Here is a 102,500-nt window from a genome sequence, read left to right as displayed (position 1 = left end):
TCTTCATCAACGACTGCTCAAATGTCATCAGTGACCATTAGAACCTCATCAACAACCAAGAGAACTTCATCGACAACCCCTCAAACCTCATTGGTGACTACTGGAACCTCATCAGCATCCATTAAATCCTCATCACCGACCACTCAAACTTCATCACTGACTACGGAACTTCAAATGTCGTCGGTGACCACTAGAACCTCATCAACGACCAAGAGAACTTCATCAACATCCACTGAATCCTCATCAACATCCACTCAAGGCCCGGAGCTGAGACAACCTGTCCAGTCAGTCAGTCAGTGCTGCAGAGTTTTGTGATCTCGTTTCAAACACTGTGGAATCTCTAAAACAGATTTAAATCATAATTAGCAGTTTTGACTTCAAGATGTGTGAGACAGAAAATGAGAGTGCAGCTCAGTAATCATCACAGAAGGCTTCATCTCTTCTAGGCTTGTATTTAATTGCATATTTGAGGTTTTTGCACTGTATAATGTCATTTTGAGATCACTTGAGCACCACAACACGTGTCATTTCGCTGCTTTTCACAGTGTTTCCTGCCCTTCTTTGCTCTGTTAAAACAGTTAAAATCTGTCACTTGATCAGGGAGGCATTAAAATGTAAAGCGATGGCTTCGCTCTCAACTCTCCACCGATAGCTTGTGCAGCTCCCGTTCGTGTCTTTATGCACCTCCAACATTCACTTTTAGCTGCTTCAATAAAGAAAATGCTCAGCTTGGAGGACAGAAACCGCGTGTTCAGCCTCATGAAATGCAATTAGAAAAACATCACAACTCGTCGTTGTTCTTCATTTAACTTGTTTTACTATTTAGCAAGTGGGAGACTGGACTTTCCAGCTTGGCTAGCTAGTTTTTTAGCATTTAGCATCCGTGTGCTCCTTACTCTTTTCGTGCTTGTCTCGTCATAGATCATGGAAATTCTTTCAGTCTGTATAAAACACGCCTGTTTTGTTGGCTGGGTGTGAACGACACGTCCTGCACCGTATTTCAGTGCGCTCATCGTTAGCATCAAGCTACTACACAGCTCAGAGAAAAGTCTTTTCTTCTGTTCGGAACGAATAACGAGGCAGAACAAATGGATTTAAATTCAAATCAGGTGTCATATTCAGCACAAAATTCATCCAAGTTGTACAATGATAACACTTACTGATAAATAACGCACATCCATCCTTCCATCAGTGAAAGCTCAACTCTCCATTGAGACATAATTTTAAAAAGGAAAGTCAATGAGTTTTAAAATAGTTTCTGAAAGACATTTTGCTTATTTGTTCTGTTTGATGATCATTGGTCGTGGAGACTTTAGTCTCTTTGAGTCATTTCAAACTAATTTCAACTCAAGATCACAGGAAGTAAATCTACTACAGTTACTACAAGATGTACTTAGTTTTTACAGTCTCATAATCTGAATATTTCTCATTACTTTACATTTATTTTCCTTCATGTAGTTTTTCAGAAATTGTTGACCTGTTGAGTATCATTTAGCTTTCACTTATTGATGATTGATTGATTGATTGATTGACAGCTTTGCAGCCTGCAGCTGACAGTAATGGGTGTAGGAGCAGCAGGTAGAGTGAAGGCTTCAGAGCTCATCTTGTCTGCAGATGCTCATTCATGCATGATTTTCCTTCACAGCTCGGATTGTGTTTGCAGACAAGAGCTTCTGTTAGCAATAAGAGTGTTAGCAGTGAACCTGTCAAACAATGTCCAGATAATAAAGACAACACTTCAGTCACACTTTACAATCATTAAGTCTAATAGAACTTTCTATCAGAATGCACGAACACCTTCAGTCACCGTGTGGTGAAAGTGTTTTACTTCACATCCAGTTAAAGCTCAGAAATGATCGAGTTTTGATTCAGAAAAAAATCTTTAATGTCTTAAAAAGAGAGTGAATGTGAACCTACCTGCTTCTGCTGCACCACCGAAAGAATGAACACATCTGGGCAGGTAAGAGCACACCTGAGTCCACTGTAGCCTGAGGCTGTTTCTGTCAATGAGAGAGAGAGAGAGAGAGAGGGAGAGAGAGAGAGAGAGAGAGAAAGAGAGAGAGAGAGAGAGAGAGAGAATGAATAAAACCTGATTTTTCTCTCAATGCACGGTAAAAAATAGTCTTCAGCCGTAAAGCAGACACAAAGGAAGCTAACAGGAAGGAAAACAGTCTACAGTGTTTGAAACCTTTGAGAGATTCTTCATTTCTTTTAAGAATAAGCTGCAAAAACATGCGAGCTCACTGTGGTGTGTGTGTGAGAGCTGGCATTGAAGGCCACTAGAGGCCGCCAGCCAACAACAAACATAAAGATGGGTCACACGAACCTGCCTGACCTGCTGACCTGTGCGATCATTTCATCAGCTTGCAGTCAAAGAAGCATCCTGACAAAACCCCTCTGTGATTGGTCCTTGAGAGTTTGACTTTTACATCAGAATAACGGACGTTCAGCTGCACACCGACGTGGACTTCACACAGCTTGAAGTTGACTCCTGCCCACCTTCAACAGAAAGGCACCTCATTGAAGCAGACTCTGGAAGACACTGCTGAACCTTCAGACTGCATTCCAGTCTGGTTTTTATAAGCTGCATTTCTATGCTGCAAGACGGCCGATGGTTCAACCAAAGCAACGTTAGAAATGATGTTTTTAGCAAAGTGAAAATGGGACTTTTTATAGAAATATATATAAAAAAAACCCCACCACAGTTGGCCTCTAGTAAACTTACCCCATCACCCACCAGCTGCTGCAGGAGAGCAGGGGTCACAGTCGGTGTCCAGCACCACCCAGTGGTCACTGTCGAGATGACACTAAGGCAAAGATTTAAAAAGACAAGAGCAGGGAAGCTACGCTCTGGACTCTGACGGTGATTACAGATCAAGAGTGAAGTAGCTCCTGTAAATGTGAACACGATAGTTTCCACAACACATTTAGGGATCACTGAGCTGTCGTCCACTGCGGGGGAGGCTGACCATTGTGGCCAGATGGCTTTTAGAACTGCAGAAAGGGTTTCTCTAAGCGGAGAAAGAGCTATGTTTGAGATCGCAGTAGGACTCAACAGCAGACACGCAGACAGGGAGTGAAGGAAAATAAGAATTTATTGAAGGTGCAAAGAGAGAACTTCAGAAGTCCAGAACAGCAGGCGAGGCAGGAGGTGATGGGGTGGTGTGCAGCTCCAAGATACGCTGGAGCGCACAGGTGGTGTGAGCACTTGCATGGCAGGCACGTGGTGGTGGTAGAGGGTTGGAGGCTTGAGGCAGGTGGAGGCAAGAGGCTGGGCAGCGTGGTGGCAGAGGCGCTGGGGCTGCAGAACAATGCCGGTGAGCTCACTGAGCCAAAACAAAGGAAAAAGACACAGAGGACGAGACAGTGGACAAACACACGATGACAGCAAACACTGGTGACACTGGTGACACTGGTAACTGACCAGCAGGCAGAAACAATCTGTCCACAGCAGTCCGCAGTCTTTATACTGTGCTGGATTGATGGGTCCCAGCTGAGCAGGAGCAGGCTCCCAGACACCTGTAGAACCACAGAAACACAAACACAAACACCAGAGCTCCTCCAAACCACCGCAGGGAGGAAATCAAGGAAAGGAATTTTCAGGAGAAAGAGGGAGAGGAGTATTCTGTGGTTCAGAGGAAGAAGAGAGCAGGCAGACACTCCCTCACCTCAAAGTTTTACAGGGAAAAGAGGCAGAAGAGGTCTGAATCTGTTTGGAAGAGTTCTATAAAACACTGTGAGGCCGAAGTCCTCCGTCAAACCTCTGACATGAGTGTGCAGTGTGTGTGCCTTGTTGCTTTGACGACTCCATTAAACCTGTGTGTGTGTGTGTGTGTGTGCGTGTGCGTGTGTGAGAGAGATCTCAGTTTGTGTGTACTGGAGGCTGTGGTCATTTTAAATTGGCTGTGTGTCAGCAAAGCAACAATTGAGTCCAGTTTTATTGATAACACGCCAAATCCCAGAAGTTGTCTCAGGGCACAGAGACCCAACAGATCCCTCAGGAACAACAAACAAACAAACAAACAAACAACCATCACAGTCTTTCATAAAGCTCATGAGAAACGTGAGATAGAAAATCAAACCCAGTGAAGAGTAGGAATAAACGTCAGCACATGTAAACGTCCTCATCAGCATCATCTTCGGCTCTGTCCCAGAATTTGATTGGATGTAATTTGGTGAAATGCACCTTGGGAGACGCTCATGTTGTGTTCTGATGGTTCGACAGGAGAGTTTCATGTCGATCCGACGGACGTTGTGTGTAGAGACATGAACGGGACGCCTGTGGTGTTTTATGAAAACATCCTGGTCACCAGTTTGTGGTGATAATGTTTCCAAAGTCGAGCAACATGTCTGAGTGTTCAGTAAAAATCATGAAACGCGGCTCATGGGATGCTGTCAGTGAGCTAAAGGTGAATTTAAATGGAACGTGAAGTGTTCAAAGGTGCAGACAGGTTAACAAAGTGCTGCTGTTGATGACAGCAGCAGCTGAAGGCCTCACACACTCATTGTTAACCCTTTGAAAGAGGCTTTGTGTGTGTGCTGACTCAGCGCTCTCACACACAAAGCACTGAGTGATGCTCAGGTGTATAAAAGCTGTGAGCTCACACAGGTGTGAAAGCGGTCCACCTCCGTCAGCGCAGAGCAGCACGTCAACAACTCGCCAACATGTCCACCACCGACATGAACATGATGAGCAGGGTAAGTCCCAGCATGCATCACTGCAGAGTTAGAGCGGGAAAGCTGGAACACACACGTGTGTGAGTTCAGGGACGATTTTCAGGTGAGAGGATGATGTTTGGAAGAGTTGATGAAGTTCACTTCAAATGAAACAAACAACTCAACGTGTACGAAGAATAAAACTTTCATACACAACAGAGAAGCAAAATGAAGGCTGATCACTTCTAATATTGATTCACCTGCAGATCATCCTCTCATTGATGGATTCAAAACTTAAAAACGCCCACTGTTCGTTCTTTACCTCCAGATTAATCACACTGACTGTCAGCTGTTAGGTCAGCAGGTGTTTCCCATCATGCACTGGGGTCTGAAATAGCGTCGTGTCATTTGCGAGCGCTTCGTCCAGAGAGTGAATCTTCTGGGTGAGCGAAATGAACTGAGTCACTTCCTGAAACGTTCATTCAGCCTCTCGGTCAGGTGACAGCGAACGAGCAGGGATACGCTCGCCGCAGAGTCATTCGAGACATTTGCAGACAAACAGCTGATTCCTGTTGCTGTTTAACAGGATCTTGATCATCAGGATCTGGATCATCAGGATCTGGATCATCAGGATCTGGATGTTGTGAAGGAGTCTCAGACTGCATCAGTCCGTCAAACTTCATCGCTTTATCTAAGTCTGTCTTCTGTCTCCTGCTCAGATCGTCTTCTACGAGGACAGGAACTTCCAGGGTCGTTCCTACGAGTGCAGCAACGACTGCGCTGACATGTCCTCCTACCTGAGCAGGTGTCACTCCTGCAGGGTGGAGAGAGGCTGCTTCATGGTCTACGACCGCACCAACTTCATGGGCAACCAGTACTTCCTGAGGAGGGGCGAGTACTCCGACTACATGAGCATGATGGGAATGAGCGACTGCATCAGGTCCTGCCGCACGATCCCCATGGTAAGAACACAGCCAATCACGGCACAGCAATGACAGTATGAATCAGTGTGAGCTACATCTGACCAATCACATGATAGATCTTCACCCTAGGTTCAGGTATGACAGGAGATCTGTCCGTATTTGTCTCCACACACGCTAACGAGAACAGTTCAGGTGTTGTAATGAACGACGCCTGATTATTAATTCTTGATTCCTGATGTGTTTCAGCACCGCGGCTCCTACAGGATGAAGATCTATGAGAGGGAGAACTTTGGAGGCCAGAGCCACGAGCTGATGGACGACTGCGACAACATCATGGACCGTTTCCGCATGTCCAACTGCATGTCCTGCCACGTGATGGACGGACACTGGCTGATGTACGAGCAGCCCCACTACAGAGGCAGGATGATGTACATGAGGCCTGGAGAGTACAGGAGCTTCATGAACATGTCCATGAGCAACATGAGGTGCATGAGCATGAGGCGCATCATGGACTCCTGCCACTAAACGCTGTCGACACCACAGATTAAATAAAGTCCTGTTTCAGTAAAGTTTACTGTGTTTAATTCCTGTACTCAGTTCAACTATTCATCACCATAAAAACTCAGTAATACTGAATATGTACATGTATATCTATGCACACATCACATACATACAGATGCATCTTAAACACACATATATATCATGTACTCATGCACAAATCATGTACACAACACATGTACGCATCATATACGCATCATAGACATACAGTGTATACGCATCATGTAGACATGTGGACATTATCTGCACATGTTTACACCATATACACATGTAGGCATCATAAAAACATGCACACAACATGCAGACATTAACATCATGTCGCTCTACAGAGCCCACGCTCGTCCTGCCTGTTCTCTGCGTCGCTCATATTCTTTTACTGATATCACTGTTAACGATGATACATTTCATAGATTAATACCTATTCATCGCTGGGACTTTCAGGTGTGAAAGAAACATATTACTGGCACAGACAGACCAAAAACATCGATTACAGCCGCAAATCCAGCCAAGAAACCCAAGAAATCCTGGTCTTCAACAGCTGGCCGCATGGTGGAACACAGACCAGCTGGTGTCTGCCTCAGTAAACCTCAACCTGTGAGACTCAGTCTGGTCTGCTGTCACAGAGTCCTAATCCTGAGGTCACCTTATCAAACAGCTTTTCTCCTGTTATCAGGCCGACTAGTCGGGTTTCGGCTTTGTTCTCATTTAACTCATCCATTGATTTACTGCCAGCAGACAGTCAGCGATGTGTGTTTCTACAGCTGCAGCATCATTCGGCTCAGATCAACAGTTGTGTGTCATCTGCGTAACTGTGCACACATACATTGTGCTCTCTAATGGCCTCACCCAGCGGCAGCATGTATAGTGAGAACAGTAACTGACCAATCAGCTCCCTGCAACCCCAAACCAGACGTCACGTTTCTCTTCACAGTTTGATGTAAAGACCTGTGGGCAGGCAGCGTTGAGCAGCTGGTCTATCGTGGAGAATAATACCCTGGAGTTCCCAGAATTCTCTGCAGTAATCTTGGAAAAGTAATCCTTTCTCTCTACCCATACTGCTTTGCTTTACAGTCGTGGCTTCTTTGCTTATATCACAGGGAACTGAGAGTCCAGTTTTCCTCCATTTTCTTTCAGCTGCTTCACAGATTCTCTTATGCTGAGATCAGACGACACAAACCGAGCCCAGTTTGAGGTGATTTTGTCGTGGCTTGGTGGCTGATCGTGAACAGCAGGCGTCTGTACTCGTGCAGTGCGACACGCTAAATGAGCCGTCGGGCTGCAGCCGGGACGCCCCGTAACACCCCGATCAAAAGGCTAGCATGTCCGAATATTTCTGTCTTGATACGTCAATTGTGAGCATTGACCAATCAGGCGCTCTCTCCAGAGTGCAGTCAGCTAACCAGTCACCAGAAAAAGACACGGCGAGAGTTTATGGCGCTGTGATCGTTAGATCTGACACGGTGACCATCGTCTGAGACCAAAGAATCCTGTGGTCTGATCCCGGCATTACGCTCATCAACACTGCTGCTGTTTGACGCTCAGACCGTCAGTCGACCTCTTTGAACCTTCAGCAGAGAAACAGACGAGGTGTTGAAATGTCCATCAGGGTCATTTAAAGAGCAGTCTGCGATGACCGTGTGACCCAGATGACCTCAAAACACCACAGAACTCCTTCAGACGTGTCATCTGGCAATCTGTCGAGAGGTTGTCTCGGGACACTTTCCACGTAGAGCTGGTCCAGAGCAAACTCTTCATCTGCACACTGGTTGGCATCAGAAGCAGACAGTGATGGTCACTCTGACACTGAGACTGTCAGTGTTCAACCCTGCTGTTATCAGCACGTCCAGGATGTGACTACAGGCTGCGTTCACGGTTCAAAGCTGTCCAGTACGTTCATGAGCTCCACAGCTTGGAGTCGTTCTTTCCGTTGATGTGAATATTTACGTCTCCATTCAGCATCGATCTTCACGCGCGCCCTGATGGTCTGCTGCTGGTTTACTGGAGGCTCTGTCCACCACTGATGTTTAAAGTTTTTCTCCTTAACGTTTCCACGTCGAGCAGAGAGAGAGAAGAAGAACGTGAGAAGACTTTAATCGGAACCTTTTTCACCTGTTCTGTGCCCTCAGCTCTTCATAACCAACCAGTCTTCTTCTCTTCAGGACAGAACCGGTGAGTCTGTCTACATCTGACGCCCACCTGAAGGTTCATCCAGGAAACGATCGAGCTCCAGTGAAGAACATGACTGCTGATCATCCTGTGACACACTGTGACAGACGTCCAACATGTCCTCTTCTGTCTGTCCACGACCTTCGTCTTCCTCCACAGCTCCTTCCTCGGTGTTACCCGAGCTCGTGTCCCTCAGCTCACTCCTCTCCTCCACAGCTTCTTCATCATTCACACTGTCAGCGTGTCCATGCTCCACAAACTCTAACTCCCAGCATGCCGTGAGAGGGAGACATGCACAGCAATGACATGAATAAGACTAACAGGTACAATAATACACACGACTAATAACAAACCATGATATGATAGTATAAGGTGTGTGTAGTATTTGATATCATATGTACACGATAACAATAACATGTATATTCTAATAATAATAGTGAGGACAGAATCGAAATGTGACTAATAAAAACAAGTCACATCACTTTTTGGGCTCTTACGGTGGTTGAAAATGAATTTTCCCTCACTTCTGCTCTGCTGCCACTTCAACTGAAAAAGGGTGAAATCATAGATTTGAGAGCATCCTGTTTAATTTATGCACCATCCATCAGACAGAACAGTCACACCTGTCCACACCTGTAACGTCGTCTTTTTTTGGCTCGTTCAGAAGTCACCTGTTTGGAACATTCCACAGGTAAATCACCAACAACAGCATTTATTCACATTTTACACAGCAGGCCAACGTTTCCGGTCAGGTGTTCTGTGACCGTCAGAGAGCTGAACATGTTTATGCCTGAAGCTTGAGTGACATTATTGTTTAGAGTTAATTCTATTAATTTTTGATGAATTTGTTGTCTGTATAAACATTTTCCACTTCTGTCTATCATCTTATTTCTTCTCTGTGTCTCCTGTGAGGATGTTAAATATTACCGTTAATAAAAAAATTCAGATTTGACTTCATGAAATGAGTTTTTAACGTGTGCTGCACTTTTCCTCACAACAATTTATGATTCTATCCACTTTATAATCATAAAAAACTTGTAAATGTGTTTATAATTCACAAAAACAACTGTTTGAACAGCAGTTCAAGATATTTTTAACATTATGAAGTGTTAGAAACTCTAGAAACCAGCTGGTTCCTCTGATTTTCTCTCATTTTCATCAACTTTTGGATTCAATCACTTTATTTCTCACTTCATACTTCACTTCTGTGACGATCGATGTCGATAATTTGGTGTATTTCACGCTGTTTGTGGGTTTTTGATCAGTATTTTAGTAAATATTTCTCTTTTTGAACGTAGACTTTGTGTTTTCTGTCTCATTTCCATCTTAAAGTTGATGTTTTTCACATTCTCTGATTAAACTTTCAGCTCAAAATGTTTTATGGGACACGTTTTATTGAAACTAACAACAGATATTTCATTTGTCCAACTTGTCTGTTAACAAGTAAAAAAAGACAAAAGTGTCTTTGGTAACAGTCTGATCGAAAAGTTCAACACAAACATTTGAAGGATGTCGTATATTTCAGACAGATGGGATCAGAAACAGGAGGTTTCCTGTTGGTGAAATCAGGTTTGGTGTTTGAAGTGAACTGTTTGAAAGTCTGTACATGACACAGGTGTTTTGTTTTGTCTTCAGGTTTTTGTTCCAGAAAGCTTTGTGGACAACAGAGGCCTGAAGGAGACACGCTGCTGCTGTCCGTCGCTCTTTGTCTGTAGTTTCTAAGAGAAATGCCGAACACCGAGCGTCTCTTTTATGACGTGCTGCTGGCTCAGGCTGTTTGGACAAAAGGCTTCAGCTGCTCAGGTGCTATAAAGAGCAGCAGCTGCTCCACAGGTAACACACACAACCGCCACCACCGACAACATCAGCAACCAGCTGAGCAACCAGAGAGGCAACATGACGTCCAGCAGCATGAACATGAGCAGGGTGAGAGCAACCGACCAACAGGAAACACACTTTCAACCAAACAGCTGCTTTCAGGGACTCTGTGGAAAATCCTTTAGTTTCTTTAATGACTAAAATTCCAGCGTACAAATACATGAAAGTACTTTTCATGATGTGTATTTACAGTTTGATTTCAGAGTCACAACATGTCTGATATTACATAAGTGGCACCACACAAGTTCCAGGACAGTTTTTATTAGAGAAAGTATTTGTACACAGTTTCCATCACAGTAAACGTCAGTACCTGAGCGAACAGATGAGGGTTTTACTGCGTTTGAAGAACCTCTGAGTCCTTGGACAAAAGTCACTTTCAATCTTCTGTCTCCTGCTCAGATCGTCTTCTACGAGGACAGGAACTTCCAGGGTCGTTCCTACGAGTGCAGCAGCGACTGCGCTGACATGTCCTCCTACCTGAGCAGGTGTCACTCCTGCAGGGTGGAGAGAGGCTGCTTCATGGTCTACGACCGCACCAACTTCATGGGCAACCAGTACTTCCTGAGGAGGGGCGAGTACTCCGACTACATGAGCATGATGGGAATGAGCGACTGCATCAGGTCCTGCCGCATGATCCCCATGGTAAGAACACAGCCAATCACGGCACAGCAATGACAGTATGAATCATTGTGAGCTACATCTGACCAATCACATGATAGATCTTCACCCTAGGTTCAGGTATGACAGGAGATCTGTCCGTATTTGTCTCCACACACGCTAACGAGAACAGTTCAGGTGTTGTAATGAACGACGCCTGATTATTAATTCTTGATTCCTGATGTGTTTCAGCACCGCGGCTCCTACAGGATGAAGATCTATGAGAGGGAGAACTTTGGAGGCCAGAGCCACGAGCTGATGGACGACTGCGACAACATCATGGACCGTTTCCGCATGTCCAACTGCATGTCCTGCCACGTGATGGACGGACACTGGCTGATGTACGAGCAGCCCCACTACAGAGGCAGGATGATGTACATGAGGCCTGGAGAGTACAGGAGCTTCATGAACATGTCCATGAGCAACATGAGGTGCATGAGCATGAGGCGCATCATGGACTCTTACTATTAGAGTCACTGTGGAAACACTGAGAATGTCTCAATAAAGTTGTGTTTGACTTGAACTTCCTGGTCTGTTGGATGTGTGATAAACACTGAGGTTAGTTGTTCAGAAAGATATCAGGACGTAACCGGGAAACAAGTCAGAGGGAAATAAATGACACTCTAAGCATTTTCTCAACGACTGAACCCGAAGCCAACAGAGCGCAGCAGTGCTGTTACTGTCAACGATCAGTCAAAGGCGCTCACAGTGCAGATAGTCCAACATGTTTCTAGATGACGACGAAATGCTGAAGAACACTGAAGCAGTTTTTGGATCCAAAGGAAAAACATTTGATAATCCGAACTGACGATGAAGACAAACCTAAACCGCTCATCATCAAACAATACTGGAGCCAAGTAAATGTGCTCGAGTGTGCTGAGCCACGAAGGATGATGTTATGTGTTTTTTAAGCTTTGCTCCTTTTCATGATAAACCTGATGCGACAGAAGAAAAGACACGAAACACAATAATGTTTTTTGGGGTTTTTTTGTAATCGTTTTTCTTAAACTGGACATTTTACACATTTTCAGGTATTTGCTAATCAAGCATATTTTTTTAAATTTTGTTGTCTGCTTGTTCTATTTTTACCTTATTCTATTATCTGATTAATGGAATTAATTACATTGTAATTGGTTTGGTCTGACCTGATGCGCCACATGATTTGTTAATGTCGAATCATGACGTCAACCCCGGAAACTCTGGATTTTTTTTTTTTTTTTTTATTTAATTTTTTTTATTGAAATTGTACAATGTACAAAACTTGTATTGTCCAAACTCTGGAAAAGGGCAGGAACTTAAAAAAAAACAGGTGGCAGGTGATTGGATGAACCATCTGACTATCACGTTCTAACTTCAACCAATCAGATCACTGAACCATATGAGCTGTAGCTGCATGTGGAGCAGCAGTTAGAGAGGGCCAGTCGCTTCCCTCGCTGTCGTCACGCCTAAACCACGCCCATCTGTAACTGCCGGAAGTTCCTCATTGGTCGGTGATCAGAACTTGAAGCAGTTTTGTGCAGGAACGCGCAAACATTCACAGTATTCAGCATAAGAACATTTGAACTGCACAGTGCTACTGTATTGATTATTAGTGATGGATTAGTGATATCACCAGTTAAAAGAAACATCACAACCAGAAGGTTTTCTTCATTACTCTTTATTCATTTGTTTAATTTGTTAGTTTTGACAAATATAAAAACAGCAAAACGCTGCAGGATCGATGTCGACGCTGCACAACAGAGCGCCATAAAAAGGATTAAAAAAGTAAAAATGTATAAAAAAAAAAGTAAAAATGTATAAAAGCAGTGTTCACTGGTTCCCTTTGGTCTTGTTGTGATGATTAATGGTGAAACACTCGTAACCCAACACAAACCTGCACGTAACATATCAGTAAACAAACAAACAAACATGGACTCTGATGCTCAGAAACAATCAGTAAACAGGATTCTTTGACTTTCAGTCGTCCATGTGACAGGATAGAATCCGTTTTACACTGCAGGAGCGTGCGGTCAATAAGCTGCAATCAACCAATCAATTTGTTTTGTTCATGCACATACTTTGAGGGGAACAGCGCCCCCTGGTGGCCTCAGCGGTGGCTACCATAGTACAGACAGTTAACTCCTGTTAATGCTCCAGATTGAAGAGCCGCTAATCGTTTTCAACTGTGAGTGAGAAGAGATGAATTATGAGTGATTCATTTTGTTGCTTTGAAAGTCCTTTCACTTGGATGTTGGATGAAGGACACTGCAGCAGGAAATTCATTCATTCATTCATTCATACATGCTATTGTTGCTTTTTAATGCTAATGTTAGTTTTTTAATGATAAGGTTACTTTTTCATACCAACATTAAAAACGATATTGTAATAGTTCCTGAATAAACTTGTTATATTTCCAGAGTGAAGTCATAACACTTCCTGAACAAAGTTGGAATATTTTTCAGAATAAAATCAGAATATTTTCAGAATAAAGTTGTAATATTTTGAGAATGAAGTCGTAATAGTTTCTGAATAAAGTCCTAATAGTTTCTGAATAAAGTCCTAATATTTTCAGAATTAAGCCGTAACAGTTCTAGAATAACGTGCATATTTTGAGGATAAAATCACAGAATTATGAGAAAACAGCTGCATTGAAAACAAAGTGTGGTATGTTTTTAGCACTGACGACGGACGTGTCTGTTTTTATCCGTTTGCTATGAAACAAACTGTCCAACAAATGAAATGTAATCAGATAAAATGTTGAACTGAAAAAGGTTTTGTCAGTGAAATTTTTTTGGATCTCGATCTATCAGAGTTCAGACTTTTTCAGCTGTTGGACGATTGTGATGAAATGCAGTTCAGATATTCATGTTCTCCTCTGGATGAACTGTAATAGCTTTCCTCTGACTTTTCATCTAACGCCATCATCAGGTCACCATTTTAAAGTGTCCTTGACATTCCCATGAGCCTCTGACTTTGTCTTGGCTGCTAATTAGCTAATGTGAGCAAGCTAACTCGCTAAACTAAGATGGTAAACATTATTCCTGCTAAACATCAGCATGTTAGCATTGTCAATGTGAGCGTGTTAGCATGCTGATGTTAGCATTTAGCTCAAAGCACTGCTGTGTCTCAGTGGTGCCTCACTGAGCTGTTAGCATGGCTGAAGACTGGTTATTTTATCAGTAGTGTAAATGGATCCGGGAAGCAGTCACCACCTGTTTGTGGGCTGGAGGAGGGACGACCCTGATTTACAGGAAGCCCAGAAAACAACAATGGACTGACAGAGATGCAGAAATGTGTCTTAAGTCTCATCTTGACTTCATCTGAGACTCTTATATGAAAAGTTTCACCTGGTCTGGGACTAATAGCCTACAATCACAAATCACTGATAACATGATATTGATAACTGATATAAGTGTTGCTAATAACCTGGATTAGTAGCTCTCTTAAGTTTATTTGTAAAGTTTAATATCACATATTGCGTCTCAGCAGACCTCAACAAAGACTCAAATGTGTTCCAAAGCTCAGACTGAGTTCCCTCAGTGAGGAGGAGAGGAGGAAGAGACAGGAGAAACACGTCATCAGATGATAGACTCCATCAGGTTCTCATCTGACTGGAGGTTGGGGGTGTTGAGGGGAGGACCAGCATGGAGGAGAAACTCACACTAAAGCACCACCACCACCGTCCGCAGACTGGACAGCCGTCTCCTCGGTGTCTCCGTGCTGCAGGTGCTTCCTGTACGCTTTCTGGATGACCTTCGCTGCCACCTCTTCCTGTTTCCTCTGCAAGGTGCTGCTGATTGGTTCATTTGACACCTGTAGGTAACAATAATCATGTGTTGGTTTGGTTTCAGACATGACTGATGTAAATATATGCTAATATTTTGAAAGAACTGCTTATTGTCTTTTCCATGATAATAGTAGGAAAAACTAGAGTATGTAAGCATCTGTACCCTCTCTACTCTACCCGTGACCTCAGGACGGTTTGTTAAACCGAAGTCTGTTACAGGAAGGACAACCACAGTCACACTTTCAAAATCAACCTCTCCACTCTAAAACACCTGAACACTTTCGGTTCAGAGAGCTGCATATAAAGAGTCCAGTCGTCTGCATACAGGGAGATTCAGTCAGTCAGTAATCTGCTGCAGACGACACCACACACGATACACAGATCAAACGCCATTACTGACTCCTTACTGTGTTCTATTTAATGTTTTTCCTAATCAAATATTACTTTTGTGCTTTCCCTGTTTCTCTGTTTGCAGTTTTCTGTTAATGAGAAACTCATGATACAGTACTTCAGTACAAATGGCTCCTAACTGATCCTGCAAATTATCAGTCTCAGAGCTATTTTTTTTAAACTGATTAACATAAAACAAGACTAAAATTGTTATTAAACCACCATCTGGAAGTTTAGAGCTTTACTATTCACAGATTCAATTTTTACCACAGAATGAGAAGATCTGACAGCAGAATTACACAATAATTAAAGCAAATCTAATATTAAAATGGTTAACAAATGCAAACACTAGTTGCAGAGAATTGTGTAACAAACTCTGAGTGAATGTAAGCTTAAAATCAGGGGCAGATGTTAGATTACAGGTAAAAACTAAGGAACAGGACAGAACAGAACAGAATAGAATAGAATAGTGTAAAACCTTGGGCGAGTTGGCCGTCACCACCTCCTCCATTCTGGCTTTAAGAGTGTCCAACTTTTCAGAATCATCCAACACCTACAAATATAGAGTATAATAATGATAATAGTGTTAATAATGATAATAACAATGATAATAATGTGATCAGGTGATCTTACCTGTGCGGCAAGTGTGACAAAGACGTCCACACAGTGGATCTTGTCTCCAGGAAACAGAGGCAGATCCATGTGGATCAGTTTGATGGTGTTTGGTTTGGGAATCCTCAGAGGATCCCGTAGAGCATCACAGAAATCTGACAGCTTGCTGTGGAGCACAGTTCAGGCCATTAGAGCTTTTCAGGGTCCAGTGATATCTTCAGCTTGTCTCTGAGATCTCAGACAGACATTCATCATCATTACGTCATGCTGGCCCTCTGAGCTGTGGAGTTCCTCAAGGCTCAGTCCTAGGTCCACTTCTGCTTTCTATCTAACCTGGTTTGGCCAATGACACAAGACTTTATGTGTCCATAAAATCGGGGTCCATATCTCTATATGACTGTGACAGACATCGAATGTTGAATGCTTAATAACTTCCTGCATAAAAGAATCTTTTCATCATTCTTTGACTTGGAGAAAGTTATCAAAGTCAAACTTCTCCAGAGTTTACCTGCTGCTGTAAAGTCTGGACTCACCTGTACTGTATGAACTGCGAGTCCTCGGGGTCAAACTTCCTCCAGGTTTTATAAAACCTCCGGAGGTCATCGTCACACAGCACCTCGATGTCCTCTGAGTTGAAGGCCTGCAGGACGACAACGATGTATAGGTGGAGCACTAGCATGAAGGTCAGGATGACGTAGGTGGTGAAGAAGATGGTGCCTGTTAGTGGGTAGCCGCAGTCCCCTCTGACTGTCAGTCCTGGGTGCTCTATCCAGGGGTCGCAGTCCGGTGGAGTGTTCATGATGGGAAGCAGGAATACCAACCATCCAGTTGATGTACTGGTCATAAACATACAGGTCAGGCTGCTCCAAAACGTCTCAAAGTTGTACAGGTCATCGATCCCGGCCCCTTCCTTCACGTAGGGAAAGTTAAACATGCCGAGGATGGAGAAGGTGAACATGATGACGAAGAAGACGAGGCAAATGTTGAAGATGGCAGGAAGTGACATCATGAAGGCCACAAGCAGCTTCCGGATTTCCCTGGCACGACTGAGATGGAGGATACGAAGAATACGAACCAATCGGAACAAGGGCCAGAGAGCAGACGTGAACAAGTAGTGCATTATGATGTCATCCAAGAACACGCCTGAAGGGAAAGAAAGAAGTAAAGAAGTAAAGAAAGAAAGAAAGAAAGAAAGAAAGAAAAAGAAAGACATCTGAACCACCTTCTTCTCAGTTACAATGTGAAGCTGCTCATTTAGCACCTGTGTCCGGTGTTCTGGCCTTTTTTCAGTGTTTCCTGTTTGTGATTTGGGGTTTTTCTTTAGTTCACCTGGACCTGGAGCTTGCCTGGTATGGATTTTGATTCTTCCCTGCTCCCTGTTTTCGAGTGCCTTTTCTGGCTTTGACCTTTGCTTGCCTCACATCGCGTTAGCCTTTTGTACTTTTTGACTAAATTCATTGAACTGTCTTCTGCATTTGGGCCCTGCTTTGTGTATTCTTTGTTTCTCCATACACACAAACATGACAGTCTGATTCTTAAAAAAAATGTAGAAAACGTTCCAAAAAATATGAAGAAAACTCATCTCTGATTCAATGTCTACAGGAAATCTGCTGAAAATTCATGCAAATTGTTTGTTTTATACAAACTTCCTGCAGTCATTGCGGTCACTGTTTGGGTTAATCATACAGTTCAGTTGTTCTGTTATTATCACGCCGAGAACATAATAGAAAATACCCATAAAATATCTCACTTTGTCCTGTCGTCAGTTTGCCACCACAGAAAATGGGTCTTTTAAGGAACAAAGGTTGGGACATGCTGGAATGAACACTGACAGTACACAAACTAACGCCGTCACAGCGTTACACTGTGGTACAGGAGAGCAAAGGAAGGAAGTGAAAGCCTCATTTTCTGTGACAGTTTTTTTGTCGACGACATCATCATATGAAAACTTACCGAGGATGGAGCAGATGACCAATATGAAGTCGAAGATGTTCCAGCAATCGGTGAAGTAGTACCGTCCGAACGCGATGATCTTCAGAATGAACTCAATGATGAAGATGATGATAAAAAAGAAGAGGATCCAGAACATGATTACTTCTTGCTCCCAGCTCTGATCTTCTCTTTCCAGCATCAGAGGCACCATGTTCAGGAAGATCAACACCACCATGAAGACTTCAAAATACACGCTGGTCACCAGATCAAAGAGGCAAGCCCGGCACGGATTCTGAGGAGGCAGAGAGGAAGATCACATGACGTCAGAGCCCGATGAGTTTATTCTGAGCCTGACGGGAGCCAGAGAGTCCTGAACGAACGCTGTTTGTGACGAAGTTACATTTACTTTCATTTCTGAATTCACGATGATTCACAATAAGTGTAAGACACAAGAAGAGCACGTTTAAGCAACAGACAGTGACAGAGTGTGGAGCCTGAACTCTGACCTGAAGGCCACACCTGCATGGTTTGCACACAGTGAGACAGGAAGTGAACCCACCTGAGGACGGGGAGCAGGTGTCTGAGGTCTCTTGAGGAACCTCGTGTTCATGGCCTTGGAATATTTCTGCTGCTCCTCTGTCAAGAAGACATATTTCCCTCCAAAGTAAAGACAAAAAAAGACAGGAGTAAAGACAAAAGACATGAGTACACTGAATATTCATCACTGTCTCTGTCTGTCTCTCGGCCTGTCTGTCTCTCGTCCTGTCTGTCTCTCGGCCTGTCTGTCTCTCAGTCGATCTGTCTCTCGGCCTGTCTGTCTCTCGTCCTGTCTGTCTCTCGGCCTGTCTGTCTCTCAGTCGATCTGTCTCTCGGCCTGTCTGTCTCTCGTCCTGTCTGTCTCTCGGCCTGTCTGTCTCTCAGTCGATCTGTCTCTCGGCCTGTCTGTCTCTCGTCCTGTCTGTCTCTCGGCCTGTCTGTCTCTCAGTCGATCTGTCTCTCGGCCTGTCTGTCTCTCATCCTGTCTGTCTCTCAGCCTGTCTGCTCTCGGCCTGTCTGTCTCTCGGCCTGTCTGTCTCTCAGTCGATCTGTCTCTCGGCCTGTCTGTCTCTCAGTCGATCTGTCTCTCGGCCTGTCTGTCTCTCAGTCGATCTGTCTCTCAGCCTGTCTGTCTGTCAGTGAGGTAGAGAAACATATCTTGTCTCTCTGCAGGCTGTAGATGATGGCTCTGATCAGGAAGTTTAAGGAGAAGAAGGAGCTGATGCTGAAGAAGATGAAGTACAGGCTCATGTACTGGTTGGCCTCATAGACCGGCTGAGACTCCACCTACACACACACACACACACACACACACACACACACACACACACACACACACACACACACACACTGCAGTTACTGCTGATCAGTACCAGTAAAGCTAACAGTGGGTGCACTGACCTGTCTGGAGTCCACAGCTGCATACCTGAGGTCCATCAGGTCTGCTGATGCTGCCTAACAGAGAAACAACACAGAACTTCATAAAGAAAACACCGAATTTAAGTTTGTTTCCTCGTGTGAGCTTTGATGGACGTCGTCAGGCTGCACTTCACTCTCAAATCAATAATCAAAGATTCATTTCATGAGGATAAATCTGAACCTTAAAGAGTAAAATGAATTGTTGAAGTGAATCATTTAATCCAGCATCAGACTGAACACATTCACAATGAAGCAGAGATGTTTGTGTTGGTGACGGTCATCATGGAAGTGATTCAGGCTGTAAACAGTCGTCTGACATTAATGACTCAGACGCTTCTGTTTCCACCGCGGGCTGATGTGAAAGTGCAGCGGACTTTCAGGTCGCTTCTGATTTCCATCAATCGAACTCATCAGAAGGAAAACAGAATTCAACGTGACATGATGCCGTGACGATCGGAGAGTACGGAGCCGGCTCACCGGCGGCTCCTGCTGGGCTCTTTGGCGGCGTGAACGTCAGCGTGATGATATGATGGAGATTTATCAAAGGTAACAGATTTAAGGGAGCCCAGCATTGTGGATTCTACTTTTGTTTTTACAAAGATAAGGTTGAAGAGCAGGACAGAGCTTTTCCTTGATTTTTCAACATATATGTGACGAGCAGGTTTACAGCACGGTTGGCTTGTTTACATCCGCCGACAACCTGGATTCACAAACAAACAGTCCTGTTTGGTGCTTTTATTGTTTTCAGGCTCAGACTAAATCACTTCCTGTGTGCATGTTGAGTGTTCAGACTGACCAGATGCATCAGCGACTGGAAACCATTGTGCACGTTGTCATAGTTTAACTTCAGGATCTTCCAGCGGACCTCGGTCATGTTCATCATTATAAGAGCGGAACACTCGCTCTTGTTGTCCACAGCGTCGGGTAAGAAATATTCCTCTGACGTCTCATTGAAACAGTACCCAAACCTTCCAGCAAACAGATCCACACCCACTACACTGAAGAACAACCAGATGACATTAAGCACCAGCACTGCGTCAATCATGAACGGGATGGAGAGGACCAGAACCTCCACCACCACCTGCACACAGACAGGTAGAGAGTGAGACAGGTAAAGATCTGCAAACACACATGTTGACACTTTGCATCCTGGTCTAACAGAAGGTGGCTCAGAGGCACGAATCATGCAGAGAGTCTGTTGGATCTACAGTCTACAGGAGAGCTGGAGAGCTAACTGCTAGCCAGCCAGCCAGCCAGCCAGGAGTCCATCAGCTCAGCTTCAGCACACCTGTACCTGACTGAACTGTGACATCATCAGGCTGCAGTGACCTCACTGACATGTAATCAGCTGATGAGTCTATTATCTGATCTGTAATATTGATTACAAATAAAAAGAAATGTAATGCAGACACTCTGCCTGTCTAAGTTTCACGTGTATGTGTTCATTGATTAGTATGTGAACGTGTTGTTATGTGTATCTGCCCAAAGCCCTACTGTGTGTGTGTGTGTGTGTGTGTGTGTGTGTGTGTGTGTGTGTGTGTGTGTGTGTGTGTGTGTGTGTGTGTGTTTGTTTAAAGTGCACATCTCACCCTTGAGCCCTGGAAGCGAGACAGGGCCCTCAGGGGTCCCAGAGCTCTGAGAGTCCTCAAAGACTGGATAGCTCCCCATTGAGAGAATCCGAACATGTTGGCCATTAGACACACCAGGAACACCTGGAAGACACAGCACACCTGCTGAAGACATCTCGTCTCAGGTGAGTGTGATTCACTGACACCACTTGGTTCAGGTCACGTCCCATTGGTCAGCCCAGATCTCTCATTTCCTCTTATTTTGAAGTCTGTCTTTGGGTCTTTCTGCCAGAAGGCTGCTGTCCGTGTCCCCTGTGAGAGCCGAAGTTCTCAACTTGCTATTCATGATCTTTTGCTAAACCTGACAAAGTGGTTTTGGTGCCTAAACTGAGCAAACTGCGACCGGAAACTGAAAGTTAAAATAATAATAATAATAATATTAGTAAAATAAAAGTCAGCTTTGACTTTCGGTTTCACGCAGTTTCAGGTTGATACCGCTCATGTCTGGATGCTAGGTATGAATCTACAGCTAGCAGCTGGTTAGCTTAGCATAGCAAAGACTGGAAACGGAAACTAGTTTTGACCTTCGTCTGCCTCACTGCCTCACTCTGATCTCAGTCACCTGCACTGTACTTCCTCGGTCGTGACAGAAACAGTTAGCTTAGCTTAGCATAATGACTGGAAATGGGGGAAACAGCTAGCACCACACCACACCAGCAGCTCTGAAGCTCACTGATTAACACGTTATGTCTGGTTACAGGCAAATTAATGATGAGGCTAAACTGTTAAACCTGAGCAGTGATTCTTATAGTTTCCAGCCAATCAGAGGGCACGTCTCTGTGGTAAAACGACTGTAGGTTGCTTTCTGTTACAGCTATCAATATATTACCGATAATCACTGCTATTGATCAGGTTCTTACATCTAAGATGAGGAAGTCGAGCCAGCACCAGGCGTCGGTGAAGTATTTCTTGAGTCCGTAGCCGATCCACTTGAGAAGCATCTCCAACAGGAACAGGTAGGTGAACACCTGGTCTGCTGTCTCCACAACCATCTTTAAGACCTGACGCTGCGGCAGGTGAATGTCCTCAAACACCTGTTGACATACATACTCCTGTTAACACCTGGACAGGTGTGAGGGTGAGGTCACTCTGTCAGCGCTGATGTTCTCTTTGTATGTGTGATCCTGAACACTGAGCGACAGCTTCATTAGCATTTCAATCCTCTGACGCAGGGACAGGGTCATTAAACATCTACCAGATGAAGCCACATAAAGAGACAGATGGAAAATAAAATCAGGGACAGAAAATTAACGATAATAATAGTGAAAATACGGGAAGGCTCAGTAGTTTCAGGCCTGTATCAGGAAGTCAAAGCTGGTTAAAAGCTAAAGTGCAGAGATACGTTTTTAGCAGCGTCCCTCATATCTACAGGTTGTGTGTTCCAGAGCTTTGGGGCGTGAGGTCGATCAAGAGACCTCGCAGCTGGAGGCTGCTTTTACTGATTTTAACAACCTGTGGTGACCTGAGGACTGGACCATGTTTACACTCCTCTCTGGGACAGACTGAAGGTCCTCCCTCGCCCCGTTTGGCTGCCTGCCTGTTGGCCTTTGCTTCATTCATCTTGTTTTATTTGCCTTGTGAAGCTGTTTGTAACATCTTTGGAAAATGTCTATACAGTATGAATGAAGTTTGTCATATTACAATCAGACAGGAACACATTAAAAATCGCTGAGTGAATTTGCCAACAGTAATATGAAAGACAGCATCGCTGGGACGTGGTAAAGTTAACCCTGAGCGGTGTTAACGGTGTCGACCCACGTCCTGTGACTGTTAACGGAGTGAGATGAAGATGTTCTGACCCAGCTGACGGGCTCAAATCTGATTCATGTGTCCATGAATATTCTGTGATATGTATCCTGATGTTGGCATGTTTGTGTTTACCAGAGCTAGACTGCTCAGCAGGATGATGAGGATGATGAGGAACTCGAAGTATTTGTTTCGTACGATGAAGAAACAGCTTCTCCTGAAGTTAGACCAGACCCTCCCTCCGCCCTGGGACGTGTCTATATCCAGGAATGGACAGCAACGGTAGCACTCTGAAACATGCACACAGAGACCTATCAGAGCTGTGATTGATCACTGATCGGCTTCTCCTCTTCATCATTTCAGCAGAAAGAGTCATACTGTCACCGCAGCAGTCCTCAGGTGTGTTTCCGTTATGACCTTTGGTGTCTGCGTCCTGCTGGATGTCCAGATGTTTCTGCACGCCGTCACACTGAAGAATCACGACCAAAAGGTTGAACGCACAGAAATGAAGTTTGTCATTTTGTAATTTTATTATAAATTATTAAAGAAGAAAATAAGACTGAGCACTTTTCGTGTGGATACTTCAGGCGTGAATCTGCCCACAGCTGCACGTTGCAATAGCATAAAATACAGTTTACTTTTTTCTCTTTTTCTTCATTTTCAGGCATCTTCACTTCAAAGTCGACCTCAGCCGAGGCGATGGGGACCCTCTGCTCTGAAGTCAGTAAGCTCAGGGCCAGGTCGTCCTTCTTGTTCTCTTCATGACTGTCAGCCACTGACGGTCAAAAATGCAACCAGAGAAAAATCAGATCAAAGTACGTTCACTCATAAAATCTGAGATTTATATGCAACGCAAATCCAAAACCTTCAGTGACCACTGATTTTTAATGCTTTCATCCAAAAATGAAAACAATTAAAATTCAAACGGGGCTGAAAAAAGCTGAAACATGCTGAACTCTAAGCTAAAGGTAACACAAGCTCTGTTTAATTAATGTCTTTAATGAATTGAAAAATGTGTCAAACATTATTTGAAATTAACCTCATAAAGCAATGAAAACAAATATCTATTCACTGAAAAGTCCAGATGCTGGTCAAAAGACTGTATCTCACCAAACAGCAGAAGGTGGGCTGGTCTCGAAAATATGAGAAACAAAATCAACACAAAGTTATGATAAACAAATTCAAGCCTTGCTCTCGTTCCAGGTGTGCTCCTACCTGTGTGGTCAAGGCTGACATTTTTCTTCTTTCCCTGCAAAGTACAGATGTGGTCCAGGATCCAGGTCTTGACCCGGCTCACGGCGATGTGCAAGTCGTTTTTTCTTTTTTCTTCTGGACCTACCAGATTATCACTGTTGAACGAGGCCAGCAACAAGGTCAGGAACAGATTCAACACCTGAAACAAGACAAGAAACACATTTAGGACTTGAAACCAGACCTGTGGACCTGTGACAAGGTTAGGAACAGATCTGAAACAAAGCCAGGGAGAGATTCAGGAATAAATTCAGAACCTGTGACAAGGCCAGGAACAGAGTAGGGACCTGAAAGAAAGGCCTTGAACAGATCCAATACCTGCAAGAATACTAGGAACAGATTCAGGACATGGAAACAAGACAAACAAGCCAGAACCCCCAACTTGTGGCCGCGGGCCTGGATCTGTTCGTAGCTAGTGCTGACATCGCACTCTGGATGGTAAGTGATGTACAGGAAGCAGACTCAGTGTCTACCTGCAGGGACTCACCAGAAGGTTTACGATGACCACGACCATCATGAAGAAGATCAGACACGTGGCCTGACCTGAGACCTCCATGCAGTCCCACATGCACTCGATCCACTGTCCAGAAAAAATCCGGGCAATCAGGAGGAAGGTGTTGAAGAAGTCGGTCATGTGCCAGCGGGGAAGCTCGCAGTCCTGTGCGATGCGACAGACGCAGTCTTTGTAGTCCTGCTGGAACAGCTGCATGCCGGCCGTCGTGAAGATGAAGACCATGATGAGCAGTAGGAGAATCAGGTTCTTCAGTGCTCTCAGCGAGGTCCAGATGATCTTTATGTAGGTGTGGAAGGACGGCCACCACCTGGCCAGCCTGAACACTCGCAGCTGCACAGGACACAGGTTAGGAAACAGACCGAGACCAGCGTTATTCGTATTTAATTATGCTATTTGGTCATTTTAGTGATGATGATGGTGACGATGTCGTCACACTGACCAAATAGAAAAGGCGCAGTACACTCAGGCCCTCCACATCAGCCAATGCCAGCTCCAGCAGACTGAGGAAGACGATGATGCTGTCAAAGATGTGCCAGCTCACCTGTAAACATGGCAACAGAGCAGTCACACACACACGCTACCAGTGGAACAGCCGTCGATCACCACTGAGCCGGTAACAGATAAGAGTTTGACCTGGAAGTAGCCGTATGGGTCCATGGCCACAAGTTTGAGGACCATCTCAGCTGTGAAGATCGCTGTGAAGACCTGAGAGAGGTCAGAGGTCAAAGTTAGAACACTGCTGTCACTACAGGCAGCCGGAGCGGAGACGAGAGGTCAAAGTGCCAGCAGGTCACATGACTCGTCATTGTGCTTTATTAAAACAACACTTCACTCAGTTTAGTCGTCTTTCAGCGAGGCGGCAGAGGCCCACCTGTTCACACCTGTCTGCTTTCAGATACCAGCATGAAAATACGTTTTCCATGGACACACACAGTCGGCACAGTGTAGTCTGTCTGTCGGTTCAGTCATTCGACCGATTGAGAGAAGTGAACATACTTTCATCTCAAATACAACCGATTCCCAAAAAGTTGGGACGCTGTGTTAAACATAAATGAAACAGAATGTGATCATTTGTCGATCCTCTACGTCTACGTATCGAAATCAGCTCAAAGTCAATATATTTAATGTTCTTCCTCATCAGCTTCATTCTGTAAATATCTGCTTACTGTGAATCTGATGCAGCAACACGTTTCACAGACTGGGAAAGAAGTGAAACGCTCCAAAACACCTGTTTGGAACATTCATTCATTCATCTTCTATACCTGACTATCCCTTTCGGGGTTGCGGGGGGGCTGGAGCCTATCCCAGCTGTCAACGGGCGAGAGGCGGGGTACACCCTGAACCGGTCGCCAGTCGACAATTTAGAGGACAATTTAGAGTCACCAATTAACCTAATAAGCATGTTTTTTGGTCTGTGGGAGGAACCCACGCATGCACGGGAAGAACATGCAAACTTCACACCGACCCGGGGATCGGACCGGATCGAACCGGATCGATCGGGGGTGTTCAGCGTGGGAGCAGCTGCTTCCATGAGTATTTTCCTCATTCTGTATTTTACCTGTTTCTTTAATGGATGCATTTCTTCATCTTTAGTTCAGTTGGGACCAATTCAATGAAAGAAAACTCCAATTCCATCTGCAGTAAGTTGTATTTGGCAGTATGACTCCATTCTGGGAATCCTATAGTTGGAAAGCTTAAGGCATGAAGAGCCGCAGCAAAGACCCCCAATCCACCACACCAGCCAAACCTGCGCTTACATGGAAGAGCCAGAATTGTTCGGTGTCGGAGATGCTGGCCCCACTGAGGATGAAAATGGTCTAGCTGTGCCAGGAAAAACGCATGGGTGCAGAAGCAGACTCTGGAGTTTGATCCTGGAGTTCATGTTGGAAAGCACCAATTATTCTCCAGGTCCACAGAGTTGGCTGCTGGGAACCAGCTGAGCCATCAGCTGATGAGGGTCGCCTTAAGAACGGCTGCTTTGAGCTGATGTTGCTGGGATTCTGAGCTGAGCTTGAGTTCCATGAAATGCCTGTACGAACACGATGCTGAGTTTCTGACAATTCAACCAGGAGAGTTTCACGTCTGTCACAAACCGTCAGCCACTGACTCTGAACGTGAGGAACATGAAGCAGACTGGAACTGACAGGAAGCTGAAATATCTCCCCACACTTCACAGCTGTATGACAAACACGTCCAGTAGGGGGCAGTGTCATATTGGACGGACAATGACAAGATGGACGACCATCTTGAAGACGAGTTTATTTTCTTGCTGTGTTCGAAGATGTAACTCAAATGTAACTACGCCCAAACTGAAAGAAAATAGAGAGAAAACCTCCCCACAGGAAGTTGAAACCTGTCAGTTTGCATGACATTCTGCATTACATGTGTTTGAGAGTCACTGTCTGTCTGTCTGTATGTCTGACTACCTGTCTGTGTACCTGTTACCCAGTTACCCATAACACCCTTCTTCTGTGTGTGGGCTCATAAAGACGTTCAGGTCTACCTCTGAAGAATTATTTCATAAACTAGACAGAAACCTGCTTCCTGTTTAGTTTGCAGCTTTAGACTTTTCTTTAACACTGACCAGGTGAGCGACAGACAGGTGCATTTCCATTTCCATGCTCAATGGATAATGCTCCATGGAAATGAAGATGATGTTGACGATGAGGCAGATGACGATCACGAGGTCGAAGAATGGGTTCATGACGAATGTGCCGAGCCACTGTTTGAGCCAACGCCAACAGCCACAACAGTTCCACTTCAGGAAGAGGTCGGCCAAGATGGAGCAACACGGTGGACACGAGCTCCGACCCTCCCCGGACTCTGAAACACACAGCTGATGGTGAGACCAGCTGAAGGCGTCACACACTGTGAAATCACACCTGATTTAACTCAATGCTGCTTGTTCTTTGTTCTGGACTGCTTGATTCTCGCTCTCTTCTTCAAATTTGCCATAATCAGATCAGTTGTTGACATTAATTTGCACATGCAGAACACTTACAGAAAGGAAAGCATGAAAAGAAAAGTCTTAGAGGAACTTTCATGTGATCATAGGTTGTTCGTATTCATGTAACATTAAATTCAGATGGAGGGCCGGAGATGAAAACCACAATGGACGAGATGAAGGAAAGTTCTTACTGTGCTGGTTTAGATGAAATTCTGAGAGAAAGGTAAAAACAGAAACTCAGATCACATGTTGGATGTGACCTTTACGTGATGAAGCGATTTTTCAGCTGAACTGAAAAATTTGCTGCTGTTGAGGCAGCAGATAAAACAACTAGCTGCTCCTTCAGACGTCGTTCTGCTCGAGAAAATAAATGAAAACAGACAAAAGTTTGGAGGAAAACAACAACAACCGCTCGCAGAGGTCCACTGAAACGCCTCTAAAGACGAGGATCCTCAAGAAACACTGAGTGGTTTTGGTGCTCGATAAAAGCTCCTCGTGGTTTCTTGACTTGATCGATTTGAGCGACTGTAAACGACACAAAACATCTGCATCTGAATTTGTGTTATTGTGTTTCCTGTGCAGGAAATCACTTCCTGCCCTCCATCTGCAGTTCGCACCACAACAAAAGAGTGACGTGACATCATCTGCAAACAACCTATTAAGACAGGCCTAGAAAGAGAGAGTGTGTGTGTGTGTGTGTGTGTGTGTGTGTGTGTGTGTGTGTGTGTGTGTGTGTGTGTGTAGGGGTGTTCAGGGAGCTTCAGTTTTAAACGTGTTTGCATCATGAGGACTGTTTGACGGTCAGACTTTAGGGGTTCGGGAAGGCAAAGACAAACGTGTGTGTGCACCTTCTGTGTGTTCTTCCTCGTGGCTCGTCTTCGTTTCACCATCTTGTTTCTCGGAGACGTCTGTCCTGCCAGCTGCCTGCGTATTGATGCGACACACGAACAGTCAGTTTGTGTGCAAAGCTGCCAGACAGATGAACTCATCCTCAGTTATGTCCTGCTCACCGACCAGGGACTGATCCTGGATCAGTTCATTGATTCTGATTATTTACCTGTTGATTATTTGGCTGGATGGGGACAGAAAATCCAAAGTCGGTTGATAAATCCAGTTAATTATTGAACTTCTAACATATGAAGAAATATTGAGTATGAACTAAATGTTATGTGTGATATTAAAAAGGTTACAAGTGAAAGAAGAGAAACTGTTTGTGACACTCGTGAAGACGACGACTACAGAATGATCTCACCTCCTCTTCCTCTCTCGTCTTCAGCGCCTGCAGGATCTGTCTGAACTCCTCTTGGTTCCGTTTGGCCTTGGCCACGCTGGGCTCCTCCCACTCACTGGATGTCATGGTAACCACTGCCAGAAAGAGGCTGAGGAGGCAGAAACAGCCGGGGAAGACGACGAGCATGAAGAAGATCAGGAAGGATCTACCTTCTGCTCGTAACGTCTGTGGACAGGTGAGCAAGAGACAGGCAGACAGACAGGTGAGAGGAAAAACAGGCAGGTGAGCAAGAGACAGGCAGACAGACAGGTGAGAGGAAAAACAGGCAGGTGAGCAAGAGACAGACAGGTGAGAGACAGACAGGTGGAGACAGACAGGTGAGAGACAGACAGGTGGAGACAGACAGGTGAGAGAAAAACAGGCAGGTGAGCAAGAGACAGACAGGTGAGAGACAGACAGGTGAGAGAAAAACAGGCAGGTGAGCAAGAGACAGACAGGTGGAGACAGACAGGTGAGAGAGACAGACAGCATCTTTCTCCTGACTAATCTGCTGATCAGAAATCTATTTAAAGTGATTTCACATGTGGCATCGGAGAATATAGCTAAACCAGTTAAACCAGTTGGTGTACTGGGACCAATTACTGACCAACATCACCAGGTTTTCCCAGAAGTCCTGAGTCATCAGTCTGAACATAGACAGCAGAGACCAACCAAACGAGTCGTAGTTGGTGTAGCCGTAGTTGGGGTTTGCTCCCCCTCTCATGCAGGTGAAGCCCTCCGGACAGGCCCTGAACACATCATCAGACATTATGATGATGATGATGATGATGATGATGATGATGATGATGAATATTGTTGTTATTCTCATCATAATATTCATGTGTGTATTAGAGGCAGCCCTGTGAACGTACCCAGCATCAGACCTGTTTCCACACAGCAGAGCGTCCAACTGGCCAGGCAGGTAGTAATGGTTATCTATCAGAGAGAGAGAGACAGGCGGCAGAGAGACAGACAGATGTTAGAGCTGGACGAAGTCAGTCTTCTGCTCGTGTCATCTTCTTTTTAACGTGTCACCTGCAGCTGTGGGTTCAATTCAAATACAAGTAGAAGAACAAGAGACAGGTAGATGTGAGGCCGTGATGAGCTCCATGAGGTGATGAAGACAGACAGACAAGAGACAGACAGACCATCTACAGGACACAGGACTGTCTGCGGCGTGGGGGCCCTGCAGGGACCAGTCCTGGCTCTCGTCCTCTTCACCTTCTACACTGCAGACTTCAAACTCACAGCCAGCAAACTGCCCCCTGCAGAAGTCCTCTGAAGACTCGTCAGCCTCACCCCGGATGGGGACGACAGGAAGTCAAGAGAGCTGACCCAGGGACGTGTGGCGTCAGCAGAACTGCCTACATGTCAGTGCAGGGAAACAAGAGCTGGTGGAGGACGTCTGCAGGTGCAGAGGCAGGCAGGCGGCAGCCATCTTCTATGGAGCAGCATCCCGCTGCTGACCGCTCCACCAAGGACGCCATCTCCTCCGCTCTCCACCTGAGCCTCGCTCACCTGGAGCAGAAACACTCGTGTGCTGTTTCTGGACTTCAGTTCAGCATTCCCCCACCCCCCCACCCCCCGTGTAATTGGCTGCTTGATTTCCTCACTGAAAGACCTCAGTCAGTGCGTGTCGGACAGAACACCTCGCGTGTCATCACCCTCAGCACGGGCTCCCATCAACACTGCTCCCAGTTGACCACACTCACCCAAAATGACTCATTCACTCATGTGCAGCATCAGTGGACACTAACCTGTGTACTATCAACACTTCCTATGTGCAGTAATGTGAATTAAACCGCTGTCCGTTTTACTTATTTTGTTTATTTCTGGATCATATCTTCCAAACAGAGGTTTTGTCTGATGAACCCAGGACCCAAACGGCGGCTCGTGACAGGGCGAGCTGTTTTTGAAAGGCGTAAATGGGATGTTTCTGCTGGCCTCACGAACAGATTTCACTCAGGTGAAAGCTGCAGGTGTTTATCGTTATGATGTTCTGTCACACCTGAGAAACACCTTAGATAGATGAACAGATTAGTTCTTTGTGTGTGAGATGCTTCTCTGATTCAGCTGATTTTACGTTTGACATTTATAACTGAACATCTGTCATATTTAATGTTGATCAATGAGTTTTGATCCTGGAAAATACAAATAACAAAATATCTATCAGTCACTAAATATCACCATTGCCAACGTACCTTTATTCATTTTGAACTCGTTGAAATCAAAAGCAGTGATTTCGCTTCCGCTGTCATAGTACACAGGGGTGGTGACGGAGTCGGAGGTCAGGTTGCTCAGCGACCACGGGGTGATGATACATTTCTGCTTCAGACCTCCCATGAAGAGCTGCATACCGACAACAGCAAAGACACTGAGAACGAACACCATCAGGACGATGATGCCGGCAAGCCTCTTCGCTGATTGGACGAGAGCTCCAACAGTCATCCTCAGACCTGAGAGAGAGGGGCGGTGAGATAAACACAGACTTTCAGCAGCTTCATGTATCTGCCTTAACCACACACACACACACACACACACACACACACACACACACACACACACACACACTGACCTGAGGTCAGTGGGATGAGCTTCAGCACTCGAGGAACTGTCCTCAGCACAGACAGTTTCCCGAAATGTACAAACTCTGCCAGATATCTGAAACACAGAAACACACCATCATCATCTTCAACACCATCATACCAACATCATCTTCATCATCAACACTTTGAAGTGAAGATTTCTTATCGGAAAGTCAATCAAATGACTACAAAAAGACACAAAATGGACGCAAATAGACAAAAGAATGACCACAAAGAGATGACGAGGAGGTACAAGGAAATGCAAAACGTTGACAAAAAGACGTAAAATGATTACAAAGAAACACAAAACAGCTACAAAGAGACACATTAACAACCACAAAGAGATACAAAGAAACACGAAACAGAAACAAAAAGACCTAAAACAGCCACAAAGAGACACATTAACAACCACAAAGATGTTTAGAAGATTCTGAAGATTTTGAAACCCTCAGTCTGATCAGATGTTTGTATCAAGCTCCCGTCTCCTCTGTCATGTTTGTCTTCCGTCTCATTTGGTTTGAACGCTTGAAATCTCTCTGAGCATGAAGTCTATGATGAGGAGGTGTATGTCAGATTATGTATTATTGAATATTACGCCGTGCTGATGACCACGACGTCCAGCCAGTTCCAAGGGTCTCTGAGGAAGGTGAAGTGTCCGACACAGAAGCCTTTGCCCATGACCTTTATGATGGTTTCAAAGGTGTAGACGGCGATGAAGACGTATCTGTTCAAAGAAAAAAACACCACAAACACTGAAGTATTACAGATTTGATCCTTTTCTCTGTTTTATGTCACAGTAAACGGAATCTTTCTGGACTTCTGGTTGGTACCAGATGGTGTGAGGAGCTTTTAAAGGTCACTTCTCCATTAAATATATTCCGTATGTCAAATATGAGTTACTGAAACTATCATCTGATCAGTAAAAACACACCCTGAACTGATTTCTGTGGCTGTAATGAAGACTGCAGCCTGTAGGGGGCGTCAACAGGACTCATGTCAAAAATACTTTTCTTCTTTTATTCTATGTGACTGAATCAAAGACAAAACACTGTGTTTCATTTTCTGCAGGCAGAGATTCAATCAGGGCTCAGCGGAGGTCAAAGTTCAAGGTGCTTGAATTTGACTCTTTGTCTTCTCTGAGGAGACGGCTTTGTGGACCATGAATGTCCGGCACTGAGGACACACTGGCTCTTTGTCTCTGACCCCTCAACTTTAAAATACTTTTAAACACAGTTTAATGCCGTCACTCTTCTTCTGTCATTTCCAGACAACGGCAGCTGATCAGCGCTTCCTGTTTTTCTGCAGTGAAGTCCCATCAGTGTGTGTGTGCGTGTGTGTGTGTGTTTTAACTCACTCTGCAGTCTTGATCCACGCTGGAGGATCGTGCATCGTCATGAACACACAGTTGATCAGGATCGTCACTACGATGAACAAACTGAAGAAAGTTTTGGTTTTAAGGAAAAACAAAACGCGTCTCAAACCCAGACTTCACTGAAATCTAGTTTACAGTCACAAAAATGCAGTGCAATCGAACCACGAGCACAAAGAGACGTGAAACACCTGCTGGTTTCACTGACCAATCAGGGAGGAGTACAGTGTGACATCACAAAGGATATGAGTGATTGAGGATCTTGATGGCGGCGGTCCTCAGCGGACTGGACACGCTCAGCAGGCAACAGGCCGGCTCAGCATTAAACCTGTGGATGATGTTTCCTCTACTGAGCGTGATGAAGGTCTACAGGTGAGACACAGGTCAGAGGTCAGAGGTCAGGGGCTCTAAAAACACACTGAAGACAGTTTGATGAGAATCTTTGAGAAACCTGATTGAAACTATAAAGAAGAGGAGAGAGACCTCCTGTGATTGGTAGTAGGGATCCAGCTCCTCCAATGGGGTGTTGAGAAGCTTAGGGGGCGGGTCACCATAGAAGAATGGGAGGGGCTTCCCGGCCTCCAGCTCACTGGCTGGTTTGAGCCTGTCTTTCTCCAACACCTGTCAACCCCAGAGCCAGCCAATCAGAGGGGAGAGTTTGGTTTCACACCATGAATTTTCACATAAAGTAACATTTGAAAAACTTTGATGGAAGTAGAAGTTAAGTCAAACTGTCAGGTGGGTTTGGTTAACAAGTTAAACAACAATTTTAGGATTTCTGAGGTTCCTTTAATGTAGCGCATCTTCGTCGTTCTGTATTGATTCTTGTTATTGACAGCTGAACAGAGATTATGATGTTTGTACCTCTTTGTTCTTCTTCCTGCTCTCTCGCTTCTCCTCGTCTTCGTGTCCTTGTGTGAAGCGCCTGAAGACGTCTCTACCAACAGGGGGCAGCAGAGACGCCATCCTGGTATTCTGCAGCGCAGCCCGAACTCCGCTGTTGCCTAGCAACCGTCTCCTGAGGAGACACCGGCACAGGATTGGTGGACTGACTCTAACACGACTACATAGAAGAATCCATTTCTAAAGAGTCTGAAGGATTCTGACTGTGATCAGATTTTATTATTGTGGACTGAGAGTAATTCTTGTTTTTAGCTTTGAGGTCACATTCCATGATGATGATCCTCATTCTGATCGATGAAGAGCACGAACGAAGGCTGAACTCCGTTTATGTCCAGTTTCAGATCGCTGCTTTGAGCGCGCTCAGCGAAACACGGCATTCATTCACTGTTACTGATCACAGCTGTGTCTCACATGGAGAAGAGGACAAACGCCTCCGGCAGTGGTAGCAAACTGCAGCCCGCGGGCCGAATCTGGTCCTCCAACAGAAACATCTGATGAAATCATCAAGGATGAAAAGGAGAAGCTTTACGAGCGCCACGTCAGCCTGCGAGTCTTCATCTGACAAACATCCATGTGACCAGAAACAGGCTGCGACAGCGCCACCTGCTGTTAGATCACATCATACAAAAACACTCCTGTCAATGTGCTGAACAGAGCGGCGCATAAAGGCCTTGTTCTAGACATTTGACAACAACGCTGTGTCTGTCTGTCTGTCTGTCTGTCTGTCTGTCTGTCTTCAGAGCTTTGACAATAGATGATAGATAGAAATGTCAATAGAATAGACAATAGATGTCTCTCTGTGGCATCAGGAGGAGACACACAGACAGGTGACAGATTCAGGTAAAATCCTGAACAGATGAGCGGGTGGATGAATCCAGATGTTGAGCAGGCTCAGCTCATATTGTCTTTGTCTGAAGATGGCCGGAAGACAACATGTAAGTGACTCTGAAAGAGGGCTGATTGTTGGGGCCCAGACGGCAGCTGGTCAGTGTCTCAATAGGAACAGTAGCTCCAGTGACATCTGCATCAGATCTGCTTGACAGATGTCAGCGGACGGGGTCGGAAACTGTGGTGGACAGATCGTGCCTGATGGCCGTGACGCTCGTGCGTTCGTGCGATCTGTGAGGAAGAACAGAAGAGGCTCTTCCTCAGTGCAGGATGTAATCAGACTCTTACAAACAGGGCTGCAGAGCATAAAGACCTCGTTCCACAGCTGAAAGCACATCTGAGAGTTCAGCCGTGTGAAAACGGGTCTACACAGATGTGGGAAACAGTGATCTGGTCATGACTCATCCTTCATGTGTGGCGAGCACACGGAGAACAGTCCAGGCCTGAAGGCTTGAGCCCTTCAGTCAGGGGGTCCGGCGGCTCTGTTCTGCTGTGGGGGGGACATTTCTGTCCTGATGGGAGTGGTCTCCTACAGGATGCAAAGGTTTTAGGACCGACGTGTTCGACAGCGCCCTCCACCGCCATCGTCAAAACACCAAATGCAGGAGGACTGCAGTTCATCCCGTCCAGTGAAAAGCACGTATCTCCAGACGTGATGAAGGATGAAGAGTTCCTTCATGTCTGCAGAAACTTCTCCTCCTTCTTCAGCTCAATAAACTCTTTAAAAAGCCTCTTGGATCAGCTGAAAATGCGTCGTCACAAAGCTGAAAACAGCCTGTTTTTCTGAGCTCAGGAAAAGTCTACTGATACTTAAATATTTTTACTTCAGTACACATTTGAATGCAGGACTTTTAGACGTAGTGGAGTATTTTCACAGTGTAGAATTAGTCATTGTTCTTCGTTCACGACTATATACATCACGTAGAAAGTGTTCCACCAAAGGAAACGCAGTGTTCCTTCATGTGCTCTCAGCTCAGAGCGTTGACCCAGTGTTTGTGTCCAGAGATCTGACTGTAGGTGGCGCTGTCCTGTGTCTGTCTGTGTTCGTTCAGCCTGTTCTTGGTCACATGGGTGTTTGTCAGATGAAGACCTCGCACGCTACAACGCTGAACTAATAAAAACTTGGGATGCTGCAGATTTCAATGTGTTTTCCTTTGCTGGTTTGGTTTTTGTGCTGCAGCTGCCTCTTAACATTCACCCAACAGCAGCAGAAGGAAACACATTGATTTACAAACATTATTTCACATTTTCTTTTGACCAGTTTCTGGAAAGTTTGAGCTTCGTTTGGGTGAAACCTGACAACAACAGCTGCATCAATGATTAATGTTCATTTTCCAGGCTGAAATGTCAAACGCTGGCTCGTTCCAGCTCCTCAAACATCAGGATCTTTGTCAGTTGTGAGAGTAACTGAAGAGTCTTTGAGCTTCAGACTCTTTCTGAAGACGTTACTTTGGGCTTTTTTTAGAGACTAAAGGATTAATCGTGAAAGTAATTTGTGGATGAATCAATAATGAGAATAATGTTTAGCTGCTGCAGAGTGTCTGTTTCTCTGGTCATGTGGTCACTGAAGTGAAGTGATGCTGCTGGTCTCTGCTGTGATGGACCTCAAACTGACCTCCAGCCATCACACAGAGCAGCTCTCACCCGCTGACGCGCTCAGCACATCGAAGTTTCAGCAGTTTAAATTCTGCATTTCGTGTTTCTGGATTTAAAATCAGACTTACAGCTGCGAAGGACGAAGTCTCAGCTGATTGGCTGCCTCGAGAAGCGCCCCTCTCTCCTTCTTGCTCCTCCAAAACTCAAAAAATGACATTTTTCTGCTCGTCATGGCTCAGGTTGTCCTCTGCATCCACCTTTGACCACCTGTCCTCACTACCTGTCTGTCTGTCTGTCTGTCTGTCTGTCTGTCTGTCTGTCTGTCTGTCCTGATGAGTCTTGAGTAGTCTGCCACTCCTTGTTTCTCTCCACTGTTTTTATCTTCGAACAGCGACCAGAGCCACACATCTGCAGGGTTGGCTCATCGCAGCCTCCAGTGTCAGCCATGTTGTCCTGATGCCGTCGCTATGGAAACGGCGATGACTCCCGTCTGTGAGGTTGTTGTAACTGCAGGTCTTCATGTCTCTTCGCGTCTCTTCGTGTCTCTGCCTCCCCCGCAGTCCGTCCGCCTGTTCTCCATCTTCAGGCTTCACTGTACCGCTGCCAGTGTCACTTCCTGTTGTCCACATATCTTCACCAGAACATTGTAATCAGTTCCTGGAAACACACACACACACACACACACACACACACACACACACACACACACACAGCTCAGACAGAGAAGAAAGGACACAAAGCGAGGTCTGTTTGCTAATGAGCTCTTGGGTATGTTTTCTGTTCAGCCTGAATGGAGAAAAACTTTATTTCACTGCCAACGTTCATCTGTTCAGCGCAAGCACACACACAGTACACACATCAAAGCTCAGTGCATGCTGTGGGCTGCATGTGAGCAACGTGAGCTAAAGGTGGGAAGCATGTTGGCTAAGTGCTGACAGCATGTGGGTCAAATGTCCCACACAGCAGAGACATCTGACCAGGTTTGGCATGACGCCGGCACAGCTGGCGTTCAATCGGCGCTGGCATGAGACAAATGAGCCGAACACGGTCCAGGTGTGACAGAGGTGGCTCCGCGTTTAAGGCGGCAAACCAGATACGGACTGCTTGTTGAGTGTAGTATTTGGCCCAGGTGTCAAATTAGGACTGTGGGCCACAAACATACGTTTTGTGAGCTTCGTGTGGACGATATGCGAGGCAAATATTGACATTGAGCTGAATGACAAAGTGCACACCCTCCATTCCTTTAAAGAAAAACTTTTACCAAGGAAGAAAGGGGCAGAAAGCTCAGGAAGGCAACATCTGGAAAATCAAACCAACGTTACGGGGGTGAACTTACTTGTTTATTTGGGGCTTAAAGTTACGCAAGACTGTGAAAAGACTGTGACAAACAGACCGGGTCACATGACCTCCTCCGCACCATGGAGACCTGCAGAGGACAGACTACACAAACTCAGTGGACCAGACAGCATTCACACCATTAGGAGAAGGACACAGAGAGAGAGAGAGAGGCAAGAGGAGAAGCCAAATGGACGAAGATCCTCATCCAAACATCTGGAATGAGGCTCCCACAGCCAGCAGGGAAAGGAAATGTCTCTCAGCAGGACAAAGCCAAAAACCTCCTCAGGGGGCGCCGGGAAGCTGAAGGGAAAGCAACAGTGAGCTCTTGTTACGGCCGAGAGACGTGAGGAGCATGTGAACCAGACTTTACTGAGGAGCTGACCACCAACCAATCACTGTGAAACATCTGGCAGAGCGACATCTTTACTGTGTTACACTATCATCAGAAATTCAAATTATACAGAAACTCGAGTTTGGCGCTTGCCTGTCTTTGTTTTTTCTTTTTATGTCGTGTTTCGTAACCTCCAGTCAAACATGGAGTGATCTCTGGATTTGATGGCTTTCTGAAGAATTCTCACACTTGTTTTGTGATGTTTGAAAGCTGTCCGCAGACACACATACGTCTCTCCCATAAGGAGCTGAGCTCTGATGCTCCTCCTCCTCTCCTCCATCAGGGTTCAGTAAAGTAAGACAGTGACCTCCTTTATCTGCATGTTTTCTATGGCAGGAGTTTGTGAGCTCTTGTCTCTGTCCATGCATTTGACTGCACAGAGGGCTGATGTGGTGTGGAAATCCGCACTCCTTCAGGAATTTATTGAACACATCTGAGCTGAACGGAGATGATTACATCTGGAATGCCAGATGTTCATTGTGTAACACTAAAACACCTGCTCAAAATCTATTAAAGTATTAGAATTTCTGTGGATATTCGCGGACCAAAGAGCAGATACCTCGCTGTCCTCCTGCGACCATCAGTCCCAAAAGTGTATCTCATGTCCTGTCCTGAGCTTTTATTCAGATTTAACCTTTATTTTACCAGACAAAACATGAAGCACATTTCATATTTACACTGATAAGTGTCAGAAGACACATGGAGTTAGTAGTTCCAGTAGTGCTGAATGTTTCTCTCTCCTCCTTTCTGGCCAGCCTGCATGTACCACCTGTCCACCTGTCCACTTGTCCACCTGCCCACCTGTTCACCTGTCCACCTGTTTCTAATGTTTGGTAGCTTGTCAGCAGATGCAGGTAAACTTACTACAATCATAAGATAAGTGTAATAGATACGGTGTAACAGTGAGAAGCATCAGTTCAAAAAAAAAATCATCGAATTCATGCGCCATGTTTCCGGAGAAGTGAGCCGCGTGAGAGCAGTTTCCATGGGAACGCAGCGTCGAGGCTGACGGAAGTGGGCGTGGTTTCATAAAAACCGGGCCTATGAACCATAGACGCCTCCGGTAAGCGCTGAAGGCTCCGGTGAACGAATTTTTTTAATGACGGGCTTCCGGTGACTCAGTGCTGCGGAGAGCTGCTTCGTTCTAGCTGAGAATCCTGCGAACGGCCTCGCGGTGTTCTGTCCCTTTAAATGTTTGAAACGACAGCGCGCGGCCTGTCTCCCGCTGACGTCACAGATCCATGAGGGGAAGATGGCGGCGGTGTTGGAGCGCAGCTTCATAGAGATATGTGGATTTGAGAGGGAAACTCTGCACAGGTTCCGGGAAGTGACAGTAAATCTCGGTAAAGTTTGTCACAGCTTCTCACAGTTCTGTTCTCCGCCTTCTTTGATTTCTGCAAGTTTGTTTCCACACGAAGGTTGAACGCTGTGACATGCTAACAACAGCTAGCAGCGCTAACACGCTGGCTAGCTACAGTAATGTTGGCGGTGCAGCTGAACGTAATGGGGCCTGATGGATGGATGGAGGGATGGAGTTTTCATTCCCATTTGTTTTGGTCGGAAAACATCGTGACTTCTAACCGGAATTTGTTAAACTCACCGTCGTTAGCTCGTGGGCAGGTGTCGCACAGTGCAGTACTTTTCCTCCCGTGTCTGTGTTTAGATGTCCTGTTCTTTCATCAACTCCAGCTCGACAGTTAGCCGGTAACTCGGGTCTGTCTGCTCACCTGTCAAACAGTGAAGCATGATGCTAACGTAACTGAAGAACAACGGGAAGTCTTTAACTGCTGAAGTCCGCTGTCTTTGACACGTTCTCTTTAAATAAGAGCTAACACAAACCAAACTCCGTTTAAAAATCGAGTTATTTAACCTGGTCTCCACAGCCCGTTTTGTTCCCGTCATGTCGCCTTACACAGAGTAGATTATCAATCCCAAAGGGAAACGGAAAGACAATTTTAAGAATCGGATTAGAAATGTGATAAAAGTTTAGAACAGCTCATGTTAATGTCAGTGTTCACCATCTGTTACGTGGAAACATCAGATTCCCACGTTGCGCTCGCAGATTTGCATATCAAAGAAGAGTGAGTGAACTCTGCGTCCTGGCAGAGGTCTGCGCTTTCTTAATGCTCCTTTTCTCATAACAACTGTGTTTCCTGTCTGCAGGTCTGAGTGCTCTTCCCGGTGGTGTGAAGTTTCCAGATAGTGCTGGAGCCTTTCATTATGAGGAGAGTGCGAAGCTGCTCTCTGTCACCAGTAACAGATTCATTCACTGGTCAGTAACATTAGCATCTGTGCAGATGTGCTCCAGACGCCTCCCTGAAGGTCCCTCTTCACTCTGAACTGAGCTATTTGTGTATTAACGCTGAGACTGTGTGCAGGTCTACGTCAGGAGACACGGTGCAGCTGGTGGAGCAGTCTCTGGACACCAACCTGCTCAACAATGCTGTTAAACTCAAGTTCACCCACTGCACTCTGCTACCTGGAGGAGTCAACATCCAGGAGACCCTCAACAACGTCATCATCCTCATCTCCACCAATCAGAGTGTCCACAGACTGGTGCTGCCCCACCCCACACGCATGTACCGCAGCGTGAGTATTACACAGAAAGTGTTTACACCTTTTACACAGGTCTGCAAAGTCAGGTCAGTGTCTGCTAAGCCCCACCTCCTGGGCTACTGTTGCTAACCTGTCAATCATCTGTCAAATCACCTAATGTTCCCATTCATTCGCTCGTTCTCTGCAGGAGTTGGTGACGGAGCTTCACATGCAGTCCATCTTCACTGACGTGGGGAAGCTGAGTCTGCAGGACCCCACTCACAGTGCCGTCATCCCCAGCTCAGTGGGACAGACGGGGAGTCCCACCACCTCCACAGCCTGGCTCAGTCAGTCTGGAGAGACTCACTATGCCCTCGCTTCGCCTGCTGGAGGCATCATGGTGGTCACTCTGTCACCCCATGACGCACCAGGTAGAGACCCCCTCCCTGGTTTCATATGCTCTCACAGACATGACAGGTTCACACGTCCTCAACTCTGTCCTAGAATTAGTTGTCTTTGACTGCGCAAAGACTGTTTGTAAAGTCTACGGTCGTGTGTGTGTCGCAGGTGGTGTGTCGGTGTTGGAGCTGAAGAGGAGCTCCATGATGCAGAGGTTGTCCGGCTGGATGCCCACAGCGATTCGTGGGGACCACAATCCAGCTGACCTGGTCCTCAGCCTGGCTGTCAGAGAGCTGGAGGAAGACTCCTTCATCTTCGCCCTCTGTCAGGATCACAAGCTGCGCATGTGGTCCTTCAGGGTGAGCACCTCACACACACATTCGACCAATGAACATCAGACACACGTCAGAGAGACGGGCGGGTTCTGGCAAAGCCTCAGCTCAGGGAGGCTAAAGCTAACAGGTCATATCAGGTCATAGTTGACCTGCTGATTGGCTGCTGCTTGATAATGACATGGGAAGGTGTTTGCAGTTGAAACATGTGACATCAGAAATGTGTGATGTAATAAGTACTGTGTCATTAACATTAAACATGTCCTCGTGACGTGTCCCCCTGCAGGAGCAGGCGTGTCTGCTGGAGGCGGACATGTTGGAGTACATGCCGGCCTGTAAAGGAGTGAAGCGTCTGGCCGGTCAGGGTCACCGTCTGAGGCTGGCCTTCTCCTCCACCACCGGCCTCTGTCTGTCCGTCTACCTGGCCGTACCTCAGAGAGGACAGTTCACCGTCTTGCAGCTGGTCGCCACCGACAACAACCGCTACAGCCTCGACCACATCTCCTCTCTCTTCACGACACAGGTGAACGGCAGGCGGTGGCGTCGCGTCTCGTTATTTAAAGTATCTTCAGAATGTGCACCATTTAATGAATGAGACAATTAAAACATGGTCTCGTCTCTGCTCACAGGAGACTTTGGTGGATTTTGCTCTGACCTCCACAGACATCTGGGGCGTCTGGGTGGACGACTCCAACACCACGGTTGTCAAATACATCAACTTTGAGCAGTAAGTGGTCATCAGTGACATGATGATGACGTGACGGAGATCATTAAGAATCTAGACATCAAGTCAGACTGGATTTATCTCTCTAGATGAGGCGGTTAGTGATGATGATGATGTCTCTAAGTGCGTGTGTGTGTAAATGTCTGTAACGCTGTGTGTGTGTATGTAACTGTGTGTACCTCTGTGTGTGTTTTCCAGTAACACAGCCGGTCAGTGGAACCAGGTGTTTGTTCAGCCTCCACCTGAAGAAGAAGTCCATATAGGAGTGGACCAGGACCCCAGAGTAAGACCAGTCCTCCGCTCCCATCCACCCATCACACTGTGACCTCTGGAGGACAAATAGGGATCAGTAAAATATAATCAGGACCAATGAAATGATTGGACTTTGTTGATCCTCAGAGGGGAAATTCAGGTGTTACGGCAGCAAAAAGTTAAGCTAACGGAGAGATGAAGACCTCCTTCGTTTCCTCTGTCTGCTGATGAAGATGATGACATGAAATGATAAAAAGGATTACAAATAAAAAACAACAATAATAATATATAAGAAACAAATAAAAAAAAAGTTTTCCAATCAAATCCAAAACAAAATGATTGGCATGAATCAACACAGACTGACTGCATCCAGGTGATCAGGTGTGTCGTCGTGGAAACTCAGCTCTCACTGTTCATTCGTCATGTTGACTGTGATTAAAAACTGTGTGTTGTGTGTTAACAGGAGACGTACCTGGAGGTCCTCTTCTCTCCCCTACGCTTCACCGCTTCAGCCATAGTTAAAGCTCTACAGGTGAGAAGCTCGCTGCTCTCCACATCGAGACCACGACAGTCCTGGAGTCTGTCTTCAGGAGCTGATTGGCCGCACACCCTCCAGCTGAATACGAGTTTCAAGCTGCTCTTGTGTTTCTCAGATTTACCGCAGAGGCTCAGAGAGGATCACTGATTTGTGCTGGGACACTCTGAAGAAGGAGGTGACGGTGGCTGTGGAGAGTGAGGTAGTTCACCCTCAACCAGCTCTTTTTATGATGAAGAGCACCAAGAACATGGAACAGTTGTTTTTAGTTTGTTTGTGTCGATTTTAAAATCATGTACCTTGTTTAACTGTGTCTGGTGCAGGCAATAACCTCTTGTTTCCTCCCGTCTGTCCTCCCGTCTGTCCTCCTGTCTGTCTTCCCGTCTGTCCTCCTGCAGCTGCAGAGCAGCGTGACAGAGTTTGAGTTTTCTCAGGAGGAGTATCGTCAGCTGCAGGTGGAGTTCTGGTCCAAGTTTTACGCCTGCTGTCTGCAGTACCAGGAGGCTCTCTCCATGCCTCTGGGTTTGACTGTCAGCCAGCACACCAGCATGGTGTGTCTCCTCAAGAAGGTAAAGACGCCGCTCAAAACGTGACGTGACAAAAAGCTGATGGGAAAGTGTTTGTCACAATATTAGAAGATAAACAGCTGGTGGAGGTAATTCTCCAGTCTGCAGAAGAAGAGATGAGGTCATTAAAAGAGCTCCAGCCAACGGTCAAACGATGGAAGACATGATGGAAATCAGACATGTGTGTTAGCTTCATTGGCTTAAAGTTCCTGTGATTGTGCAAAGTGATCGCGATGATGTCATTGTTTCAGCAGACCGAGTCCACAGACGACAGACTTATACGTCAGTGTTGTCTGTTACATCATGGGTAGACAGGAGCCAGAGGACTGAACTGACCTTTTAACCCCAATGAACACATGAAAACTAATGTTTTCACACAGTACCTGCTTTAACATCACACGTCAGCAAGAATCTGTGTCGTCGAAGCAAAAAAACTGCTGTTTGTGTTTCAGGGCTTTGTGTCGTTCCTCCTGCCGTGCTTCGCTGTGGATCATTTGTACCTGTCCTATGACGAGTACCTGTTCTCAGAGGAGGAGACACCCATCGCTGAAGGTAACCACACCTGTTCTGTGCTGACAGAGTCAACAACAACAACAAGGCTGCTGCAGAGACGAAGCGCGCTGACAGCGTTTAACATGTCTTAGTAGTTTGACATGTCTTGTCCAGGAATACCAACCGTCCTCGCTGTGAACGCGCTTGCTGTACGTCTGAGTGCACTGCGGTATGTCACATGCGTCTGTGTGTGTTTCTGTGTTTTTATCGTGTGGTCTGCAGACCCTGAGGTGGGGCGCGATGTGCTGCAGCTGGTTCAGTGTCTGCGGCTGGTCAGTGATGCTGTCTCTGGAGAGATGGCGTACGAGATGGAGAGAGCTCTGGAACACCTTCAGTCACCTGAGAGGGCCGCTGAACTGGTCCTGGAAAACATGCTGTCCAATGACAAGTCAGTCGTCCTGCATTCATCCTGACCTGAATATGACTCCTCGTGTCTTCTGTCCTTTGGCTCCACTTCGGCGTCTAGATTACATCCCCCGTTTTGTTTTTCTTCAGCATCTCTCATTTGAATCTGTGCAGCTGTGTCCAGCTGCTCCTCAGCCGTGTGCCAGAGGCGTCGCCGCGGCCTGGAGCGTTTATTTACGCTTCAAGTAAATAAATGAACGTCCTGTCAGTAATCAATACAAACCCCATTATTAGACGGGAATCCATTAATGAAACCAGTAACTACCTGCAGTCAGTGTCGGACGACCTTATCGTACTGAAGCTGAACCTCGTGTTTCTGTAGTGACAAAACGTTAAAATATACACAGTCCGCAAAAACTACATTAGTCCAGAAACACAAGATAAAAGGCGTGGCAGTGGTCGTGTGGCACAGGGGGCATTAGGGCCACTCCCTGAGGCGTCCACGCCACTGCCCGCTGGCTGTGCTATAAGTCCTGCCCTGTATTGTTTCATTTAAATGTGACATTGTGCTTCCTGCAGTGATAACGTGATTGAAGACATCCAGAACAAACTGCAGGACATTCGGAACCCGATGGCTGCCATGATGGTCCTCCTGAGGGAGATGGACCTGGAGACGGAGTCCGAGGTCGGCGGAGAAGGACCCATAACACCTGGTAGGAAGCAACATGACCTCACATCTCACTTGATTTTGTTGTCGAGTTACTTAAGAAGAGTTTTGACGTGCAGACCCGTGCAGACTGCAGGTGAAGGTGAGTCCAGGTGATCAGCAGCTTGTGTCTTTTCCGTCTGTGTCTCGCAGGTCAGAGTCTGAACCTGAGGATCAGCCTGTCTCAGCTGTACGGCAGCAGCTCTGCAGTGTCTGTGGTCTGTCAGGCCGTCTGTCACATGGCCATGACCAGAGCTCTGTTCTGTCGAGACCTGCTCATCCTGCAGAAACTCTACCTGCGCTTCGGAGACAACGTACGTACGCACACACGCACCTTTACGATGAACACTGCCAGTCTGAAGTTATTGGGTCAAAAATGCTCCAAGAAATATCAGGATGACCCTAAAATATATAAACTTGGTGCGTTTGCTGCGCTGCTGTTCGGACACCTGGAAGAGGCCAGACAGTCCTGCACCTGCAGTGAAGCTGCTGCGACTGATAACTCGTTAAAAAAGCTCGAACTGTGGAAGAACACATCCTCACCTCACCAGTCACCCCCAGAATAAAGGAAAAAAGACTGAGTACGACGACTCTGTCGAGCTACAAGCTAATCACGGCTTTGTCTTCTTCTATTAAACAGTCATGATCTCATACTGCTCTCTTATTATGAAGGCTCATCCTAAACCAAAACATTAAAAAGAGCAAATTTATGCACTAATTACTGTTTTTTAAAAGTGTCCCCAACTTCTTGTGAATGCTGCAGTATCTCAGACAATGGGGGCAAAATTTGGCCTCCCAATATTTTTTCTGTTTCCTGAACTGGTGATGTCAGATGAGCGTCAGCAGACGTTCCTCTGCAGCATTTCCTTTAAAATGATGTGAGGTGTTATCAACTTCATTAATTAGTTTTTTTGGAATATAGAAGTACTAAGAAGTGAACGTGTCCTCTGATCGTGTGCAGCTGAAGTGTTTCTGTGTAAAAGGGAAAAAAGGCTCAGGTCAGTTTATCTTTTCTCGGCTGTTTATCTGTGAAAAGATAAACTTCCCCAGCTGACGGTGGAGCCTCCACCCTCTCAGAGGCGGGCGCAGAGTCAGACAGCAGCTCAGTCTCTGCTCCTCCTCCATTTTCATTGATTATCTTAGCGTATTGACCGATCAGTGGAGCTGCAGGAGGTGGAGCTGATGGTGAACGGTATGAGTGCCCTCTGCTGGAATACAAGGCAAACAACCTCAACGTTATGAGTTTAGACAGAATAAAACGTGACAGCTGGAGCTCGAACAAAGACAAACGAGCGTTTTTACTGGACTGAACTGATGTCATGTGACTGTTGACCTGAGGAGGAGCACACTATTTCATTTATTTATTTACTCTGTTTCTTTCCTTCCTTCCTTTCCTTTCCTTGGGTTTCTAACCTGCCGGTGGGTCGTGGGGCTTTGGGGGGGGGGTCAATCACCTGATTGATCAATGAGCTTACTGTTGAACTGTCTGAAGCAGCTCAGACATTCTGACCGTCTGTTTTAACAGATCTGAGTTCAGATTTCTAACGTGACTGCTCTCAGAAGAGCTGTAGTCAGCTGATTTTAATGTGTGTGTGTGTGTGTGTGTGTGTGTGTGTGTGTGTGTGTGTGTGTGTGTGTGTGTGTGTGTGTGTGTGTGTGTCAGGTCTTTCTGGGTGGGGGGGCCCAGCTGCTGCAGCTCCAGCAGGACCTGATCCCTCGAAGCTCCCACCTCCTGTCGTCTTACTACCTGCTGAAACACGTCAGTCAGAGCCTGGCCTCCTCCGTCCCCGTGGACATCATGTGAGCGCACGCAAATACACACCTGCACGAGCACAAGCACACTCATGTTTCTAATCAGCGCAGGGATCATGATTTTCTCTCTGGTTTGAAACTGAATCAGAAGAATTTAAACGTAGAGATGTGACTCGGGTGTGCTGACCTCTGACCTTTGACCCCTGCAGAGACGCTAACCTGCAGCACCTCACAGTGTTGGAGCTGTCTGACACTCCGGCTCTGTCCACCAACAGATCAGGTAAAACTCTAAGAGGGACCTTCCTCACTGTTTTCTCTGTGTGGTCATTACCTAACGATGAGGAGAAGCTAATAATACAAACATGAAAAATGAGACATTCTGCTCAGATATCATCTGTGTTTATGGAGCCTGTTCCTCCTGTTTTTGTGTCTGAGTGACTGATAGGGACAGTTTTTGCTATTACTATTACTTACTATTTTTGTTTAACCAGAAACAGCCAAAGACACCAGAGTCCGTTCAGAAAAAGAGAGATTTTAGCATCATAAAACAGACTTGATTCAAACTGACAGAGACAAAATAAAACTCACCAAAACCTTCTGGGTTCATCTTTCACTGTTCAACAGTCATCACCAACTCTGGCTTGGTTGAGATAAACTCTGAATTCACCTTCAGAGAAGCAGTGAGGAAACAGCCTGAAGAGCTGGAGTATTTCAGATTTTCACATCCAACTCTGGAACTATTTTCACAGAGAGACTGAAATATGCCATTGTCTCGTTTGCAGTGCTGAGTCCTCAGACGGTGGTGGAGCTCTTCTATCAGACTGCGGCCAGAAAGATCATCATCTCCCAGATTTACTCTCAGCAGCAGAGTAACTCCACGCTCCTCTGGACCCACATGATCTCCAGCGTGGTCAACCTGCTCGCTCAGCTGCTGTATCCTTCATCTACCCGTCGGTCCTCTTAAACTGTGGTCACTTCCTGTCTTCAGCAGTGTGTTTGTTGCTGAGCCTTAACTGGTGTCTCACAGCTGGCCCAGTAACCCTGGTTTCCAGTTCCCAGAGTGTCTGATGGCTAACTGTCAGTACACGCAGCTGCAGGTGGGTTTGACTCACTGACAGTGTGACAGAGTAAATCCAACATGGCCGATGGTGAAACAGCAGCTTCGCTCTTTAGCTTCTCACATGTTAATACATCTGCAGCCTCTGATTGGACGAAACATCACACAATGTTTACCTGCGTGACATCACATGTTAGCATCAGCAGGCTGCTGCTGAACGACCGCACGCACGCGCGCACATGGTGTGGCAGATGTCAGATCAGAGCAGCTCATTGATTAACTCGTTAATCGTCTTGATGGCCTGTTTTACTGCTCTGAAGTGAACCGGTTCACCTGTGACGAGCCTCTCAGGTGTGTCTCACCTGTGTGTTCTGTGTGTGCAGGAGTACGTGAGGCTGATTGGGCCATGGTGTCAGGTGAACATCGGCTCCTGTCGCTTCATGCTGGGTCAGTGTTACCTGGCCAATGGGGAGGGCCAGAAGGTGAGTCGCAACCACCTGACCGATCGACTCAAACTGGCGGTGCTGTGGAGGCAGGGCCACGCCATGTGCTGACTCATCGTATCCCCTCATTGTTTTGTGTCTTCAGGCTCTGCAGTGTTTCCAAGAGGCAGCGACGGAGGTGGAGAAGGAGGAGTTCTTGACGAGACTGACAGGCGCTGAGGAGGAGGAGGCCGCATCCACCCCCAGACTACAGTACTACAACAAGGTACAGCACACCTGAGGGACATGAAGGATGTAAAAGCAGCCGCGAAGGAGGCGGGAGCTACAAGCTGTCTTTACACATGGACGCTTCACACACACAGTGAGCACAGATCCAAGATGGACGCCAAAGATTAGAGTCACCAATTCAGCATCTGAGCACACGTGAAATATGGCCACAGTCTGCGTACTCTGTCAAACACTTCCTGTTTCCACACATCGATCCTGTCCGTGTGTCTGTGGTGTGTGCGCGTTCGTTCAGGTGCTGCGGTTGTTGGAGGACGTTGGTCTACCTGAGCTGGTCATCCAGTTGGCCTCTCTGGCCATAACAGAGTCCATCAACGATGTCAACAGCCAGGTAACGTGAGCACTCAGGTGAACGGTCAGCAGGTGAACGGTCAGGTGAGAGGTGACTGTTTCCAGTTGAATGAATATTGAAGTAATAGAAATATCAATGTGGTCGTCTTTAGGCCGCCCTGTGGACTCGAATATTCAAACATCACCTGGACCTCGGACACAACAGTGAAGCTTACGAAGCTCTGACACAGAACCCAGACTGCAGCATGTACGTACATGTACACATACTGTGTACTTATACTTTTATGGTGGTTAAGACGGGTGGACGGATATTTAATGAATCTGAGTATTAACTGGTACAAATCCTGCGTTCTCAGGCAGCTGGACTGTCTCCGTCAGCTGGTGGTGGTTCTGTGCGAACGCTCTCAACTTCAGGATTTAGTCCAGTTCTCCTACGTCAACCTGCACGACGAGGTAACTCCTCCACCCTTTTACTGCTGAGTCTAGAAGAAGAAGAAGAAGAAGAAGAGTCACCTGCAGCTGTGACTGTTGTCTCTCTCCAGGTTGTCAGTATCATCGAGTCTCGAGCTCGAGGTTTGGACCTGCTGGCTCATAACTACTACGAGCTGCTGTACGCCTTCCACATCAACAGACACAACTACAGGAAAGGTACGAGCACACCTGTCTGAGGGGACCCGTCTGTCAGTCAGCTGGTTCCATACCATTCAGCTGTATTCGGATCAGGAGTAGTTCAATCATACTGTCTGTGTCTCTGCGTACGTGTGTGTGTGTGTGTGTGCGTGTGTGTGTCAGCGGGCACGGTCATGTTCGAGTTCGGGATGCGTCTCGGTCGAGAGGTACGGACTCGTCTGGGTCTTCAGAAGCAGGTGAACTGTTACCTGGCTGCCCTCAACTGTCTGCGCCTCATCAGACCAGAGTACGCCTGGATCATCCTGCCCGCCTCCGGAGCTGTGGTACTTCTACACACAAATACACATAGACACACACACGCAGTACACGACCCTGATTTCAGACCAGTGTGGACTCAGCAGTGGTGTCCTGAAGCGTCTCTGAGTCCATGTGTTCATCTCCTTCATCCAGTCATGTGTTCACAGAGTTACAGCAGAGTGTGTTTGTGTTTGCCGCAGTACGAGCGTCCAGGTGCGTCTCCCAAGAGGAACTCTGACGGAGAGTTTTCATCTGAACCAGGTGACGCGTCCTCAGCCTCAGCGTGGACGGACGGAAGCGCTCCTCTACAGCAGCGTCGAGAAGCAGAATGAATGAATGAATGAAGTGTTCACCACTTCAGCTGTCTGCATTCATGAGCTGAGCGATGGAGGAGTGTTTCCGTCTGTCTTCTGACTCAAATCAAACTCACTGATTGGTTGATGTGGTCACATGGTTTCATTCTAATTCTAAAACCTAACAAGTTTTTCCTGCAGTCAAACGTCAGGTGGACATCCTGGAACTCAAGGACCTGGAGAAGGAGTACATCCTGTCCCGCAGCCGTCTCACCCTCGCCCAGCACCACCCGCCGTCCGCCGCTATCGCAGGTACACCTGGAACACACCAACACACCTGGATCACCAACACCAATAAGATCACTGCACCTGAAATGCTACCACACTGTACACACACACACACACACACACACCTGTAACATCACACCTTCTGTCTCTGTCTGTCTCGCCTGTCTGTCTCTCTCTCATCTGTCTGTCTGTTTCTGTCTCACCTGTCTGTACCTGCAGGCAGTGCCTCAGCGGTGGAGATGGTGGCCTTGTTGGTCCAAACAGGACTGTTTGACTCGGCTCTGTCCATCTGTCAGACCTTCAAGCTGAACCTGACGTCCGTCTTCGAGGGTTTGACCTTCAAGTAAGTTTTGATGGGGTTTTTTTTCACATTTTTTTATCTTCAGACCTGCTGACGGTCAGGTGATCACATGTTTTTGCTAACACGTTCGATTGGTTTGTCTTCAGATGCATCAAACTCCAGTTTGGAGGTGAGGAGACTCAGAACGAAGCCTGGAGCTGGTTGGCTGCCAATCAGCTGTCGACTGTCGTCAACACCAAAGAGTCCAGGTGTGACTCTGATTTCATGCTGTTCGTCAAGGATTCGATGCTAATAAAGTTTGAAATGTCACATCTCAGAACAATCCGACTCAATGATGATGATGATGATGACGTTCACGTCTGAGCTGACTGTTGGGGCAGAGCTTTCTTCAGCGTCAGTGATCCAGTCTGAACGTTCACCGCTAACACGAGCTAACGGCTAATTCAGCAGACTGTTAAAGGGACGTGGGGGGGGGGCCTTTCTGTTGTCAGTATATTTCACATTTCTTCTTCTGTGTTCAGTGCCACAGATGAAGCGTGGCGGCTGCTGGCCTCTTACCTGGACAGGTATCCCTCCGCTAATGGACAGCATCACCGCTGTGTCATCAACAAGCTGCTGTCACACGGCGTCCCTCTGCCTGATTGGCTGGTCAAGTCTTACAAGGTGAGAGATGATGGCAGGTTACCTTTCATGAAGTCAGTGGTGAGGTGGGACAGTCACACCTCCACCTGTTTGAAGGTGTTCTGTCTTGATTGGCCAGTGACCTTAAGGAGACGAGCAGTGAAGCGTGCTGCTTCCTGTCTGCTGAATGAAGTTAAATACGCATTAACAGCACGCCGTTCACACTGAAGCGTGCGTCACATGACGGACTGTTGGTCTCACCTGTCCAGTGTCTCACAGGTGTTTTTAAACCAACCACATCCTCAGAATCTGAATGTTTAACAGCTTTCAGTTCAACTCTAAATCTCACTATCGCATTCTGAACGGTGCAAAGCGTCATGGGCCGGTAGAGGGGGTCCAGTAAGCTCGCACCACATTTTCCCATGATGCATTTCTGTTGTTTGCTGTAGGCTGTGGACGCCGCATCTCTGCTGCGTCTCTTCCTGAACTTTGACCTGCTGGAACCTGCAGCTGAGCTGGTGCTGGAGTATGTGGACGCTCTGCTGGGCAAAGGACACCAGTACTTTGGAATCGAGGTAAGAGTACTTCAAGTACTACACACAAACACACACTCACTGAACAGAGTCATGAGACACATGTGGCGTTCAAGGGCAGCGCTGCTTCCTGCAGACGAGATGTTGAAGAGACTCCAGATCAACCCAGCTGACCATGTGTGTGCACACGTATTCCTCACCTGGTGGGGACATAAATCTGTTTAGTGACGTTTTGAGGACACGCCTTCCTTATGGGGACATGCAGGTCCCCACAATGTTTATCATTAAATATTAGGGTGAAGACTGGAGTTAAGGTCATGGTTAGGCAAGTAATGGTTATGGTTAGTTTCCAGGAAATGAGTGTCAGTCTATGTAATGTCCCCACACGTGATGAAAACCTAACGTGTGTGCGCGTGTGTGTGCGTCGCAGCGGCCTCTGTCTGCGACGTCGTCTTCAGTCTGGCTGCCGTACACGTCGATTGATCAGCTGCTTCAGACTCTGAACGAGACTCAGACCAACAGCAGTGTGAGTCATCATCACTTCCTGTCTGGTCTTATTACATCACTTCCTGTTCACAGTCCAGAGCCTGTGAGCGTCCTCCTCTCTTAATGAAACCTCGTTGTTTCTTTGCAGATTTATAATAAAGTTCGAGACAAGCTGGACGATTATCACAGGCTGGTGGAGCAGACGACCAAACGAAGGCTCGTCGCTCCATAAAAAGGCGACTCGTCGACCAATCAGAGACTCTCAGCTGAAACAGGAAGAACATGGAACTACATATTAATATTTTTGTACAAACACGTTGAATGGAGGTTTGTTTGGAGCGTGAACCTGCTCTGATTGGCTCCTCTCTGTAAATATTCAGCGTTCTGGGCTCCTGATCGACTGTTTGCTTTTTTAGAAGACTCGTCTTTTGTACTCATCCTGTTTTTCCAGCGGAGCTGTAACTTGTGATGAAATTAAAGTTTTGTTTGCATTTGATCGAGTGTGTTGTCACTTAACAGCATCTGCTGACGTCTGGATACGGGTCCATTGATTGGCTGCTCTGGAACTTTTGATCACATGATCTTCCTCAGAAGACGGAGCTCTCCTGCTTGTAGATGTTTAAGGACGTCTTTTAAATGGACACACTGACGGAGGAGACGCTCTGAACGTCCACATGTCCAAAAGCACTGAGGAAGATCATGTGACGCAGTCAGAAGCTCCAGAGCTGCTGCTAAACGGACCCTGAGGTGGGAAACAGAGAAGAACGAATGTTCAAGTCCTGCAGAGACACTGGATGAACACTGACAACGTCACAAACACAGTACTGGAGAGGAACTAAGTACAGTTTTGAGGTACTTCTACTTTGAGTATTTCCCTTGCTGCAAACAAAAAGATAATTGTTTGAAGTGAAGTTTTAGTACGAGCAGCATTTCAGAAACCTGTTTTCAGCCCCGAGCACCGAAAACTAAACCTCTGCACGGAGAGACGCTTCTGATGAAGTCAAACAGTTTAACTGGTCAGTGAACCAAAGACCCAAAACATTTGCAGTCCAGATAACTGAGTTCAGTGAGTCCACCAGGTGTGTGTGCTCATCTACAGGTGGGCTCCATCATCATCACCAGAGCGGACATCTTCATCACTGACCGACGCCTCCAAGGAAATGTCAAAACATGAGAACGTCCTCCAAAAAAACATCCAACTGATAACCCCGCCTCCAGCACACCTGAGATTACCTGAGACAGACAGACAGTTATAGGTCTGAGGTGAGGTCAGAGGTCGTCTTTGACATTAAAACCAGAGATGACAGAACGTCTTCACTGATGACTGATAACTGAAGTTTCTACATTTTTCTTATTTGATCTTTTTTTCTATAGTCTCAAACATTTTTGGTTGATACATTTTTAAGGTTTTTTACAAATATTTATATATTTGATTGCTGTGTTGATACTTCATGTACTTAAACTGTGCCTGCTCAGTGTAAATGTATGTTTCCCCTGTCAATAAAGTTCTTTTGAACTGAGACAGACAGATGGAGACACAGGGACAGTCTATATCATGTGAAACTAAAGATGGACAACATTCCTGTTTCTGTGACCTGAACACCAACATGACATCGCATGTGAGAGGTCATGTGACCCACGGCAGTTTCCTGTTTTTCATTGTGTCGTCGACGACGTTCATGAGCTGCAAACTGATTGGTTCGGTTCAACAACAGCATAAGTAACAGCTGGAAATGAAGAAGAAACAGCTAGCTTAGCATAAAGAATAGAAATGGGGAATCAACTATATTATCTTAGCATTAAGAATGGACATAAAGAAACAGTTAAGCTTAATAAAGACTGGAAATGAGGAAACAGCTAACTTAGCTTAATGTAAAAACTGGACATTAAGAAACAGCTAGCTTAGCTTAGCATGAATGGAAATGGGTAAACAGCTTCAGATGGTCTCTGCGCTGTCGCTTCCTGGAGTGTTGACATTGCTATTGGGTCAGGCAACTGATGGAAATTAGCATTCTTCCCGTTTCCTCTCTTTATGCTAAGCTAAGCTAAGCTAACCGTCTGATGGCTTCTACGACAGCTGAATTTTCACTGCTTGTCCAGTGTGAACATTCAGATACAAACACTTTGGATTTCAGACATGATGTCGTGCTGATGCTTAAATTCAAGAACTGACCAATGAGGCCAGCAGGACAACAAACCTCTGCAGAAATGTGACGCTAGCTTTCCCGATCTGAAGGCTGCCTGTTGCTACAGACACTCTGTAGCCGTACCTGTACGTGGCGTCCCATCACCTTTGAATGAATCGAGTGTCCCCGAACATGCAGCCAATCATCAGCTGAGACAACGAGACGGGACACGAGGCCTCTTCTCCACCGAGTACAAATAAAAACAGACATTTATTGTGCCAGAATCTACTGTACATATTCAGAAACATAATGTCGTGTACCATGTCGTCCTTAGATACTGAATTACAGCAGCATGTAGTGAATCATATAAAAAAGGCTAAATGGAATGCTTTGTTCAGTAATACTGATTTGTACCATATAAGGAGGAGGAATGCGGCCCAGTCTTATTAACATCAACCCGACGCTCTGCAGAGTGAGTCATCATCAGAGGTATTACATCACCATAGGAATAAACTGCTATATGGCAAGTACCTAGGTTCATTTGTGATGGTCTACCTGAACAGGTGACCACACAGGAAGTCATTATCTCATGTAAGACTTGGTCAGGTGGAGTCTGTCGCTGCGTCTCCGTGTGGGAATATAAAGAAGCTCCGTCCGAGCGCCGTGTTAGCAAACAGCACGAAGGGTTAACAGGAAGTGGAAGGTGCGTGTCACACAGTGCTTTTGGTGGGCAGCTCCGTGCTGTTGTGTCGCGTCTTGCGTGACGTGCCGTCGTCTCGCGGCCGGGCCTTCTGCAGGTTGGACATGGCGGCGGTGCGCTCGATGTCGATGAGGGCGTACAGCTCGGTGCGGCGGGTGGGGGTGGTCGGGGGCAGCGGGGAGGTGGGGGTGCGGGGCGTGTGGGGGTTGCTGCCATCTGAAGCGCCCTTGTTGCCGCCGCTATTGTCCATCTCCACCTCGATGTAGTTGAGGGTTTTGGGCGGCTCCGAGTGGCCCGACAGCGGCGGCCGGCGGAAGTCGAAGTTGAAGATGGTGGGTCCGTCGGTGCGGCGGCGGGCCGTGTCGGGCCGGTGGGCGCTGAGCGGCGCCGTCACGTTCTCTGTGTTGACGTAGTTGTGTGAGGACTCGAGGGCGGCAGACAGAGGGTGGGAGTACGAGTGGTGCAGCAAGCCGTGGTGGGGCTGGTGGTTGTAGCCGTTGAGCGATGGCGTCTTCAGGCCGCTGCAGCCGTTCTCCTCCTCCTCCGAGCTCGGCTTCCTCGCCTCCCACACCGGCGGCAGTGCCGGCAGGTTCTCGTAGTCCAGCAGGGCGGTGCGCCGCTGGGCCGAGTTGTTGACATTCTGCAGGTCGGGCGTGAGGGGGGGTGGGCGGTGGCGGCGAGGAGCTGTGGAGGGATTAGAGGAGGAAGAGGAGGAGCCGTTGGAGAGTGAGGGGGCCGGCTCAGCCTCGGCGGGGGCCTCCGTGTGGCCGTTAGTCTCTTGGGGCTCCTCGGCCTCCTTTGCCTCCTGCTGCTTCTTCTCCTTCTCCATCAGCTGCCTCTGAACGGGGGTGGGGCCGAGCACGAAGCGGACCCCTTGAGGCTCCAGCAGCACCTGCGGCTCCGGCTGGGCGGGCGGGGCCAGCGGCTCGGTGCGGACCCTCGGAGGAGGCGGGGGGGTCGGAGGACACTGAGACTGGGGAGAGGTGGGACTCTCCAGAGGGGTGGTGACAGTCAGCGGACTGGGTTGGTCCTCCAGTAGCCCTGTGGTGTTCACGTAGGTGTGAACCTGCACAGGTGAGACCACAGCAGGTGTTATTACATCATTCTGACATCAGATATCACAGGTACAGAAACACTCGAACACTGGACAGAACGTTCAGCTCAATCCAAACAGACCCAGGCCTTTAATTGAGACATCACGAACAACCGGTCTTAATATCAGGAACAGGAAGTGCGTCTCTCACCGCCTCATCAGCCACCAGCAGAGGGTGTGTGGACTCTTCCCCCACGGAGGGCAGGCGGGTGCTGGCCACAGACGGGTGACGGGTGGAGGGGTGAGATGGAGCCTCACCCACAGACGGGATCCTGGTCACACCGTTAGGAACCGTGGGCACCGAGTAACCCAGAGCTAATGAATGAAAACACACACACACACACACACACACACACACACACACAGTTTTTAGTTAGTGTTGCACAGACTTTAGGATCATTCCTCCAATCAACGTCGAGTGTTTCACCTTTTGTTTTCACCTTCTTTGTTTGTGTCCATGTGGTGTTTTTTATGTACAATGACAGAAGTCAGCACCACCTCTGAGCATCTCCACCTTCAACTGCAGTGGACCAATCAGTCTCACACACACAGATTCATGTGTTTGACGAGCAGAGGCGAAGCTGCAGGAGTGTGTGTGTGTGTGTGTGTGTGTGTGTGTGTGTGAGCTCAGTGCTTACCTGCAGGAGTGTGTGCTGCCTGGTGGTTGGGCTCCAGCACCGCCTCCTCCACCACGCTGATGCTGTGGCTGTGCATCACCTCCTGCAGCATGTTGAAGATCTCTTCAGCTCGAGAACATTTGAAGGCAAAAATACCTGAAAACACGAAGAAATAAAGACTCAGAAAGACACACAGTTCACAGTTCTTCTGGTGTTAATTCGTCTTCATGTATTTTCTGAATTAGAAGATTTTGCTGTGGTGAAATAAACATTTAAATCTCCCTGAATTGGACCTTTTCCTCATGTGGATCACCATCACTGTTCAGCACTTTAAAGGTGCTGGAGGACAGCGGTGAGAACAAACACGTGTAACAGAACTGGAGTTAACTCGCGGTTGGATGTCTTTACCAACCGTTCACGGTGGAGTTTCCATCCATGTCTGTTCAGACTCATAGAAACTAGCAGCGGCTCAGCACTGCTGCCCCCGGCTGGGATCCAGCTCCCAGCAGCCACTGGGAGTCCTCCCCCTCCTCCTGAGGCCCATCTGGATTCCAGTGCAAACACCTTCATTCATTCAATTACAGGAAGTCACCACCAGGTGGCGCTTCTGTCCCAGAAACGCCCACATTCCACTGCAATCTTCATGTCATTTAAACAGAAAATCCTCAGAACGCCTTAAAAACTTGATGTGTTAAGGTGGAGCTTCATGAACTCTCTGAAATGCGACCTGCAACTGATTCTTAATTATCCGTGTTTGGTTGGAAATTTGGGAAACTTCTTTTGACTTCTTTGTGTGAAACATTGTTCCAGGTGTGTGAAGCTGATCTTCTGTGTGTTGACGCTGTCACGCTGATGGTAACGATCGTTTTCCAGGACAGGGATCGCACCACGGACAGACACGTTCCTCTCTGTGCGATTCTGATTTCAAAGAGTCTACGGGGATAACTTTACATGTTTTAACGTCACGATGTTACTGCGATCTCCAGTGCGACCGGCTGTGAGCTCCAGCTGCAAAGGTTAAACATTTCAAGTCACTTCGTGTCCATTTTATCTGGACAGTGCAGCGTTTCATTTGAAGAGAATGCTACCAAAGTAAAACAGTACTGTTAGCCAGCGCTAACGGGCGCGGGGGCTCGACCCGTTTGAGCCTCCATTCGTTGTTTTGACCCCTGCTTCTCATCCGTCATCATCCATCTCTGTCAACAACACCCAACGTCTGTCTGAATCACAAAACTTAAACCTCTGCAGGCGAAACAAGTGAGCAACCACGCCAACGCTAACGACGGCGCCAAGCACGCTAACCAATTTAACACTATTTAAAAGAGGAGGAGAAAGTGCATTAAATCTTCCTCGGTGTCTAAACGAGGAAGAGCCAAAGAAGGACAGATTCACGCCTTTACATGAAGCTAAAAAATCTGCTCCTGAGTGATGTGTTGAATAAAGGCTAAAATAAAGTTATGATGTCACAGAGGTTGACCTTTGACCTAAAAAGCATAAAAATAAAGTGTGTTCAAACTGTTTCTGTGCGTCTTCACAGCCTGTTCATCTTTCTTCTGACGTGACTCTTTTGTTTACTCCCAAACGAACACATGAAGAAGAAGGACGTGTGTTTACATGAAAACCTCTCGTTATCTTTCACCATCTCACTCGTGAAACCAGAGCCGGCTACCGACTCACCGGAGGAAGGTCGAGGGAGCCGTGTGGTGAGCACGTGTCGTCAGCCTCGTCTACATCGATTCATCAAGAGAATTAGAAGCAAACTTTTCAAGTGTCACAAAACAGTAAAAAAAAAAAAAAAAAAGCAGCAGACCACGTTTCCATCAACTGGTTTGGTAAAATAAACGAGGCTTCGTGAAGCGCAGCTTCATCAGACGGCGGTGATGTAAACTGTGTCGCTCACATGATAAACAACAGAGGAAGTAAAGGTCGCACACTGGAAACAAAACCGGCTGTTTGTCGACTGCCAATAAACCTCCAAGAAGAAGAAGAAAAACCAGCCACCTCCACCAGAGAAACGTGGAGAGAGAGGACGTCGTCGTCGTCGTCGTCGTCGTCTCCTCCTCCTCCTCCTCAGTGCAAACAGCTCATCCATCATGTCACTTAAACGTTGGCTTCTTCAGAACTCGTTCAGAAAGAGTTTCCACCTCCATCAAGACATTAACTCTGATTCAAACGAGGCAAAATCCACCTCAAGTGATTTAAAAACCTTTTGAATTTGTCTGTTTTTTAACGGCACACTTCAAACGCACACTAAACTCAGCTAACGGCAGGAACATGTCCCCCGCTCGGTCGCTCAGGAGGTTACCTTGTCCCGTCTGGCAGCGGCGGCCGCTCTCAAACGAGAACAGGTTGGAGTCGTAGCCGTAGCGCCGCAGGCACAGGTAAGGCCACCTGACATCGTCCCGGCGATGGGTGTGGAGGACAAGCTCGGCGTCGGTCAGCTCCATCACACCTGAGCCCAACTCGTTCCCATCGTCGTCCACGTTGATCACCTGGACAGGTACATGCAGTCAGAGGCAGGTTACACAGTAATGTGTGTGTGTGTGTGTGTGTGTGTGTGTGTGTGTGTGTGTGCGCGCATGCTCTTTGAAACGTTTGTCCAGAAAACTGTTGTTGTTGTTGTGGAAAGTCGTCTTCTTCTGTTGTTCTTGTCTTTTTCAGGAATGTTAATATTTTTACCAGGAATTCTTTCAAATGAAGCTACTTTAAGACATTTTGTGGGATTTGTTGTTTCAGGCTTTGATGAAGTATTTTATTTTTATTTTTTAAAAAGTTTCTGAGCTTAAATCTGCAGCCTGTTGTCCACCTGTCCGCTCAGCGTCTCATGTCTCTCTCAGGTCTGTCCCAGTATTTGAACATCTGCTCATGAAGAAGACACGTCTTGTATTTGGAGCTTTTCTCCAGTTTCTCTGCGTTAAACGTGTTTTTCCTTTCATCCAGCAGCTGCAGACAGTCTGTGGTTTGGTTTTAAGATGAGTTTTGTTATTTAAATTATCATGTGGTGTCACTGTGTCGTGTAATCCCGTGTTCAGGTGTGACAGGACAGTTGTTCACAGTCCCTGAGGGCCTCTGTTCTGTTATTCAGCAACTATTACGTTCTACTAAAACTAAACTTTCAAAAATGATTTTAAGTTATTAAACTACTAGACTTCAGAGTCAGCTATCAATCAGTCACAAAAAACAACTATTCAGATGACAGATTCATCATTTCACTTTGGTTTTTCTGTCTTAGATCAGAGCGAGGTGGACCGACATTCCACAGATTAAATCATTAATCGATTAATCAACAGAGCGAGCGGCAGATTAGTGATGATGAAAGTCTTTGCTGGCTGCAGCTCCACTTCACTGAACACTTTACTGTTAATTAGTCAGAGTTATTCTTCTACAGCAGAGAACAAACAGCTCCACCCTAAAATAAACTGCAGAGCAGTCAGTGATTAAAGTCAGGACGGCGGTGTTGGCGTCCTGAAACGACTTCCTGAAACGGCCCTCCGCTCGCAGGCGGAAGCGTCGGCCGAACCGGAGACGAGACGCCGGGACGAATCTCTCGGAGACGAAGACAAACACTTTTGGAAAGTGAGAAATGGGGCGAGTTTGTGAAAGCTCCCAACCGTCACCGGTGAATAATCCAGGGTGTGGGCTGACAGACGGCGAGCGGCTGCGAGGGCGCTGTCGAGGCAGGCCGAGGCAGGAACTCACCTTGAATTTGCTTTGATGATTATCTGGAATTGACTCTTTCTCTGGACAGCTTAAGCAGCTACCCATGGCTTCTTCAGAGCACCATCTGACGTCTGGGAAGCAAGAAACACACATGTTGAGTGAGAGCAGCGGGAAACTGGAGCGAAGGCGACGTGGGCGAAGGCGTCCTCACCTAGATCCTGCCTCCAGTAGCCCTGGTTCCATCCTCAGAGCCTGACGGACTCTCATGCTTTAACTGGCGTGTAAACATGAACAGCAGCTCTGCAGACACACAACATGACAGCAGAGGTAACACGGCGATGACGCGTGAAGCCTTCAAACGCCGCTCACGAGCGTTTCCGTCCACATAAATCCTGTTTTTCATTCACAAATCCAAACAGTCTCAACAGAAAAGTGCTTTCCCGACAGTACTCTGAATTTTCTTACTTCATGGTTGTTTTGTGAGTATTTTTTGGTACTTTAAAGCTTTATCTGAACTCTAGACCTCTCACACTTTAACTACTGCTTTTAGCTAATGTTTTACATTAATGGTACTTTGTGTTTTTTCACTTTGTTCTTCAGTATACTGTACTGTGTCCACGTGTGTCCATTCATAACTCCACATCACAACAAATAAACCTTTTTAAAACGACTAGCGCTCGTCGTCCCGTCTGTCCTCGGCCAGCTGACGTCCTCACAACGTTGACCGTGATGGAGACTAAGTTAACTGAAGTGATCGAGGATGAATCCAGTTTCTTAAAGTCGTGTTGAAACAAACAGAAACTTGAGTTTTTAATCTTCCAAAGTTACTGTTCAGCGTGAAACGCCCTCTTTTATTCACTATTTTCACTGTTCCAGGTCTACAGATAAACATCAATGTCAATCAATCTGACAGCTAATCAATTCTTCACTCAGTCTGTGAAATATGTTGAAAAATGTCCACAACCCAAAGAGATTCAGTTTCCAGGAAATTTGACACTCTGAAGAAACTGGACTTATTTTTCACTGTTTGTGTTTAAAGAATTCTTTGATTATCAGAATCATTGACGATCATTTTCCTGTCGATCGACTCTCACAATGGTGTCCAATAAAGTTTCAGTGTTCGGTATGAAACTGTGTCTTTGTGTACTGAAAATGACTTTAACTCATTTTCATTATTGATCGGCCTGCTGATTGTTTTCTCACTTTTTTTCTGGTGTTTCCATTCAGAGATTTTAGGCGAACACTGACAATGCTCATAAAACCAAATGAATGAAACGTACTTGGCGTCACTGTTTGCATGCTGTTTTAACGTGTCGTATTGTGGGAAGCTAATTTATCATTACGTCTGAAGGTAAAGGAGCTGAAATGATGTGATCAGTCACCAAAAGTTCTGATGGGATCAATGTTTCTGTGCTGTGAGCGAATTATGACGCCTTCAGATGTTTCATTCAATTAAAACACAAATACATTCACTTTATAATAAACATGAAAAAGGCTGTGAATAGATTTTACTTATCAGCAGATTTTTCTTCTCCATCTTCTCGTTTCATCTCTTCGTCATGTGGTTTTTAAAAACATTTTTAAAAAGCAGAGAAAAGTATGCAGAATAATTTCTTCATGGTAACTTCCCAAATTATTTTTGTCCTTGAGTCAAAAACCCAGAAATGTTTAATTCCCTATTATGTAAATCCTCATGTCAGAAAATCTGGACCAATCAAATGTTTTGGATTTGTTATCTGAAAATCTACCAACACGATTAATCAACTATCAACAAAGTTAACGATTCGCTTTTGGTCGACCAATTATTTGATTCTAGTGATTGATATCTAATCGTTTCAGAGCAGATGAGGCAGGTTACAACTATTCTGACCATCGTTTAACTGTTTGTGAAATGATTTCAGTAAAAATGACAAATATTCACCGTATTCAGCTTCTCACATGTGATGATTTGCTGTTTCTTCATCACAAATGACAGAAACTTTAACATCTTCTGGTAAAACACTTGAAGTCACCTTGAACTGTGAGAATTTTTCACCTTTTTAACATTTGAAAGACTGAACAAATTAAAATAATCAGATTAATTGAGATTGAAAATAACCATCAACCTGTTTCTTATAGGTCTGATACAATCAATCGATTTGGTGATCAAAAAAGAGCAGATGAGCAGAATTACACGTTAACCGGCTCCAGTTTTACATGACAGTGAACTGGATCTCTTTGGGTTTTGGACATTTGAAGACGTCCTCCTGGACTCAGACAGACTGGTGGACATTTATCCCTCTTCTAACATCTTATAGATAAGAAAGGAAATCAACTGATGGATAAAATAATCAGAAACTTGTTCGTTAAATTAATGGTGAGTCACAGACAGATGATTTTTTTTTAATTATTCAGTCCAAAAAACATTCAGTTTTTTTAACAGAGAAAAACGTTTCATGACATGAACTGACTCCAGTTAGTGTTTGTACTTAAATTCATCCTTTTTCTCTTGAATCAATGATTTTAGTTATTTCTGAAAGAGAACTAGACTTTTGGAGACTTTGGACAGAAACAGCTCGTTAGCTCGGGACATTTGTCATTATTGTTCATGTAAACTACAGAAAATAACTTAGAAAGAAACAGTCGATAATGACAATACTGGTTATTTCCAGGCCTGCTGAAAACAGCTCGTGGAGTCGCTCGTCGGGTTTAATGAAGTGTGAGGAGGACACAAAGGGACAGCCAGATGAATTTTCACTTTCTGTTAAAGCTCCACACTCACTGCGTGCTCACAGATGTCGGTTAACCATGTTTGGGTGTTTACAGCAGGGCAGCTCTGGCTCAAATAAACACACCAGACACCAGCAGCAGCTGCTGGATTAACGCTAACTAACTTAGTCAACTCCCACAAGTTTGTACAACTTCACTTTAGCTGCAGCTACGGCAGCGGAATAAGTTCCTAATTAGCTGGAGCGAGCTTCATTCTCCCACTGTGGTATGATGATAGTGTAATGGCAGCTAGTTAGCACAAAGCTAAGCTGACCTATCTGCTGGTTGAATAAGCTAACACTGATTTCAGCTACCTAATTAGCTCCCAGGCTACAGTTAGCGTTCCGAGAACACACCAACGCATTCCGCTCACTAGCCACTCTCTAAATGTGAATACACCGGTGGTTTGATGAAGCCATACTTACGAGGCACAGATAGCGTGATGAATTACAGCGTCCAAACTTTCCGGACATTCACTCAGCGGTGAAGCAGCTCGGATTTGTCCCGAAACGACGCTGGCCAGTAAACCAACAAGCCAGCTAGCGTTAGCCCGCTGCTACACCAGCAGATCCTCCATCTTTCCTCTGCGCTGCTAGAGCGCCAAAAAAACAATCACAACTTCCTTCAAATGTGTCTACCGCTCGTGTTTGCGCTCGTGAAACAATGAAAAACGGTTTAAATCCATCGATAGTCCTTCGTGGTTCACTGTGGGGCACGAGGGTCCGTCCAAAAGCACTTTTTTTTCGCCGAAGACCAAGTTTGCTGTGGTCGGACCGTCTTTCTGCTGCTAGCCTGTTGGGCTAAATCACTGCAACTTGGCTAAACTTCCGAGAGTTCCAGGCATCAGCAGTCTCCAATGTGGTGAAGCCCCGCAGCGGTGCGCATGCGCGGGCCGTGTGGTTTGGGATAGCCGGGGCCTCTCCCAGCGGAGACATAATGAATGACTAACAGAAAGTCATCTGAAAATACATAATTACTTGTTTTATTCAAACACCCACAAATATGCGTCATCACATGTCCCATACAGTGTAATTTATATGAAGCCAAAGAATGAAGCGTTACAGAGCGACAGGAGCGTCCGTCATGAAGCATTCCTTCACTGTGAGTTTACAGTCATGTCGGAGCAGGTAAGCATCGATAATGGATGAATAATCACACATTTCTACATCTTCTCTGCTGTTTAATTAACTGCTCCCACATACACTGTGCTCTTAAAACTAAAGTACAGTTAATGCTGTGGTCATAAAACACAGAATGCACATTTAAAATGAGATCTTTCCTATATTTAAGGTTAAAAAAATACCGTTCACTGACAGAAGAACCTGCCATGGCTGCACAACATGACAACATGAACGCAGCCTCATGAAGAAAACATGTTGTGATCATGAGTGACAGACTTCTACATGAACATTTTAGTTTGTGCTGTTTTTCTCTGAGCTCCTCTCATTGGTTGTGGGCTCTTACCTTGTGCTGTCGATCAAAACTGATCAAAACACACAGTTTAAGTCCCCAAAACTCTGAATAAATCAAACCTACAGATGATCCAAAGTTGAGCTGGGTCATAATGCTTCAGTCTAGGTCTCTTTGCTTCACTTCACAGTCACACTTTGCAGACACTACTCAGGGTTTACACTGACCACAGCCTGCAGACACTACTCAGGGTTTACACTGACCACAGCCTGCAGACACTACTCAGGGTTTACACTGACCCCGCCTGCAGACACTACTCAGGGTTGACACTGACCCCGCCTGCAGACACTACTCAGGGTTTACACTGACCAGAGCCTGCAGACACTACTCAGGGTTAACACTGACCAGAGCCTGCAGACACTACTCAGGGTTTACACTGACCACGGCCTGCAGCCACTACTCAGGGTTTACACTGACCACAGCCTGCAGCCACTACTCAGGGTTTACACTGCTCAGCCTGCAGACACTACTCAGGGTTTACACTGACCACAGCCTGCAGACACTACTCAGGGTTTACACTGACCACAGCCTGCAGACACTACTCAGGGTTTACACTGACCATGGCCTGCAGCCACTACTCAGGGTTTACACTGACCACAGCCTGCAGCCACTACTCAGGGTTTACACTGACTCAGCCTGCAGCCACTACTCAGGGTTTACACTGACTCAGCCAGCAGACAGTACTCAGGACACAGTCTGTACTGAAGCCTGCAGACATCTTTAAATCTATACTTTTATTGGTATGTATGGTACTAGCTATAGCACAGTATTGGTAGTATTATCGTAGAGTATCAGGTGACTCTCGGCCATGTTTACTGCACATGAATAAACTTTTAAAGGCGTCCTGATGGCTCTGTACACCGTCATCGTTCTGAACGGTTTATCAAATGTTCGTATATTGATTATGCAGACGGTCAATAACTGCCCCTGACTCAGTGACTCATCCATTCATCATGAATCACCGCATGTCATCATCATCATCGTCGTCATCATCATACAGTGTTCAGAGAAGCATGTGATCGACTTGGCAAATATCATAAATCACAGACATAAATTAAGAAGCAGCTGTTAGAAATATTAAATATGAACCGGTAGAATGAAGCATATGTACATGAATCCAGAACGTTCCATAAATAATCTAAAGTTTTCTCAGCTGATGTTTAAGGTACAGAGAGCAGAAGCAGAGCGGCCATGTTTCCCCGCAGAGCTCAACGCGAGCTCTATCGTCTGGTGCACAGCGTCTCTGTGGAGGAAGGATCGACACGTTTGATTATCAGCCACGTCTGCTGTCTCTACGTCAGCCGCAGGTGTAGTTCGACAATCACTCACGTCTTTGGCAGGTGTAGTTCACATTCTCGTAGACGGGACAGAGGAGGTACTCCTGCTCGCTGCGGAGCTTCCTGGCTCTCAAAACATCCCAAACGCACTGATGGAGGTACGAGTACTGACACTGTGGAGGAGGAGAAGCTACGTCACATCAGCACCGAGGACAGGAGCTACGTCACATCAGCACAGAGGAGAGAAACTACGTCACATCAGCACAGAGGAGAGAGAAACTACGTCACATCAGCACAGAGGAGAGGAGCTACGTCACATCAGCACAGAGGAGAGAGAAGCTACGTCACATCAGCACAGAGGAGAGGAGCTACGTCACATCAGCACAGAGGAGAGAAGCTACGTCACATCAGCACAGAGGAGAGGAGCTACGTCACATCAGCACAGAGGAGATAAACTACGTCACATCAGCAGAGAAGAGAAGCTACGTCACATCAGCACAGAGGAGAGGAGCTACGTCACATCAGCACAGAGGAGAGAAACTACGTCACATCAGCACAGAGGAGAGAAACTACGTCACATCAGCACAGAGGAGAGAGAAGCTACGTCACATCAGCACAGAGGAGAGAAACTACGTCACATCAGCACAGAGGAGAGAAACTACATCACATCAGCACAGAGGAGAGGAGCTACGTCACATCAGCACAGAGGAGAGAGAAGCTACGTCACATCAGCACAGAGGAGAGAAACTACGTCACATCAGCACAGAGGAGAGAAACTACGTCACATCAGCACAGAGGAGAGGAGCTACGTCACATCAGCACAGAGGAGAGAAACTACGTCACATCAGCACAGAGGAGAGGAGCTACGTCACATCAGCATCGAGGAGAGAAACTACATCACATCAGCAGAGAAGAGAAGCTACGTCACATCAGCACCGAGGAGAGGAGCTACGTCACATCAGCACAGAGGGGAGAAACTACGTCACATCAGCATCGAGGAGAGAAACTACGTCACATCAGCACAGAGGAGAGAAACTACGTCACATCAGCACAGAGGAGAGAAACTACGTCACATCAGCACAGAGGAGAGAAACTACGTCACATCAGCACAGAGGAGATAAACTACGTCACATCAGCATCGAGGAGAGAAACTACGTCACATCAGCACAGAGGAGATAAACTACGTCACATCAGCACCGAGGAGAGAAACTACGTCACATCAGCACAGAGGAGAGAAACTACGTCACATCAGCACAGAGGAGAGAAACTACGTCACATCAGCACCGAGGAGAGAAACTACGTCACATCAGCATCGAGGAGAGAAACTACGTCACATCAGCACCGAGGAGAGAAACTACGTCACATCAGCACCGAGGAGAGAAACTACGTCACATCAGCACAGAGGAGAGAAACTACGTCACATCAGCACCGAGGAGAGAAACTACGTCACATCAACAGAGAAGAGAGAAGCTACGTCACATCAGCACAGAGCAGAGAAACTACGTCAGATCAACAGAGAAGAGAGAAGCTACGTCACATCAGCACAGAGCAGAGAAACTACGTCACATCAACAGAGAAGAGAGAAACTACGTCACATCAGCACCGAGGAGAGGAGCTACGTCACATCAACAGAGAAGAGAGAAGCTACGTCACATCAGCACCGAGCAGAGAAACTTCGTCACATCAGCACAGAGGACAGAAACTACGTCACGTTGACGTGGAGCTACCTCAGTCTGCACCATGTGCGATCGGTGGAGTCGCAGGTCAAAGACGGAGCCGTAGATATCCAGCGTGTCCTTGGTGTCCAGCTGCTGCAGGACTCGATCCAGAACGATGAAGGTTCCTGTGCGACCCACACCAGCACTGACACACAAACACACCAAACTCCAGTCAAAAAAACCTGAATTTAACTGAACGTGAATAATTTTAAGGGTTCTGTCTTGTGAGAGGCCGATAAACTCTGGAATGAAGCGGCTGCACATGTAACCTGCCCTCTCTGTGGACTTCAGGTGGAGTCAGCTGACGTATGTGTCCTGTTGTGTGAGTTGTTGTCATGTTATTTACCTGCAGTGGACCACCGTGGGTCCAGATCCAGGACTTCTGTTGACGTAGTCCCGGACAGTCCGGACGAACTGGATGAGGGACTGAGTGGTCTCTGGGACTCCGTGATCCGGCCAGACTGTGTAATGAAACTGACGAACCAGCCGAGTGAAGCTCAGCTGCTCCTCCTGACACACACACACACACACACACACACACACACACACACACACACATGTATAGAGTGATAAAGGGACATTTTCACACAGAGACCCAAACCAAAGGACACATGACGTGACTGAAGAAGACTCATTAATTAATTAACCATGAGATTCATGTTCAGAACGAAGCTGCTGTTCAGACCAACAGGATAAAAAGCAGAAATCTGATGAATTACTATTTATTTTAATTAATGACACACAAGATGACACAAATAGAAACACTGATATCTTACAGGTAAATATTTCTTTGTCTGTTTGTTAATAATAATAATACATTGATTTAATAATGAGAGGAAGACGAGTTGCTCGTTTTGTGACGTACGCTGCAGATGCTGAACTCTCGTATGGTCCACTCAGGCAGAACAGACTCGGACAACATCTGGACGATCAGGTCTCCGTAGTACAGAGGATCCTGATCGAAGGGCCAGTAGTGGTCACACTTCACCTGGAGGAGGAAGAGGAGAACGGGAACATGTACGGAACCACAAACACTCACACTGACACGACCTGCTGCTCTGAAAAACTACGTAATTAACCTCCAGACAAAAGCAGTAAGATCACGTCACATTAACTAGAACACGGAGTCGTCGAGTGTAACCAACTCTCACATTAACTGACATCTTCATCAAACTACATCACGTAGAAACAGAAGATGAGAGACAGAATCAGCCGTCACGCAGACGACAGATGATGACTCTCGTACTCACTCGGCCTTTCTCCACACACTGAGTGACCATCACGATGTTGTGGACGTTCTGCTCCCAGACCATCTTCCAGAAATCGTCTTTGGTTCCTGGCAGCGGACCCTGCGTGGCGATGTACTCCCGCCGGAAGTTATTCCCCTGAAAAAACACACGCAATAAAAGGACGGGAGCAGCTCGTCAGTTTCTGTGTGAAACATGTCAGACGTGGAACACACAGCAGGAGCCGAGCGTAAAGGTGCGTTTACAGCGTAAAGTTTTACAGTACATGTTCCCTTACAGGGATGTAGCTGGCGTTGATGTAGTCGGAGCTCGGATCATCATCGACGTAGGACAGCTTCACCCTCGTCGAGTCGTCTGAACACAGAAACCAGATTCAGGAGGATTTCATGCACTGATGGGCGATACGAACAGGTGATGTGTTCATGTGTTCTTCTTCTCTGCATGTGAACGTGTGTTCTTCTTCTCTGAATGTGGACATGCGTGTCACTCACAGGGCAGGATGTTGTTGTATCGGTTCTTGCCGCGGTTCTCCGGCAGCAGAGCCGAGTCCAGAGGCTGATTACGGCCGACGTCCTTCAGGTCCTGATGGGAAGGAAACAGCAAGACAATCATCTCTTTAAAAAAGCAGCATTTTTTTCCCCACAGTGAAAAGGAGGTGGTGGAGTCCTTTCAGCCCTGAGTTATGTCTGCAGGCTTCCTACAGCTCCAGCACCATCCACCATGAAGGCAGAGCAGACTGCACTGTGTGCGGCCTGTGCTGGGAGGGACGTTCGCTCGGCCCGTGTGGAGAGGACAGTCATTCTCACCTCGTACTCCTCTGACAGCAGGTAGTTGGAGTCGGCCTGCAGCTGGTTGTAGTGACACTCAAAGTTCTGGATCTTGATGGGACTGAAAGGCACAAACATAAACTTTCCATCGAAAACAAAATGCTAAAACAAACAGGGACAGAGGAGACGTTTGGATTTCTCACCTGGAGATCCGACGGTTACTGAGAAACAGACGGAGGGACAGAAGTCAGTGATCCAACACGATGAGTAACACGAAACAAACACACCTCAGATCTAATTATCTATCTACAGCCACACACACACACACACACACACACAAAGTGTTTCAGAGGGCGTTACTCTGATGACACAGACACGTCAGTTACATCACTCATGACTCGGAGTTTCAGCTGTTGGACGTTACGTAACATCTTGTTGCTGGCTGCTATCATTTGTTGTTGTAGTACTTGTAGTAGAAGAAGTGTTAGTGTTCATCTCAGTATCAGTACTATTGTAGATCAGAGGGAAAGAATTAGTCTTATTGCCAGTTTTAGCATTAATATTAGTATCCATGACAGTGTCAGCATTAGTATAAGTATCAGTGTCAGTATTAATGGTAGTAGTAGTAGTAGTAGCTGTAGTAGCAGCAGCAGTATTTTCTTACCCTCTGCCTCCCAGGTGAAGCCCTGATGTCGGCCCCTCTCTCCTCACGCTCATCCTGACTGCGGCTCTCTCTTCGACACTGAAACACAGTCATCACCTGTTGTTAATGCAGGTGAGGAGGAAGGTGGAGGTGCTGCACCTTCACAGAGGAGGAACACACCTGCACTGCTGTCCAATCAGATCAGTTCAGAAGACAAAGACAGAAGAAGCCCGGCCCAGAAGAACATCTTTATGCCTCTGACCGGCGGCTTTCTGCTCAGCCTTCAGGTCGTACATACTCACACTTTGCGAGCCTTTTGCCTGCAGACGAGCAGAGCGGTGACTCCCACCATCACCACGATGAGGAACGTGCCGGCACTGACGCCTTCGATCACGCCGCTCAGAGGCTCTGCGGGAGGACAAACTACCGTCACACACTTTCAGTCGTCTGAAGGCTGTAATTCCTCTTCAAAGTGTTTTTTGTGGATTTTAAATGTTCTGCTCACCGGCCTCGGTGACCACAGGCAGCGACAGGTACGTGTCGCTGAACAGAGGAGAGCTGACGGTCAAGTCGTTTTTCTCTTCATCGAACAGCTGAGTGAAAGCTCGGACGCTGAGCCTGCAGACAAAACACAGGGCACAGAAAGCTTGGAATTCATATTTGATTCATATTTCAGTCAAGCGTCATAGTCAAAGACATTCTGGTTCTCTTTCTGCCCTTTAAATAACATTTATGTAGGATTTATACAACATGATGCTCAAATTCACACAAAGTGATCTGAGAAATTTGTAAAAATGGAGAAAAAAAAAAACAGAAAATCTCTTTAATTTACTGCAGATCGAACAATGAAAACCCTTCTGAAACTGTGCAGCACCTGTAGGCAGTTTTGGGTTTCAGTGGTCCGTCACAGAACAGGTTCAGGTCTCTGCTGCCGGTCTCTGGGTCCAGGTCTGAGTCCCTGCGGTCACAGGAGCCTCCCAGCGAGTCCGTCCCCATCCCCACACTGACCTCAACGCTGTGGGAGCTGCTGTCGGGGCCCTCGGTGCACTGACTGGGGAAGTAACTGGTCTGGTAGGACTTAATGGAGCTGTTGGACTTGTAGTCCAGGTAGGACGGCAGAGGGTCCCGCTGGTCCGGCTGCACGTCCTCCAAACCTTCAACCATGAACAGAACAAAGAAGAAGAGCAGCTCAATAGGAAGGAGTGAGCTGAGCTGACCGCTGTGTCTGCTGCACAGACCACAATCTCACACATGACTGTCTGAGGAAGAGGTGCGTTGTGGGTAATGTAGGAGCCAGGTGTTAATGTGTGGAATAGATTTGACTGATCTGGTTTGAGTCTGACCTCATTACAGGAGTGTGATGATGACTCTGAGCACTGCTTTAGGGTGTCACCTGTACCTGAACAGGTGTGGAGTCTATCCCAGCATGCACTGGGCCAGAGGCAGCATACACTCACACTGTGGGCAGTGCACACACTCCTGTACAAACATTAGTTTCTGAAGACAAGCTGCCGGTGGTTCGATCCTCGTCTCCTCATATGTGTACATGTTTGAGTAAGTACATGCACGAGTATAAGCGTGAGTACTTGTACACATCATTACCTTCAGACTCCGTCACCACCACAGTGAAGAACTTGATGGCTCCATTGACGTCACTGAACCAGCTGCAGTTAAACCTGAAGAAGATGGAGGACTTGGTGACCACGGCGGACCTGTCGCTAACCCGGGTAGTGAGGGGGGGCACCGGAGGACCTGGAGGGAGCACGTCGGGGGTTTTAGAAAATCTGCTTGAACAGTCCTGATTTGTTTGTTCCCCCCCCGTGACCCTGAATCAGTGTCAGAACACGTGACCCTTACGGTCGATCATGGTGACCACGCTGTCCTGAGCCTCCTCGCTGGTCATCCGGTCTGAGATGACCTTCACGGAGACGGTGTAGCGTTTGTGGGGCTCCAGCTGGGTGATGAGGTAGGCGGTGGAGTCTCGGCCGGTGCGTCTGGAGTAGACCAGGACCCGGGAATCCTGGTGGAGACACTCGATGGTGTAGGAGTCATAGTCGGCCTCCGGGGGCCCCCAGGAGCAGGAGATGGAGGTGGAGCTCTGAGGGCGACAGTGGAGGCTGTGGACTGGCTCCGGCTCTGTGGCACAACACACAACCCTCAGTGTGATGTTGATGCAGTATTAATACGCAACAAATACGCAGTTTTGTATTTGAAAGTGAGGTGCCGCCACCTACTGGTTCGGATGCTGTTGTGGATGGGGGTGCTGTAGGTGGGGGTGGCCCCGGGCTCCGTGGCCCCGCTGACGGTGCGGAGGCTGAAGGTGTAGAGCCGCCCGGGGAACATCCCCCTCAGGATGCGGCTGCCGGACGCGCGGCTGTGGTACGGGTTGATGACGGACAGCCGGTCTCGAGGAGTCCACTGCAGGTCGAAGTCGTCGTAGTCGGAGTCGACGGGGCCGCTCCAGGTGATCTCCAGGGAGGTGTTGGTGACTCCCCCAAACAGGAAGGAGGTTGCAGGTTTGGGAGCTGAGGAGGACAAAGAGAGAAAAAACAAATGTCAGACTTCTGGACAGAAAGCTTCAGAGCTGAGGGGCCACAGCGCCCCCCGCTGGTCACAGTGCAGCATTTCACCTTTTCAATAAACATGAAAACGCTCTGAAGAGTTTCTGTTGAAGTGTTTGAGGATGAATTATTCTGATATAATGAGATCATGAGAAGATGGTTTCATTCTGCCTTTTGATCACAGCAGCTGGCTGACGACAAAACACAAGCAAGGAGCTTCACGTTCATCAGAGCTGATGTTCCAGGAGCTCCAGGACCGTCATCACCTGTACTAATAATAAAGATGAGCAGCGTGTCTCACCTGTCCTGCCCAGCGTGCTCGCTCTGTTGCTCAGCTCTCCACTCAGACTCAGCATGTCGGCTTGGTACAGTCGACCCGGAACCAGATCTGAGAAGACAAACTCGGTGACCTCTGACCCCAGCTGCTGCTCGGCCCGTCGAGAGCCGTCGGGGTTGTAGAGGGTCAGCAGGAACCCGCTCAGATCGCCACCACCCCGCTCCCAGTTCACCCACAGAGCATGAGACTGGTTTCCACTGTGGGCCTTCAGAGACGCCACAGCTGCTGGGACTGAAGACGAGACGCAGGACGAAGACTTTTTTCAGAGTGATGCAAAGACTGCCGAATATTGATGTGTGCCAAATAATAGTAATTATGATAATAACAACAACAATAAAGTGCTTTAAAAGCACAGACTGATGATAATCATGTAGCACTTCAGTGGAGACTTGTCTCTGGGCCCAAGCTGAGACAACCCTGATGACATCACTATGACATCATGAGGGTTATTTTCTGAGACAAAGTTCCTCCAGAGACGCACACAATGCTACAAACCTCCTTTAACAGGCTGAGTCATGGATATTAAGGGAGTTTCTATTGAAAATCTCAAGACTTTCCAGGCTTTTCCAGGCCCCCTCACCTGTCCTGGCCCAGATAGATGACTGGTTGCTCTGATCCCCGCTGTGGGTCGCCACCACCATCCTGTACGGAGCTCCGGGTCTGAGGCCCTGGAAGGAGCACTGCTGACTGCTGGACTGGCCTCGTCGTCTCTCCTGCAGCGAGTCGTCGCTTTTATACAAGAAGATCTCATAAACCTCAAACTCTCCCCCTGGTGGAGACCAGCGGAACGACAGGCTGCTGGTGGTGTTGGCCTGAACCGACAGGTCGGTGACGGCTGCAGGACCTGACGGGGGCGGGGGGTGGGGGTTAAAATAATAATCAATTATTTTATAATATTCTAGAATATAAATGATCTGATTCTGATAAAAATATGCATCAAATGTTTGTCTTTTTTCTGGAAACATTCATTTTCTCTTTGCGAACAGTGAGTCATAAACAGGAAGTCTTACGTGTCCGAGCCTCGGCGCTGACCCCCTGGCTGTGGACCCCCCCGCTGGTGGTCTGGACCAGGATTCGGTACTTCTTTCCCGGGGTGAGTCCGTCGAACCTGTGTCTCGTGTGTCTGGACGGCTGAGAGGAGTTTGTCACCAGGCCGCCTCTGTCGTCCAGGAGCTGCAGGACGTATCCATCGGACACGCCCAGAGCGACCTGCCAGCTCACCTGCAGGCTGCAGGTGGAGTGGAGGTCCTCCACCTGGAGCCCTGTCACTGCTGAGGGCACTGAACACAGGTACACAATAGATTATAACATGTGTAACAGCTAAAGTATCAGCAGCAAAAGCACACAAAGATTACTACTTCAGTAAACTATGAATACGTGGTCCACGGTTGCCGACCTGTGCGTCCGGCGGCCGTGCTGTTGTTCAGCAGCTCTCCGCTGACTGACTGAACCGTCACGCTGTACATCTGTCCGGGCTGCAGGGAGCCGAACGTCACCTCGTTGTGGTGTTTGAGGACGGGCCGGATGTCCAGCTGTCTGCTCTGTCTGAACAGAAACACCGAGTATCCGTCCACATCGCCCTGACCGGGAGTCCAGCTCACCTTCAGACTGCTGCTGTCTCCGCTGTTACTGACGTGGATGTTCTTCACTTTACTGGGAACTGAGGAGGGAGGAGACGCTTTGCTTTAAGCTGCACGAGGAAAAGATTCTTCATTCTCAGCTGCAGGGTGAAGAGGAGCAGCTGGTTCAGTTTTAATGACTAACAGAAGTTATTAGTAGTTATTATTTGACCATTGTCACCAAACACTGAGCCGTCCTGCATCCAGCAAAACTCTCCTAACTGAACACACTCATCATACATCACTCGTTTAACATGAAGTGTACAGCAGGTGATGTTACACCTGTCAGGTGTGATAACAGAGGATGATGCTGGACGGGAGTATTCCACTGACCTGAGGGCAGTAACACACACGACATGCTGCAATGTGCCAATAAAGGCAGAGAAGAAGAAGACTGCACGCGAGTGAACATTCAAAATGCTCGTACGTTCCACTTAAGAACAAATCTGTTCTCTGAGTAAACGTTTCACCGGTAATAAGTCCCCCCCACCAATGTCTAACCTGTCCGGCCCTCTATGAACTGAGCCCTCTGGTTGGGGCCGCTGAAGGTGGAGACCAGGATCTTGTAATGCCGTCCAGGTGTGAGCGACGACAGGACGCACTCCTCCACGCCGCTGCCCAGAGTGATCGGTGGAAACACCTTCATGTCGTTGAAGAACAGCTGCACCTCGTAGTGATCCACGTCGCCCGGAGCGGCCGACCACGTCACCCGCAGGTCCTCGGTCCCCCGGCCGGCCAGGGCCAGGGACCGGACTGCCGCCGGGACTGAAGGACGGACAGGGAAGGAAGTGAGGTTAGTCTGCCTGGAGATCTCAAAGACGGCTGATCTGGTTCTGATCATCTGAGGCTGGTTTTTAATAGTTCTGGGTTCATTTTCATTTTCAATCCTATGATCAATCAGTTAATCACCTGCTGAGTTCATCCTGACCGGTTACTGATTGATCGCTCATTAATGTTATTAAATACGTTTTCCCTGAAGCCTAAAGACCCAGAAACAGGTTAGCGTGGCCTCTCCTTTCTTTATGCACAGCATGTGGCCCCGCTCTGCCCCCTAGTGGTAGATGAAGAGTCTGTGTGTCAGAGGTGTCAAAGGTCACTCACAGGTCCTGCCGTGGGTGGAGGCACTGGTTTCGTATTTCCCGCTCCAGGTGCTGACCAGCACCGTGTAGAGTCTGCCGGGCACCAGGCCGTTAAACACACACTCGTTCTGCGTCTTCAGAACCGTCTTGTTCTGCAGGAACAAGTTGTTGTGTTTGATGAACACCTGGTAAAAGTCGAAGTCTCCGGCTGCGTGACGCCAGTACACCTTCAGGTAGTCGTCCCGAGCGGCGTGGGTCGCTGTCGGGTTCTGCACCTTCGACGGCTCTGAGAGAGAAAAGCCACAGCCAGGAGACAAAAACCATGTAAAACATTTCGCAGCTTTGTGTTGAAAAGTGCTGCATGAAGTGTGGAACAGCTCCTGAATGGACTTTGAGGTGAGCCATTTCCAAGTTTGACCCTCGCCGGCGGCCGTACACAAACCGAGCTGCGGTCAGTCAGCGATGTACGTACGTGTTCTCTCCTGGACGAAGGTGTGGTTCTGGTGGATGCCGCTGCGGGAGGTGATGGAGATGTTGTAGAGACGTCCGGACACCAGAGAGTTAAAGACACACTCCGGACTGGATTTAGAGACGGACACGGTGTGAAGCGTCTTGTCGCGGTCGCTCAGGGTCACCAGGTAGCTGTCCACGTCACCTGCAGCCGGACGCCACGACACGCTGAGGAAGTCCATGCGGCCGTTGTTACTGACCGTCACCTCACCCACTGCGGCCGGGACTGAGGGGGAGAGGAGGGGGAGGTTAGAGACGCATGCACCTGTTCACCTGGACACAGAGAACGCCACCGTCTTCATCTCTGGAGGCCTCGTTCGTTTGGTTCTGACTTCCTTCAACAACACACTGACTTCAGGAAACTGTGGGACTATTTTCTGGAGACTCGTGAAACGGTTAAACTCCCACATCCAGACACTTTTCATTCCTTTAGTTTCTTTCATCTTTAGAAAGTCTCCTGTGACTTCGAAAATATTTTCCAGCAGCAGCAGCAAAGTGTTCATGTTGTAGTTTAACAATGAAGCTCGGCCACTTCCTCCTCCGACAGGAAGCCCCTGACAGACAGACCTTGATAGGCTGTTGTTGTTGTCGACACTTCCTGAAAATTCCTGACAGATTCCTGCTTTTCAGTAATATCCTGCACACACACACACACACACACACACACACACACACACACACACACACACACACACACACGCGCGCGCGCGCACACACACACACACACACACACACACACACACACACGTTTCACCTCACCTGTTTGTCTCAAATCAACATTTAAGAACAAACTGAACACAGGTTGTCGTCAGACTTCGTTATTCTCTGTCGTTCCATCACATGTTGGAGATTATGTGTAATTAAAGTGATGAAGAAGCAGATTTCATCCGACAGGACAGCAGCTGGTTTCGGCCTGTTTGTGACAACAACGAGCTGCTGCTGTGCCGTCCTGTAAAACGACTACAGGTGTTTCCTCACCTGCACTGAACCCATCTGACAGCACACAGATCCTTGCATTAAGCACATCAGTACTGATGTTTGTGCAGGTCACCTGGTTTCACCTGTGTGATGATATTATGAGTAAAAATCTTCTTTAGTCACATTAAAAGTGGTTTTGATGAAGTGCAGCAAATAAAGAAAATCACTGTGCTGCCAATCCTCACACCTCGACACACCTGTTGGGGTTCTGGACTGTTGCTGGGACATTTTGAGACGTCACTTTAGACTCTGAGTAACTGAGACAGACACTTCATTGATCAGTTAATCATGAAAACTCCCTGCATGGATCTATAATGACAATAATCATTAGTTATCACAGAGAAAAACTTTTCACCTTTCAGTCCCTTGACAGAACACACACACACACACACACACACACACACACACACACACACACACACACAAACACACACACACACACAGTCTTACCGGTGCGTCCCTCTGCAACCGTCTGTCTGGAGGTCTGTCCGGTTCTGACGGTGGTGAGCACCACCCTGTAGAGAGCTCCGGGCCTCAGAGCGTGGAAGCTGATGTCGGTGGCGTCGGCCTCCACACTCTGGTTCTTGATGACGCTGCTGTCGTGGACCAGCAGGACGCGGTAAGAGTCCAGATCTCCGGAGGCTCGTTCCCACTGCGCCTGCAGGCTGTCGGTGCTGCCGCCGTTGGAGACCTGCAGCCCGGTGACCTGAGCTGGAGCTGAGAGGAACCACGTTAGAAACGGACTCCATCTTTGTTTGTGTTGTTTCTGCACCGACGGTGTGAGCGTGTTGTAGCTCCTGCTGGAGGAACCATCTTAAAAACATCCTGTGAATCCAACTAAGACTTCCTCTGCAGAAGTCGATGTAGATTTTATCTACGAAAAACTTTTGTCTTTGTGTAAAATGAACCTTAGGATTTCAGCGTCAGAGCTCGTTGGTTTCTTTATTAAACGAATCAAGTCCTGGACCTTCTTCACAGCAGACGTCTGAACTGAATCAGCAGCAATTAATAATGTTTCACTGACACCTGAGCTTCAAAATGTCTGCTGTGGAAAAACTCTAATGAATGGCTGTCCTGCAACGGCTCCATGCTAACTACTCTGACTGTGCAGTACTTTAAGCTAACTACTCCGACTGTGCAGTACTTTAAGCTAACTACTCCGACTGTGCAGTACTTTAAGCTAACTACTCTGACTGTGCTGTACTTTAAGCTAACTACTCCGACTGTGCAGTACTTTAAGCTAACTACTCTGACTGTGCAGTACTTTAAGCTAACTATTTGAACGGTTTATTACTTACATTAAGCTAACTAGCTTAACTGTTATCTATTACTTTAAGCTAACTCTTTTAACTGATCATTCATTACTTTAAGCTAACTATTCTATTAATGAATTACTTTAAGCTAACTCTTTTAACTGATCATTCATTACTTTAAGCTAACTATTCTATTAATGAATTACTTTAAGCTAACTTTTTAAACTGTTAACTACTTCAAGCTAACAATTTTAGCGGTTTATTACTTAAAGCTAACTATTTGAACTGTTTATCCTGTTTTAACTGTTTATTTTAGCTAACTACTAGTTGTATACATATTCACAGTGGTCAGTGTTGACATGGTTGGGTTCTAGAGGAATAAATAGGCTCTATCTCAGTATAAATATCATGGATAAATCTCAGCAGCAGACCAGTTTATGCTGTGTCACAGTACGTGTATCGTCATCCTGCCCAATCCTGACATATAATGTGATAAACTGCTTTCCACAGAGAGTAAACGGCAACAGGGTGGATAAATCAGACGTACTGGTCTGCGCCGTCACAGAGGCTGAGCTGGTCAGGTTGCCGCTGTTGGTCGTCACGGTGATGGTGTACAGGTGTCCTGGGGTCAGGATGTTGAAGGTGCACTCTCTGGCCTCCCAGGAGAGGATCCTCTGAGCTACCACGGTGGCGGGGTCCGCCACTCGTCTGAGGACCACAGTGAAGCCTTCCCATTCGCCGACCGGTCGATTCCACATGACGCTCAGAGTGGTTTCATCAGCGTGACGGACGACCAGCTGCTGCACGGGACGAGGGGCTGGAGGGAGGGGGACAAGGCAAATCATGTTTTCAATAAAAAATATTCTCAGTTTTGTTTTTTTAATTTCAGTCTATAATAATTTGTGTTCTATATTTTATTCTCTGAAGGACTACAGAACATTAACCTACACTGAACTTTTCTTTGGCGGCATGAGTTAAACGACAAAAGGTTAAATGTTTACTGACCCAGTCGTCCGTGGCAGTGCACCGTGTTACCCAGAATGCCGCTGTGAACCGTGACCTCCGCTGTGTAGAGCCGCCCTGGCACCAGACCCAGGCTGAGGATGGAGAACGTGTGCTGTCTGCTCAGTTTACCGATGGTTTGGTTCACCACAACCACCGAGCCGTTCCTCAGCAGGATGCTGTAGTTCTCCCAGTGGCCTCTGGGGGGCGACCAGCTGACCCTCAGTGTCCTACCATCAGGGAGAGGCGTCATGGCGAGAGCCGACACCCCCTCAGGGACTGCAAGAGCACAAGACATGGACGAATCATGGAGGAGAGCAGGTGGATGAAACACTTCTTCTGATTCAGACTGAGATACGTCCAAAGTGCAGAACAATGAGCGTGAAAGACACGTCAAACATCAGATTTGGTCACATAATTTTGTAATTTTACTAATTTTTGGCTGAAATGTATTCAGACAAACATTGCAGATCAGTTACTGAATCCATCATAAACTGATCCAGAATCTGAAAGTGAACTGATTTAAACTGTTGAATGTTTTATTACAGGTGAAGCTCTGTGATTGGCTGTTAGTGGTGAAATGCAATCTACGTGTCTTCTTGTAGCTTTGACCTTTTATCAAAGGATGTGAAACATCTCTTTAATGCTGATGCTGATCCTGAACATGTACCTGTCCTCCTGCTGGTCCTGGTCTCTGAGCTCCGTCCTCCAGCTGTGGTCCTGACAGACAGCTGGTAGCTGTGACCGGGGGTCAGATCCTCAAAGACCACTTTGGTGATGTTGGGATACAGGCGGCGCTCCTGGGGGGGCGATCCCAGAGCAGACAGGGTCGCCAGGTAGACGTCCACGCCCCCCTCAGGTGGCACCCAGGAGGCCTGCAGACTGTCTGAGCTGCCGTTGTTGTCCAGCCTCAGATCTGACACGGCTGCTGGGACTGGGGGGGGGGGCAGAGGAAGGTTACATAGAGCCAGAACGTTCCTGCTTTACATGTTAAACAACAAAGATTTTACTGTTTGTATTCTGAAAAAGTAAAATCCAGTACAGCTGGCCGCCGTGATAAAATGTTTCAGGTATTAAAGTGAGTGAGTTTTTGGGTGGAGGAGGTTTCAGATGACCAGCTGCAGTCAGAGGAAGGGTGGGAGGAGAAAAGCTTAAAATATCCTGGAAACAACAGCAGAGTGACGCTGCTGCTGCTGGAAAGTAAAACAAAAAGCTGCAAAGTGACTCAATGCTGAGAAACGCTCGGAGTCACAGACTGCAGACGTTCCTTCTGAAGAAGGTGAATTAAAGAACAAGGCGACAGCAGGTCTCCAAAATAAAGCTGCAGATAAGAAATGTTCTTTAATTCAACATTTGTCAAAACGTCTTTATCTCTCAGAGTTCATGTTTCTGTAACAACAGAAAATCTGATCTTCAGTTTTCACATTTCGGATCATGTTGGACAAATTCAGCAGGGACAAACTGTCCCTTCTGGTTTCCATCTTTGGAGGAAACAACTTGAGAAACATGTTGAACTGAATCTTTTGTTGTCCATCAGCAGGAGGTGATGTCAGCTCACCGGAGACCTGAGTCCGTCACCAGGTGTCCTTCAGAGACACTAGTTCCTCTGGCTGCGTCTGTCTGCTGTCGTGTGCTAAAAGAGGCTGAAAAGGTCTTCAAAAACATCCCATAATATCTACCTGTGACAGCCTGTTTGGATGCGGAGCTCTGAAGACCGACAGCCTCTGTCACCACGGTGACGGTGTACAGGGTCCCGGGCCGCAGGCCGTCCAGCTGAGAGGACGTCACGGCGTTTGGTAGAGTGACGTTCTTCAGCAGAACCCCGTCCTGATCTGTCAGCAGAACCCTGAACCGCTCGGCTCTGCCCGGACCGACCTGCCAGGAGACACTGAGGCCGTCTGAAGACGAGGACGCCACCTGGAGGCCGCGGACAGATGACGGTGCTGGACAAGGGACACAAGCATTCAGTTCATTCTGAGTCATAAAAGGTGACTGACAGCTTCTGATTGGTTGATGATGAAGAGGAGGTCTGAGTTAAATAACGACAGACTGTAATGGACGTGTGTGCGTCTTCGTCTGCAGGGACACAGAGGACAAATGGACAAAAACTACATCCTGTGTTGTTGTGTCTCACCTGTAGCTGCTGAGGCGTGGACAGGTGGAGCGCTCTTGTTCCCGGCTGTCGCCACCACGCTGACGGTGTACAGAGAACCGGGGACCAGGGAGCTGAAACCGGACTGGGGGGCTGCTGAGCCCATGATCCTGGTGCTGCGGGTGGATCCGGAGCCGGCGTCCTCCAGAGTCAGGTCATACCAGTCCACATGACCAGCAGAGCGAGACCAGAACACCCGCAGACCCGTAGACCCATCGTGGACCACAGACTGGCTCTTGTACTGAGCCTGAACCTGGTCCAGCTCAACATCCAGACGAGCCGGACCGACTGGGTCTGAGACAGGAGGGGGGGGGGGTGTGTCAAATCTGTCTGATGAGGACTATGAGTACAAATCCTGAGAATAGTAGTACTGAAATGTGCCTGTGTGTGTGTGTGTGTGTGTGTGTGTGTGTGTGTGTGTGTGTGTGTGTGTGTGTGTGTATCTTGTGTTTGTGCTGCAGCAGAGATGGAGGAGGTCGATACGATTGTTTTAGCTGCTTAAAGAATGAAATGTGTTCGTGGAGTCCCGGTGAGTCCGGACAGGAAACAGAAAAAAAAGCAGAGGTGGTGCAGGATGGGGAGAACGACCCCCCAACACGAAAAGTAAAGCCAGTGCTGAACTTTGGCCTGTTCTTAATAATGGTTTCCTCCCTGAGGAGGCTTCACCGCTTCCTGTTGGCAGCTCAGTGACACTGAGGACCAAACGCCTGAAAGTCCTTATAAACCACCAACTGGACGGCCTGAAGACTCGCAGGGCGTCCAGGTGAACAGTGACACCTGCACAGTGATGAGCCGCCACAGGAAGCGCAAAGATTCACGTCGTATTCAGAGCCGAGAGGCAGCAGCCGTCACTGATCTGCTGTCTCAGTGATCAGAGACGCTCCGTCGTTAGCGCTTAGATAACCTGCAGCTCTCGAGGGAAGAAACAAAGCCAAATGTCACTCTCTAATCTTTGTGTCCTAGAAAAACAGGCCTCCCGCGTCCGCCGACAGAAACAATGTGAGGAGGGAAGTGGCTCGGGCGGGTGGGGGGGCGGTTCTGGAAACAAACACTTGAGATGGGATGAGGAGCATTGTTAGAGAGCTCAGAGACGGTTTCAGACCAGGATGTTCTGACCAGGCCGCGGCCTTGGCTGCGTTTACCTGCCTGTGATGTACAGACTGTCCTCTCTCACTGCATCTGTCCTCACACAAGCAGCAAAGGGACAAGTGCACCTGTTCAGGACCCCAACACGAGGGGGGTCCTCCAAAGCCTGACATTAAAGTCTGTTTGTTCCAGAGTCCAGATTAAAGGTTCTCTTTCTGACCTGGACTGGACCTTTTTCTATCCCACACTTAAAATCAGCTTGACTGACGTTTAACAGGAAGAAACATTTCCAGCAGTTTTAGTTGCGTCGTCTCTTTCAGCTCGACCGTCTCTGTCTTTAATGTCTTCAAACGTCCTTTCACACAATGACTCTTCTTAAAACATCTGAATCATTTTCTCTTTTATCGTAAAATGGCCTTTTTTTTTATTGGCTTCTGTATTTATGTGTGTTTCCTGTGTTTAACTGTTGGATCTACAGTCTAAGCTTGGACAGTGAAAAACACTATAATCACACCACGGTTACTGTCATTTGAACTATTTATCATTTAGGACTTTATTCACCTCTGTGGAGATCAATAAGGTTTAATCTGATCTTATAAATACATAAACCATTATTATTATTATTATTATTATTATTATTATTATTATTATTATTATCTTACAGTTGACGCTTTAACCTTTGAGGGGTTAAAGAGGAGAAACTGATCTACGATCGGAGCAGGTGAACTCTGGATCTCACCTGTGCGCACTGACGCGTTGCTCCTCTCTCCATCCTTTCTGGAAATCACCGTTAAACGGTACAAAGTCCCGGGTTCCAGACCCAGGACGCGACAGATGAAGGTGGCCCCGGAGTCTCCATCCAGGCCACAGTCAGTGGAATCGGACCGGGAGTCGTCGTCGGTAAACAGGGTGAAGTTGCAGGAGAGGCCGGCGGTGAACTTCACAACGACAGAATCTGAGCCGGAGCTGATTTCTGTGAAGTTTGCGGTGCAGCGAGAAGCCTCAGTGGACTGGACCTGAAACAGGAAGTGACATCACGACAGGTGAACTGTCCGTCCCCACTGAAACACGGTGCCCCCGCGGTGCTGTCAGGTCATGTTGAGGCGCGGCTCTGTTGATGTTTAGCATGAAAAGGACCGGCTGGTGTTCATCTGACTGACTGACAAACAACAAATAACGGTCTCACAAAATACAACGATAGAAACAATAAAATCAACCAATCATGATTGATCACTGCCATCGTTGAGCTGAAGAGAAAACTCTTCTGAAGGGAGGAAGAAACAAACTGTTTAGATAAACAGTTCAAACACTGTTTCATCTTGAATCTCAGCTCTCGCTGCAGCACAGACTCACTTCACCGTCAGATTGGATGATGAATGACGGCTCCGGCTCCGCGCGCTGTGCGTAAAATGACGCATAAAAAACCTGGAGCTGTGATGTAACGCACGTTTCTGCAGCTGGTGGCTGCAGGTGGAAGAACAAGGTAAGAATCACACATTCTTCTTTTGTATGTAAATGTGGATCACATGAAGTGCACACAAACTTTCTGGGATCTGAGAGTCTCTCCGCCAACAAGCCACGACCTCTGATGGCAGCATAACTTCTCAGGATCTACACCGCGTTTGCCTCAAACACATGCAGATACCATCACAATATTTTCTCTCTGTATTTGTTGTGCGTCCGGCAGCCCTCAGTGTAAACACTGTAAAGAAGCGCACACAGATCCGTTCACTCACCTCCTTCAAAAACAAACCAAGTATCAAACATGTTGTGGCGCATCTGAACATCGCGGCCTCTCATTTAAATCCGTCCGCTCGATGAGCAACAAAGAGACGTGGTTCATTCCCAGGTGAGCTGACATGCCGACGACGTGAAGTTAGAAAAATGTGTCTAGTTATCCACATGGAACACTCCGACGCACTCTAGACCAAACTCCATACACATCTACATCTTCATCCTCATCCTCACAACCAGCTGCATGGCCTCAGCTGACGAAGAGGAGCGGAGTGGTGTCAGATCAGAGGCTTTCTGAAGATTTATTCCTCTCACTCACATTTCTCAAAACAGTGCGGACTCTTTTCTCTCGGAGGGATCATCGATCTCCAAACTTTGAGCGCACTGTGCGCAGAGGCAGACGGACTCTCTGCAGACCGACACCCCACCCTGACTTCCTTCCTGCCCGCCTCGGACTTTCTCTGACGACCTTCAGCATCAAACCGAGCTCCATCAATCAGAGCAGAACCAACTATTGTTATGCTTGAATAAGAGTTATCCAACCAGGAAGCGGCCTCAGACCTGCGGCCAGAAACAGGCTCTAATAATAGAACGTGTAGAGAATGAGTAGAAGAGTTCAGGACTGGAGAAAGAACCCCACCACAGGAGAACACCTTCAGAGTTCATCTTGATGCTTCCGCTAAACAGGTGAAGGTTCAGTGCCTTGCTCATGGACACTGACAAAAAAGCTGCTTTCTGTGGCACAGAAACCTTTGAATTCTGCTGTTCTGCTCTCTCTGCTATCATGTCCTGTTTTCTTGTTTCATTAACAGAATTCTCATTATTTTTCTGTATTTGTTCCTGAATTCTGAGAGTAACGGTGTTCAGTGGACGTGTCTCTCTCCGATGCTGTGTGTTGTTTATTTCATCTGTTAAAGTTGCAGCCTGTTGATGGACATTTGTCCGTCTATCTGACTGGCTGTGTCCTGGCCTGTGATTGGTCCAGCCATTGAGACACCTCCCTGGTGATCTGGCCTCCACCTTCCAGCTCAGCAGTCCAGGCAGTTTTGCTGCTGCAGTGTCAAACTCTGTCGGAGTGTGAACCTGCCCTCAACGACTTCATGAGATTATTTTCTGATAAAACTTATTATTGACAAAGTTCAGTTGATTTATCTTCAAACACAGGAACCTTAGAAACAGCTGTTAAACCTGATGTATATTTAGACAGCTTTCCTCCCATAGACCTTCACCACCTAGATTCAGTGATTTCTTCATCTAAACCATCGACCTGTATTTTAGACCTCATTCCAACTCGGCTGCAGGAAGAAGTTTTTCCCTTAATCGGCTCGTCTAGATATGATCAACCTGTCTCATCGCCAGAAACGTACCGCAGTCCTTTAAAGTAGCTGTAATCAGACCTCTTCTTTAAAAGCTGACTCTTGATCCAGAGGTTTCAGCCGACTATAGATCATATCTAACATCCCCTTTCTCTTTAAAGTCTTTGAGAAGGCGGTCGCTAATCAGCTGCATGACTTTCTACATTACAGTAGTTTGTTTGAGGATTTCCAGTCAGGATTTAGAGCGTATCACAGAGACAGCACTGGTTAAAGTTACAAATGACCCTGTAATTGCCTCAGACAGGACTTGTCTCTGTATTTGTCTTGTTAGGTCTGAGTGCTGCATTCGACACCACTGATGATCACATCCTGTTACAGAGACTGGAACACTTCATTGGCAGTAAAGAAAATGCACTAAGCTGGTTTAAATCCTACTTATCAGAGTGATTTCAGGTTGCACATGTTCATGATGATTCCTCCATGCATGACAAAGATAATTATGGAGTTCCAAAAGGTTCTGTGCTTGGACCAACAATCTTCACCCTATGTATGATTCCTTCAGGCAGCGCTATCAGGAAACAACCATAAAGAGTGTGGTGTAGACGCACTCTGTATGGAAAGTGTCCTGAGACAGCTTCTGCTGTGATTTGGCACTATGATATTCATCTGTACTGTACAGCACCCACGCCCGCTCCACTGCTGTTAAACACAGAAACACTTCTTCTTTTTGTATGTGACCGAACTGCTCGGCGTAGCACCTTCAATGTCACCCAGACATTTCTGAACGGATGCTTTCTAACCCGCTTCCTGTTCACTTCTCACTACTAGTTTCATTATTTACTGAAGTCGTGAAAGTCTGGATGGAGTTTAGAACCAGCATGGTTGAGGAGAGGCAGGCCTGTCAATCAAGCAAACACGTCCCAAAACATACTGCTCTTCAAGCCTTAATGAAACAATTAAACAACAATCAAATTCATCATCAAGGCACACGATGCAAGTCTGCAACCATGCTAGCATCTCTGTGAGGCTGTAGTAAGACACAGTGGTGCTTTGAGCTAAATGCTAACATTAGCATGCTAACATGTGCACAGTAACAATGCTAACATTACAATTAGTCATTTGGCAGACGCTTTTATCCAAGGTGACGTATATATGAATTCACACACACCATCGGGTACAGTTTTTGGGTTCAGTATCTTGCCCAAGGATACTCCGGTATGTGGACTGCCGAGGCCAGGGATCGAACCACTGACCTCCTGATAGGTGGACGACCACTCTACCTCCTGAGCCGCAGCTGCCCAACATGATGATGTTGAGCAGGTATGATGTTTACCATATTCTCCATCTTAGTTTAGTGTGTTAGCATGCTAACATTAGCTAATTATCAGTAAATACAAAGTCCATCTGAAGCTCATGGTAATGTCATTAGCTCCACAGGTATTGATGTTACATGTGTTCCTATAAGATTAAAACATTATTAATGAAAGAATAGCAGAAAACAAATGTAAAGCAACAGGAATACTCACAGGTGTAGTGGTAGTTAACCCTGAAGTTGTGGTTTTTAGTGGAGCAGTTGGAGGAGGAGCTGTGGCTGTTGTGGTTGTTGTTGTAGCTTCAGGTGTTGTTGTACTGGTTGGGGTGGTGGTTGGAGTCGGGGTGGTTATGATGACTGTTGTGGTTACACTTTCTGTGGTTGTAGGTGTTGCTGTGGATGTAGTAGTTGGTTTGGGTGTGGTTGCAGGGGTGGTCGTGGGTTTGGGTGTAGTTGCAGGTGTTTTTGTAGGACTTGTGGGTGGGACTGTTGGACTTGAGGTGGTGATCTTTCCTGTGGACATCACTCTATCTGTTGGAGACGACTGCAGAGCACCTTCAGTTGTGATGCTGGTTGATAGTTTTGGATGAACTGTAGCGACCGCCGGCAGCGATGAGGTAACTGTGGGTGAAGTCTGCGAAGTCGTAGATGGAACCTGATGGACTGATGATGGATCTGTCTCCGGGATCAACATTGACGTCATATCTGCCGTTGAAGGTACATGAGCAGTCGTAGGAGGAGTAGTTGTGGTGGATGCAGGTGAAAGGTCGGTCTCATTGTGTATTATGTTCTTGTCAGTAGTTGAATGTGTTGAAAAAGTTGTATGTTGGTTTGACTCTGTGTCAGAAACAGCAGATAAACCATCAGATGTGACCTCAGATGTAGTCTCAGAGGTGACATCAGATGTGGTCTCAGAGGTGACCTGAGATGTGGCCTCAGAGGTGACCTCAGGTGTGACCTCAGGTGTGACCTCAGATGTGGTCTCAGAGGTGACATCAGATGTGGTCTCAGGTGTGACCTCAGACGTGGTCTCAGAGGTGACCTCAGGTGTGACCTCAGACGTGGTCTCAGAGGTGACTGGAGGATCAGTTGTGTCACTCATGTTCATCTCTGAGGAAACTGTGGAGGAACCCAGAGTCACAGCTGCAGTTTCAGTCGACTCATTTCCAATCGAGAAGGACGACGCAGTGGAAATTTCTTGATGTATTGTTGTCATCTCGGCTTCAGTCCTGACCTGAGGGATATTTCCAGCTGATGAACTCTCAGAAACGTCTGTCGTGAACGAAGCCGGACTCGAGGAGTCAGCATGGCTGCCATTCAAAGCTGACAGCTCTGTGACTGACGTTGAAACATCAGGGTTGAAGTCTTTTGGCACTGACCTCCTGGTTCGAGGTTTGGTGATGTCGTTCACATATGCTGAAGTTCCGTTACTTATTGAACTGTGGACCTCTGAGGTGGTGACCTGTCGGGTGGTTCGCTGGGTGTTTCGTGTGTTTGATAATTGTTCATCAGTGACAGTCATGGCAGGACTTCTGATGGTGTGGACGGTGCTGGAGAGTCCCAGTGGTTTATGTGTTGATGAATAAAAGATGGTGGAAACAGGAGTTGTGACTGAAAAATAAGGAGAAAAGTGCTGCGATGATATAATAATGAAAAAAATTCAAAACAAACAGAACTAATACAAAAATATTTAAAGAGCAACTACACACCCGTTTTAGCTTGAACACGGCCTCACGTTTCAGAGGTTTTCACACCTGACAGCCACCTACTCATAGAACCAAAGTTATTATGAAACCCTTATTTCTACATTTCCACTGGCTGGTATCAGCTTGTGTTTCACGTGCAAAATAATTTTTAAAGATGTTACACCATATTCTGTGACTGTAGGGGGCGCTGTTGCATGGATGCAAGTTTGTATATGCTGTTGTTGAAGTACCTGACAATATTTGACAACAACATCCACAAACTATCATCAATGCGATCTGCTGTATTTAGATAAAAGGTCAGTTTTAGGACTCGGCTCAGGAGACATTGCAGCTTATTCACAGATGGAATTTTTGGTCTAAAGGACAGAATAACTGGGTTTTTGGTGGTTTTTCTATTGGATGATTGTGATGAAATGTGGGCATTCATGTTCCCCTCAGGATGAACTCTAATAACTTTATTGATTCTCTGACTTTTCATCTAGCGTCATCATCAGGTCAATATTTTAAAGTGACCTGCAGAACTAAAGGCACTCATAATTAGGCGATGTAAGCATGCTAACTAGCTAAACCAAGATGGTGAACATGGTAAAAATCATAGCCGCTAAACATCAGATTTTAGTGTTGTCCTTGTGAACATGTTAGCATGCTGATACTAGCGTTTAGCTCAAAGCATCACTGTCTCTCATTACAGAGCTGCTAGCATGGCTGCAGACGCTCAGAGTGGTTCTACTGTATGTGTGTCTCATGTTAGCATTGTCATTGTGAGCATGTTAGTCAGCATTTTCTTTCCACCAAATTCAGTCAACTTGGTTGAAGTTTTTAAAGATGAGTTCAGAATCAATATCCATAATCAATACTTAAAGATACTGGAAACTGATGCAGATGCAGTGTCAGCGAATCAAGAAGCATTTGGTTGAAATTTCACCAGTTTTCACATTTCAGAGCGTCAGCTGAGCTCGGTGCTGAGTGTCAAACAGCAACATGAGGGATTTCTCTGAGATGTTGGCTGAGACTCTGACAGGAAGAACACTGCTGACGTTTTTCCTGCCGGACTGAGTGAACTAACAGACACCAGCAACAATGTGAGGGAAGTCAGTATCAGGAGAGTCATCCTCTGTCTCTGACTGCACTGAACTCAGCCACGAACACCACTGCTCATTAGCACGCTTCCTGTTGAGAGAGGCTCATATTCAGCAGGTATATCTACATTAAGACTCTACATCAAAACTCTTGTCTCTTCTTTTGTCTCTTGTGGTCTCATCCACAAGAGTCCTGATGATGAAACTCGAAGCTGGAAGAGTCATATTAGCTTCACAGTAGCTTCAATATATCTAATGTCATCATTGGAAAGTTCCAAAGTCTGGTTCATCAGTGTTTGTTAAATCTTTGGTATAGATGAATATAAACGTACCTCATACATGGTAATACCATTTGGAGAGCTGCTTTTGGAAGCTTTGTATTTGCAGAGAAGTTTAGCAGAATTGTCTCGTTTAGCAGCAGGATTGACGACTCAGCCCCTCTTTTCAATCGACTATTGGTCTTTAACACAAATCAAACTTCCTGTCAAAGTTTTGCATCCCTCTCATGCCTAATAAAGTATTTTTCGAACACATTGTTAAAATGAGGAAAGTTTCTGAGCTCAGAATAAGACAATAAACTAGCTGTCACACCTTTCATCACCACCGATCATCTCGTTCTCTCTTACCTGTTTCAGGGCATAACGACGTCATCAGCTGATTCCCTCCTGAGTCGACATTGTACTTCCTCCACTGTGAGGTCTGCGTATTTCCTCCAATCACCACTCGTGATCCCAGTTTCTTCAGGTACATGTGTGTTTCGGCCAATCCGAACGCTCCCTTTGTGTTGTCGCAGCTCCACGACGGCGCTCTGCTGCATGCACTGAGTTTGGCGAGGCGGACGTGGAGCGGCAGGTGGGGGCTGGGATCCGCCCAGAGACACCTGGAGGACTGAGCGTGGACCAACCTGCCTCCGCTCAGCCACTCCCACTGCTGGGCGGGGTTAGTGACATCACAGCGTCCCAGGATGACGGCCTGACTTTGGGTTAACAGACACAACTTCTTCGGGGTCAACATGACGAGGAAACCGGCTGAGGAGACACAAGTTTGACACAAAGGCGTCAGATTATTCAATCCCAGAGTGTCACCGATTATCAGCTCATCTACCTTTAACCACGAAGAGTCTTCGTTTGATGTGCCGGCGTTTCAGACACCATTTTCTGAATTTCTTTCTGACTCCACCCAAACATGACGTAGGCTGCTGTGAATGAATGGACTATTTGTGGAGCTCAACAAGTCGAGAAGTGTCTTTGAACAAACGGCCTCTCTCATCTGCTCTCTACTGATGGATAATCCCTGTCACATCAGTCGTCAGTGACGTTTGTTGGTCATCAGGATGTTGAAAGATGAGATAAGATAAAGTTAGACAAGATGAGATATGATCAAATGAGATGAGATGAGATGAGATAATAAACCTCAGAGGGGAAATTTTCTTTTCCTTTTTAATGCTTCAGTGAGGAGCACAAACTAAAAGAGTTCAGCTCCATCGTCGGTGATCTCAGGCTAAATCTCAGAAACGAACATTGTCCAGGTGACCTCACGTGTTCAACACGTGTTAAACATGTTAACGTGTGAAACGTGTAAACATGCTAAACATGGACACCGTACTCGCTCCAGTCGTTCTTATTGGACATCAACAGATCTCTAACAGAGTGAAGAGGACAGAGTCTACAGTCCTTGATATGAAGTTAAAGCCATCGCAGATCTTCCACAGTTTAGTACAAAGTCACATGACTGACATGTACTTTACTTGAGTATTTCCATTTTTTCCTGCTTTCTACTTCTTGTCCTTGCCTGGGACATGTCGGGGACGGAGACTGCAGGTTAGAGAACTGTGTGTTTTAAACTTCCTGTTAAACGAAACTGTTCAGAGTATTAAATACATTCAGAGTACATAGTGTATTATTACTGGGAACAATGGCGTGACGGTCTTATTGCTGAAGTGAAATGATTTATCTTTTCCTTTAGAATAATCATGTGTTGGCTTTTTAAAAGCAGTATTTATTATGAATATTAACATATTTGTGATGTTTTTAAAGATCAGTCTGAGAGGAAAGTTGCAGGTGTCACAAAGTACATTTACTCAGGTACTGTACTTTAATATAGACTCAAGGTACTTGTACTTTAATTGAGTATTTCCATTTTATGCTATTGTATACTTCTACTCCACTACATCTCAGAGGTGAATACTGTGCTTTTTACTCCATTACATTTGTCTGACAGCTTTAGTTACTGTTCAGATTCCTTCCTGTCCAGTGAAAAGCTCGTATCTCCAGCTGTGTTGATGCTGAATGTTTGTGCATTGATGAAGATTAAAGCACCAACAGGATATAAAGGAGTTCAATGAGCTCAAGCTGAAACATCTACAGCAGTAAAATGCAGCAAACACGAACGCAGCAGGAACATGAATCCCCAGACAGCAGATAGAAACACACTGACAGGACACTTTACTCAGACAGGAGTACTTTTACTTCAAGTACTCAGTAATACTTAGATTTTTACTTAGGCTTTTGAATGCAGAACCTTAAACATAAATGTGTTTCCTGTACTTCTTCACACAAAGTGAGTCTTCCCTTCATGCTGTAATCTGAAGCGTATGACAGATTGACAGAATTTGAATGAAAAAACTTTTAAAGTCCGAGGACGTTTGTACTTTGACCCCACAGACAGACAGAACATGTCGGAGCGAGTGTGTCTGATCAGCAGTACTTACACACACAGCTGAATGTGACGAGCGTAAAGAAAAGCAGGATCAGGGCGTCCATACTGCTCCGCTGCAGATTTCGTGCGTCCTCCAGCTTCAGATGAGCAGAATGGAGGAGCTGGAGGAAGTGAGTGTTTGTGGGGAGGAAAAAAGTCAGCGAGCAGCGCTTCCTTCTATTCAATTGTTGTGGACGTTTCACAACGAAGGAGTCCTCGTCTGTCGGAAATACCAGAGTACATCCCGCATGTTCACTCGCTCTAATAAACCTGAAGAAGAAAACATCCAGGAGGAGCAGGAGGAGGAGGTGTAAACAGCTCCACGAGGAGATGAAAATGATCAGAACAGAGAGAAGAAGAAGATCTGAAGCTTCAAGTCACACACGAGAAATAAAAACTGTCCAACTGTCAGTTTATTATTTCTGTTCATGTGCAGAAAGTCTGACAGGAAAGACGACAAAATAAAAGCACGTAAAGAGCTGATTTACAGGCAGAAGGACAGCAGGGAGGTGAAAACACGTCTGCTCACCTTCACCTGTTCACCTGTTCATTCATGTTTTCATGGTGAGAGATTCATGAGAGAGAAATACTGGAAGTGTTGAAGTGAAGCAGGTTTGGGTGATGTTTGGTCTTGTTTCTGAATGTTTGTGTGGTTTTAACTCGTCGCCACGTCAAAATGAATGATCCATGTACGTTCTGAACAAAATGAGTGGAACACGGAAGGTTTGGTGCTGGACGTGGATCATTAAATACAGGCTTTGTACTATTGCATAGTAGATAAAAATATGTGTAAATATGTGGAACAGGAGGCTCAGTACAAGAAAAAAATGTAATATTTCACAGGATACTGCCTTGATTTAAGATGCTAAACATAAATCACACAGTAACTTAAGTCTAAACTGAATAAACTCTTTGAATAATGTGACGAATAAATCACCACCGAGGAGCGTCATGGTCTGTTAAATGCTAACAGATATATATGTACCTTCAGTGGTGTGTTTTCATGTGAGGGCCTCCACCCACAGCGCTCCACCCTGACAGACCTCTGACCATGAACTGTTCTCTGCAGATCAGTAATGGTTCTGTCACTCTTTCGTTCCGTGTTTTCATGTAAACTTCAGCTTTTGTGAACTTTAACGAGTGAATTTGGAGAGTTTGAAACTTTCTCCACCGTGCTGAGATGAAGCTTCACCCACATTTGGCACCACCCTGAGACGACTTCCCATCAGCTCCGTCGTTTACTGAACATTCGTGATTTTTAGGATCTTGATGCTGCTGATTGGCTCACAGCAGCTAAATGTTGAGTTAAATGAAATGTTGAGTCGGAGGTGAAGCTGACGCAGCAGCTTTCAGGCTGAACGTCGTTCATCGTTCATCAGAAACAGAAACTCGAATTCTCTCTTTGTTCCCACAGTTTTGATGCTGTGTGCTGCTGTTAGCTGCTGTTAGCTGCTGTGTGCTGCTGTTTACTGCTGTTAGCTGCTGTGTGCTGCTGTTTACTGCTGTTAGCTGCTGTTAGCTGCTGTGTGCTGCTGTTAGCTGCTGTTTACTGCTGTGTGCTGCTGTTTACTGCTGTTAGCTGCTGTTTACTGCTGTTAGCTGCTGTGTGCTGCTGTGCGCTGCTGTGTGCTGCTGTTAGCTGCTGTGTGCTGCTGTGCGCTGCTGTGTGCTGCTGTTAGCTGCTGTTTACTGCTGTTAGCTGCTGTTTGCTACTGTTAGCTGCTGTGTGCTGCTGTTAGCTGCTGTTAGCTGCTGATCTCTGCTCTTTACATTCACACCCTCTCCTTCCTCCTGCTCTTATCTGCAGCAGTAACACTCCTTTCATGGGACAGGGTGTTAAATCAACCCCCCGCCTCCACTCCCTCCACTGACATCCTGCCCTGGTCAGGAGGAAGAGGAGGAAGAGGAGGGCGGAACATCTCCTCCACCCTCTACATCCTGACTGCAGCCTTCACACAGAGCCAACACACGACACGCTCGACCTTCACACGGCCCTCAGACATCGTTTACAGGATGAATCCTGTCTCCTGTTTCTCTGAAGCAGTTTAATTAGTGTGTTAATCAGTGTCACTGCAGCACGACGCCCTCTGAAGACCAATTAATACACTCGTTTAATTAGTGCATTGTCACCAGCTGACGAGCTGCAGACTGAAGCAACACATGAGGCTGACGGAGTAATCTGATTACACTCAGAGCTCAGGATGAAGACTTAACTTTGCATGAGTCATTCAGATATTTCAAAATAAAGTTCACGTCTCAGCCAATAAACATGTCATATCTTTAAGAAGACAACAAAACAACAAAATCAAAAATAAATAAATCAATAATTTACACCAAGAAGATGAAACAAAAAAACTCATGTCCATCTGTCCATCTGTCCGTGTCTCTGTCCTGCCGTCCATCTGTCTCATAATAAGAATATTCTGGTGGACTCTTGTCTCTGATGAGGGGTCAGGGGTCAGAGGTCAGAGCTTCTCCGTTCCACAAACACACTTCAGCAGGTCTTTTCTCTTCCAAGTCGATATTTCGCCTCAACAGGAACTTCAGCAGTGAACTTTCAGATTAAAAGTCTTCTGTGAAATACCTCCACACAGACGAGCTGCCCTTCTTCTTTTGGCTAATAATTGATGGTGCTGTGGACAAATCTCCAGATTCAAATGAATTTTTAGGTCTTTAATTGTGAAGTCCTCACCACAGCTGGCTGCTCCTCCTCAGGGAGCGTCTCCTGGAGGAGGCCGGTGGTCTGCTCGTCTCCCAGTCGTCCTCAATATGAGTTCAACAAAAGAGTTTCTGCGTCCCTGCTGTGCTCGGTCTCAGCGACGTCCCGCGGGACCACTGAGGACAGAGTCAGAAGGGCGGGGGGTCAGTATGGCCCCAGCTGATCCGGGGCAGACCAGCACGGCCCCTTCCTCCTCGACATCCTCATCTTCGACTGAGTTCTTATGTAACTTTACTCTGAAACAGCAGCAGCTCAATGAGGATATTGATGCTGAAGGGACCATAAATACATGAATACAGTGGACATCAGCAGTCTTTGTGTCTGTCAGCCTCACGGTCAAGGACAAAAGACAACCCGGAGGTCTGTGGATGTCCACACTCGTTCAGGACAGAAAACAGATGATGAAGACAAAGCAGCTCATAAACCCAAAATCTGCATCTGCAAAACAAAGAGACATGTTTGACGTGTGTTGTTTCAGTATTCAGGTGAACTGACCCTTTAAAACTTCACATTGTAAAGCAGGTGGAGGACATCAGGTCTCAGATCCGGCCTGACTCTGATTCTGTCCATCCGGGACAAGACAGGACAGAGAGGACAGAGGACAGACTCCCATATGAACCCATCATCCCCACCGTCGGCCCTGTTAGTCTGATCTCTGGACAGTTTCAATCATGAAGCCACTGCTGAAAGACCCTAATCAGGACGTCCTGTCTTTAAGTGTCTGTGTCCAAACTGTCTTTTCAACTTGAGGTTCAATCTGAGAATTCACTTTTACTGTTCGAGTCTCATTCAAACCCACTATTTCATGTGGACGCTGGCGTGTTTGCTTTGTCCTCCACGTCCACATGCAGACAGTTCAGATCATCCATCTGTCCTCACGGAGGTCAGAGGTCAGGGTCTGGGCGTGTGCTCAAGGTCCTGTTCACTGATTGGCTGAGGACGTGTGTAATTGCAGAGGAAGACAAAGTTTCCTGAGCAGAAAGTCAACCTGAAAGACGAGGAGGAAGAGCTTTATGACTGTGTGTGTGTGTGTGTGTGTGTGTGTGTGTGTGTGTGTGTGTGTGTGTGTGCGTGTGTGTGTGTGCGTGCGTGCGCAGAAGTGTATTGCACACATTGTGGGGACAAAACGCAGGTCCCCATAATGTCCGTCATTCAAATTTAAGGTGAAGACTGAGGTTAAGCTTGGGGTTAGGTAAGCAGTGGTTATGGTACGTCTGCAGGAAATGAAAGTAAGTCAATGTCATGTCCCCATTAATGATGGAAACACGATTGTGAGCATGTGTGTGTGCCTGTGTGTGTGTGTGTGCATACTTGTACTTGCTACATAGTGAGGACCTGTTTGACTTCTCAACTTCAATGGCCTGTTTGAAGGTTTAGACTTGGTTTTAAGGGTTAGTCCAGATTTAGGCGAGGGTTAGGCAGTTAGGGTCATGGTTGAGGTTCAGGGATGCATTCTGTCAGTGAGTGTCCTCACATGCACAGAAGTACAGTGTGTGTGTGCGTGCATGTTTCAGCTGTTCACACACATTTTGGTTTATCACGCGTCGTTAATGTTGCTGTTCACACGACAATGAACGAGAAATATTTTGGTGAATCCTCATTCGTGCAGTTTTCCTCTCAGACTGTTGAAGCGGCTGAAATGATTTTCTCTGACAGTTTGTGTGTTTCAGTCCTCTGTGAAAACACTTATTCTTCATCATTCACTTTGTTCCTTCAGTGTTCACTCGTCATGAGTTTATTTCCTAAGTGGGAGTAAAACACGTCACAGCAGCAGGTTGAACAGAGCGAATCAGCTCTGAATGACTGTGAATGCTAATGCTAATGTTAAACATTAATGCTAATGCTAATGTTAAACATTAATGCCAATGTTAATGTAATACAATGTAATGTAACATAATACAATGTGGTATCAAAATGTATCATCATCATCATCATCATCATCATCATCATCATGCTGTAGTGTATCATAGCAATAAGATCTGGTATTAAAAACCAAATGTAGTTTTGGACCAGCAGAGTAAAGGATGGGCCTTTAGACGGAGCTGAGGGAGAAAAACCCCACAGAAGATGTTCAGTCAAATTAGTAAAGAAAATAGAGAAAAATATGAAAATAATAAACTGCAGATTCTCGCTGATAAACACTTTGTTCATAACAGATCAGATGAAACTTAAGAACAACCCTGAGACGCTTCAGTCTACTGGAGCTCTGCAGTACAACCAGACACCAGCAGAGGGCAGCACACCAGCAGCTCAGCCCGGCGCCTCCTCCACCTCCACCCTCACGTCACATCTGTCTGCAGCTGCCTCACTCTGGAAGCTGCCGCCGAGCTGCTGGGTTCCTCCGCGGGTATGAAGCGCCTCCTGGTCTTTTTCCTCACCTGGGTGGGGGCGGCTGAAGGAGGGGGGGTGAGCGGCGGCTGTCCAGCTGTGTGCAGGTGCGAAGGTGTCGGGATGCTGCAGCGAATCGACTGTGTGGACGTCGGTCTGAGATCAGTTCCCTCCAACCTGAGCAGCTTCACCTCCGTCCTGTGAGTACAAACAGGCAGCAGACGCTCCGTCACTGCAAACACTCACTTCAGTGACGCTTTAACGACACTTTAATGATAAATTGAATGAATTTATGACTCATAGGACAGAAAGAGGCTGTTAGTGCTGTGTGTTTCAGGACAAGAAGAAGCTGGTATTTTATGTTTTGGGGACAATAAAGTTAAATTCTGTTCACTAAATTAAAATGAGATTTCCAGATGAGTGAAATGAACAAAATATGTTCACATTTAAGTCGTTTTCAACAGGTGTTTTTGGAGCGTTCCACATCTTTCAGTCTGTGAAACGTGTTGCTGCTTCAGATTCACAATAAGCAGATAGTTACAGAAATCAATGAAGCTGATGAGGAAAAACATTAAATATATTGACTTTGAGCTGATTTCAGGTCAGTTTGTGATCAGATCAGCTGATCTCTTCCTGTTTATTGATGTGTGTAAAATGAAAATCCAGAACAAACTGAGCTTCGTTAAAGGCGAACAGATCTTAACGATCGTGGCTCCTGTTTTTAATCACATGTTTTATTTGTGGACATTCATTTAAATATTTTGGAATATTTTCTTAAGTTACAAAACGCGTCATTTTAGCTTTTTGGCAAACTACAGAAAACTGCAGTTTTAGGTTGAATCTGGATTCAGGATTAAAAACTAAAGATTGTTTTGGAAAGTCACTGACGGACAATAAAGATTTAAACAATTTGAATCAGGTTTGGTGGATTAAAGATAAGAATTATTAATTGATAATAGATTAAATATATATACAGTATGTATATATATATATATATTTTCCTGCTCAACTTCAGTTAAAACAGGCAGCTGAAATACAACAAAACTTGATTGACAATGACGATATGAGACGTGGACGGATGAACAGATGAATCATAACAGAAGACAAAAGGAAAGAGACGAATCAGAGAAGTGAACAGATCAAATCCAGATAATCGGAAATCTGCGGCCCGGCGCAGGATGTTCACGGCCGAGGACTGAAGGACTGAGACCAACAGTGAGGCGAGGTCGGATGACAGTCACACAACAGAGAGCCGAGGATTGAAAACAGGCTGGAAATCAAACCGCGGTGAAAATGAACGTTTGTCTTTCATGATTTTCAGCTGTTTCCGATCAGACTGTCAATAACGAGCTGCCGCTGAAGCCGATTGGTCAAAAGTCTGAGAAGAAAACGAGTTTAAATCTAAAAGCATCGACGAGACGAGAAGCTGATTAACTCTGAAACTCTGTGACTAAAAACAGGCTGATGGAAAAAAAACAACAAATTTTAAATTCACTGATTCTAAATCGTTTGTTTTCTGAGTGAATTCAATGAAACTGCAGCTGCAAAACGTCTCGTCTTCACTGAAAAGACGAAGATTTGACTCCAGACGACGCAGATGGAGTTTTTTTCACTGCTGTTTGTTTGTTTTTATTATTATTTTTGTAGTTTTCTTTTCTCCTCGTGATGAACTGATCACTTCTTTCTTTAAATCAGATTTCCTTTCATTTCTTTTCATCTTTATATTTCTTTCTTTTTTGTTTTTTGGAGGTTAAACTCTTTCATGTTTTTAGTGTTAAATCAGCGGAAAGTTTTTTAACCTAAAAATCTTTATTGTCATTAATTCCACTGATTAATCCCGTCTGTTCATCATGAGGGAGAACAAGAAAAGTAAAGAAATAATAATAATAATAATAATAATAATAATAATAATAATAATAATAATAATAATGTGATTTGTGTCGGGTGGTAAATCTCACACACGCTTTATTCTTTAATTGGATGAAACTTTGTGCTGTTTTCAAAGATCTTCAATCTGCTCAGTTTGGTTTTAAAAATCTAAATAATCTGAATGATGAAACATCACGTACTCGTGTGTTTTTCCTCCGTCATGATGTTCTCTCTATAAACTGATGTCAGTGTTCATTCGATGCTTCGGCTTTAGAGTTTGTGATTCTGTTCATGCCAATAAAACATTTAGATTTGAATTAGAAAAGAAGACAAACTGAAATAAAACGATTATTAAATAACTGAAATGTTCTTCTTATAACAGTCATTAAATGAATCATCAGTAAAAAGCAAACGACACCTTCCACAGTTCGTTTGATTCAGTGTTTGTGTTCTTTGTTATTTACCTGAATTCATACGTGATTCAAACATTTTTATCGTGACCAGCTCAGTTTATTATTCTACGTTCTTGTTGGTCATTTCCTCAAATTAAACTCGTCCTCGTGCGTCTGTGTTTGCTTCAGAGACGTGAGCTTGACACGTGGAACAAATTTCAAACACATTCACACAAAATCTGCAAACAAAAATGTGAATTAATGCTGTTTTTCATCCACGTGAGTGAAAATTAGGATTAAAAATCACAATAATGATGAATTCATTTATTTTACAAAAAGTTATTCACAGATTATAACTGCAGTTTTCAATAACTTCCATTGAATCTGAACCAGTGACTTCAGTCAGGATCAGAAATGAAACTCACTGCTCCTCCTCTCCTCTTCTTCTCTTCACCTCCTCTCCTCTTCTTCTCTTCACCTCCTCTCCTCGTCACCTCCTCTCCTCTCCTCCTCTCCTCTTCACCTCCTCTCCTTCTCTTCACCTCTTCTCTTCACCTCCTCCCCTCCTCCTCTCCTCTTCTCCTCTTCACCTCTTCACCTCCTCTCCTCTTCTTCTCTTCACCTCCTCTCCTCCTCCTCTCCTCTTCACCTCCTCTCCTCGTCACCTCCTCTCCTCTCCTCTTCACCTCCTCTCCTTCTCTTCACCTCTTCTCCTCTTCACCTCCTCTCCTCCTCCTCTCCTCTTCTCCTCCTCTCCTCTTCACCTCCTCTCCTCTTCTTCTCTTCACCTCCTCTCCACCTCCTCTCCTCTTCTTCTCTTCACCTCCTCTCCTCTTCACCTCCTCTCCTCTTCTTCTCTTCACCTCCTCTCCTCCTCCTCTCCTCTTCACCTCCTCTCCTCTTCTTCTCTTCACCTCCTCTCCACCTCCTCTCCTCTTCTTCTCTTCTCCTCCTCACCTCCTCTCCTCTCCACCTCCTCTCCTCTTCTTCTCTTCACCTCCTCTCCACCTCCTCTCCTCTTCTCCTCCTCACCTCCTCTCCTCTCCACCTCCTCTCCTCTTCTTCTCTTCACCTCCTCTCCTCCTCTCCTCTTCATTTTGGATATTAATCCTTCTTCTATTTTAGAACAAACACTGTTTTTCTCATTTAAAGTCCGTCCAATCAGAGCAGCGTGATGCACGTTTCTTTTTCTTTTTCATTTATTTACTGTGTTTCGATGTAAATTCTGGTTGAATGCAAATATTTTTACAGACTCTTATTTTTTAGTTTTTAGGACTGAGTTCACTCGTGCTGAAGAGCAGCAGGTGTGTTCATGTGATCAGTCAGGTGGTTTCTGTCATAAAGACATCAGACGGTTTTTATCGACCCCAAAGTGAAAAACATGAAGAGAGTCAAACTCTGAAAGGGATCAGTGAACAGATCTGAGGTCAGACTGCAGAAAAGTCAACAAAGACAACATTCAACTGACCAATGACAGCAGGACGACTGTGTGTGTGTGTGTGTGTGTGTGTGTGTGTGTGTGTGTGTGTGTGTGTGTGTCATCCACCTTCATCGCTGTCATTTCTCTTTAAAAAACAAAACACAATGAAATATTTCTCATTTCAAATAAAACACTAAAATCCTCCTAAAAGCAGAATAAAAGAGTTTATTTTAAAGTCATTCAAATAAAAAACTGCTTCTGTCTCAGTTTTGGGAAGTTAAACGAAAACGTGTCGTCATGACGAGAACACAAACGATTTGTCACGAGCGAGCTGATGTTGATCAGATGTCTTCTTCGTCTCACAGAACTCTGCAGAACAATCGTCTGAAGACGGTTCCCTCCGAGGCTCTGAGGAACCTGAAGAACCTGCGTTCTCTGTGAGTCACTCAGCTTTTCATCACCGTAGTGACTGACGAGCAGGCTGGCAGCCAATCAGAAGACAGGCACAGACACCGTCTCTGAAACGGTCCTTTGACAGGACAAACACACAACAAACACACAACACGCACACCGAGCTCAGACATGTGCAACACACATCAGCTGAGTCAGAGACACACGAAACACACACTGAGCGCACACACACACACACACACACACACACACACACACACACACACACACACTGAGTTCTCTTTACAAAGGCGTCTCTTTATGTCCATCATGTTGTCCACAGAGGACAGACACACACCATGTGGATCAGAGACAACCTTTAGAGAGACGGAGACGTGTCCTTCCCAGAAACATGGACATACTTCATGACGTGCTGGACGAGCGTCCGTCTGCTGTCAGTCAGCAGATGAAAAGACGTCAAAGAGCTGAAAGTGATGCAGACGCTGTGGACGCGTGGACATGTGGACACGTGGATGTGTGGACCTGAGTCTCCCTCAGACTCTCACCCACAGTTAACACCTCTCACACACCTCACAGCAGCGTCAGGAGGCGGGCGGAGGGTGTGGGTGGAGGCGGGGATGAAGGTGGGGGTGGAGGCGGGCATCGACCGCAGGCCTGTTTGTGGTTTTGCCGGGAGGGTTTCAGACGCCGCGTCCCCACAGCGCCTGTCAACACCATAAATGACTACCATGCAGCCAAAGAATGCGAGGACCTCCCTGATGGAGCAGAAACGCTCACAGAGCCGAACAGCTGCACAAACACCTCCAGGTACTCCGCCACGTCAGGCCCAGTCCTTCAGCGTCCCCGAGACGAGACATCGGACGAGCTCCACGTGTCCGAATGTCAAACTGATTCATCTTTAACAGAATAATGATGACAACAAAAATCTGCTGTTTCTGGCACAAATCATTCAACTGTGTGGACCCTCTGAGCTGCAGGGTCTGCTCTTCAGGGATTCAGATTGTGGTCTGGCTGCAGGCCTCCTCTGTCCCGTCCTGTGACCGTCCGTCCCGCTGAGCTCCTCTCTGTCTTCTGTCTTGTCCCTTCCAGACGTCTGGACGCTAACGTCATTTCCCGCCTGCCGGCCTCGTCCTTCAAAGGCCTGACGTCTCTGCGTCACCTGTGGCTGGATGATAACGTCCTGACGGAGGTTCCCGTTCTCGCTCTGAGTCACCTGACGGAGCTGCAGGCTT

At 46.5% G+C, this 102,500-nt stretch overlaps 6 protein-coding genes across 8 annotated transcripts; 3 read left to right on the top strand and 3 right to left on the bottom strand.

Moving 5' to 3' along the window:
- Positions 1-4,665: 4,665 nt before the first annotated feature.
- Positions 4,666-6,104, top strand: LOC143322475 (gamma-crystallin M3-like). Its single transcript, XM_076733697.1, has 3 exons — positions 4,666-4,698; positions 5,376-5,618; positions 5,826-6,104. Exons 1-3 carry the CDS (start codon positions 4,666-4,668, stop codon positions 6,102-6,104), a joined length of 555 nt encoding a protein of 184 aa, XP_076589812.1.
- A 4,095-nt stretch (positions 6,105-10,199) lies between these two features.
- Positions 10,200-11,309, top strand: LOC143322476 (gamma-crystallin M2-like). The gene is made up of 3 exons (XM_076733699.1): positions 10,200-10,229; positions 10,581-10,823; positions 11,031-11,309. Exons 1-3 carry the CDS (start codon positions 10,200-10,202, stop codon positions 11,307-11,309), a joined length of 552 nt encoding a protein of 183 aa, XP_076589814.1.
- A 1,170-nt stretch (positions 11,310-12,479) lies between these two features.
- On the bottom strand, positions 12,480-36,022 carry LOC143321692 (sodium channel protein type 4 subunit alpha B-like). Its single transcript, XM_076732234.1, has 32 exons — positions 35,819-36,022; positions 33,168-33,321; positions 32,787-32,924; positions 32,551-32,669; positions 32,289-32,378; positions 31,530-31,658; positions 30,925-31,010; positions 30,551-30,805; positions 29,222-29,285; positions 28,957-29,098; positions 28,332-28,535; positions 28,137-28,151; positions 27,928-28,003; positions 26,717-26,955; positions 24,766-24,837; positions 24,572-24,673; positions 24,106-24,462; positions 23,583-23,760; positions 23,006-23,142; positions 22,746-22,836; positions 22,503-22,657; positions 21,482-21,655; positions 20,583-20,705; positions 19,790-20,074; positions 18,976-19,029; positions 18,733-18,861; positions 18,098-18,202; positions 17,560-17,830; positions 16,140-16,749; positions 15,628-15,772; positions 15,473-15,547; positions 12,480-14,630 (listed from the first exon to the last, which is right to left on the bottom strand). The coding sequence occupies exons 1-32, from the start codon at positions 35,920-35,922 to the stop codon at positions 14,475-14,477; spliced, it is 5,034 nt and encodes a 1,677-aa protein (XP_076588349.1). The 5' UTR covers positions 35,923-36,022; the 3' UTR covers positions 12,480-14,474.
- Positions 36,023-38,605: 2,583 nt separating this feature from the next.
- On the top strand, positions 38,606-52,138 carry nup160 (nucleoporin 160). Its single transcript, XM_076732272.1, has 34 exons — positions 38,606-38,762; positions 39,583-39,691; positions 39,798-40,008; positions 40,163-40,385; positions 40,522-40,712; positions 40,972-41,208; positions 41,315-41,412; positions 41,608-41,692; positions 42,125-42,193; positions 42,315-42,398; positions 42,595-42,765; positions 43,215-43,314; positions 43,537-43,702; positions 44,239-44,372; positions 44,519-44,679; positions 46,029-46,165; positions 46,327-46,397; positions 46,900-47,050; positions 47,145-47,214; positions 47,558-47,656; positions 47,763-47,882; positions 48,138-48,233; positions 48,346-48,440; positions 48,550-48,646; positions 48,736-48,841; positions 48,986-49,146; positions 49,321-49,381; positions 49,615-49,725; positions 49,921-50,044; positions 50,149-50,250; positions 50,524-50,665; positions 51,073-51,198; positions 51,587-51,682; positions 51,791-52,138. Exons 1-34 carry the CDS (start codon positions 38,672-38,674, stop codon positions 51,872-51,874), a joined length of 4,179 nt encoding a protein of 1,392 aa, XP_076588387.1. The 5' UTR covers positions 38,606-38,671; the 3' UTR covers positions 51,875-52,138.
- Positions 52,139-54,019: 1,881 nt separating this feature from the next.
- Positions 54,020-63,439, bottom strand: LOC143321712 (fibroblast growth factor receptor substrate 2-like). The gene is made up of 7 exons (XM_076732273.1): positions 63,012-63,439; positions 60,050-60,138; positions 59,878-59,969; positions 58,484-58,670; positions 56,200-56,334; positions 55,713-55,876; positions 54,020-55,534 (listed from the first exon to the last, which is right to left on the bottom strand). Exons 3-7 carry the CDS (start codon positions 59,941-59,943, stop codon positions 54,479-54,481), a joined length of 1,608 nt encoding a protein of 535 aa, XP_076588388.1. The 5' UTR covers positions 59,944-59,969; positions 60,050-60,138; positions 63,012-63,439; the 3' UTR covers positions 54,020-54,478.
- A 107-nt stretch (positions 63,440-63,546) lies between these two features.
- On the bottom strand, positions 63,547-92,226 carry ptprbl (protein tyrosine phosphatase receptor type B, like). 3 transcript variants are annotated; one of them, XR_013077233.1, is made up of 35 exons: positions 92,143-92,226; positions 90,059-90,460; positions 86,862-88,258; positions 83,025-83,301; positions 81,182-81,493; positions 80,727-80,990; positions 79,718-79,981; positions 79,051-79,326; positions 78,593-78,862; positions 77,243-77,509; positions 75,777-76,040; positions 75,327-75,590; positions 74,727-74,990; positions 74,003-74,266; positions 73,617-73,886; positions 73,187-73,450; positions 72,571-72,837; positions 71,943-72,233; positions 71,566-71,844; positions 71,311-71,460; positions 70,583-70,862; positions 70,214-70,326; positions 70,011-70,116; positions 69,730-69,807; positions 69,269-69,286; positions 69,105-69,186; positions 68,790-68,880; positions 68,576-68,652; positions 68,302-68,436; positions 67,917-68,039; positions 67,398-67,561; positions 67,061-67,196; positions 65,386-65,506; positions 64,717-65,299; positions 63,547-64,682 (listed from the first exon to the last, which is right to left on the bottom strand). XR_013077233.1 is itself a non-coding variant. In XM_076732270.1 (34 exons), exons 1-34 carry the CDS (start codon positions 92,192-92,194, stop codon positions 65,277-65,279), a joined length of 7,905 nt encoding a protein of 2,634 aa, XP_076588385.1. In that variant the 5' UTR covers positions 92,195-92,226; the 3' UTR covers positions 63,547-65,276. The 3 variants fall into 3 exon arrangements, 2 of the variants coding, with proteins under 2 accessions (XP_076588385.1, XP_076588386.1); XM_076732270.1 differs by having other exon boundaries at positions 63,547-65,299; XM_076732271.1 differs by lacking the exons at positions 86,862-88,258; positions 90,059-90,460; positions 92,143-92,226 and adding an exon at positions 84,022-84,377 and having other exon boundaries at positions 63,547-65,299.
- Between the last annotated feature and the right edge of the window lie 10,274 nt (positions 92,227-102,500).

This window comes from Chaetodon auriga, chromosome 6, assembly GCF_051107435.1.
Source record: "Chaetodon auriga isolate fChaAug3 chromosome 6, fChaAug3.hap1, whole genome shotgun sequence".
In the NCBI taxonomy this organism is placed as follows: Eukaryota; Metazoa; Chordata; class Actinopteri; order Chaetodontiformes; family Chaetodontidae; genus Chaetodon; species Chaetodon auriga.
This window is presented reverse-complemented; position numbering and strand designations above follow the sequence as displayed.

What these genes read in the sequence shown, in the direction of transcription:
- LOC143322475 (XM_076733697.1), top strand. Translation starts at nt 4,666, where the DNA reads ATGTCCACCACCGACATGAACATGATGAGCAGG. An exon ending in ACATGAACATGATGAGCAGG is followed by an intron (nt 4,699 to 5,375) that starts GTAAGTCCCAGC and finishes TCTCCTGCTCAG; the next exon opens with ATCGTCTTCTACGAGGACAG. An exon ending in CCTGCCGCACGATCCCCATG is followed by an intron (nt 5,619 to 5,825) that starts GTAAGAACACAG and finishes GATGTGTTTCAG; the next exon opens with CACCGCGGCTCCTACAGGAT.
- LOC143322476 (XM_076733699.1), top strand. Translation starts at nt 10,200, where the DNA reads ATGACGTCCAGCAGCATGAACATGAGCAGG. An exon ending in GCAGCATGAACATGAGCAGG is followed by an intron (nt 10,230 to 10,580) that starts GTGAGAGCAACC and finishes TCTCCTGCTCAG; the next exon opens with ATCGTCTTCTACGAGGACAG. An exon ending in CCTGCCGCATGATCCCCATG is followed by an intron (nt 10,824 to 11,030) that starts GTAAGAACACAG and finishes GATGTGTTTCAG; the next exon opens with CACCGCGGCTCCTACAGGAT.
- LOC143321692 (XM_076732234.1), bottom strand. Translation starts at nt 35,922, where the DNA reads ATGACGAGCAGAAAAATGTCATTTTTTGAGTTTTGGAGGAGCAAGAAG. An exon ending in TGTCAGCCTTGACCACACAG is followed by an intron (nt 23,143 to 23,582) that starts GTAGGAGCACAC and finishes TTTGACCGTCAG; the next exon opens with TGGCTGACAGTCATGAAGAG. An exon ending in CAGCTGTGGACTCCAGACAG is followed by an intron (nt 18,862 to 18,975) that starts GTCAGTGCACCC and finishes GTGTGTGTGTAG; the next exon opens with GTGGAGTCTCAGCCGGTCTA.
- nup160 (XM_076732272.1), top strand. Translation starts at nt 38,672, where the DNA reads ATGGCGGCGGTGTTGGAGCGCAGCTTCATAGAGATATGTGGATTTGAG. An exon ending in CGGTGGCTGTGGAGAGTGAG is followed by an intron (nt 42,399 to 42,594) that starts GTAGTTCACCCT and finishes GTCCTCCTGCAG; the next exon opens with CTGCAGAGCAGCGTGACAGA. An exon ending in TCTGTCCACCAACAGATCAG is followed by an intron (nt 46,398 to 46,899) that starts GTAAAACTCTAA and finishes TCTCGTTTGCAG; the next exon opens with TGCTGAGTCCTCAGACGGTG.
- LOC143321712 (XM_076732273.1), bottom strand. Translation starts at nt 59,943, where the DNA reads ATGGGTAGCTGCTTAAGCTGTCCAGAGAAAGAGTCAATTCCAGATAAT. An exon ending in GGCAGCACACACTCCTGCAG is followed by an intron (nt 55,877 to 56,199) that starts GTAAGCACTGAG and finishes TTCATTCATTAG; the next exon opens with CTCTGGGTTACTCGGTGCCC. An exon ending in TGCTGGTGGCTGATGAGGCG is followed by an intron (nt 55,535 to 55,712) that starts GTGAGAGACGCA and finishes TCACCTGTGCAG; the next exon opens with GTTCACACCTACGTGAACAC.
- ptprbl (XM_076732270.1), bottom strand. Translation starts at nt 92,194, where the DNA reads ATGGACGCCCTGATCCTGCTTTTCTTTACGCTCGTCACATTCAGCTGT. An exon ending in CAACGCGTCAGTGCGCACAG is followed by an intron (nt 81,494 to 83,024) that starts GTGAGATCCAGA and finishes CTCCTGTCTCAG; the next exon opens with ACCCAGTCGGTCCGGCTCGT. An exon ending in CTCTGTGACGGCGCAGACCA is followed by an intron (nt 77,510 to 78,592) that starts GTACGTCTGATT and finishes GGTTCCTCTCAG; the next exon opens with CTCCAGCTCAGGTCACCGGG.